General features: G+C 40.5%; 2 protein-coding genes and 1 long non-coding RNA gene across 8 annotated transcripts; 2 read left to right on the top strand and 1 right to left on the bottom strand.

The window, feature by feature from the left end:
• Window positions 1-11,109: 11,109 nt before the first annotated feature.
• On the top strand, window positions 11,110-24,307 carry ELAC1 (elaC ribonuclease Z 1). Of its 5 annotated transcripts, none has more exons than XM_025886784.2 (5): window positions 11,118-11,199; window positions 13,385-13,530; window positions 15,013-15,177; window positions 21,701-22,168; window positions 23,619-24,307. In XM_025886784.2, the coding sequence occupies exons 3-5, from the start codon at window positions 15,021-15,023 to the stop codon at window positions 24,083-24,085; spliced, it is 1,092 nt and encodes a 363-aa protein (XP_025742569.1). In that variant the 5' UTR covers window positions 11,118-11,199; window positions 13,385-13,530; window positions 15,013-15,020; the 3' UTR covers window positions 24,086-24,307. The 5 variants fall into 5 exon arrangements, with proteins under 5 accessions (XP_025742568.1, XP_025742569.1, XP_025742571.1 ...); XM_025886786.2 differs by lacking the exon at window positions 11,118-11,199 and adding an exon at window positions 11,221-11,713; XM_025886783.2 differs by lacking the exon at window positions 13,385-13,530 and having other exon boundaries at window positions 11,110-11,199.
• A 20,919-nt stretch (window positions 24,308-45,226) lies between these two features.
• Window positions 45,227-58,247, bottom strand: LOC112834920 (uncharacterized). The gene is made up of 3 exons (XR_003211074.2): window positions 58,080-58,247; window positions 47,380-47,548; window positions 45,227-46,549 (listed from the first exon to the last, which is right to left on the bottom strand). It is a non-coding gene; the product is annotated as an uncharacterized lncRNA (long non-coding RNA).
• A 146-nt stretch (window positions 58,248-58,393) lies between these two features.
• SMAD4 (SMAD family member 4) lies at window positions 58,394-112,887 on the top strand. Of its 2 annotated transcripts, XR_012380011.1 has the most exons (13): window positions 58,394-58,782; window positions 76,423-76,801; window positions 77,826-78,000; window positions 78,439-78,468; window positions 83,270-83,482; window positions 86,736-86,855; window positions 86,950-87,066; window positions 88,512-88,562; window positions 95,629-95,812; window positions 96,926-97,094; window positions 107,284-107,422; window positions 107,949-108,061; window positions 108,922-109,059. XR_012380011.1 is itself a non-coding variant. In XM_025886362.2 (12 exons), exons 2-12 carry the CDS (start codon window positions 76,553-76,555, stop codon window positions 109,131-109,133), a joined length of 1,659 nt encoding a protein of 552 aa, XP_025742147.1. In that variant the 5' UTR covers window positions 58,394-58,782; window positions 76,423-76,552; the 3' UTR covers window positions 109,134-112,887. The 2 variants fall into 2 exon arrangements, 1 of the variants encoding a protein (XP_025742147.1); XM_025886362.2 differs by lacking the exon at window positions 107,949-108,061 and having other exon boundaries at window positions 108,922-112,887.
• Window positions 112,888-144,179: the final 31,292 nt, after the last annotated feature.

Below are 144,179 nucleotides of genomic sequence, written 5' to 3'. Positions count from 1 at the left end.
AGGGCTGGGTCATGTTTTTTGTTTATTTTGTATAGTCTCAAAATCTCTTCCTCACCCAGTTCAGGGCTCTTTCTCTATGTAGGTTTAAGCAGTGATTGATTTCAAATAATTGAATGATCAACATTTCTGAATATAATTTGAATGAGAAAAATAAAGTCATGGAGTCTGCCATGTTATCACTTTGTTGGCTCTGAAACGTACCCACCACTTTTACTAATTTGTGATTAAAGTCATTATCTTTCCCCCTTAATTCCAGGTCAGTTACAATTGTAGATGTAATTATAGGTCGGTTCGTTTACTGATTTGAGAAGATCACTATTATATCTAGGTTACCTCTAAGCAGAGAATGGGAGAGAAAAGAGAAGCCAGCTTTCTCCTACCTGTATAAATTATATTATTAGATGTGCTAGGTATCACTTTGGAATGACTCATATTTGAATAACATTTTGCAAACCATTTTCAACAAACACCATTTAGTCTTTATAATGAAAGTTTGAGGCAAGAAGAGCAATTATCATCCTCATTTCACCAAGGGAAAAACAGAGGCTCAGGAAAGTTAAATAACCTAACCAAGTTCACCCAAATACAAAGGGGCAAAATCAAGGCTCAAACTGTCTTTTGACTCAAAACTTCCTGTTGTTAAGCAATGTAAAAAGACAAATGACATCTAGAGGGGAGGGGGATGGGGGGATGGGTTAGCCTGGTGATGGGTATTAAAGAGGGCACATTCTGCGTGGAGCGCTGGGTGTTATGCACAAACAATGAATCATGGAACACTACATCAAAAGCTAATGATGTCATGTATGGTGATTAACATAACAATAAAAAATTAAAAAAAAAGACAAATGACAAATTTGGAAAATATTTACACCTTACATCACAGTTAAAGAGTTATTACCCCTAATATGTAGAAAACACCTAAGAATTCATAAGAAAAAGACCACCATTACAATAAAAAACTGGGCAAGAGGTATGCACAAAAACTTCACAGAAAAAAAGTCAAATGACCCTTAAACTTATGAACAGATAGTCAACATAGCTCACTTATGAAAGATAAATGCAAGTTTAAATTCCACTAAAATGTTAGATTGGCAAAAATCCCAAAGTTTGACAACATTAATGGTAATGAGGCTCTGAGGAAAAAGGTCCTCTGGTAAGTTGCTAATGAAAGGCAGAATGAGGGGCCCCTGGGTGGCTCAGTCAGTTAAGCATCTGCCTTTGGCTTAGGTCATGATCTCAGTGTCCTGGGATCAAGTCCCACATCAGGGTCCTTGCTCGGCAGGGAGTCTGCTTCTCCCTCTCCCTCTGCCTGCCGCCCTCCCTGCTTGTGCACTCATTCTCTCTCACTCTCTGTCAAATAAATAAATAAAATCTTAAAAAGAAAAGAAAAAAAGGCAAAATGACATAACCCCCAGAGCAGTATTTTTAGCATTCTCTAGCAAAATTATACATATATTTATTGGTTGAGTCATCAATCCCACTTGTAGGAATCTATGCCAAAGATATACTTGCAAAAATAAAAAATAACTTATGCAGGAGGTTATTTGTTTCCACATTATTATAGCAAAAGACTATAAACAACCCAGAGAACTGACTGAATAAACTATGGTATAAATCATTCAGTATCAGACAGCTGTGAAAAGCAAGGAGGAAGAAATTTGTATGCTGATACATGTCATGGTAGCCAAGGAGATGTGCTGCTTGGAACTTCCTCCCAAAAATAACTTGTTGCAAGGAGTGCACCTTTACTGTTGCTTTTTGCTTTTTCATGTGTATTTAAATTACCATCTGAGGATCACTTGCTTTCAGCTTAAAGAACTTCCTTTAGTATTTCTTATAAAGCAGGTCTGCTAGCAACAGATTCTCTCGGTTTTGCTTATTTGGGGATGTTTTTATTTCACCTTCATTACTGAAAAATAGCTTTGATGGAAATAAGATTCTTGGTTGACAGGTTTTTCCTTTGAGCACTTTAAGTATATTATACCACAGCCTTCTGGCTTCCATTGTTTCTTTTTTAATCATTTCAGGTTTTTTTTTTATTACTTTCAGAGATAGAATTTAGTGATTCATCAGTTGCAAATAACATCCATTACAACAAATGCCCCCCCTAAAGCCCATCACCCAATTATCCCTCCCCCCCCACCAGCAACCCTCAGTTTGTTTCCTAGAGTTCAGTGTCTCTTATGGTCTGTCTCTCTCTCAATTTCCATGTTATTTTATTTTTCCTTCTCTTCCTCTATGTTCATCTGTTTTGTTTCTTAAATTCCACGTGAGTGAAATCATATGATATTTGTCTTTCTCTGACTGACTTATTTCGCTCAGCATAATACCCTCTAGTTTCATCCACATCTTTGCAAATGGCAAAATTTCATTCTTTTTGATGGCTGGGTAATATTGCATTGTATATATACACCACCTCTTCTTTATCCATTCATCTGTCGATGGACATCTTGGCTCTTTCCATAGTTTGGCTATTGTAGACACTGGTGCTATAAACATTGGGGTGCAGGTGCCCCTTTGGATCACCACATTTGTATCTTTGGGGTAAATACTTAGTAGTGCAACTGCTAGGTCATAGGGTAGCTCTATTTTCAACCTTTTGAGGAACCTCCTGTTTTCCAGAGTAGATGCACCAGCTTACATTCCCACCAATAGTGTAAGAGGGTTCCCCTTTCTCCACATCCTCACCAACATCTGTCGTTTCCTGACTTGTTAATTTTAGCTATTCTGACTGGTGTGAGGTGGTATCTCATTTTGGTCTTGATTTGTATTTCCCTGATGGCTAGTGATGTTGAGCATTTTTTCATGTGTCTGTTAGCCATTTGTACCTCTTCTTTGGAGAAATGTCTGTTCATGTCTTCTGCCCATTTCTTGACTGGATTTTTTGTTTTTTGGGGTGTGGAACTTGATAAGTTCTTTATAGATTTTGGATACTAGCCCATTATCTGATAAGACATTTGCAAATATCTTCTCCCATTCCATAGTTCACATTTTGGTTTTGTTGACTGTTTCCTTTGCTGTGCAAAAGCTTTTTATCTTGATGAAGTCCCAATCGTTCATGTTTGCCCTTGCTTCCCTTGCCTTTGGAGACATGTCTAGCAAGAAGTTGCTGTGGCCAAGGTCCGAGAGGTTGCTGCCTGTGTTCTCCTCTAGGATTTTGATGAATTCCTCTCATTTAGGTCTTTCATCTATTTTGAGTTTATTTTTGTGTATGGTGTAAGAAAGTGATCCACTTTCATTCTTCTGCATGTGGCTGTCCAATTTTCCCAACAGCATTTGTTGAAAAGACTGTCTTTTTTCTATTGGATGTTCTTTCCTCCTTTGTCAAAGATTAGTTGACAATAGAATTGAGGGTCCATATCTGGGCTCTCTATTCTGTTCCATTGATCTATGCGTCTGTTTTTGTGCCAGTACCATACTGTCTTGATGACTACAGCTTTGTGTTAACAGCTTGAAGTCTGGAATTTTGACGCCTTTAGCTTTGGTTTTCTTTTTCAACATTACTTTGGCTATTTGGGGTCTTTTCTGGTTCCATACACATTTTAGAATTGTTTGTTCCAGCTCTATGAAAAATGTTGATGGTATTTTGATGGGGATTGCATTGAATGTGTAGATTGCTTTGGGGGGCATAGAAATTTTAACAATATTTATTCTTCCAATCCATGAGTATGGAATGTTTTTCCATTTCTTTGTGTTTTCCTCAATTTCTTTCATGAGTGTTCTATAGTTTTCAGAGTACACATCCTTTACCTCTTTGGTTAGGTTTATTCCTAGGGATCTTATGGTTTTGGGTGCAATTGTAAATGGGATTGATTCCTTGATTTCTCTTCCTTCTGCCTCATTGTTAGTGTAGAGAAATGCAACTGACTTCTATGCATTGATTTTATATCCTCCAGCCTTGCTGAATTCCCCTATCAGTTCTAACAATTTTGGGGTGGAGTCTTTTGGGTTTTCTACATAGAGTAGCATGTTGCCTGTGAAGAGTGAAAGTTTGACTTCTTATTTGCCGATTTGGATGCCTTTTATTTCTTTTTGTTGTCTGATTGCTGAGGCTAGGACTTCCAGTACTATGTTGAACAACAGTGGTGACAGTGGACATCCCTGTTGTGTTCCTGACCTTAGGGGAAAAGCTCTGTTTTTTCCCTGTTGAGGATGATGTTCGCTGTGGTTTTTGCATATATGGTTTATTATGATATTGAGGTATGTTCCTTCCATCCCTACAATGTAGAGAGTTTTTATCAAGAAGGGATGCTATCAGTGTGCCTGGGTGGCTCAGTTGGTTAAGCATCTTTGGCTCAGGTCATGATCCCAGGGTCCTGCTCAGCAGGAAGTCTGCTTCACCCTCTCCTTCTGCCCCTCCCCCCTGCTTGTGCACTCTCTCTCTCAGATAAATAAAATAAATAAATTTAAAAAATCTTTTTTTTTTTTAAAGAAAGGATGCTGTATTTTGTCAAATACCTTTTCTGCCTTGATTGAGAGGATCATATGGTTCTTGTCCTTTCTTTTATTAATGTGGTGTATCACACTGATAGATTTGTAGATGTTAAACCACCCTTGCTGGCTTCCATTGTTTCTGCTGAGAAGTCAGCTGTTGATCTCATTGAGGTTCCCTTATAATTTAGTTATTTTCCTCTTCTGTTCAAGCTTTTCTCCTTGTCTTTGCTTTCAGCACTTTTACTATGATGTGTCTCTGGATTTTCTGTGATCATCCTGCTTGGAGTTTGTTGAGCTTTCTGGAGGTGAAGACATCACTTTTTCAATAAATTTGGTAGGTTTTTAGCCATTATTTCTTTGAATATTTTTTCTGCTGCTTTTCCCCGGTTCTTCTGGTACTCCTATTATATGCATGTTGGTGTGTTTAATGGTGGCACATATTTCTCTGAGATACTACTCATTTTTCTTAATTTTTTTGCCTCTGATCTTTGGGTTGCATAATCTTTGTCAATATAGCTTCCAATTTGCTAATTCTTTCTTCTCTGTAAATTCAAAGCTACTGTTGAACCCCTCTACTGAATTTTTCATTTCAGTTACTGAACTTTCAACTCCAGAATTTCCATTTGGTTCTTTTTTATTATCACTTCTATCTCTTTATTGATATTTTTTATTTAATGTGACATTGTCATCATGTCTTCATTTGCTTCTTTAATCATGATTTCTTTTAGTTCTTCTAACATATTTATAATGGCTACTTGGAAAGCTTTGTCTAACCAATACATCTTAGTCACTCCCACAGACAGTTTCTGTTGCCCACTTTTTCTCTTTTTAAGGGTCACAGTTTCCTGTTTCTTTATATTTCTTCTTTTTTTTTTTTTGGTTGGAAACTGCACATTTTAGATAATATATTGTAGCAACTCCAAGCCTCTGAAACTTGTTATTGTTATTTGCTTTTCCATGTGTTTAGTGATTGCTGGATTATTTTACTGGAGCCTATCCACTCCCCCCCCAAACCCCATCTGCCTACAGAGTTAACCCTCTGATATTTCCCCTTATGAGACACAGCCCTGGCAGGGCTCTCGTTTCTTTCCCCAACTGTATTGATCTATTAAGTTCCTCTGATGACCAGCTGATTGCTCTATTGTTTTCAACAATGTCCAGGGCATAAATTCTTCCACGGACTAAAGCAATCCAATTTGAGTCCCTGTGTAGGGATAGTTTCTCCAGTCATTGTTTGAATTTTTCTCCACCTCAGGTAAGCTCCTTCCATTTGTCTTGTGCTCACTGACCCTTCTTAGGAAAACTACCTGCTGACAATTTATCCTGCATGCCTAATGATTCTACCAATCCCCCTTTCACTATCATCTCCATTCATTTTAAGAGTGCCCTGAAGCTTGAGGTCTCCACAGTCTATTGCAAGTGAAGCCAACAGGTTGGAAGAGATTAAAAGGTACATTTTCAGTCTGCTTCTTCCTCCAGGCAAAATCTCCGAGCCAACGCTGTGGAGCTGGAGACAATAGCAAGCTACTCATTTAGTGACACCACCAGTTTAGGAGCTGGGCACTTGACGAGTGGAGGCAGAGACCTCAGGTCTTCTTGGCTGGCCTCTCCCTGCATGGAACCACCACTTCAGGAGCCAGGGCAAGGCAATCAGGGCCCTAGTATTCTCGCTAGGCCATGCTTAAACTAAAGCCTCCATCCCACTTCTTAGAAACACTTTGGAATTTAGCCTCACCAGCCAGTAGCTCGGGGCAGCATGAGAAACGCTGCTGTGCTAGCCCTTGCTAGAATATAGCTCTCTGACTGTGAGCTGGGAGGAGAGGGAGACCTGTGTTATTGGTTGCACCAGTCTAGAGTGGAGGTTTGGTCTCACTGATTCGGGAGGGGAAAGGGAGGAAGCAGGTCTCAGTTCAACTACTATTATCTCTCACTGTTCCTACTGAATTTTGGTAGAGTTTTTGAAAAAAATGTTTCTTCATTTGTTAAATTTCCTTAGGACCATTTCCAAAGACTTTAAATGATTGTGGGGGTTTTTTGTTTTGTTTTGTTATCATTTTAACCAGTTTTTCTGGGGATAGGGCCCATAGAGCACTTCATGCTGTCATAGTCGAAGTTCCTCTAAAACTGGTTTTTAATAAAGTGTCACCTACGCAGGGAAGGAAGTAGTAGTTTTCTGAATATAATTTTGACTTTGGAACCCATGTAAGTAATTTACATAATTTAAAACAAATTTTAAAAAGAAATACCTAAAAATGAAAAATAAATAAAAGATTCTAACTGTATATCAGGTTGGTGGCATAACAACATGGAAAAAAATAATTCTTAAGTAACCTAAAGGTAGGGCACCTGGTTCAGTTTAACCAACTGAAGGCAACTGCCTTCAGCTCAGGTCATGATCTTGGGGTCCCAGGATCAGGTCCCGCATTGGGCTCCCTGCTCAGCAGGGAGTCTGCTTCTCCCTCTGACCCTCCCCCCCTCACGCTCTCTCTCTCTCTCTCTTTCATTCTCTCTCTCAAATACATAAATAAAATCTTTAAAAAAAAAGTAACCTAAAAAGTTTTTTGACCGTACATACCTAGTGTGATATATCCAGTGGTTTGCTAGAGTTACTTTACTGGAGCTAAATTAAATTATGTTAATGTTATTAGGAACCAAGATTTTTTATATAAGTGACATCAGTATACCATTAAATAAATTAAGTAAAAACTCTATAATCTCACACTTGAGTTAAAAAAATCAGTATGAATTCATGATTTATTTCACTTTAAAAAATATATATGGGGTGCCTGGGTGGCTCAGTTGGTTAGATGTCTGCCTTCAGCTCAGGTAAAGGTTCCAGTGTCCTGGGATCAAGCCCCAAGTCAGGCTTCCTGCTCTGCGGGGGCCTGCTTCTCCCTCTCCCTGCCACTTCCCTATTGTACTCTCTCCCTCTGTGTCAAATAAATAAGTAAAATCTTAAATATATATATATATATTATATATATATTAGCTCTGTCTGCTAAAAAGGCTTAGAACAAGCCTCTAGATCTAATTCCCATGTGATAGGAAATGCAAGAGTTAGAGAAACATGTTAAATGATACCATGGAGATGCAATCAGCCCAGTTCAGAATTTGGGAAATTCTAGAGGACAAATGACCCAATTTCTTCCACAAATAAATTACAGAAAAAAGGAGAGGGAAAAGAGACTATTAAAGTTTAAAAGAGGGGCACCTGAGAGGTTCAGTTGGTTAAGCATCTGACTTTTGGTTTCAGCAGGTCATGATCTCAGGATTGTGAGGTTGAGCTGCATGTTGGGATCTGCACTCAGCACAGTCTGCGTGAGATTCTCTCCCCGTCTCTCCTCCCCCTCGGCTCCTCCCCCAACTTGTGCTCTCTCTCTCTCTAAAATATATTTTTAAAAAATCTTTTTAAAAAAGTTCAAAAGAAACTTTAGAAACTTACACTAAATGCAGTGTAAACCTTTTTTGAATATCGATTCAAACAAACCACCTACATATGAGACTCTTTGGGTATAATTAGGGAAATTTGAACACTGAACAGTTATTAGATGATATTCATAAGTAATTGGGTGTTTTAACAGATTGTCAGGTGAGACAATAACATTGTGGTTAAGTTTTCTAAAAGAGATTTTTAATGTTTTTATTGTATATTTTTATTTTCTGACTTGAACAAATGAGGCTCAAAAAGTTATGAGATGATCAGGAAAATTTAAACAATGAATGAATATTTGATGTTAAGGAATTATTGTCTTTTTACGATAATTTTATTGTTGTATTTAAAAAAGTACTTATCGGGGCGCCTGGGTGGCTCAGTCGTTAAGCGTCTGCCTTTGGTTCAGGCATGATCCCAGGGTCCTGGGATCGAGCCCCGCATCGGGCTCCCTGCTCAGTGGGGAGCCTGCTTCTCCCTCTTCCACTCCCCCTGCTTGTGTTCCCTCTCTCGCTGTGTCTCTCTCTGTCAAATAAATAAATAAAATCTTTTTAAAAAATATAAAAGCACTTATCTTGGGGCACCTGGGTGGGCTCAGTCAGTTAAGAGTCTGACTTCAGGGGTGCATGGGTGGCTCGGTCGTTAAGCATCTGCCTTCGGCTCAGGTCATGATCCCAGGGTCCTGGGATCGAGCCCCGCGTAGGGCTCCCTGCGCGGCGGGAAGCCTGCTTCTCCCTCTCCCGCTCCCCCTGCTTGTGTTCCCTCTCTCGCTGTGTCTCTCTCTGTCAAAGAAATACATAAAATCTTTTTTAAAAATAAAAAATAAAAAAGTACTTATCTTGGGGCACCTGGGTGGGTTCAGTCAGTTAAGAGTCTGACTTCAGGGGTGCATGGGTGGCTCAGTCATTAAGCATCTGCCTTCGACTCAGGTCATGATCCCAGGGCCCTGGGATCAGGCCCCACATGGGGCTCCCTGCTCTGCAGGAAGCCTCTTCTCCCTCTCCCACTCCCCCTGCTTGTATTCCCTCTCTCGCTGTGTCTCTCTCTGTCAAAAAAAAATAAATAAAATCTAAAAAAAAAAAAATAAATAAATAAAATCTAAAAAAAAAAAAAGAGTCTGACTTCAGCTCAGGTCATGATCTCAGGGTCCTGGGATCCAGCCCCATGTTGGCTCCCCACTCAACAGGGTGTCTTCTTCTCCTGTTCCCTCTCCCTCTGCCCCTCCCCCCACTCATGCTCTCTCTGTCTCTCAGATAAATAAATAAAATCTTTAAAGCAAAGAACAAACACCAAAAAACTTATCTTGAGGTGCCTGGGTGGCTCAGTAGGTTGGGTGATGACTCTTGATCTCAGCTCAGGTCTTGATCTCAGGGCCCTGAGTTCAAGCCCCCACTGGGCTCTATACTGGGCATGGAGCTTACTTAAATAAAAACAAATAAATAAATAAATAAATAATACTTATCTTTTATATTTATATACTAAACTGCCCACCATCATTATGTAGTGAGGAGACTTTACCAGAAAAAGGAGTCTTAAATGCTTATAGAAGTATTTATGGATAAAATGATATTGTGTCTGGAATTTGCCTTAAAATAATCCAGGTTTTTGTTGCCTTTGAAGGGGAAGGATTTGGTTGTAGGTGAAACAAGATGAACCAGATGGTACTAATGAAGGTGAGTGATCATTATACATGAAGGTTCATTAGACATTTTCTCAACTTTCATGTATGTTTAAAATTTCCCGTATAGTGAAAAGTTTCAAAAATAAACAAAAAGTTCTATCCATGATTCTCTGAAGATATAACAACCCTGAGAAGAGGAGTTGTAGGAAGCCTTGCTGGGTAGGCAGATAGCTCCAGAATGGATGAGTCTGTGGAGAGTACTGCTGTGGACAACCCCTATCCTAGCTCAGTTGTGACCAAGACCTAGATGTGGAATGACGTATGTCTCCCTGGGCGCTTCTGAGCCAAGCAAGTGTCAAGATAAATCACGTTCGAGTTCTGGTGTTTAATACTTGACCAAGCCAGACCCCACGTGACCCAATCCAATTTATCATTCCATTTGGGCAGCACCCATCCCCCAATCCAACACCCATCCAAGTCTCGATCATCCTTCCAGACCCAGACCCAGCTCAAGCCCCACTTTTTAACTAACTGCATATCCACTAATCTCCCTTTTTCCAGATTTTTATCACTCATTTTGTCTTCTCATTTGTTCCCTCATATTGTTAGTTGGTGGCTTCCCAATACATACTTTTCCAGCCTCAGGGCACGCTTCTAAAACCAGGGGCCGTATCATACTTAAAAAATTCTTTCGGCCTCAAAAATAATACGATCCACAAAGCTAGAGCTCAATTAATACTTGAATTAAGGCTTTGAAGAGGCCAAAAAGTAAAATATGTAATGGTCTATTGGGCAAAGCAAATGGGGTGGGGCAAAATGGTTCTTGATCCTTCTCTTCTGGCGGTTTCAAAGACCCCACAGGCACAGCACCTCTATTCCTGTTATGAAGCTGCTGGATACTTTGACTACCTCAAGTATGTCGAGCAAAAATCAGTGCCATTTGGCACTGCATAGGAGCTTGAAATACCCTTTTTTTTTTTTTTTAAGTTGGAATTTAAACCGAGTTTTTTGTCTTGGTGGTAATCACCACGTGTAGTTTCTGCACAAAGCAGGCCCGGGCTTTTCACTCGTGCGTCCAGCAGGCTATGCTGTGCCCAAAGAGAACATACCTGCAGTGCTTGTGTGAAAGCGGATATTCCAGCCTATCCCTAAATAAAGTGGAATAGAACGGAGACTCGGGATCTATAGTAATGCTGCTATGAACTCTGATTCAAAGGCACATCGCTTTTTCTTACAGCATCGCTGACTTAAACGTTTAGATTTAGTGATTAAGAGACAGAAAGATTCATCCCAGCGAAAGACTAGAAAATACACAAACATATGCAGGAACAAAGTATCGGGGACAACACTCTTCGAGGAGCACGCTGGAAAACATTACACGGAAAAACAAAAAGCAGAACAGTAAACGTTTCCCCTTTGGGGGCTCTGGTCCTCACAAGTGACCACTACCACCTCACCCAGAGAATTGTGCGGGCGAGTGAAGGCGGACGGGGAACCAGTGGGGACCAAGAATGCGCCTGCAGTCAGCGCCGAGCCCACCAGGCCGGCCCGGCCGGGCACCACCGAGCGCGGACCTCCGGCGCGTCCTAGAGCGGCCACAGGCGGTCACAGCCCGCGGCGCACTTCCGCCCGCGCCGGCGCCGCCCGGTGGACGGCTGGGCCTTGCTGCGGGCCTGCGCCTCCCTCGGCTCCTGCCGCGGGCCTCGGGGAGTGGGTGAGTGGGACAGGGCGCGCCAGAGAGGGGCGGGCCAGGGTCTGCGCCGCCGCCTGCTCCGCGTCCGCCGTGTAGGCCGAGCCGCGCGGGCGGGCAGGCTTCCTCCGGACCCGCGGGCCGGGCCCGGCTTGGAGGACCCAGGCCCGGGGAGCGCCGGCGAGCGAGGACGCGCCTTGTCTACCCCCGACCCCGAGGCGGGAGCCCCCAGTCGCCCCGCGCCCCTGCCGCCGCCCAGCCCTCCTTCGGGAGACAGACATTGACTTGGGGGAGAGCCTGGGCTCGCAGGTGGTCGGAGACCTGGCCTCTGGCCCTGACTCGGCCTTGGCCTCTCCATTTGTCTCTTCCTGGGCCACGGTTCTTTCATCTCTAAAATGGAGGAAGGCAGTATCCGCCCTCCCTGCACCACGGGGTGATGGCAGGGTTGGCGCTGCCTGTGTGGAAACTGGTTCTCAACCTGGCCGCCTTTAGAGTCATCTGGGAAGCCTTCCAGATGCTGAGTCCCCAGAGTCACCAGGTGATTGTGATGTGCAGCCGGGACGAGAACCACTGTCCCGGGGAGTGTCAGGTGACAGTATGTGGTCCTGTGCTCTGCTCTCGACCGGAATGTGCACTTGATCCAGGGTGGATCATAGCCATGAGAAAGCAAGCGGCTGGTTTTATGTTCAACAATACCGGGACCAAATCTGGTCTGGTTACTTTTAATTCTTGGTGCCTCGAATGGTGCATGTCACAAAACATGAACCATTGATTAAATACATTAATTTCTGATTCCTTCCCGACCTCTTGGAAGGGTTTTGATTATTTGGCTCATTTTTAAACTTTTTATTATGGAAACTTGCAAACATAGGAGAATAAGATCAATCTTGTTTCATCTGTTAACCCTCACCTCACTGGATTATTTGAAAGCAAATCTGAATGTACCATTTTATCTGCAAAATACTTGTTTATGTTTATAAAACAGTAACTCCTTTTTAAAACAAAGCCATTATCAATTTAATAAGCATTTCATGTTATCATTTATCCAGTCAGCGTTTACGTTTCCCCAATTGTCTCCTTGTCTCCCAATTCTTTTTCAGTTTGTCCAAATTGAGGTCCAGACAAACTACACATGCCACGTTTGGTTCACGCCTTTTCTACTTCATTTAATCTCCTTATGGCTTCTCGATTTTTTTCCCTTGTATTTTACTTGTTAAAAAAAAAAAAACTGTTCATTTGTTCTGTAAAGTTTCCTACATACTGGATTTTGCTCCTTCCACCCCTGTGGTGTCCTTTAATAAACTGGTGTTTAGGTTACAGTTTTTTTCAGATTCAGGTTCTACTTTTTGGCAAGAAAACCTCATAGGGTTATTGTGTACTTCGTACTGCAACATACCAGGAGTTAGATAAGATCTTGTTTCTCTTTGTGGTGTTAAGATTGGTCAATGGACCTTTTCTGTACAGATTGCACTGCAGGGTAACTAATTGAGGATTTACAGAAGGATGCCAGCTAATAACTTCAGAGGCATGAGAGAATATCACCTTTTGGCAACCTCTAATGAAATAGTGAATCCTGGCAATGAACATTAGTGGCTGTTAACATCAGAAAGAGAGACAGCCAGTAGCCTGTGCTTCCTGATGGAAGTACCAAATACCACTTATCAAGTATTCTTGGATAATGGGTGCAGGATATAGACCAAACAAGATTGCCCATGAGTTGATAATTGTTGAAGCTCGGTGGTGGTTATATGGTAATGCATTACACTAATCTCTCTACTTTTGTGTTTGAAATTTTTCATAATAAAAAATTTTTTTTAAGACTGACTACTTGACTAGTGAATTCAGGTCAGCCTGATCTGTCCTTTGTAGTTCTCCATTAGCCTTTCACCAAGTGATTCTCAAACCTGACTGCACGTTAGAATCACAGGGGAAGAATTTTTTTTTTTTTAATACTAAAATGCATGTCTTACTTGCAGAATTTCCTTTTTAATTGTTCTGTGATGAAGCCCAATTATTGATAAGGTTTAAAAGCTCTCCGGGTGATTCTGATATGCTCCAGGGTTCCGTACCAGTGGCCTAGATCCATTATTTGTTAAGGATTGCAAAGTGATTATATTTTATTATTCCTTCTGCATTTATTAGCTTTTAAAATGTTTAACTTTCTACATTCTATTATTCTCACCTCTGTTGCAAACTGCAATCCCAACAGGAAAGCCTCTGCAAATTAAATTACCTAATTATCAGAGGAAGGCTTGATCTTGGAAGTGAAAGTGTGGCATAACACATGGAAGGGACACTAGCAATTACCTAAATCCTGTGCATGGGTTGGAGCGATGTACCATCTGTGAGTGTGAGGTGTGTGGGGGGCGAGGGGGTGGGAGGGCTGACTGTATCTTCAAATGGTAAGAAAGATTAGGTGATACGTAGTTAAAAAAGTACGTTCAGCCTTATGACACATTTCTTTTAAATAATATTAAATAAATTAAGTATAAAATACATTTAAAATAAAGACATCAGGGCACCTGGGTGGCTCAGTCGTTAAGCGTCTGCCTTTCACTCAGGTCATGATCCCAGGGTCCTGGGATTGAGCCCCGCATCGGGCTCCCTGCTCAGCGGGAAGCCTGCTTCTCCCTCTCCCACTCCCCTTCCCTCTCTCGCTGTGTCTCTCTCTGTCAAAGAAATAAATAAAATATTTTAAAAAATAAAATAAGGGGCGCCTGGGTGGCTCAGTCGTTAAGCGTCTGCCTTGGGCTCAGGTCGTGATCCCAGGGTCCTGGGATTGAGCCCCGCATCCTGCTCTGCAGGAAGCCTGCTTCTCCCTCTCCCACTCCCGCTGCTTGTGTTCCCTCTCTCACTGTGTCTCTCTGTCAAATAAATAAATAAAATCTTAAAAAAATAAAGACGTCAAATACTGTTCATTGCAACCAAAACCAATCCGGAGATTTAAAAGGAAACCACTCCCTACCATCACCATTTTAATCACCCCTGAGATAACCAATATTAACAATATGGTGTGTATCCTTTGACGCAGATCTCTGTCTTATGTAAATGCAGAGGTTCAGGGCATTGTAAAAATGAGATCATGCCATAGCCATCTATAACTTTTCTCGTCATCCCTCCAGGACAACATTTACAGACCTGACTTAACTGCAGAATTAATAGTTCATGGAATGAATGTACAATAAAATATTCAATCATTTCCCTATTGAAATATATTCAGATTGCTTCCAAATTTTAGCCACCTTAAAAGTACCACCAGAAACATCATTGTATATAGGTCCTTTATTTCTGTAGGGTAGAGTCCAAAACATGGGGTTGCTGGGTTAAAATGTGTTGTTATTAGCAGTATCATTATTATTGGTAATATATATTGCCAGCTTACTCTCCCAAAACATAAAAGTAATATATACCTCCACCACTAGTAACAAGTGTACCTCCCCTGTGCTTCACCTATTCATCCTTCCCTCCTTCTCCCCAAACCACTGTCAACCATTGGTATTTTTACCATCTCCATAGTTTTACCTTTTCCAGAATATCAGATAGTTGAGATTCAACAATAGTTTTTAGTTGACTGGATTTTGCAGTTTTTTAACTTGTTTGTTTTTGTGTGTGTGAGCAGTCATACAAAGTTTGGTAACTTGTGGTTTTAACTCACTAAGAGTTACTGAAATCTTACTTGGTATTTCTTTGGAAAACTATTAGAGAACAAGAATTCTGTCTCCTGAATATAAGTAATATTTATAGATAATGTAAATAACAGTAAATCTCACAAGAATGTGGTTTTGGTGATTTTGAGCAGTGATGTGTAATAATCCCTGGATGATCTTTTCATTGCAGGGTGGAAGATGTCTATGGATGTGACATTTCTGGGTACGGGTGCAGCATACCCATCCCCAACCCGGGGTGCCTCTGCTCTGGTCCTTCGGTGTGAGGGCGAGTGCTGGCTCTTTGACTGTGGGGAGGGGACTCAGACACAGCTTATGAAAAGCCAGCTTAAAGCAGGTTAGTGTGCATTCGGCTATCTCATTAAGACTATTTCTTATTCATTGTCTTGGCTCTCCTAGGGCCCTTTGCTCAGAAACAGCCCTGACAGTTGTATCCCACCTCAGTGCTAGAGCCCTGGCAAGATTTGGAAGGCCCTGAGGCATCCGGCCACACCCACTGTATTTTACTTCTTTAGTTTTTGTTCTTCCTATAAAGGTTGAGAGCAAGGATTTATATAAGCTTGGGGGGTGGAGGATGGAGTGAGATACGTGAGGCATATTACATGGATACTCCAGAAGCAAAGGAGCAGCATACATACTTATTTCCACCAGGAGGTAGTTGTAAGTATCACAAGAGGATACAAAGAACAATAGATGTTCAGGAGAGTGAGATGTTCTTTTTCATTTGGGATTATCAGGGAGGTATCTCAAAGAAGGTGACCTGTGAGTTGTTGAAGGAGGAGGAGGGATTCGCTGGGCTGGGGAGAAGATAAGCATGCCAGCTAGAGGCAATGGTGTGAGCAAAGGCCCCCCAGAGTACTCCACCAGGCCAAGGAGTACAGCAGTGCAAAGCCTTGGCCCAGAGTCAGACCAGCCTGGGTTGCAGTCCCAGTTGTGTCTTGGCTTGTGGCCTTCGCAGATCAACGAACTTAAGCTTTATTTTCCTCATCTTGAAAATGAAGATAAAAGCTCAACTTAGGAGAGATGTTATAAGCATTATATATAATAATCCCTTCTCTGTACGGTTGTCTCTCAGTTAAATCTTAGTTCAAATACCATCTTCTCAGAGGCTTTCCCTGAACCTCTGGGGTTAAGTAATTCCTTGTTCATCCCAGGCATTCTGCTTCTTTGTGCTATTTTTATTGATTTCCTAGCATCAGTATCTAAAATTGTTATTTAAATAGTTGTTTCTGTGTTTACTGTGTATTTCCCTGTAAGATAAAGTAAACTCGAGGATCATATATATACCTAGTAGATGCCTAATAAATACCTCTTCAGTTGATGCATGAATAAGGTGTTCAGCACTTAGTATGTGTTCCTCACTTACTAGGTCTTGATACATGATAGTTATTGAAATTATTCCTGTGATTCATCACAGTGTGTGGCGTTGATGACTAAAATAAAGTTAGTTCTAGCATCCAAGGATCTCTTATTCTAGTGGTGGAAACTGATATGTAAACAGACCTAGTGTAATGTGATAAAGAGAACAGTGGAACTGCTTTCTAAATACTTTTGGAGCACCAAGGAGGAGGACGTTAGCTGTGTGTTCAGAGAAAGCATCCCAGAAATGGTCACAGTAGAGCTAGGATCTAAGAGATGATTAGAAGTTTCTCCGGGGAGAAAAGTAGGGATGGACATTCAAGGAACAGACAATGAAGTGAGCAAGAAGTAATAGAATTTCCAGAAGACAAGTGACATGTTTAGGGAATATTGAACCATCCAAATCATTGAGTGGTGGGCCAGGATAGATGAGCGAGAAAAATGCTGGGAAAAAGTGAGGGCAGACTATGAAGTCCTCCATGGTCTACTAAGGTATTTGGACCTTTTTATTCTATTGGCAATAAGGAACCATTAAAAGTTTCTTAGCAGGGGAATGACGTGGTCTGATTTGTGTTTTAGGACAGAGTTTTTCTATGGCAAATACACTGGGAGAGACCATTTTTTTGTTTTTTGTTTTTTTGTTTTTGTGTTTTTTTTTTTAATTTATTCATTTGAGAGAGAGAGAGAATGAGCAGGGGGCAGGGCAGAGGGAGACTGAGAATCTCAGGTAGACTCCCCACGGAGTGTGGAACCCAACTTGGGGCTTAAGATCATGACCTGAGCCGAAACTAAGAGTCAGATGCTTAACCAACTGAGTTACCTAGGTGCTCCTGGGAGACACCAGTTGTTTTTGTGTGTTTTTAAGATTTTATTTATTTGAGATAGAGAGAGAGAGCACAAGCTTCAAGGAGGAGCAGAGGGAGAGGAAGAAGCAGGCTCCCTGCTGAGTGGGGAGCCCGATGCGGGGCTTGATCCCAGGACCGTGAGATCAGGACCTGAGCTGAAGGCAGATGCTTAGTGGACTGAGCCACCTAGGCGCCCTGGGAGAGACCAGTTTTAAGGCAGTTGGATTCATCTAAGAGAAGAGGGGATGAGTCTGCTGAAGCAGAAAGTAGGCATAAGGATGAAGATGAGAGACTCAATTTAAGAAATACTTATACAACTAGCAGGGGGTGGTAACTGATTGAATGTCTAGGTGAAGAAGTGAAGGACTGCAAGTTACAGTTATGGTGTCCCAGACCCAAATAGGAAGTCAAGAACAGAGCTTTGGAGGAAGGAACTAATGCATATTAGTTAGGACTCATGACCTTGAGGTGTACACAGTTCAACCTAAGACCCTGAGGTGAGGACAGATACTGTGCTTCATTTGCTTGGATCACAGAGGGATTCCTTTCATGAGAACTCTTAGGGACAAACAGGCTAGAGTGGAGGCTGTAATATTTCACATTTTAGACAGTAGGGATTGAGGTGGTGGGATGATTAAAACAGAAACAAGAAACTGTTAAGTGTGGGGATAAGTCTTTACTTGTTATTTAATACCTGTATCAGTTATCAGTGCTGCATAACAGATTATAAATTTCGTATCTTATTTACATTTATTATCTCATAGTTTCTGTGGGCCAGGATGTTTGGGCCTAGGTTGGCTGGGTTCTCTGCTTCAGGGTCTCACTGGGTTGCAATCTGTGTTTGGTGGCCAGGGCTGAGATCTCATCAGAGGCTCACATGGGGAAGAATCTGCTTCAGAGATCACTCGGGTTGTTGGCAGAATCCTTACAATTGTAGGACCAAGGCTGCCACAGCTCCTAGAGGCCTCCTCTGGTTCCTGATCATGTGGGTTTTGCTTAGTGGTAGCTTGATTCCTTACTGCCAGCCAGGGAGAAAGAAACTCAAGAGTAAGCCTGCTAGCAAGATGGAATCTTATAATGTAATCACACTGTATCCCTGTGCCATATTTGACTGGTTAGAAAAGTCACAGGTCCCACCCACACTGAAGAAGAAGGAATTGTAGAGGGACATGAACATCAAGAGGCAGGGGCTGTGAGTACCACCTCATGTCTATTTGCTATAATATTTTTCTCTAATATTTTATAGCTATTTTATATATGTTTTAAGTAAACATATTGCAAAGCTAAGCCTCACAAAGAATACATAAAATAAAGCCTAAGGGAACCTTTAGTTTACTAAATTCTTATTGGCTAAAAAAATTCCTGGCCTCAGAGAGGAGGGTAAGATGGTAATCACAGAACATTATCTATGACATTATCTAGCATTTCAAAAGTCCCCAGTCTCAAACTGGAATGGAGTAGCCTCAATTCATCTGGATTACTCTCAACCCAGTATGGACCTATCATTATTTGATTCATTGAAACCCTTTCAGCTTATACTCCTCGTGGGGTAATAATATTTTATGAGTTTTATAAGGAAGTACTTTTTATTTATCTAAACACACTTCTTTAAGCTTCCTTGGTCCTAATGTGCAAGCATCTGATTAGCAAATATGGGTTTGTCATGTCTATTTCTTCCATAATTTTAAAGAGTGAGCTTAAGCCTTTTTCTTCCCTTAAAAATGATTATTAAAAGTATTACAAAAGTGTAGTGAAATGATTATAAAAAGTATACATACAGAGCACCTGGCTGGCTCACTTGGAGGAACATATAACTCTTGATCTTGGGGTGGTGAGTTTGAGCCCCACGTTGGGTATAGAGGTTACTTAAATAAATAAATAAAAACTTAAAAAAAAAGTATACATGCTCATTGTAAAAATTCAAACAAAGCAGAAACATAAGAAAAGCCTGATTTCCCCTTATAGGTAAAATTACCTTATAGGTAAAGTTTTTATAGTTGTAGATATGTTAATGGTACAGATGTATTTGTGTGTGTGTACAATTTGCATAAATGGTATCATACTAGGTGTAACCTGCTTTTTTTTTCAACTAAACAGTTATATTGCATACATTTTCCTACGGCAGTAAATGTAACTGCATCCTCACTTAGGGGATGTTTGGTATTCCACTTCTCTGTGGATGATGTAGACCCTGGAAACTTTCTTATTCCCAAGTGAAAGGGAATTCATGTACTCTGCTTTCTTCATGTGATAGCATCTCCTAACTTTGATCATTATGGTTGCCATTCCTTCTCCCTCCAAAATCAAGTTTCTTGAAAAATGAAATGTTTGTGTTCCCTGAAACTGTGGTAACTGGGAAGCAATTTTTGACTTACTTTAGTTGTCTCACTTGCTTTGGGCTCACAGATTGTCTTGGTGTTCAATGTTGGCTTTGTTGTGCACTAGATAGGGAGAGGGCCCAGCACGTCTGACTTGGCATTTGTAAGGTCAGCGTGAGGTCATGACTCAATAACCATCATAGTTCTGTCTGCAGAGGCCTCAAGTCACACTTACGGGCGCCTCAGCAGCCCGGACGGCAGGAAGGGTGGGAGAATGAAAGGGTTCCAAGAAGTCAAAAGACAGTAAAAGCAAGGCCTAAAAAGAGAAAACAAAAAGGAGCATAGTGAGGAAACTTCTAGAGTGCTTCAGGATTCTCCAGATCTCAAATCAGCCTCTGCCCAATCTGTGGTTCCCTACCACCGGGGCCTGAGTTTGGTGTATCAACTCTGGAAGGCTTACTTGGAGAATACTTTTGCCTTGATGTCACTAGACAAATCACTTTACAATAAACTATTCCTATTCTTTTATGATAATAATAAACTGTACCTATTCTTTTATGGTATCAAATGTTTGAAATAGGTGGTCCTTGAGGCGAGGACCAGAAGCCTCAGTTATACTAAAATTGTGTTAATTGTGATTGTTACTTTTGAAATGCCTTGGTGAATCTCAGAAAAATGCTAATGTGGCATCCTGCCACATACCAACAATAAATTCAGTTTACCAATGGCTAAGTCAAGTTACAACCGAGGCCAATATGCACTGAAAAAGACATTGGGTTAGCTCACGCTGAAAGAAGGTATGGGCCCACATACCTTTATACAACACTATAGGGGGTCTGCCCTCTGATCTACATTCCAGCATCTGTTGCCCACCTCCCCTCTGGATTCTTCACCCCGTCCTCTCCCACCGCCTTCTTTCTCCCTCCTGCCTCATCGTCTTCCTTTTTCCCCTCCCCCTTCAAACTCACTCAGACAGGCAGGCTCTTTCTTGGTTAGTTAATCTCTGTCCGGTCTGGAGTCCTTAAATGGCAGTTTGGGGTTCAGGTGTTGGTCAAGTTGGAGCCAGGGGAACATTTGTTTTGCTGGAAGTATATATTCGTTATGCTCAGAGGAAGCAGTAGAGGGCATTGTAACTGTCAGATGCTTTTGACGTTTGAGGCCTATCTAGTTTCAGTGAACTATTTTAGTACACTTTCTTATTTTTCCTTTTTCTTTTCTTTTCTTTTCTTTATTTCAGCAAGAAGATACGTAGGAAAATACTCTTTTATTTTATTTTATTTTATTATGTTATGTTAATCACCATACATTACATCATTGGTTTTTGATGTACTGTTCCATGATTCATTGTTTGTGCATAACACCCAGTGCTCCACGCAGAACGTGCCCTCTTTAATACCCATCACCAGGCTAACCCATCCCCCCACCCCCCTCCCCTCTAGAACCCTCAGTTTGTTTTTCAGAGTCCATCGTCTCTCATGGCTCGTCTCCCCCTCCGATTTCCCCCCCTTCATTTTTCCCTTCCTACTATCTTCTCTTTTTTTTAACATATAATGTATTATTTGTTTCAAAGGTACAGATCTGTGATTCAACAGTCTTGCACAATTCACAGCTCTCACCATAGCACATACCCTCCCCAGTGTCTATCACTCAGCCACCCCATCCCTCCCACCCCCCACCACTCCAGCAACCCTCAGTTTGTTTCCTGAGATTAAACATTCCTCATATCAGTGAGATCATATGATACATGTCTTTCTCTGATTGACTTATTTTGCTTAGCATAATACCCTCTAGTTCCATCCACGTTGTTGCAAATGGCAAGATCTCAGGTTTTTTGATGGCTGCATAAGATTCCATTGTATATATATACCACATCTTCTTTATCCATTCATCTGTCGATGGACATCTTGGCTCTTTGCATAGTTTGGCTATTGTGGACATTGCTGCTATAAACATTGGGGTGCACGTACTCCTTCGGATCACTACATTTGTATCTTTGGGGTAAATACCCAGTAATGTAATTGCTGGGTCATACGGTAGCTCTATTTTCAACTTTTTGAGGAACCTCCATACTGTGGAAAATATTCTTAAAACTGCAATACTATGTAATTTGAAGATCTTTTATGAAAAAAGTTCTATCATATTAAAACCATAAAGCCTGTCTTTCTTGCTTCTAGAATCATGTAGCAAAATACAAAGAAATAAGTTTATGGTGATAAATAGAACTCTAAATTCATTTTTCTGCTTTCTATGTAAGTTGTTATACATGTTTTAAGTAGCATTGTATGGGTTTTTACTTCTGGAAAAATTCCCAATTTTATTTCTCTGCCTCAATCAAAAGGGAGAATTACCAAGATCTTCATCACACATCTTCATGGAGACCATTTCTTTGGCCTTCCTGGCCTCCTCTGCACAATCAGCCTGCAGAGTGGCTCTGTGGTCACCAAACAGCCTATTGAAATCTATGGCCCTGCTGGGCTTCGAGACTTTATCTGGAGAACCATGGAACTCTCTCACACAGAGTTGGTCTTCCCCTATGTGGTCCACGAGCTGGTGCCTACAGCAGATCAGTGTCCTACAGAAGAACTAAAAGAATTTATGCACGTGAATAAAACAGACAGCCATCCCAAAGAGGGACAAGGAAGAACTATCCTTTTAGACTCAGAAGAAAACTCATACCTTCTGGTTGATGATGAACAGTTTGTTGTAAAAGCATTTCGCCTCTTTCACCGAATTCCCTCCTTTGGGTTTTCAGTTGTGGAGAAGAAACGCCCAGGTAAACTCAATGCACAGAAACTAAAAGACCTCGGTAAGTGGTGGTTTTTGTTTTGTTTTGTTTTTCCCTCCTCCTCATCAATTAAGCTGTTGTTAGCTGAGGCTGCTAGAAGTATCATAATAACCTTCCTTTCCTGTGTCCCAGGCCTAAAACTGACATTTTCTCCGCTCATTTCTCTTGCCTAAAGTTTCTTTATTAAGGGAAATATGTGGGGCCAAAAGATGCTATTCAGACCAAAACCCAAGTATATATGTGAATCCTTTTCTCTTCAGCTCCCTGGATCCATATTTTTAGCTAGCTATCTTGGTTGGCAGGGTGGTGGTGATTGTCTTAGGTCTAGGCTTTTATGTTTTCATGTCTTCCTTTTGAAGTATGTTTTCAGTGACCTCTTTGCTCTGAGAATTTTTGTCACAGTTCTTAGCCATGCGACTGCAACCAGCTACTTTCAGGGTTTTCCTTCTTTATCAACCTTGCCTACTCATTCAACCTTGATTAAGTTAATTTGGTGTTCAGAACACCACGCCTCAACTGTTTCAAACTCCTCGTGGGCGGGAGCCAGCACGCAGAGACAGACTTGGGCCCGCCCTGAGGCTTTGTGCCTCCTCCATGCCAGGCCGTTGTGCGCAAGGGGGTCTTCACCTCTCTCGGAGCAATGCCTAGGTCCCTTCTATCCCCAGCATCGCCTCCTTCCTTTTCATGGCCATGGCAGAGCCTGCAAAAGCATGATGGTGTGTTTTGTGTATTTGTTTCTTTATGCAGTCTCTTCCTTCTTCTCCGACTAAAACAAAATACTAAATAATGAAGAGAAATGACTTAGGCAAAGGTATTTTTCTTACCTAAAAGCCTGTGGAAATACAATTATATTGGGAAACTTTAAAATGACGCATGCTGGAATTAGTGAACACATTGTGTTTGTTTATAGATATTGTTCAGAGTGATGGTCACATGTTGTTCTAGATGAATATAAGGTAATTAATAAAAGGTTTACCAAACCTACAAAGATTGATTATGTATGATTGCCAGAAATGCTCCTTGCTCTTGTGATCCAAATGATCCTCTCAAACCATTTTTTTATTATGTTAGTCTGTAGGTACTTTGTTATTATTTAAATGGACTCATTAAGTTTACTCAAACATGAGCTTAAGTAAAGCAGTCTCAAAAACTGTTACTCCATTCACAGCAGAGAATCAAAGCTGGCAGCTTGACTATGAGAAGGTCTTAGTCTTAGTGGAACTTAAAAGCTTAAAGCTCGTCTGACACATGTGCTTGGGAAATGTTTTAAGTAGTAGGGCATCACTAATATCAATAGCCAACACTGAACTTTTAAAAATGTATAAATATTCCAGCTTTCCATGAGTAGTAAAATCTTTATAACTATTATGAAAAGAATTGGATGCCTTTTCCGTTTGCTGTGCTGTTAGACTCTCTTAACAAGTCATAAATTCCAGTCCCATAATGTTATGTTATCTGCCTCCATCGTTAGGTGTGCCACCAGGTCCTGCCTATGGGAAGCTGAAAAATGGAATTTCTGTTGTTCTGGAAAATGGAGTTACAATTTCTCCCCAAGATGTCTTAAAAAAGCCTATTGTTGGAAGAAAAATCTGCATTTTGGGTGACTGTTCTGGGGTTGTAGGTGATGGAGGAGTGAAGCTGTGTTTTGAAGCAGACCTGTTGATCCATGAAGCAACCCTAGATGATGGTCAGATGGACAAAGCAAAGGAGCACGGCCACAGCACACCACAGATGGCAGCTGCATTTGCCAAGCTGTGCCAAGCAAAGAGGCTAGTTCTGACTCACTTCAGTCAGAGGTACAAGCCGGTTGCCTTGGCCAGAGAAGGAGAAACAGATGGGATCGTAGAACTAAAAAAGCAAGCTGAATCGGTGTTAGATCTCCAAGAAGTGACTCTAGCAGAAGACTTTATGGTGATTGGCATTCCAATCAAGAAATGAACCCAGTGTTCCAGAATGCATCCTCACATGTCTGTGAACATGTTCCTGAACCAACAGTCAAGTTGGTTGTGGTGGTGGTGGTGGTGGTTGTGGTTGTGGTTTTGGTCTAAGATTATTTGGGTCCTAATAATCCTCAACAGGATAGAGCTGCATTGCTGGACTGACTCAGCAGTGAGAGGGAGCAAGCTTTTTGATAATAAATCATTTTAAAAAGAAAGAAAACAGCATCCTTCTTAAAGTCCAAATTTGACAAAATGATAGACTATTCAGGTATACTTTCTGTTGTGCGGCAGCTGCCTCACATATAAGGCAGCACCCCCACAAAGTCCTGGGCTTGCTTCTGCCCGTTCTATTGCTGTTGCTGGCAGGTACATAGGCTCAGCCTTCCTGGCTAAAAGTGGTGTTTTAGCAGTTTGTTGAATCTCTTCATGTTATTAACAGAATAGAGAAAAATGTAATGAGACATTATACATGCAGGATTGAAGCTAGCATATTAAATCTTGATTTGTTTGCTGGAATACTGAATGCAGGGTCAAGGTAGGTGTTTATCCTTCAATTAATGCCTTTTTGGAACTTTCTGGTTCTAAACCTGTGGGTCTCAGCTAGGGGTGATACCATTCCCATAGAAATTATGGGGATGTTTCTTGTCAAAATGACTGGGAGGGGGTGCTGGATAAGAGTACTATTAGAATTTAGTCAGTAGGGGATGCTAGATCCTACAAAGTTGGGGTCAGTCCTGTACAGTGAAAAATGATCTCACCCCAAAATGCAGATTGTAGGCCTATTGAAATACACAGCAAAGTTAAAAATTATACTCCCAATGGGAATATACTTTATCAAAATTAGTGACATGAATTGAACTGGTTAAGTCAAATTCTTTTTTTTTTTTTAAGATTTTTTTTTATTTATTTGAGACAGAATGAGAGAGAGAGAGAGCACGTGAGACGGGGGAGGGTCAGAGGGAGAAGCAGATGCGGGGCTCGAACCAGGGACTCCTGGATCATGACCTGAGCTGAAGGCAGTCACTTAACCAACTGAGCCACCCAGGCGCCCTGGTTAAGTCAAATTATTGAAACAAACATTAGAGAACTAGCTAAGTGAAGATGTTGGGATTGTAATATCATATCAAATATTTGACAGAAATGAGCCATGAACTGTAACTTATGAATCTGGAGGTAAAGAAATGATACCTATTAAACTGGGGTTTAATTTATGTGTCCCTATTAATAATTCTTTGAGCACAGTTTTCATAAGCTAGCTTTTCCTTCTGAGCTGCCTGCCACCTCCCTTCTGTCTGCCATGGGATATCTCTGACTCAAAATGGATTACATGGAAAGCTAATCTCAAGCACAGATTCATTCAAAAGGATTTCCTCATCACAGTTTGGGAAACACTTTATGTTGTGAGTCCCTCTGGAAGTGTTCTAGTGCCCATCGATATCAAAAAAATAGTACCGCTTGAATGATCACAAACCCATCTTTGGTGCCAGAAAGACATGATTTCAGAGTCCCATTCTGTACCTTGTGGTCTGGTGCAGATTACTTACTCTTTGTGAGCTTCAGCTTGCTCATTTCTAAAATGGGAAAGATAATAAGACTGTGTAGGATTGCTGTGAAGATTAAATAAGACAGTGCATAAAAGGAACACAGCACATTGCTTACAGGTGTTGAGAAGTCCTGCAGTAGAGGGGCCTGTCAACTGTTTCGAACCCGTTTCTCAGTCGTGTTTCACCACATACTATCTATTAACCTTTCAGGAACCTTGAGAGTTTTATAGTAGACATATTTAAAAATTCTATCATGGTATATACTGTTAAATTCTTTTCGGTTCTGGGGCTTCTCTCATAAAAACTTTTGCCTCCTGGATGGTTCTAGAGTCCCTAGAGTAGTGATAATCAAGATGGGTCTAGTTACTCAAGATCTCAGTCATTCTGAAGCAGTTTCCAGAATGGTCTGATTTTACCCTACTCTAGACTCTTGGACCACCAAAGTTTGACCAGCTTAAAGTGTATCTTGGTTTCTGAACTCAGTTAAAACAAGCATTTATTAGATGCCTAATGTGTGCCCAAACCTGTACATCCAGGAATGGCTGGTAGTACTACTGTATGGAGCTCTTGAGGGTAAAGACTGTATCTTAGTCGCCTCTGCATTCTTGGAATTACCCATTCATAATAAACACTCAGAAATGTTTATTGAATGAAATGAGGCCTTGATATCATGACTGCATAAACTTTAGGACCTTAAGTTTAGGACCTGAGCCTAGCCCATTTCATTACTCTATTTGTCCAAAAAATTTTGACCACCTGCTTGGTGGTGCCCTGTTCAACTGAGTACCAATTAAGTGCCAGTGCCAGTGCCAGGTTTTACTGTGTTGGGACTACGTAAGTGAATATAAGAGAAATTTTAGGCTCACTGTCTAGGTGGTAGGTACTGATAGTGAAAAACAAAAGTAAATATACAGGTCCTTCACACACTCTAATCTTCTAGCCTGGCACTCTCTTTTGCTGTTCTTGAGCATTATTTGGCAGCTGACTTGAGCTGTGCCCTAAAGTCAGGCCTTACCAATATATGGGCTAAGCCCTCAGAGACCATGGGAATGTGGGAACAAATTGATACAATGGATGAATCAAGCATAGGGTATTGATCCATGGTGAGAATTGCTTCTTGGGCTCTCTTCTGGCCTAGAATTTTGTTCTTAATGGTAGGACACATTCTAAGAATTTGTGGAGCTAGAATTAAGAATGAAGCTTATATTGGACTTCCCAGAGCCTGTAATCTGCTCATGGTTGTATGACTCTTAAGAGTGGATTAGAAAATGTATTGTGCCCTAAACTTATTTGATCACCGAATCCTCTTTTGCCAAGGGACATCCTGGAACACGGAGAAATATTACCTAATACTTCTCAAAATTATTGTATTTACATTTACCTGTACAACTTAGTGACGTAATGAATTCCATATCTATGCTTAGTATTTTCCTTATCCAAGACTGGCTTTCCAATGGTCAGGAATCTATAGGTACCTGCTTACTTTAGATTTCTAATTCTCAGAAGGTGTTTAGACTTGCCCAAATAGACCCCGGATCTGCTCTGTTTTTCTAATACCCATACTTCATTAATATACTTCTAATAAGATTTTATTATAAAAAGCAGCATACACTTGGTAGATAATCTTTTTTAAGGATTCCAGAAAGAAGATGATTACTCATAATTCTACCACCCCGAGAGCAACTACTTCTCATTCAGTGGTGTTCAAATGAAGGTGTGAGTCAGTATCAGTCAAGGTAGTACGTAGGCGGACAAGGTAGTATGTGGGTGGACAAGGGTGTGTAGGTAGGCAAAAATCCTTGGGCTGTGATTCCAAAGCCTCTAATTCAGTTGTCAGGGGCGGAACCCAAGGATCTGCATTTTTAGCAAGCCCTCTGGGTGGTTCTGAGATATATGGGTAGCAAACCACACTGGGAGAAAAAACTCTTTTTCTATGCACTGAAAAAAAATTGAGTGTGCATAGATATTTTATATATATTTAAACATACTATGTTTATGTATGTGTGTATGTTTTTACATGTAGGGTGACCTCAACTGTTCTTCTCATTTAACGTTATGAGCATCTTCCCACGATGTTAACTGTTCTTTGAAAGCATGAATTTAATGATTTTATTGTATTCCATTCTATAGATGTAACATAATTTTCCTACTTTGGGGGCATTGAGATTGTTTTCCATTATATATATAAATAATACTATCATGAATATTCTTGGGCATAAATCTCTGTATCTCTGAATATTTCCTTAGCATTGATTTATTGGACGTTCAAAACATCTGACTTGTTTTAGACTCTGCGTGGGAATCACCCACTTGTTTTCTAGCTCACACTCTGCAGCAGCATGAGAGAGGCCTATTTCGCTACTCTGTGGGTGGATGATATAGTTCATCAATTAATGACCTTTTGAACACTTCTCTTCTAAAACATTTGTCTTTTAAAGATTATTTTGGCCTCCTAGTGCAAATAGCTTTATTTTGACTTTGAACTAGCACATGTAATTCAACTGTAATTTCCTTGAATATTCTTGTGCCAACTTCAAAATTTGAACAGTTTTTACTTAATGGGGTACAAATCCTATGGCTTCAAGTATGTTTATGACTGATGTACAGGGAAGGTACTTTTGTCCTCACAAAGATATCAATTTAGAGTGAAATGTAGTGGTTCTGTCCTTATTGATTGATTTGTCAGGTAATGAATGATTCAGAGTAATTTTTCTTACATGGGAAGAATAAAAAGGAAATGCTAGTAATGCTTTGAATGTTCTCTCTTGGCAGGAGAAGAATAGAGTTTGGGCATGGTGAGACATGGGGTAAGATCAAGAAATTCTTTTCTTCCCTAGGAGAAAGTAAACAATGCTTAAAACTAGAAAATAAATAGCACTTTAAGCAAATCATGTTAAAAAGAAAAAAGAAGGGTGTAGTAAATACCAGAAGAATAGTTAAGAGTGGAGGAAGGGATCCTTAGTGGAAGGTGCAAGGGGGTATGAGGGGTATGAGGAGGGATGGTCGGAGGACTACTGTTTTTTATAAGCCTAATAGTAGTAGTTCTATTTGCTATTTTGCATGATTTGTGTGTGTATATATTCATTTAGTTTAAAATTTATATTAAAACACACGTAGATACGATCATCCTAAATAATCGTGTCAGTTGCTTATGGGTGCTCCAGCTATTTGACAGTTCCTCTCAAGCCTTTTTAACATTCCAATCTGGGGCACCTGGGCGGCTCTGTCTGCTAAGCAGCAGACTCTTGGTTTCGGCTCAGGTCATGATCTCAGGGTCCTGGGATAGAGCCCTGTGTCAGGCTCCCTGCTCAGCAGGGAATCTGCTTAAGGATGCTCTCTCTCCCTCTGCCCCTCCCACTCACACTCCCTCTCTCTCAAAAAAAAAAATCTTAAAAAAAAAAAAAAATTCCAATCCTTTCTCCATACTGCAAAGTGATTTTTTTTCAAAATGCAAATCTGAGGGCGCCTGCGTGGCTCAGTTGGTTAAGCAACTGCCTTCGGCTCGGGTCATGATCCTGGAGTCCTGGGATCGAGTCCCGCATTGGGCTCCCTGCGACCCTCTTCCCTCTCGTGCTCTCTCTCATTCTCCCTCTCTCTCTCAAATAAATAAATAAAATCTTTAAAAAAAAAAATGCAAATCTGAGCCTAACAATCCCCCTACTTAAAACTTGCCTTGCCCACCCTTTCCAACCTAATCTTTCTTCACAGTGCCATTCATTTTTGCGGCTCCAGCCACATGGGCCTTGTTTTTAGTCCTTTGTCAGAGGTTTCTGTTGTTGCACCGTCTTGGGGAACTACTCCCTCCGCTTGGAATGTTCTTTCTCCTTCCCACAAGTTAACCCTTACTGGGCCTTCAGATCACAGCTCTGCAGTCACATCCTCAGAGAGACCTTCCCAGACTTCCCACTAGGTAGCTTATTACTCTAATAGCACCTGCACCCCACCTTCCTGGTGTGACACTCATATTTTCGTTTTGTTTGTTTGAGTATTTGATTAATGTTCCTCTTTCCCGCTAGCACTGCAAGCTTCCTACGAGCAGAACTGTGTCTGATTTTGTTGCCTTTTGTGCCCTAGCTCCTAGCTCATTGCCTGGAGCATACTAGGGACTCAATAAATAGTAGTGACTGGCTCAGTTTTCCTTGCCATCCTGTTCTATTAGGATACAATACCTCATTCTTGTAGAGATTTTTCCTGATCAATATTAAAAACAAAGAAAAATCCTCACCCTTACTCTCTGAACTAAAACTGGAGAGGAAAAGAATGGTTGTCTGACCTTAATGAGGCAAATCCTTATAAACAATAATTCTAAAGCTTTAACTTTGTGTCCTATATATGCAGACAGATACCTAGAGTCAGAGAAAGGGCTGGAAAAAGTTTCTGTGCCTAAGAAATTGGGATGTTGAGTTTTGCTAGGCATAGAAAAGTCAGAGCGAAGGTAATAAAGAATGAGAAGAGAAGGCCAAGCCCCATGCAGGGTAATGAAACTGTGGGAGAACCTTAAAAACACAGATGTCTGACATTCAGTGTGTTGGTGGCTGTGTTGCTTGAAGTAAGTCCCTCCAATTCCCCCAAACTGTCTTTGAAGTCTGATAGACACATAGGATTTAGGGAATCTCTCCTCAACCCTGCACACCAAAGGAGAACAAGTTCTGAATTCCCTGACTGGGTTGACCTGGGTGGAAAAGGGACAGCAGAGGGGCATCTGGGTGACTCAGTCCATTAAGCAGCCGACTCTTTGTTTCAGCTCAGGTCATGATCTTGTGGTTGTGGGATCCAGCCCCGAGTCAGACTCCAGGGTCGGCTTCAGATTCTCTCTCCCTCTCCTTCCAGCTCATGCGTGCTGTCTCTTTCTCAAATAAATAAAAGGGACAGCAGAAAGGAGAGAGTGAGACAACCCTAAACTAGTATATGCACAGGAGTTGGAGTCAGGTGAACACAGAGCCTACATCTCCCAGGAATTTTCGGAAATTGTAAGGAGAGCATTGACCTTTATGTAATCTATGGAAGGGGGAAGCAGGAGAGGTGTTGAGCCACGTTCATGTGTATCTTAAAGGACAGGGCCACTTTAACAGCTGGATATAGATATTTCTGTGCCCTTGACAGACATATTCTAAGGATTAAAAAGCTGTCATATCCAGGATAATAAGGAAGTTGAGGGGGGGTGCCTAAGTTTACCCAAAGTAAAAAATATTTCCACTCCTAAATAAAGCTGACTGAGAAACTGTTGCTCAGATGTCAGCATGCTAATTATACACTCAGCAGACATGGCAGGTACAAAGATTAAATTCACCCACGAAAAAGTAAAAGGGGAAAGGCAAGGGATCGAGTTTCCCAGCTATATAAATCCCCCTATAACTGCCAGAAACTGGGCAACCTCAGGTAGAGCTAAGCAACATTTAGTTCGGTGTCACCAAGTGAAACCAAGGTTATTTTGTCTAGGTCATTCTCTCCATTGTTGTGGCTTCCAGAGATCATAGGTTTGTCTAAATGAGACCATATCTCCATCAAACATCCTGGACCAAAGCTGACCTTGTAGAAATACCCATGTCTGGGTCAGCAACCCAAATGCTGTTCCTAATTGGCCAACAAAAGGCCTTGCTGTAGAACGCATCTTCATACAGCTAGTAGATACTGGAACATGAGATTTTCTCCCACATGCCTCTACTAAGAGGCAGTATAGCCTACTGCATTGGTCTTCAAACTAGGGTATTTGTATCTCTAGGGATATGCAAAGACTTTTCTAAGGGTACACAGGCATGCTTCCATGTGAAGTATTTCCTAAAATCAATCTTCATGAGAACTAGTGTAGGCAAAATACCTTTCTGGGTCCATTGCACAATGCTCCAGGATACCAAAGAAGGGGATAATTGAAATAGTGGCATTGGGGCTAAAACATGAATGATTGGGTATCAATTCTTTTACAAATTGGGTAAGTAGTTTCCAATCTTTTGTTCTTTGAACAAAATTGAAGGAGGATCTAATCAAGTCTAGCTAGATCAAGGAGTATCTAATCTGTCCAATGATAGATTTTTAAACTGCTTTATTGAGATATAATTCACATACCATGCAATTCAGTGCTTTTTCTTATATTCAGAGAGTTGTGCAAATATTACCACTATCCATTTTAGAACATTTTCATTATCTCGTAAAAAACTGTACCCTTTGGCAGTCACTCCCACTTTCCTCCCAAACTTCATAGCTCTAAACTACTTTCTACCACTCATCTACTTCCTAACTACTAATCTGCTTTCTGTCTCTATCGATTTGCCCATTCTGAACATTTCATTCTAAACAAGAAAGAAATATACCTTTCTTCCACAAACACTTCCAAAAAATGGAAAAAGAGGGAATACTTCCTGACATATTTAGTGAGGTCAATATAACCATGATGCTAAAACTTAAGGGCATTAAAAGAAAGGAAAATTACAGGGGGCACCTGGGTGGCTCAGTTAGTTAATCGTCTGTCTTTGGCTCAGGTCATGATCCTGGAGTCCCAGGATGGAGCCCCACATTGGGCTCCCTGCTCAGTGGGGAGTCTGCTTCTCTTTCTCCCTCTGTTCCTCCCCCCACTCGTGCTCTCTCTCTTGCTCACTCTCTCTCAAATTAAAAAAAAAAAAGGAAAATTACAGTCTAATTTCACTCATAAGAACCCTAAAGAAAATAATTAGCTAATTGAATCCAGTAATATATAAAAAGAATAAGACATCTTGACAAAGGGAGTTTATTCAAGGAATGGAAGATTTATTTAACATTTTGAAATCGATATTATTCACAACATTAGCAAAATAAATGGAGAAAAAGTGGTAAGATGATCTCCATAAATACAAAATTTTTCTGATAAATTTTTTTAAAAGATTTATTTATTTGAGAGAGAGAGAGCATGTGAGTGGGGGGAGGGGCAGAGGGAGAGGGTGAGAATCTCAAGCAGACTCCTGCTGAGCTCAGAGCCCAATGTGGGGCTCCATCTCATGACCTATGAGATCATGACCTGAGTTGAAACCAAGAGGCAGACACTCAACCGACTGAGCCACCCAGGCACTCCTCTGATAAAATTTAATAGCCCTATGATAAGAATTCTTAGTATATTAAGAACAGGAAGCGGGGCGGCCTGGGTGGCTCAGATGGTTAAGCATCTGCCTTTGGCTCAGGTCATGATCCCAGGGTCCTGGGATTGAGCCCCACATCGGGCTCCCGGCTCATCGAGAAGTCTGCTTTTCCCTCTCCCTCTGCCTCTCTCCCTGCTCATGCTCTCTCTCTCTCTCTCTCTGTATCTCTGCTTCTCAGATGAATAAATAAAATCTTAAAAAAAAAAAGAACAGGAAGGAAATCTTTAATCTGATAAATATCTGCAAAATAATAGAGTAAATATTACATACATTTAGTCATAAAATGTTGAAAGTTCTCCTCCTGGGGTGAGAAACAGACAAGGATGCTCATTTAATACCCCTTCTATACAACATTGCTTTGAAGGTCTTAGTGTAATAAGGCAAGAAAAATGAATTAAAAGTATAAGGATTAGAAAGGAAGAAATAAAACTGTCATTGTTAGATGATATGATAATGTACATAGAAAAATCTAAAAGAATAAGCAGATAACTTGTTAGGATTATAAGTGAACTTAGCAAGATGTCTGATAATCAGTATAGGGAAAATCAATTTTATTTCTATATTCCAACAATAAACAGATTTAAATTTTTTAAATAAAACCATTTATAGGAGCATCAAAAACCTAGAAATAGATCTAATGAAAGATATGCAAAACTTAAATGAAAACTCTAAAACATTATTGAGATATATTAAAGAAGATTCAAATACATGGAACTGTATAACATGTTAATAAATTTGTGATATTCAGTATTGGAAAGATGTCATTTATCCCTAAATTTGTCTGTCGTTTCTTGGTCTAGGTGAGAGTTATATAGGTACCTTCACGTGAAAATAATCAATCTATTCAGTTGTCATTTAGACATTTTTCTATATGTACATTATACATCAAAATGAAAATTTAAGAACATTTTTGTGTTGTATGTCAATTATATCTCAAAGCTGAAAAAAAACAGAGGGTAACTTTTTTTTTTAAAGATTTTATTTATTTATTTGAGAGAGAGAATGAGAGAGAGAGAGAGAGCACATGAGAGGAGGGAGGGTCAGTGGGAGAAGCAGACTCCCTGCTGAGCAGGGAGCCCGCCACGGGACTCGATCCTGGAACTCCAGGATCATGACCTGAGCCGAAGGCAGTCGCTTAGCTAACTGAGCCACCCAGGCGCCCGAGGGTAACCTTTTTGGAGAGAAAATTCTAGGCAGAATTCTAGAGATTCTTATTTCCTGGTTATTCAGTCAAGCACCAATCTAGGAATTTTGCAAATATGATTGAGCTTGAAGTCCCAAGTCAGTTTACCTTAAGATACGGCAATTATCTGTGTGGACCTGATCCAGTCCGGGGTGCTATTTGAAAGCAGAGAATTTTCTCCGGCTAGTAGCAGAAGGGTAAGTTAGAGAAGTTTTAACCATGAGAAGGATTTGAGAGTCCATTTCTGGCTTTGAAAATGGAAAGGGCCACATTCAAGGATCAGAGAGTGGTGCCTGGCCAGTAGCCAGCTGGAAAACAGAACTTCAGTCCTACAACTGCAAGAATCTTAGTTCTGCCAACAATGTGAATGAAGCGGGTTTTTTTCCCCAGAGCCTCCAGATGAGAATTCAGCCCTACTAATACCTTAATTTTGAACTTGGGAGACCCTAACCAGAAAACTCAGTCAATAGCTCTAACCCTCTCCACCCACCATGGACTTCTCATCTACAAAATGGTGAGATAATAAATGGGTGTTGTTTTAAGCTGCTAATTTTGTGGTATTTTGTTATGCAGCAATAGAAAACTAATAACAATCACTATGCAATTAAAAAAATTTTTTTTGTTTTATTGAGATATAATTCACATACCACAATTCACTCTCTTAAAGTGTACAATTCAATGACTTTCAGTATATTCATAGAGTTCTACAACCATCACCACATTGAATTTTAGAACATTTTCATCACCTCAAAAGAAACTCCTCACTCTTTAGCTATCACCCCCCAGCTTCCCATTCCCCCAGCCCTAGGCAACCCCCAATCCACTTTCTGTCTCTATAGATTCGCCTATTCTAGACATTTCATAAAAATAGAATCATACAATGTATGATCTTTTGTGTTTGGTTTCTTTCACTTAGCATGTTTCAAGTTTCACACACATTATATCTGTGTATCAGAACTTCATTTCTTTTTACGACTGAATAGCAAATATTCCATTGTATGGACAATACCATATTTTGTTTAGCTGTTCTTCAGTTGATGGATCAGGCTCTACCCTTCCTTCCTTCCTTCCTACCTTCTACTTTTCCTCTCTTTCTTTCTGTCTGTCTGTCTGTCTTTCTTTCTTTCTAAACAACAATAAACACATAACATAAATTTGCCCTAGCAATTTTTAAGTTTACATCAGAGTATTGTTAACTATCACTAATAACACATTATTGTACAACAGACCTCTAGAACTTTTTCACTTTCCATGACTGAACCTTCATACTTATTAAAAATCAACTCCTCATTTCCCCTTCCCTCCATCCAGCCCCTGACAACCACTAATCATATAATATAAAATAATAAAAAATATATTGTAAATATTAAATGAGGTTCTAAGACAGTCTTTTCCTTCCTATCTGTGTCTTTCTAGAAGAACTGCTTAGCATGGTGGCTAAGAGAGTGATCTTTTAAATCCCAACTGTATCACTAGTCATACAAAGTCCTTTAATCTCTGATTCATTGTCATCCTCTGTACACTGGGTAATATAATAGTATCTATCTCATAGGGTCATTGGCAGGTTTAAATGAGTTGTTAAGAGTAAAACACTTAGAATAGTGCCCAGGACATAATAAGTCCTCAATAAATGCTAGCAAACAGTATTATGTCTAAATTATATAGATTATAAATGCCTCAAAACCAGGGCCCTTGCCTTCTTTACAGCTAGTGTGTAGAGACTGCTCAAGCTTTTTCTACTTGCTTGGCTCAGCAGTATTAATTTATTAGCAGATGCAGGCATTGTCTTGCTTGCTGGTTTCTCCATCTGCTCTAAATTTAGGACTAAATAAAGACAGTTGTGGGGGTGGAGGAGGTTTTAGAGATCTCTGGTCCAAATCCATTGGGTTTTTGTTTTGTTTGAAAGTTGTAATCCAGAGAGAATTTAGAAGCATCTGCTGAAGACCATTTTTAGGCATGTTTTGCAGAAATTTGTAACATCTATATACATTGTTATGTGCATCCATACTTTGAATCTTCAACCATTTACATATAGTGATATCCTAGTTGGCATTTCAAATTTGATGCTACTCTGTATATGGTAATTCTTAACTCATTATAACATATGGATATTAAATAAATTGATTTATGAGAAGCAATTCACTTTTTCAATCTTGGTAATTAGAATAGTCACAATCTTACAATCCCAGATTTGAATAAAGATGTCAAAGAATAGGGCATCATAATTAAACTTTACATTTGTATAGTGCATAATAATACCTTAATCTGTATACCTTGTTTAATGCTTACAAACACTCAGGGAGGCAGGCAGGTAGGGGAATATGATGAATTCCATTTTATAGATGAAGAAATTAGAATTAAGAGGTGTTAAGTGACTTGCCTAAATTTACTAAATGGTAATAAATGGCAGAGCCAAGACTATGCTAAGGTTTCCTAACTGCTAGACAGTGCCCTTTCCATTCTGCTGGCAGAGGAAAAAGTTAGGAATTCCCACTTTCTTCCATCAGGTTTTACACCCTGATTCTACTAAGGACCAGGCCGTATTTGCCAGCAGCGGTCTGTGTGTGAGTCTTCAATAAAGCCAAGGCCTCCTTTGGTCAATCTCATTTTGTAAGTGCTATAGCCTCGTCCCCCTGGCAATGAGGATTTATACCAGGCAAATGTTGCAGATCACAGTGTTTAACGGCATTGCTAGAACTGAGAAACTTTGGAATTGAAAGATCAAAAACAATCATCGATTAAGTAATTTGAATAATGGGGGAGAATCTTCTAGTCGAAGATCTCTTTGCTCCTCACTTCAGGCTAAAGATGCCTATAAAACCCCATGTAATGTGGCTACAGAAGGTATTTTGTAGACAGAACTTTGAATAAAAGCAATCATAGGAGTTTTGCAGTTTGTTTTCTCTGAAAGAGAGCCACCCTCCCAGAATTGCTTGTCATTGAATAGATGAGAGGGAGCAGGATTAGAAATAGAAAGAGAAGTAGCCTGAACATCTAGCTGATGGGGAGTGCCTCTTTGTGGTTGAGAGAAAGCATTTATACTGTTAAAGAGTTAGCTTGAACAGCAGAGACAGAATGACTAAAATCTCTATGCAATTAGCATATAAATTCTTACCTGACAAGTATATACTGGCATAGGCAAGTACGAAGCATTTGATGTTGGGCATAGAAGTGGGTGAAGAGAAAGCCCATGTAAAGATCCATTTTGCATAACACGCCAGTATAATAGGAGTCTGTATTTCAGAGAACTAAAACCAAATTGAATGAGCCTAAACAATAACAGAATTTACTGATTTCTTATAAGTCAAAAGAACAAGGATGGTACCAACATCAGATGCAACTGGATCCAGAGCTCAAAGGCTATCAGGGTTTTTTCCCTCTCTCCTTCTAACTTTTAACTCTGCTCCCCTCTGTTTATTATCCTCTTTTGCTCATACAGATGGACTTCCTCTGTGTAGTCAGAGAACATGGTTGCCAGCAAGGGCAGACTGACACTCCATCCTAGCACAGCAATTTCAGCACAAAGAAAGAGCATGGCTGCCATGTATAAATTCCCAGAGAAGCATTGTGATTAGCCAACGTAGGCCATGTGTCTGCCTGTGGACTAGTCTAAGACTCAAGGGCAACCAAGTGCTAGAACTGGTCAATTCTTGCTCATGTCTCCACATTCAAATCAAAGCAGGTGGAGTCTAATTCCCAGAAAATTGGTAGTGAGGAATCTGGCTGGGCTATCACAGTCCATTACATCCATAGTTCCCAAATTTACCTGAGGATAAAAATCACCTTGACCCTTGTTATAAAACAGATTCCTAGGCTCCTCACTCAGACCAATGGAATCAGAACATACAGGAGAGACGGATGGTAACTTGGATATTTAACAAGTACTCCAAGTGTGTTAGTTTCCTATGGCCACTGTAACAAATTACCAACATCTTAGTGGCTTAAAACAACATGAAGGTACTGTCCTATAGTTCTGGAGGCCAGAAGTCCAAAATCAGTGGACTAATGTCAAGGGGTTGATAGGACTGTTTTCTTTTGAAGGCTCTGAGAGAAGAATCTGTTTGTCTTTTTCAGCTTCTAGTGGCTCTCTGGTGGTGTTCCAGTGGCCCCTTCCTCCATCCTCATAGTGCAACATTCCAATCTCTCCTTCCATCATGACATCATTTTTTACTCTGACTTTTCCTGTGTCCCTTTGATGAGGACCATTGTGATTACCTCACAGCCCCCCAGAATAATCCAGGATTATCTCTCCACCTCAAGATCCTTAACTTAATCACATCCACAGAGTCCCTCTTGCCATATAATGTAATATTCATAGGTTCCAGGGATTAGGAATGGACATAATTGGGCCATTATTCATGCTACCATACCATGTAATTATTATTAGGTGAATCTGAGAAACACCACAAGGAATGGCTAGTTAATATTAGAGCTGCAATGTAAATATTCCAAACCACAAATATACAAGCATAATTAATTATTTAACTGTATATAATATATAGATGCCCAAACTGGGTGGCCCAAACACCACATTTTTGCATGTATCAATAATTCATGCCACTTTATTTTTGTGTAGTAGACCACTGAATGAATTTACCCCAGTCGGTTTGTATATTCACCCATGGGTGGACAGTTGGCTTATTTCCTTTTCTGTTTATTTTGAGTAAAGCTACTATGAACATTTGTGCACAAGTCTTTGTGAAGACATATGTTTTCATGTGGGGGTGGGGTAAATATCTACAAGTGGAATTGCTGGGTCATATGATGAATGATATACCACTTTTTAAGATACTGCCAGACTGTTTCCCAAAGTGATTATAACCATTTTACTCTCCTCCTAGTACTCCAGGTGCTTCACATCCTTGTCAACACTTGAGATGGCAAATCCTTTTAATTTTAGCTATCCTCGTGGCCATAAAGAGGATAATTTAATCATTGTGGTGTTGTTGGGTTTTTTTAAGTAAGCTCGACACCCGTTATGGGGCCTGAACCCATGACCCAGACGTGGCGAGTCGCAAGCTCCACCAACTGAGCCAGCCAGGCGCCCCTGCTGGCAGTGAGTGGGGCACAGGATGTTTAAGTTTTAACTGTGGTTTTAACCTGCATCTCACTGATGACTATTACAAGTGAGCCACTTTTCCTGTGCTTTCAGCCACTTGTATATCTTCTTTTGGCATTTTTTTTTTTGCCTTTTTTATTTGTACTATTTCTCCCCATCACCCTTTCCCAATTTTTTTTGAGATCCTATTAAGGTAAATGCCCATGAGGCAGCAATGGTACCTCCATAGGGGATGGTTTCTGCTAAGTGAAGCCTTGGGAGGAAGGGATGATGGTAGATGAGGTTGGGGAGGCTGGGGGGGTGCTCATGCTTAGGGCAGAGTGAGGAACAATGAGGGGCTCTGGATCTGGAAAGTCAAGACTAGAGCTGCTGTTGACTGGGTAGAAATGAAAGGGTACACAGTGTTGTTGCTGCTAGAAGTTTTAACCTGGATGTGATTGACAACAGGGTTTGCTTTGGCGATCACTCGCCTTGTGAAATTGCATATCCAAATCCCTTTTGCCAACCTCATTACTGCCAGGTGAAAATGTCTTAGAGCCATTCGGAAATAAGAGTTTGCCAGAAAGGATGGGACCGAAGAACAAATATTTGACTGATTCCTGAATGGAACTCACTCGATTCTCACAACAGCCTTAAGTTTCTTTTGAGGGTAAGAGCTCAGGAGTGGAACTGCTGGGTTTCAGGGATACCTCATCCTATTTTGGTAATGCCAACCGCTCTCTGAATGACTGCCCAATTTACGTTCCACTCCCACCAAGAGCACCTTAAACATCCTGTGCCCCACTCACTGCCAGCAGGGAATGAGACATATAAAATAGTATTTAGCTTTAATTTACATTTCACTGATTACTAATGAGCTTAAACATCTCTTAGTAGACTTTTTAGTCATTCAGATTTCTCCTGTGAATTGCCTCATCATATCCTATGCTATTTTGTTTTCTGTTGGATTTCCTGTCTTTTCCTTAAAGCTATCTTGGAATTTTTATAATATTATAAATCTTTATTTTGTGTTGATTTTGAATATGACAAACAACTTTTCCCATTTGATCACCTATTAATTGTGTTTATGATGGCGTCCATAAGACAGAAATAATTTAATCAAATCTGTGGATTTTTTTTGTCCCCTTAAAATTTGTACATTTGGCATCTTTTTTTTTTTAAGATTTTATTTATTTATTTGACAGAGAGAGACAGCGAGAGAGGGAACACAAGCAGGGGGAGTGGGAGAGGGAGAAGCAGGCTCCCAAGGAGCAGGGACCCTGATGCTGGCTGGATCCCAGGACCCTGGGATCATGAGCTGAGCCCAAGGCAGATGCTTAATGAGTGAGCCACCCAGGCGCCCCACATTTGGCATCTTTTTTAAAGAAAATTTTCCCACCCCTGAAGTTCCAACAATATTCTTCTACATTTCCTTCTATTGGCTTTATAATTTAGTTTTTCAAATTTAGGACTTTAATCTGCTTCGAGGATTTTTTTTTTTTGCATATGTTGTGAGATTCAACTGAATTTTTCTCCTTAGAGTGAGAGAATTTTCCTGTCTATCTACTAAATAATTCATCTATTTCCCACTGGCTAGTGGTCTCTTTCTATCCCAAGTTCCCCACAATAATACCTGCTCTATTTGCTCTTCCTGTGCCAGTACCACACTGCTCTGACTATTCTAGATTTGAAATATGTCTCATTATTTGGTAGGGTGCATTCCCTCCCTTTTGCTCTTATTTTGAGATGTATCTTAACTATTTGTAGATATGTGTTCTTCCATGTATATTTTAGAATCAAATTCTCTTCACCTAGAATTATGATACAATTTCGTTTAATTTATAGGTTAATATTGGGAGAATTGCTATTTTTATAATGTTAAATTCTTCTGGCAATGAACATAACAATATGTTCTTGTTTATTCAGGTTTTCTTTTATGCCTTTTAATTGAGTTTTACATTTTTATGTGCGTTATTTGGTAGTTTAGTTTCTATATATTTTATAGTTTTATAACTACTATAAATGGTATCTTGTTTACTGGGTTTTGAAGGTGTAGAGGAATGCTATTGATTTCTGTATGTTGCCCTGCTATGTGGCAACATTCCTGAACTTGTGTGAGATCTAATAATTTATTAATTCCCTTGGGTTTTCCATATAATTGACAATAACATGTTTCTCTCTTTCTTTCCAATCCTTGCATTCTCTCTTTCTCATGGCATTACATTGGTCAGTTCTCTATTTTTGTGTCAAACAGCAGTGGTGGTTAGCCGGTCTGTTTTGTTTCTGAATTAAAAGTGATCACGTCTAAGGGTTGACCATCTAGAGTCTTTGACTTCTAGATCCTCTTTTAAAGGGCTACCTGATTAGGTCAGGCTCACCAAGGATAATCTTCTTGATTAATTAACTTAATTAATGTATTTGTAAGATTTTATTTATTTATTTGAGAGAGAGAGAAAGAGCATGAGCAGAGGTGGGAAGGGCAGAGGGAGAGAGAGAAATAGAATCCCTGTGAGCAGGGGGTCAAAGCAGGGCTCCATCCCAGGACCCTGGGATCACAACCTGAGTGGAAGGCAGATGCGCCGCCCAGGCGTCCCTTGATTAAAGTTTACTGATTTCAGAACTTTAATTATATGTGTAAAATCCCTTCATATCCTTTCTTATCATATCCCTTTGCCATATAATGTGACCTAATCACAGGAGTGATATCTCATCATATTCATAGGTGCTGCCCACTCTCAAGGGGAAGAGATTATTCAAGGGTTTGTCTCTGTTGGGATATTAGAATTCTGCCTACCACATACTTCCAATTCAAATTCAGGACTATGTAACCTCATCTACGTAACATCTATATCTCCTTTCTGTCATGTTAAGTCTCAATTCTCAATAACACCAATATAATTACTCATTTGCTTTATCCTGCAATACACACCACTAACAGTCTCAGAATACTAATGCCAAGACTCTACCATTAATGTGATTTACAAAAATAGTTTTTAAGATTTGTATGTGTAGGGGTACCTGGGTGGCTCAGTCATTAAGCGTCTGCCTTCAGCTCAGGTCATGATCCCAGGGTCCTGGGATCGAGCCCTGCACTGGGCTCCCTGCTAAGCGGGAAGCCTGCTTCTCCCTCTCCCACTCCCCCTGCTTGTGTTCCCTCTCTTGCTGTGTCTCTCTCTGTGTCAAATAAATAAATAAAATCTTTAAAAAAAAAAGATTTGTATGTGTATGTATATGTCTGTATTGCAGTTCTTTTGTCCTTAGGCTATGTCCCGCTAAGGATTGTAGAGTCAAGTTCCTTGTTTTAAAGTCACTTCCAATAGCTCCTCCATGTGCGGACAACTTCAAACAGTGAGGTTCATTTGTTTCAATTTGTGTTCACTTCTTAGGGATTGCTTTTTTTTTTTAAGATTTTATTTATTTGACAGAGAGAGACACAGCGAGAGAGGGAACACAAGCAGGGGGAGAGGGAGAGGGAGAAGCAGGGGGAGTGGGAGAGGGAGAAGCAGGCTCCCCACTGAGCAGGGAGCCCAATGCGGGGCTCGATCCCAGGACCCTGGGATCATGACCTGAGCCGAAGGCAGACGCTTAACGACTGAGCCACCCAGGCGCCCCTTAGGGATTGCTTTTTAACTTAAATTTAATTTTATTTCATAATTATGTTAAAGATATACATAGTTTTACAGTAAAACTCACACAAGGTACATTTAGAGCATTCTGGTTTCTTGCTCCTTGTCTCTTTCCTCCTCATGAGTAGTTTAAAAAAATTTTTTATGACTTAGTTTCCCATTGTTTTTTAATATAGGCAAATATGTATATATGTTTATATCTCATGGGGCAGGAGGATCTCATCACAATTTCAAAGTTTTTAATGGTTATTTTTCTATTTAAAGTTTTGTGTTTCTCTTTGGGTTGATAGGTGTTTTCTGTTTTTCCAGCTGTGTATCCCTCTCATTGATGTTTTCAAATTTATTGGTGTATAGTAGTTCATAATCTTTTTAAAAACATCTATTTTGCCTGTAAATTATTTTTCCCTTTTAATTTTGTGTTCTGTTTACTTGTATATCTTCCTGCTTCTTATTGATCTTATGATGGGATTTTTTTTATTATGTTAATCACCATACATGACATCATTAGTTTTTGATGTAGTGTTGCATGATTCATTGTTTTGACGGGATTTTTTAAAAAATCATCTTTTGATTTAGTTATTCATATTTATTGCTTTTGTCCCCGCTCCCCCAGCACCTCACACCATTGATTTTGCCATATCTTTATTATTTCCTTCCTGCTTATTTCTTTGGGGTTTTGCAGTGAACACTTAGCTCATTTGATTTCAATATTTATTTTTTTTTAAGATTTTATTTATTCATCTGACAGAGAGAGAGAGAGCACAAGTAGGCAGAGAGGCAGGCAGAGGGAGAGGGAGAAGCAGGCTATCCACTGAGCAGGGAGCCCGACGTGGGGCTTGATCCCAGGACTCTGGGATCATGACCTGAGCTGAAGGCAGCCGCTTAATGGACTGAGCCACCCAGGTGCCCCAATATTTCTTATTTGTTAAGTAAATGTATATAACACTACAAATCCCCTTTAACTACTACCTTATGTACACTTTGACACATGGTACTTTCATTATATTTTGTAATTTCCCTTATTATAATTTCTTTATTCTAGTATTTAGTAGTATTTTTTACATCTCCAGATTTTTAGGAGTTTGAAACCATTATTTATTTTTTATTTTTTAAAAAGATTTTATTTTCAAAAGAGAGAGAGAGAGAGAGAACACAAGTAGGGGGAGCAGCAGAGGGAGAGGGAGAAGCAGGCTCCCCACTCAGCAGGGAGCCCGATGAGGGGCTCCATCCCAGGACCCCAGGACCACGACCTGAGCCAAAGACAGACGCTTAACTGTCTGAGCCACCCAGGTGCCCCGAAACTATTCTTAAGAAAAAAAAAAGATTTATTTATTTTAGAGAGAATGAGGGAGCAAGTGGGAGGAGGGGCAGAGGAAGAGAGAGAAAAGCAGACTCCGAGTGGAGCAGAGCCTGATCATGATGCTGGCCCAATCCCAGGACCCTGAGATCATGACCTCAGCCAAAATCAAGAGACCACGCTTAACCTACTGAGCCACCCAGGGGCCCCTTGAAGCTATTCTTTTGTTAATGATTTCCAAATTTATTGTATTGTGATAGAGAACATGGGCTGTATGATGTTGATTTTTTAAAATTTACTGAGGTGCATGACTAGTAGGTGACTGATCTTTGGAGTCTCCCATATATTCTTGAAAAAGATGTATATTCTTTGTTAAGTACAAAGCTTTTTATTAGATTGAGCTCACTAATTGAGTCATTCAATTGACCTCCACTGCATATAAAGTCTTCTTTGTCCCTTATGATGTTTTCACCTGAAAGTCTATTTTGGGTGATATTAAAATTGCTACTCTGGAGGTTTTTTTGGTTCATATTTACCCTGTATCTCTTTTTCCATCTCTTAATATTCAACGAATGATTCCCTGGGCACTTTCCTGGGCAGTACTGTACTATAGCACGGCAAGCATCAGGATGCCCTTGAGCTAAGTTCAGTCCCTCAGCTGGAAGGAGGGAAGCCTCAGCTGTCTCTGACCCTCCCCAGCACCCTGCTCATTTTCTTATTTTCCTCTCCCACATCTGTCTTGTTCATTTTCATATTCCTATCTTGTAGCACAGTCCCTGACATCTGGTAGGCATGCAGTAAATATTTGTTCAGTGAATGGAGCATACAGCCTTGTTGGGAAAATAAGACCCCCTGAAGAATAGTTAGAATTTATGGAGCACTGACTACATGCTAAACCTTCTCCTCACATATTACCTCTCTGATCTGAACTCCTACCTTGCTCTTCTCTTGCACCCTACTCTAGCTGCACTGGTGTTACTGTTGTTCCGTGAACACATCGACCTCATTGCTGCTTCAGGATCTTTACACCTGCTCTCCCCAGATTTTGCACAGCTCATTCCTTTGCATCATTCAGATCCCTGCTCAAACGTCACCTCTTCAGACATCCTTCCTGAGTCACCCCATCTAAAATACTACTCTGTACCTCTCCAAATCTAATCACTCTCTATGGTCTTTTCTTAAAATAGCAATTATCACTAAAATGGTTTGGCTACATGTTTACTGTCTGTCACCCACCAGAACGTAAGTACTTCGAGGACAAGGGGTTTGTCTTGTACACCACTGTACCCTCCTTTACAGTAAGTGCCTGGTAAACAGTAGACACCAGTAAATTTTTGTTGGATGAGAAAATTTTCCTTTAATGCTCAGGGAAATAACATTTTCAACAAGTGTGATTATACCTACTTTTATAGAGGAAGTAATTAAAGCTGAGAAAGGTTCAGTAGCTTGCCCAGGGGCACACAGCAATGCAGCCAGGATTTGAACAAGAGCTCATTTGACTCCAAAGCCCATCCCTAATCTCTACCTCTGTGCTACTGTCTGCAAATGAAGTAGAATGTAAACACACACAGGACATTAGGAAATCAAGGGCCAGAACGGTGGCTTGTGGCTTTTTGGATGAGATCAGCTGGGCTGGAGTGGTTGGTAGGGGAGAGCTGGGCTTCTGGGTGAGACGTGGAATGGTGGAGGGAGGGAGGGAAGCAGGGCAGGCAAACCTTGGGCCCGGGCCTGGGCTTGTCCACGTGGCCTTCTCCCTGGCTGAGGAATCGGTTGGGACTTGCTCCTGGGGGGAGCCGTGAGAATGGAGGGCAGGCTGTAGGGGAGGACGGCACAAGCCTGCATTCCTGGGCCTTTGGGTCAAACCCTCCACAAAGAACCCGTGCCAAGGAGCCTTTGTGGACTGTGGCTGAGGGAGTCAGGCCCGGCATTCTAACTAACCCGTGTGGCCTCCGGCGAGTTCAGACCTACTCGCAGCGCCCCTGCCAAGCCAGCCATCTGTGAGCTGGGGAGGGCCGGCCGGGCGTCCAGGCTGCAGAGGCGCTTCGGAGCCAGGGCCTCTTTCGTAGACGGGATCGGTGGTACGGTTGAACCAAGGGGGAGCCGACCCCGGAGCCAGCTTCCCTGAAGAGCGGGCGGGAAGAAAGAGCCACGGCCGCCAGTGGCCTGGACTGCCTGCGGAGGCTGTGGAGTTCTCACTTCCTTGCCGATGACAGGCGCGCGCGCGCGAGGGGAGCAGGGGGCCCGTCCGGGGAGGAGGCTCCGTGGGCAGCAGCGCTCCCCCCACGGGGGTCACTGTGCGTGGGTGGCAAGGGGCTGAGGGCAGGAAGCGTGGGGACAGTTCAAAGCCAGCAGCTGGGTGCGGCTTGTCAGAAGGCCCCGGGAAGTGAAAGTCCACCAGGGAAAGGAAAGGGGAAGAGAAAACAGCAGAGAGGGGAGGTGGCAACAGCCACTGGGGGCAAGGGAAAGGCAAGTGTTTTGGGAGCTTCTGCGGGCACCTTTTCCTGGGGGAGGGGACGGCAAGGCTGAGTCTTGCATCGTGCATCCTTCACACAGCCTGTTCCCGAGGAGCAGATGCTGGGTAAGGGCTGTTCAAACGCGCACAGCATCCTTCTTCTTCAAATTCCTCATTTCCACCCCTGAAAAGGTGGTACTTGATTATCCTTGAACCCTTTAAAAGAAAAGAGTAACTGCAATTTTCATCCAAGGTAAAGTTAATTACTTTCCTCAAGGCTGTCTTCCAAGAAAAATGCTCTAAAAATAAGAAAAGATTTTGGTGATGTTAGGGTAAGATGTTTTCCCCCTCAGAGTTGAAAGCTCAAACCCTTTGCACAAATATTCATTATCAGATTCTTTTATCACTAAAAGGATGCCAACTCGACCTTTTAAAAAAATGTTTTGTTTTTGCCTTTGATGAAATTTTTATTTCCAGCACCCTCCTCCCTGCAATGTTCCCTCTTGTGCCTGTGACAGACACACTGAGTGAGACAGATGCCACAGTCACTTGTTTGGACCAAAAACTGTGTAGTTTTAAGGCTGATTTGGAGTCTACTAGGGGAAGGGAAAGGCTGGATAAATTTTAGGTGGTTCAATGAATGCTCGTCACCATCCAATTCCTCACCCGAAATAAAGCATGGCACCCAGCAGGCTCACTCTGCATGTTTCCTGAATGAAGGCAGGTTGGAAAAAAGAAAGCGGAGCTTATCATTGAAAAGCACTGGAAGTAGGTGGCATTGCAAGTGTGGACTGCCTCCTAAATCAGTCAGTGTTCCTCCCCAGCCCCCTCCTCAGGAAACTGTGCATTTGAGGCCCTAGAGGTCTGGACTCTTGGGTCCAGGGTCTTGCCTCTAGAGCTCTGGTCCAGAGACCAGCTGTATCACCTCCTCTAGGAGCCTGTTAGAGATGTGGACACTCCATTCCTACCTTGGAGTCACTGAATCAGAATCTGCACAATCATGTTAAAGATCATGTTCAAGTGGAAGAAACACTGTTTGATGGTACCTGGGCCACTTCCTTTCAGAGGCACCTGGTCAGGAGGCCCTTCAGGGTCTTGGCTTCAGATCTGGGCTGCAGGACAGCTCCACACTGCACTCTGTACGGAGGGCTGGAGGCCACAGAGGGTTCCGATTCAGTTCTCCTATTAAAGGAACTTCATTACATGGGCAAGTGACTTAAAAAGTAAAAAAAAAAAAAAAAAAAAATCAGTCTTACAGAAAACTTACAAGAATAGTACAGAAACTTCTGCATATCCTATACCCAGATTCCCCAACTGTTAACATTTTTCTCTACTTATATATTATTTTGGAACTAACGGAGGGCTAGTTCTACACATAGGTCTGCCTGTCCCCTTAATACTTCAGTGTGGACTTACTAAGAATAAGGACATTCTCTTATGTCACTGAAACACCAGGGCCAGATTCAGGGGGAGGCAAGCAACATCGGATCAGTGGCCCTGAGAGGGCTTCCTAGGAGCGTTGCTCACCGCACCCTAATGCTGGCCCTGCACACTATACTTGCCCAAATCAGAAACCTACATGGATTCAATACTATTATCTAGTCTACTGTCCATATTCCAGTTGCGTCAGTTGTCCCAATAATGTCCCAATTTTTCCATACCCAACTCAAGATCATGCACAGCATTTCATTGTCATGTCTATTGGGTCTCCTTCAGTCTGGAAGAGTTCTTCAGTCTGTTTTCCATGACATTGACATTTTTGAAAACTACAGACCGATTATTTTATAGAATGTTCCTCAATATGGGAACAAGTTATTTTTAATCTCTTGATAGTTCAGTTTCACCACCTATAGATTGAGAATAGTTCCTGCTTCATGTTGAATTGAATAAATTCAGACATCTTATAGACTTGACATATGACAGGTGTACGTGGATTTAAAAAGTTAGCTAATACTGATTAGGTTCTTGTCAGTACAATGTCAAGTGCTTTACAGGCATGATCTCACCGAATCCTCCCTACAGCTCAGTGACACAGGCTCTGTTTTTGTTCCTGTTTCACAGGTGAAGAAACTGAGACTTAGAATGATTTGTCCACTGTCTAAAAGCTAGTAAGGAGTGGGGCGCCTGAGTGGCTCAGTCGGTTAAGTGGCTGCCTTCGGCTCAGGTCATGATCCCAGGGTCCTCGGATCAAGCCCCGCATTGGGCTCCCTGCTCAGTGGGGAGCCTGCTTCTCCCTCTCCCACTCCCCTCTCTCGCTGTGTCTCTCCGTCAAATAAATAAATAAAATCTTAAAAAAAACCCACAAAAACTGGTAAGGAGTTAAATGGGGACCTGAACCAAGTCAGCCTGCCTCCAAGGACTATTTGCTTAGTAACCTTGCTAGTGATGCTTACTTAAGATGTTAAGTTTTGGTTGTTATTTGTTTTTAAAGATTTATTTATTTATTTATTTTAGAGAGAGAGAGAAAACACAAGCAGGGAGGGGCAGAGGGAGAGGGAGAGAATCTCAAGCAGATTCCCCACTGAATGTGGAGCCTGACTTGGGGGTCGATCTCATCACTCTGAGATCATGACCTGAGCTGAAATCAAGAGTTGGACATTTAACCGACTGAGCCACCCAGGCGCCCCAAAATGTAAGTTTTTAAGATAAAATTTACATAACATAAAATTTACCATTTTAATCATTTTATTTTCCCCCAACTCTATTGAGATATAATTGACATACATTGTGTAAGTTTAAGGTATACAACGTGATGATTTGGTACAGGTATACATTGTGAAGTGATTACCATCACAAGGTTAGTAACACATCATTCACCTCACATAATGACAATTTTTTTTAGGTGGTGGGAATATTTAAGATCTCTCTTAGCAGCTTTCAAGTATATAATACAGTCTTATTAATTAAAGTCACCATGCTACATGTTAGGTCCCTAGAACTTACTCATCTTATAACTGGATGTTGGTACCCTTGGACCAACATTTCCTCATGTCTCCTCCAACCCCTGGTAACCACCATTTGACTCTTTGTTTCTATGAATTTTAACCATTTTATTTATTTGTTTCTTTCTTTCTTTATTTGTATTGAAGTATAGTTGACACACGTTACATTAGTTTCAGGTGCACTTGTTTTAACTATTTTAAAGTGTACAACTCAGTCTCTTTTAATACATTCACAATGTTGTACAACCATCAGCACTAATTCCAGAACATTTCCATTACCTCCAAAAGAAACCAGTGTCTTTCAGTTCCCCTCCTCCTATCCCCGGACAACCACTAATCTGCTGATCTTCTTTCTGTTTCTATGGATTTGCATATACACACAATGGAATACTACTGAACAATAAAAAGGAACTAACTACTGATATACACAGGAACATTTTGGATCTCAAAAACATCCCATGGAATGAAACAATCCAGATGCAAAAAATTACGTGTTGTAAGATTCCATTTATATGGAATTTTGGAAAAACCAAAACCTTAAAAACAGGAAGCATGGCAGTGGTTGCCTGGGGCCAGGAATATGGGGGTGGGGATTGACTTGACTGTAAACGGGCAGAAGGCAGTTTTTTGGAGTGAAGGCACTGTTCAAAACTGGATTGTGTGATGTATACCTTTACCCAAATTCATCCAACTCTCTATTTTAAAAAGTTTATAAATGTAAATGATACCTCAGCAAAACTGTAAAAACCCAAACATATCTGTCTTCCACACTTACCAGCATATCTTCCTTCATAGTTTGGCTCCAAATCTCTTTCCAGCCTCACCTCTCACCTCTCTCTATGCATTCAGTCAACAAACATTCTCTGACACTTGCTGTGTGAAAACCCCTCAAGAGAACCTCCATCCTCAGGGAACTCACAGCCTAGTCAGAGCAGAAAGATAGGGCACCCAATCCTGATAAACATCAGGGAACCTAGAGGATCACTGAGTTTTTTTTTTTTTCTTAGCTTATTTATTTTTTTAAAGTAATCTCTACACCCATCATGGGACTCAAACTCATGACCCCGAGATCAAGAGTCCCATGCTCTTCTGACTGAGCCAGCCAGGCGCCTTGATTATCGACTGAGTCTTAAAGGAGAGGAATGAGCACATACATTCCAGTCACTTTGAATTTCAAGTTTGAATCAAGTTTCAGTTTAACTTTTTGAAGAGGTAATGCATCTACAGGGTTCAAGAATAAAAGAAATTATACAGTGAAAAATTTCCTCCCATCCAGTTCCTACTCTACCCCATACAACCATTGTTGTTATAAACACATATTATTTTTCCTTCTTTTTAACAGAAAAGATAGCATAATATACACATTGTTTTGGACTTCATATTGTCATTTGGCAGTAAACCTTTGAGATCTTTCCATAAGGGTACAGTGAAAATTACCACTCTAATCATAGTTATATAGTATTTCATTGTATGGATGTGCCATAATTTATTTTATCCAGTCTCCTTTGGGTAAACATTTGAGTTTTTCCAACAGCCTGTTATGGCCAACAATGTTACAATGTGTACCCTCTTATAAGTGGTATATTGTGTGTTGTTTTGTTTGTATATGGCAAGTTTTTCTATGGCTATATATTGAATTCTTTTTTCAACCATTCCACAAACACGCCAACCACTTTCATATCCGTAGGCTGTTTTCTCTGCCCTGAAAGTCTTCACTCAGTCCTTTTCTACTGGCAAACTCCTACTTTACCTCAAAGTCCAGTTCAGATGTCACTTTCTTATGAAGGCTTCTGAATTCCCACAGGCAAGAATAGGTTGCTCCTTCTCTCTTTTTCTCACAGTAGTCCATGTCCACATCATCAGAATGATCTATTAACACTTCATTCTTGCCCCACTAGACTGGAGCTACTCAAGGGCATGGACTACATGGACTACAGTAAATTTATCTCTGAATCCCTTAGTAATACATACCTGGTTAAGTATCGAATAAAATGCGCATTGCATGAATGGTCAGGGCTGACAGAGGGGTTCGTACTGCTCCTGTCCCCTGCTTTCAGCTGCCTCTTGGTCTCTGTTAGTACTTCGAGGACTGTGGCCAGACAAAGGTGGGCTGTAATTTCCCTTCCTCTCCCACCTAATTCCTTCCTTCCTGCCTCCACCCCTTCCCTACCCTTGGGATTCTGTCCACAGCTGCCTTTGTGGCCCTTGCTGGATCTGGCATGGATAGCCGTTACTATAGTTTTCAGTACATTAAAATAAATAAATAAAATGGAGTATTGGCTCTACCCATCTTCTCTTTTCTTCATCAAGTCTTTGGCTTCCTATAAAGCTGAAAGAACAGATTACTTGAGAATCAAATGCACATCTGTCACCCTCAAACCTAATTTCCTTCACTTTAAGTCAAAGGAGATGACAGAGTTTACTATAGTGCTTTAGGAATGTGGGAAATGCTTATACTGTTTAGGGTAATCAATGTTAAATGATTTTCAAGGGCAACTTAGATTCTTTTTTAAAAACATTGGGTTAACTCTGAAATGTCATGGTGCTAACTCATGCCTGGAGCTGTCAATTGCTAGGTCACTTCCGTATTAAAAATTATTCTATTTCTTCCTTACTGGACAGGGCTGGAGGTGGGGGCTCTCTTTCCCCACCTCTGGAATAAAAAGGCAAAAGCTCTATTTTCTCCTTACCCTGGAAAAGCTCCAAGTCAGGGAGGTGAGCCATCAAAGAAAACAAAAGGGAAAGAAAGCTTTCAAGCCTTTCTTTGCCTGCCCAGCTCAGAGATGGATATAGGATTGAAATGTTTCACCTGAAGAAGTCTCAGGAAAGGTGGTAGCTTAGGTCGCTTGGAGTGCTTTGGGACTGTGGTCTTCAAAATTTCTTGCTTGCATGTCTCTTAAAAGAAATTTGAGAAACCATGTTTCTTCTTGTACTTTTAAAGGTCATATCTCAAATGTTTCATCTTAAGTTTAAATAATGGCCAAGTTTGTTATTTCTGGCATAATAAGTATTGGCATTTTAAAATAAGATTGTTACATCATTCTGTAAGTGTATCCAAGGGAATCTAAATATCATAATGTACCTATCATCCATTTAAAAAATACATGAACAAGCTTTTCTTAAAAAGAAATTCTACATCACTCTTTTTCTCCTTATCTTGTATTTCCATTCCACTTGCCCCTGAACATTATAATATGAGATTTTACACTGGAAAGTCTTTTATTGCTCACCCTATCATATTTCCCTAAAAATTAAAAAAAAATCTTTGAGTCGCTAAGTTTAAAACATTCATCTTGACTGTATTATTATTTTTTTTGACTGTATTATTAATACAATTTTGAGGGGCGCCTGGGTGGCTCAGTCGGTTAAGTGTCTGCCTTTGGTTCAAGTCATGATCTCAGGGTCCTGGGATCAGGCCCCGAGTAGGGCTCCTCCGCTCAGGGGGAAGTCTGCTTCTCCCCCCAGCCCACATTGTGCTCACTCTTTCTCTCTCTCTCTCAAATAAATAAAATCTTTAAAAAAATACTATTTTGAATACCTACTTGGTATAAACAACATAAAATATTATAAATTTTGATGAACTTAATTAAAATTAAAATTTAGAATATTTTCTGCTGGAATAAGATACAGTTCAGATCAACTCTCTTTCTAGTTTTCATTGTTTATGGATAGAAGCATGAAACACCCTGTTCATTTATTCAACAAATATTTATCAAGTACCTCCTATTTGTCAATTGTAACTCTAGTCACTTGGGATATATTAGTAAACATTATGGGACAAATCCATGCCCTCATGGACCATTCTAGTGGGGGTAATAGATAATAGGCAATAAACGTAAATATAAGTAAATAATACAGCATTTTATTTTATTTTTTTTATTTATTTTTTTTTTAAAGATTTTATTTATTTATTTGAGAGAGAGAGAATGAGAGAGAGCACACGAGAGGGAAGAGGGTCAGAGGGAGAAGCAGACTCCCCGCTGAGCAGGGAGCCCGATGCGGGACTCGATCCCGGGACTCCAGGATCATAACCTGAGCCGAAGGCAGTCGCTTAACCAACTGAGCCACCCAGGCGCCCAATAATACAGCATTTTAGAAGAGCTATGAGGAAAGACACAGCAGAGTAAGAGGGCTCTGGGGTGTAGCATAGGGTTCAAAATGAGTTGTGATTTTAAAAAGGTTAGGGTCGGCCTCATTGAGAAGATGACATTTGGCTAAAGATGGTTAGGGAGTTAGCACTGCAGATATCTGGGGGAAACACGTGCTAGGCAGACGGAAGAGCCAATGCAAAGGCCCTAACTCAGGAATGTGGCTGGTATTTTCTAGGATCAATAAAGGAGGTTAGTAAGGCTGCAGCAGATGCATCCAGGAGAATAACAGGAGATGAGATTAGAAAGGTAATGATGGGGTGGGGTGGTGGTCCAGATCTTGTAGAACCCTGTAGACTACTATAAGGACTACTGTAAAGACTTTTACTCTGAGTGAAATGAGGAGCCATTGTGGGGATTTAAGCAGAGGAGTGACATGATTTGACTTATGTTTTAGGAGGATCACTCTGGTTATTACGTAGAGAACAGACTCTAAGGGGTAAGACTGAAAGCAGGGAGAGCTTTTAGAAGACTAATCCAAACACGAGATGATGGTGGCTCAGACCAGGAGGTAGCAGTGGAGATGGTAAGGGATGCTCTGAATCCAGACTAGACATGAGATGTAAAAGAAAGAGGGAGGTCCAGCATGACTCTAGCGTTTTTGATCTGTAAATTTGCAGGATGGACTTGTCATCAACTGAGATAGGAAAATTGGTGGGTTGAACAGGTTTGAGGGAGAATATTTTTTTTTCAGTTTGTGGCATAAGTTTGAGATGTATAGTAGACTGCTGGGTATCAGAATCTGGAGTTCAGATGAGAGGTCTGGGCTGAATATATAAATCTGGAAATGTCATCATATATGATGACATCATCTATCTCTGATGGTACTGAAAGTTAGGAGACTTAATGAGATCACCAATGAAATGAGTATTGATATAAAAGAGAAGAATCCAAGGAATGAGCCCTAGGTCGTTGCCGTTCCCTAGGTCTGTGAAAAGAGATAGAATCAACAAAGAAGAAAATAAGACAGGGAAAGAGGGACCAGTGACGAAGGAAGAAAATTGAGATTATATGGTTAAAAAAAAAAAAGGTGAATCAAGTGATTAGCTGTGTTAGCTGTTACAGACAGGTCAATTAAGATGAGAATTGCAAATAGATCATTGGACTTAGGCAATATGAAGTTCATTGTTGGCCCTGAATAGTTTGATAGAGTGGTAACGATGAAAGCATGAATGGAGTTGCTTTAAGAGAGGGTGGGACCTGCTCAGTGGGATACCTAAAATATGCCACATATGTAACCTTGTGTGCATTGTTATGATTTTATTACCTATGTATATGGTCCTATCATAGGCATTGTATTTGGCATGTTTTTGAACTTTGTATAAATTGTATCATATGGCATGTATTCTGCTACAGAGAGGGGGAGAACTAGAGACAGAAAGTATAGAAAACTCTTTTAGAAGAGTTTTGGAATTGAAGTAGAGAAATGGGGCAGTAGCTGACAGTGGAAGTGGGTCAAAGAGATTTTGTATGATTGGAGAAATAACAGTTGTTAGAAGCTGAGGGGAATGACCCAGCATAGAGGGAAGCACTGATAAGATTAGGCAAGCCAAGCTTGGGATTTGTTGCCTTAGCAGAGGGACTGGCTTTGGCTAGGAGCATGGAAAATTCAACTACATAATGGAGGGTAAGGTGGAGAAGAGGTTATAGATGTTGGCATATGGGTATGGGTAGATGAGATCATGGGATTCTGTGGAGACTTTTTTTTTTAATCTCATTGCTTCAATTTTCTCAATGAAAAAGCAAGGTTGTTAACTGAGAAATGAGGATGAAAGGGAAGGAGGTGTAGGTTAGAGGACAGAGAGGTATGAAATCCAGAACAGAACAGAGGAGGGAAGTGGGATTCTGGAGCAGCACTAATGGCCCATTGGAGGTTAAGAGTGATGAAATTAAAGTGAAACTCACTAGCATGATTGTGTTTTTCTTTAGCCACTTTCAGATGCAGGGTGCCGGTGTGGAGTAGGTGGAGAGCTGGCTTGGTCAGGATTGTGGTTTTGCCAAGCACACACAGCAGCGGAGGAAGAAAGTACTGGGGTTGAGGGTGTGTGCAAGGGCGTGATGCAGTGATTGGCCAGGGGTTTAAGCTGGGTAAGGATGGGAGAGAGTGGATATGTACTTTGAACAATCGCTGCAAGGAAATTTGGAAATATGAGATGGTGTACAGAGTATAAGGTGTTTGAAATCATGATTATGATGAAGTTGCAAAGTTTGATAATCCTTCTGTGATTATGCCCATGGGAGTGAGTGGCTGAGTTAGGGTAGGACAAAATCCCTGGAGGAGAAGTCAAAGAACTGAGAGGTCAGGGTATTGGGAAGATCATCCACATGTACATTAAAAGCACCTAGGATTAAGACAGAAGTGGTACTGGAGTGACTGACAGGAGCAAATGGTGAAAAAATGAAGAGGAATGGAAGCGACAATGAGGGGTACTGGATAACAAGATTTAAAGCTGCAGATTAGTAGGGGGAGAAGGGGATGGTCTATTGAGGAGCAAGGAGGACACCTACCCCAATTCCAGGTACAGTCTGAGAGGCTTATGGTCAAAAACACAGTTCCCACTACTTGGGAGGGGGCAGGGGACTCACTGTTCCAGGGGAAAGTCAGGTTTCCTTTAAGCAAGAAAGTGAAGACAATCTGAAGAGAAATTCTGAGGAGGTTGGGGTTGCAGGGATTATTATTTGCATAAATAAATAGATGGTGTAGTGGACTCTGATGGGGCCCCACATGATTCCTGCCTCCTGGCATTCGTGCCCTTGTGTGGTCTCCTTCCTTTGAGTGAGGGTGGGACTTGTGATTTGCCTCTGGCCAACAGAGTATGGCAAAGGTGACAGGATGTATGGGATTATGCATACATGATTGTGTTACATAAGGTTGTTACCAGTGTCTTACACTGAGACTCTCCCCCTTGCTGGCTTTGAAGAAGCAAGCTGCCGTATTGTAAGTAAGCTTCCACTCCCTATGGAAAGGGCCACATGACAAAGAACTGAAGGGACCTCCAGCTGACAGTGAGCAAGGAACTAAGGCTTTCAGTTCTGCAGCCAGCAGGTAACTGAACGCTGCCAAGAGCAGTTTGGAAGTGCATCCTTTCCCAGGCAAACTTCATTCTGTGATCTTGCAGAGGACCCAGCTAAATTTGTGGTTAAATTGTTACACAGTAATAAATAACTAACACAGATGGTGATGGAAGAGGTTTAGTTATAGCAATGTTACTGTTGGCTCCACATATACCCCAATGTGGAGCCCAAGGTGGGGCTTCAACTCATGATTCTGAGATCAAGACCTAAGCTGAGGTCAAGAGTTGGCTGCTCAACCAACTGAGCCACCCAGGTGTCCCTATAGCAATGTTACTTTTAACTCCTTTTGAGGTATACTGCCTAGAAACCACATGTTGATCAATTACCAAATCACCTAGTTAGAACTTCCTTCAATTTTGTTGACAGGAAAGAACTGGAAACCACCTGACTTGCAAAAGAATTTACAACCCATTCATTCAGATCATTCACTTTCTCAACACAGACACCAATTTCTGAATTGTCCCTTTGAATTTCCCTGGAGGTTTTTACATTTTGGACTGGGGCGCCTGGGTGACTCAGTCAGTTGAGTGTTGGACTCTTGATTTCAGCTCAGTGCATGATCTCAGGGTTGTGGGTTCGAGCCCCACATCGGACTCCACTCTCAGCACGGAGTCCACTTAGGGTTCTCTTGTCCTCTCCCTCTGCTCCTCCCCCCCCATTCTCTCCTTCTAAAAAAAAAAAAAAGTACATCTTGAGTTGATGCACCTTAAGTAATGGGTGAGAGTTTTACTTTGCTCTGTCAGGTGGGAGGACAATTTTGAAAGAGGATGCTCTGTCCTCAGGTGATTTCTCCAGCTGAACAATTTTATTAAATAGTACATATATCAGTGGAAGTTCTGTAAATGAATTACCTTAAAACTAGTCTTGGAAAGTCTTCCTGAACCCCAGGAGTAATTACCAGTGAAGACGACACTTGTGGAGGCTTTCTAGTAGAAGAGGTAAGAGCAGAGGATGTGATGGTGGGGAAGACAGCATGGGAGTAGGGGGTAGGACACTGTGTGTGAAAGGTAGGAGGGTGACCAGACTTAAGAAATGATTTTAGAACTTCCCAGTAATTAGTTTTCATGCGATCCCCCAATGGAAGTATTTTCTAGGTGGTAGCAAAAAATAAAATAAAAATTAAAAAATATATAATTAGTATGTGTTTTCTGAAACTTTTTAAATATTAAAGAAATGTATGCATCTTGGAAAACTTTCAAATAAAGTATTAATTTAAAAGCAGAGTTTACCAACCTAGTTAACAGGTGTGTTGCAGGTCCTTGAAGGTCCCTTCCAACTCTGAGGTTCCACCTAAATCTCTTCCACTCACTTTTCGTTAACACCTGACCAAACTCTTAAATGTGTGATTCCTTGACTCTCCTATGCATCTCTTAAGCCCAAAAAGGATTTGGCAAGTTTAAACACCTTTGGATCTAGTGATCCAGGGCTGGTGGAAAGGGAAGGTGCGGCCATTGCCAGTTTCTTCCCAAAGTAAACCGCTACAACCACCTTCACCCTGGAGCTGGCTGGCCAAGTCTAATTTTTGTGCCCGCAGGTCCTCAAAACACAAGGGCCGGCTGATCGCTATTTATAAACACTTACTGGACGCCCACTCTACTCCGAGCTCTCCCGCGCTGCTTGAGTACTTTACTGCAAAGGGATGCCAATTCTTCTGATGAACTCCCTCCAAGCAGCCTTAGTGGGGCAGCGCCCTCAGCCAGCGCCGGAGCCCAGAACCGGACTCTGGGCAGCCAGCCGACTGGCGCTGCCTCACGGGCGCAGGCGCAGAGCGACCCTCCCGTCACTCCGGGCGGGAGGCGGGGGCAGCCGGGAGAAAGGAAAGCTGCGGGGGGGAGGGCCAAACCCTGAAATTACCCGGATGTGGTCTCCGTGCGCGCATGCTCAGTGTCCTTTCGACAAGTTGGCAGCAACAACACGGCCCTGATCGTCGTCGCCGCTGCGGTAACGGAGCGGCTCGGGTGGCGGAGCCCGCGTTCGCGCCCGCCCGCTCTCCTCGGGAGGCCCTTCCCGCCCTCCCCTTAACTCCACGGCCGCCCAGGGCGGCGGGAGCGGGTGAGGGGAGCCGGGCGCCCCGCGAGAGAGGCACCCCGCCGCGGGGCGGCCCGGGAGCTCGAGGCGGCCCGCGCGGGCAGTGGCGCGGCGCCGAGGAGGGGCGGCCTGGCCCGGACGCGGCGGGGCGGGGGCCGAGGAGCGCTCCGGGCTGCTGGGGGAGCGACGGGCCCGGCGCCCCCGCGGACGAGCCGCGGCGGGAGAGCGGACACTGCTCGCCATCGCCCGAGCCCAGGTAAAGCGCCATGTCCCCTCCCCTTCCCCCGGCCGGGCCCGCGCACCCCGCCCGCGGCTTCCCCGCCCCGGGGCGGGCTCCCGGCGGCGGCGGCGGCGGCGGCAGCAAGCGAGCGGGAGGCCGGCGGGTGCGCCGGGAGAGCTAGCGCGGCCCGCTGACGGGCCCGGCCGGCGGCCCCAAGGCAGGGCCGGCGGGCCCGCGGGGCCTCGCGTCCCTCGGGCTCCGGGCCCGGTCCTCCGGCCCGGAACTCCCCTTGCGGTGTGTGGCCGAATCAAGTTAAACTCGGACCCGGAGTCCTGCTGCGGCCGCCGCTTCTCTTTGTTGTTCTTGAGTAGTTTCACTGTCCGCCCCAGCCGAGCGCGCTGGGTAGGCTGGAGTGTGTCGCTTTAGGTATAAATGAAAGTTGTAAATGGCCTGCCTTAATTTCTTTTCTCAAGGAAATCTTTTTTTCTTTGTCCTTTACTTTCCCTTCCTGGTTGTGTCATTCCAGTTTTTGTTTCTGGCTTTGATTTGTTTACTCACTTTTTTGAGCATTGTAGGTGATGGCTGTATGCGGGAAGCATTCTCAGCACCTAACTGACCGCCACCCCCAACCCCACCCACTCCTAATAAAAAATAAAAGACATAGTTTATTTTATTGCTAGGACTACAAATACTGAGCGTGAAATTGGTGTAGGATGTAGGGCGGTGGTTCCATCACATGCCCCAAACTGGGGTCATAATTTCTCAGGCAAGATTTTCAAAGAAATGGGTGTGTTTGGTTAACTTGAAAGATTTCTTTGCGGGTATAGGGAGGTTTTTAAAAACTCTGTTGGCGATTGATAGCTATTTTCCCCCCTGAAAACCCTAGTAAAAATTTTTTTAATGAACATATTTATTTCTGATTATTTATTTTGAATTTAGTTTCTTAATGCCTTTAATTTTTGCACCATAGTTTAAGGTGAAACTGCCGATTATTCCGGAATTATAAATACAAGATAATGTGGAATCATTTTAATTAGTCTGAATTAATTTTCTAAAGGCATGTAATCTTGGCTAATTTTTGTTAACAACCTTTGACTTTTGCAAGAATTAGCATCTTTTTAGTCTCGATAGCAGTTCGATTATGTGGGTTTTTAAAAAAATAGGTTCAGTATTTTTGTTGGAAGAGACCATGTAGCCTTAAGAGAAAATAAAGAAATGCATACTTTCAAAAACTAATCAGATTTAGAACATTGCATCGGAATAAATTTTATTGTGGATTTCATAAATTGCCTTTGCCTTGTACCGAGATTAAATGTCTTTCAGTTGAAATACAGCGTAGGAAGTTCTAAGGTGTAACTTTGCTTTTTCTGCTAAGGACTTCTTATTTTGTCTTTTGAAAAGTTCTGATATGCTTAATACATGACATTTCAAGTTGTAAATGATTGATATAATTAATATTTTAAAATACGATATTGTGTTAATGTTAAAGTAATGATTTTGTTTTCTTAAAAGGGCTTGTTACAGAACGGGGTAATACAGGCAGTCTAAGCATTTACGATTTGCAGTATTTTTAGGTCTAAAGGTGGTAATGAATTACGTAGGTTTAAGTCGTTGGAATTAAAACTAAAAGCCTTTCTAGAGAAAATTGATACAATATTTTGTGAGTCTGTTAATAGAAGTGGCTTTTTCTTTGCTTTCCAGGTTTTTGGGTGAGGTTGCTTTAAAGAGGTATTACATCTTAATTTTTTTATTTTTGTGGTGGGAGTGCCTAAGTAGAAGCTTCTCTGTTTAGCTAAGTGCCATCGTTGTAAATCTTGAGCTTAGAAAAGAACTGCAAATCAGTTGCAGATTTAATGAAAAAAATTTTTTTAAGATTTTATTTATTTTATTTATTTGAGAGAGAGAGAGAGAACACAGGGAGAGTTTCAGGCAGAGGGAGAAGCGAGCAGGGACTCGATCCCTGGACCCTGGGATCGTGACCTGAGCCGAAGGCAGACGCTTAACCCACTGAGCCACCCAGGCGCCCAGATTTAATGAAAATTTGGGATGAGAAAGTGAATTTGAAATTTTTAGAATACATTTTATGTGGATCATTGGCCTTTCTGATGGCTTTGCTACTTGAAGCAATTCTGCTTATACTATGAAGCAGCAAATCTTATTTCTAAAAATCTATATATGCTTCACTTTCTTAAGCTTAAGCTGTTTCTTTGTGTGTGAATTATTTTTTCTGCATTCCGCTTTAGGTCCCCCCCCCCCCAAATTAAAGAGAAAGTATTAAACTGATTTATGCTGCCCAGTCACACTCCAGCTCTCTGGCTTGGAAGCTGTTTTTTTTTCTGATTGAGCTGGTGTTATAGTAACATCATTAGACGCTATTCTAATTGAGCTGTGAATTGCTGAGGCCTCTACTAGAGCAGTTAACCCTACAGTATCTGCCTTGTTCATTATATTTAAAATGCATAATTTGTCTCACCTAAAATTTTGCCTGTTTTGGTGAGTACTTTATTTTTCTTACGTTTAAGCTTATTTTAGCTCTACATTGTCTACCTCTAACTCATGCCTAACTTTTTTTCATTTTTCATTCAGTGATTTTTAGAGTGAATGGGTCTTTAAAATCTTATGTTGGCCATTTCAATGCTCATTGTACATGTTTTGATTTCCTTTTTTTCTAGAAGATTGTGTAGTTAGGCAGAAATTTTTGTTTTGCTTAAGTGATTAAAGGTTGACCCTGAAATGATGCTAATCATGTGTAAGACTAACATGACTAAAAGAGTTTCATTGATTTCATTCTTTTCTCCACTAAATGGAAGTTAAAGGACTTGGATCACCATAATGCAGAATACATTATAATTTTGTTAAATTATCAAATTTTGGGATTTTTACTCAAAAGCTGATGAAGATTTGATTGTTTTAAAAAGACAAAGTTAAATATGTGTAGATTTCATTTGAGCAATTTTCAGTATGATACCGTTTGCATCATAATATGACAAAACATATGCTTGGTAATGAGTCAGATTTAGAATTTTTGGATTTTTTTTCTAATTTTAAAATGTGTAATTTTGGTGATGGGAAATGTGGCTGAATTCCAGTTTCTCAGGAACAAGGTATTTTAGGTTGTGTCACCTTGACATTATTTTGTGGTGTGATTGGCATCCAGGAAAATTTGTTTTAACCATGAGAGCGGATAGAAACTAGGGTAGTGCTTACTTATGTAAAACTAAGATGATGATAGGTGGTCAGAATCTTATAATTTAAGTCTTAGTTATTTGCTACTGCAAATTATATCATAGGTCAGATAGATAGATACCAGAGACTGATTGTAAAGATTGTTATAACATCTTAATTTAAAGTTGGTGATAATTGTAAATACATTTAAGCTTGAAGACTATATTATTTACATTTTAAATGAAAATTGTTTGCACTTTGGAGAACTTGTAACAGTGTGGGGTTCATCTTTTTATTGCTTTTTTACTCCCAAGGTTTAGGACAGTGGTTCTCAACCTTGGCTGCATTTTGAAATCTTCTGGGGAGCTTTGAAAAATACTGGATCCCACCGCCAAAAATTGGGATTCAGTTGGCCTGGGGTGCAGCAAGATTAGAGTTGGAGGTGGCTTAGCTATTAGGGTCCTCTAACTATATTTTGAACTGTTTCACTTCCATCCTTTAATACAATGACATACATATGTACTGTGTAAATCATCTCACATCTAACGTAATGGGTCTTTTGAAGGTATTTGCCGCATTTGTTTTGCTTCAGTGGTTGTCCCTTCATTTGTCCCTCTCTCCCCTTTTTGTTCATTTTCTCACTTCATTTGAAATGTCTGGTAGCAAGTTTTAGGGACTTGTATTTCCCATGATAAGAAGTTGGTATAGCAGTACTATTCTAAATAGGAAGTTGATCTTTTTCTTAAAGTACTCTAAAATGCTTATTTGGGCTCCTATTTTAGAGACTTAGGACTTTGTTTAGGTGCCAAAATTAGCATCTAAACTCCCAGTGGAATTTGGTCTTCAAGGGGGGTTAATCTGCTTGGAAACCATAAATTTTCTAGGCACCAGTTAACTGGTCGCTTCACTGGTTCCTGAGAGGCAAGTATGCATTTAGCTTTTGCTGTCAGGAGTTAAGTTATACGCTGTGAGACAGTTGCTCAGCAAGCCCAACTAGTTAGCATTTCTTTAGAAATCATCTAAGGAGGGCATATTCAGTTCTCCATTTACATCACCTGCAGTAGTTCCTAAGTGCTGGTCGAAGAGTAGATGCATCTTCATCTCTGGAAGAGCTATTTTTTTTTTTTTAATTATTTTTCTCTTCCCACGCTCCATTCCAGCACACACAGATTCAGAATGGGAATTGAGTGGAGGAGGCATGGGAATCTCTGATTAGAAAAAAAAAAGTACTTCTTGATTTTAAAGGCTTTGGATATTTTATTCTTATTGCTTTGCTTTAATATGTGACAGGCTTTATTTTGCAGTCATTGATGCATGGACTAATTTACTTAAAATCCATCAAACCCCAATTTGCATGTTTAGAATGCATATCATTTGGTTTTTGTTTTTTTAAGGACTGCTGCTGAATATTTGTCTTTTGTAGTAAGGTATGATTTCTTTATTTTAATGTGGATGAACTTAGATCTTTTTCAAGTAAATGTAAAAGTTAAGGATATTTATCAGTAGTATTTGCTAGTGAATTCTAGAGCGTATCAGTAGATGCTTATCATTGTAATAATTCAATCATCTGATGAAAGGATGACTGGAAGTAGTACTTGATGGAGTAAGATAAACCAGGTATCATTGTACATAAACACACTAGGTACCTCTGTGTCATAGATATGCCTCACTAAAATTAAAGGAAGAATTTTATGTGTATAGATGTTGAAATTAGGCAGCTAGTTAATAGTAAAGAAAAATGACATGACTTCTGTGCAATTAGTTTTTTAATCAGTCGCATATATTCATATTGTAATTTGTTTCACTATCATTTTGGTAATTTGTAAAGTGAAATGTGTAGGCTAGTATAGACTAGATGAGTGCTTTGTAAAACTGACAGCACCTCAAACTCTTAGAGTGCATTTTAGGTGGGGCCCCACTCTTGATATATAGTTAGTAGTGCTGGGCTAACCTGCAGGGATTCTGAAACACCTCTTTTGAAAGAATAAGCTGGATGAATTGATAGTTTTCTTTGTTTCAGAGGTTTTATGACATGTATCTTTTAGTTATCAGTTATTAAAATTCATCTTAATTTTCAGTCTTTTAAAATAGTGTTTCCCAAAGTGTAGTCCACAGACTCCTGGGGTCCCCATGACCCTATTCTTTTTTTTTTTTTTTTAAAGATTTTTATTTATTTGACAGAGAGAGACACAGCGAGAGAGGGAACACAAGCTCCGAGCAGGGAGCCCGATATGGGGCTCGAACCCAGGACCCTGGGATCATGACCCGAGCCGAAGGCAGACACTTAATGACTGAGCCACCCAGGCGCCCCCCCCCCCCCATCACCCTATTCTTTTAGCAGGTTCATGAAGTCAAAATTTTCTTTTTTTTTTTTAATATTTTATTTATTTGATGGAGAGAGACACAGCGAGAGAGGGAACACAAGCAGGTGGAGTGGGAGAGAGAGAAGCAGGCTTCCTGTTGAGCAGGGAGCCCAATGCGGGGCTTGATCCCAGGGTCCCGGGATCATGACCTGAGCCGAAGGCAGAACGCTTAATGACTGAACCATCCAGGTGCCCCTAAAATTGTTTTCATAATAAAACATGTTACTTGCTGTTTTTCTGTGTTGACATTTGCACTGATGGTGAAGAAGCAGTGGTGGGTGGTAAACCACTGGCACCTTAGCATGAATCAAGGCAGTGGCATCAAACTATGAATCTTTACTGTGTTCTTCACAGCCAAACACACGTTAAGCGTTTGAAAACATGTTGTTTCACTTAAAAATATCTTTGGTGAAGCAGTAAAAAGTTTTATTTTTAAAATCTCTACCCTGGAATGCCTATCTTTTTAATATTCAGTGTGACTAAATCGAAGTGTGAATAAAGTTCTTCTTGTGCACATCCAAGTACAAGGTTCATCTCTAGGAATGGTATTTGTGTGGTTGAACTGCAAGGTAAATTAGCTGCTTTTTTTAGTGGAATACTTCTCTTATTTTTACTTAAAAGAACGACTAATAGAGGAACCATAGTTAGTCAGACTTGGATATTTATCAGGGATCTCCTTGAAAATTAGTGAAGTGGGCCTGACACTCAAGAATAACTTGTTGTTGCCAGTGATAAAATATGATCTTTCAAGTGAAAATTTTAGATTTGAAAATTTGTGTCTGCCACATGGGCTTGCCAGCTGCGTAATACTTAAAGACTTTTCTGATGAGATTGGTGGTGATATTAACGAATGTGATTTAAAAAAAAAATAAATATTGTGTAAGAAAATGTGTCAGCATTTGGAAGATCTGTATAATTCATTGAACCAGTATTTTTCAGTGACCATTACATGATGTTACAAGATCATGCCTGGGTAGATCGATTCAAAGTACAATATACACCAATGGATCTTTATATAACAGAGCCAAGAAGTTCATTGATACAGTTTCAGATTCCACATTGCTGCTAACCTTTAAGGATTGCCATTTGTTGCATTTTTGAGTTGAATAAAAGATGAATAGGGCACCTGGGTGGCTCAGTCGTTAAGCATCTGCCTTCGGCTCAGGTCATGATCCCAGGGTCCTGGGATCGAGCCCCGCATTGGGCTCCCTGCTCTGCCGGAGGCCTGCTTCTCCCTCTCCCACTCCCCATGCTTGTGTTCTTGTGCTCTCTGTGTTTCTCTCTGTCCAATAAATAAGTAGAATCTTAAAAAAAAAAGTAAGAATAAAAGATGAATAACCATAATTATCTAAAAAGGCCATTAAAGTACTTTTCTCTTTTCCAAGTATGTATGTATGTGAGGCACATTTTCTTCATGTATTTTAACCGAAACATATCAGAACAGATTGAATGCAGAAACAAATATGGGAATCCAGCTCTCTTCTTTTAAGTTAGACATTAAAGAAATTAGCAAAAATGGAAAACAGTGTCACTCTGAATACTGATATTTTTGTCTGCTTTGGAAAATAGTTATTTTTTCATAAAACATTAATTAACATGTACTGGACTTCTTATTTTAAATTAATAAAATACATATTTAAACACCTTTAAGTTTTAGAATATAAACAAAAGCTATTTGGAATCTCAATAATTAAGAATGTAAATAAGGGGACCTGAGATCAGAGAGTTTGACAACTGCTATTTTAAAGTAACTAATTATCTGTATTATTGACTAGATTAACTGATTGGTTCCAATTTTTATGTGGTTTGTGTTATATCACTGTTAATTCTGAGAATGTTAATTTAATTTTTGTTCAGTAATTATGTACCAGGAAACATGTAGCAGTCAAACTTTGTCAAAAGAGGAATTCATTGGCTTGGTCTGAAAATAGAGCTGGCCTCAGAATGCTGGATCCTAGGTCACAACCAGTATCATCAGGACTCTTTGTCTTGGCTTTGCCTTTTTTTTTTTTTTTTTAAGATTTTATTTATCTGTTTGACGGAGAGAGAGAGGGCGCATGCACAAGTAGGGGAGCTGCAGGCAGAGGGAGAGGGAGAAGCAGACTCCTTGCTGAGCAGGGAGCCCCAAGTGCGGGCTTGATGCCAGGCCCCTGGAATCATGACCTGAGCCAAAGGCAGACGCCTAACGGACTGAGCCACCCAGGTGCCCTTGGCTTTGCTTTCCTTTCTGTTTAAGTTTCAGGTCATCTCCAGGCTACTCCTAGTGTCAAGTCCAGCAGAGAGACTTTTATTCCCTCTGTAGTTCCAGCAGAAGTCCTGGAGCTGTGTCATCGATCTGACTTGGGTCCTTTCCCATCTTGGAAACAACTAATGTGGCTAGGAGGTGACCCTGGTTAGTGAGGCTGGGAATTATCCCACCTGCCCAGATGGGGAGATTTTCCTTGGAAAATCAATTACAGAATTTTTGGCTGACGAAAAACAGGTGTCACCTAGAGGACTTTGTTGATTCTTTTTTTAACTACCTCTAATTTATGAATCTAGAAAAATGTGTTTTTTAATTTTGTTTTGTTTTTTGCTTATCAACAGAAGTTTATTTTCTCACAATGCTGGAGGCTGGAAGACCAAGATCAAAGTGTCAGCAAGGGTTGGTTTCTTCTGAGGTTTATTTCCTTGGCTTGTAGATGGCTCTGTTTTCTATCCTGTGTCTTCACATGGTCTTCTCTTGTGTACTTGTCTGTGTCCTAATCTCTTCTTATAAGGACACAAATCACATTAGATCAGGACCCACTCTAATGACCTCATTTAACCTTAATTAACCTCTTTAAAGCTCTGTCTCCAAATATAGTCACATTCTGAGGGGTTAGGTTAGAGCTTCAACATACAGATTTGGCAGGGGGTGGGGAGACATTTCAGCCTGTAACACCCTATCAATAACAGTATGAAACTCTGATATGAAATACTCAGAAGAGGCACATCTTATGCTTAGATTCTTTTGATGCCATCACCTCCCAGATCTTTAGCAGCTTGTTCTGTTTCAGCTGCTGCTCTGGTCTTCCTCTTCTGTTTGTGACTACATGGCTTTACCACCTGGAGGTGACCAGTCATTGGGTTTGCTGCACAGTCAGATCGACCAGTCACCACCTTGAGTTTCTGGCCTCTCCCCCTCCTCTGGGACCTGGATGAGATGCTGTGTGGTAGGGCATGGGATCTCGTTTCTGGTGCAGCAACCAAAGGGGCCAGATGATGCAACTCAGAAATGCAGAGGGGTTAATTCCCCATTGAAGCAAACTTTTTTTTTTTTTTTAGGACTTTATTTATTTGTGAGAGAGCACAAACAGGGGGAGCTGCATAGAGAGTGGGAGAAGTGGACTCCCCATTGAGCAGGGAGCCCTATGAAGGGCTTGATCCCAGGACCCTAGAATAATGACCTGAGTGGAAAGCGGATGCTTGACCAACTGAGCCACCCAGGCGCCCCAGCAAACTTTTTTTTTTTGAGGTATAACTGACATACAATATCCTATTAGTTTCAGGTGTATATCATGGTGATTTGATATTTTATACATTACAAAATTATCCCCAGAGAAAGTCTAGTTACAAAGTTAATTTTTAAATAAGATTTTTTAAGGTGAAGCCTGGTACACCAATATGACACTTACCCAAGACCTATGGGTGAATAAGAAGTTTATCTCTGAATTTGTCCCTTGTAGTTCATCTTAAAAGTTTTAACAGAGACATTCTTTTTGTTTGATTGTATCATTCGCATCTCAGATTTTATAATCATTAATACCTGTGCACATAATCCTTTGTGCTCTTTGGAGTGCTCCTCCTGTTACCCTCAGTTTAAGGAACCCCAATTTTCAGACCTTCCTCTGTTTAGAATCTAGGCTGTAACTACTGCTATAGGCAGTTGAACTAAGCCTGCACACCTTTTTGTTTTCTGCTTGTAAGCCTATACTTAGAATTTCTTTCTAATGATATTTCACCAAGTCAGGTTTTTTTTTTCCCTTGTTAAACGTAAGCACTTATCTCATATTCCCATATTAAGTAGTCTATTGATCATTGATCAAAATACCTGTAATTTCTAGAAAATATACTTACATATTTTATTTTGCATTTTTAATGCTGCCAATAATTCAAAAGTAAACAGACATCTGAGAAGTAAAAAAAAGTCAATGTTCTTTAAAGTTTATGAATTCCCATGAGAACCTCTCAGACCAGTGCTCAATTTTATTTTAGAGAGTTTATTTATGAGAGAGAGCACGCATGCGCACACATATGTGCGTGCGGGGGGGAGCCGAGGAGCATCCTTGCTGAGTGCAGAGCCCTAGGTGGGGCTTGATCTCAGTCCTGAGATCGCAACCTGAACCGAAACCAAGAGTTGGACACGTAACTGACTGTGCTACCCAGGCACCCCCAGTTTTAGAGAGTATCTTAATTAGCCTGGTTATCTGGCTTTGTAGTCCATGGAGTTCCTTTTAGACCTGTGGTCTGTAATAGGTGATAGCTTATGATTAATAACAAGGCTAGAGACAAAACACACAATAGGTAGACAGATACAAGTATGAACCTCGGTCCCTTTTGCTGACTTTTTACCTCCTGTTACCCCTGTCACCATAGGATGGTTTGTTCTATTATAGAGACTTTAATATCTGTATTTTAGAGACTTTTGAATAGGCTTAACTTTTCTACTGAGCTCTTCAAACTCAGTGTATTTATTTACAACTGAATATGTTACTTACCTTTTTAAATCTTTTATTCTCATGATTCAGTTAACTATGAGATAGGTCCTTTTTTGACTGTCCCTTCTTTTCACCCCTTAAAAAATCCAGTCTGTTCTACTTAGAAATATTGATTCCCCCTTTGTTTCCATTGCCCATGCCCCTAATCTAGAGCCTGTTGCTTTTCTGATTGCTGTCTCCTAACTAGTTTTGTTTCCCCTTTCCAAAGTTATTCTCCATGCTTTCATTATAGTTTTCTTTCTAATGCAAATCTAATGCCATTATTCCTTCCTTTTTCCTGTGATGAACCTACTCTAGAAAAACATCTGCACTCTTATCCCTCTGCTTTTCCTGATTTTCCTTCAGCCTGGCAAATTCTTACTCACATGTGGTAGTTATTAGTATTATTCCACCAGTATTCTGATGGCTCTCTGCACTTCTCTGTCTCCCTTCCCCACATTGAAATTAAGCATGGCTCAGGATATCTGTTTCAGCACTATTGACATTTTGGGCTGGCTAAATTTTTGTCATGAGGTGCAGTCCTGTGCATTGCAGGATGTTTAGCAACAGCTCTGGCCTTTACTACTTGATACCAATAGTTCTCTGCTTCCCACCTTCCCATTCCAGTTGTGACAGTCAAAAATGTCTTTAGATATTGCCAAGTCTCCTGAGGGACAGAGTTTTCCTGGTTGAGAACCACTGGCATGGCCGTATGACATTGGCCAATCCAAATTTGAGCGGAAGTGATAGACTTTTAAATGACAGTGCATGAGTTATCCTGTCTTTTCCCCTGCCATTTGAGGACATATGTAGTGATGGAGCCTTTGTTAGCCTTATTCCTGAAAAATGATAGTGAGTAGTGATCCGTTTATCTGAGACAGACATATAGTTTAGCTTATGCAGGAAATCTTTGTTTTAAGCTACTGATGCTTTTGGGTTTGCTTGTTGCTGCCAGGTAGCATAGCCTAGCTTTATTGCTAAACCGTGGTAAGACTTCTTACCTCTGGACTTCCCATGCTTGCTTGCTTGCTTTTTTTTTTTTTTTTTAAGATTTTATTTATTTATTCATGAGAGGCAGAGACAGAGAGAGACAGAGAGAGAGAGAGAGAGGCAGAGGGAGAAGCAGGCTCCCAGGGAGCAGGGAGCCCGATGCGGGACTTGATCCCGGGACCCTGGGATCATGACCTGAGCTGAAGGCAGACGCTTAACCATCTGAGCCACCTAGGCGCCCCTGGACTTCCCATGCTTTGTCACTTATAGTCCCAAATCAGTTTAGTAGCTGTCTCTATTCTCATCTCTTAGTGTAGTGATAGGATTGGATCTTCTAGGTTAGTGGTTCTCAGTGGAATAAGTACTGTACTTTAAGGGATGTTGTGGAAATTAGAGGAGCATTGGTAGATGGGGGCAAAGGATGCCATCCTATAATGTGAGGGACTGTGAAGAATTATCATGCATCCCATAACACTTTCACATGCCCCAGAAATTCATGTAGGTAAACCTATAATTATCTAACTCCATCTTTTTTTTTCTCTAAGATTTTATACATTTATTTGACAGAGAAAGAAAAAGTACAAGCAGGGGGAAGGGCAGAGGGAGAGGGAGAAGCAGACTCCCCGCTGAGCAGGGAGCCTGATGTGGGGCTTGATCTCAAGACCCTAGGATCATGATCTGAGCTGAAGGCAAACGCCGAACTGACTGAGCCACCCAGGTGCCCCTAACTCTTAATATATATTCATTTTTTTCAGGAAACTTCTTAAATTAAAGTTGTTTTGTTTGGAATTTTATAAAGAATTTACTGTTCGGGGAAATCCATGTCACCATCTGCAGTGCCATTGTGCTATTTGAGTTGCCAAACAACACACCTGTCTTGGAAGGTCTGAATTTGTCATTTTTTGTCATTTTACTGTCATAATTATGATGATTCTACATATAAGTGCAAGCATCATGCCTGAGCAATTTTTTTTTTTTAAGTAGGCTCCAGTGCAGGGCTTGAATTCATGACCCTGAGATCAAGACCTGAGCTGAGATCAAGATTCGGACACTTAACTGACTGAGCCACCCAGGTGCCCCATGCCTGAGCATTTTTATTGAAATGCACACTTTATTATATATTAATCTTTTTCTCCTTTATGTTACAATTAAGGCATTGTTAAATTAAAAAAATATGTGTAAGGATGTTAGAACTTTGTTTCAGGATGGCTAAGAGGAGGTGGTATAAGTTAGTTACAAAAATGGGATGTTTGTCTGATAGAGTTGAAAACCACTTTCTGATTATGTGCTACTTGTTTTTTGTATCTGGAGTGCTTTGCCCATACTAGTAGATACAATATTTGTTGGTCAATTTATGGTTCCCAGATTGCTTTTATGTACAGTGTTGCATTTGATTCCATAGAGAATCTGTAAAGTTGGCAAGGAGAGCTTGTTCCCATTTTAGAGAGAACTGAAAGACATATTAACTTGCCCTATCATACTGCTAGAGTTTTAATCAGAACTTATAAATTTATTTATACCATTCTAGTACTTTTGTGTATCATTGCATACCACTCTTTTTTTTTTTTTTTGAGATTTTATTTGAGAGAGAGAGCACAAACAGGGGGAGTGGGAAGAGCAGAAGGAGAGGAAGAAGCAGACTCCCCACTGAGTGGGGAGCCTGATTCTGAGCTGGATCCCAGGACCCCAAGATCATGACCTGAGCCGAAGTCAGATGCTTGACCTACTGAGCCACCCAGGTCCCCCTATCATTGCATACCACTCTTAGAATATTATCATCTAGAGCTATTTAATGAAGGAAAACATCTATATACCCCTGTTGGTAGTATTTTTTATGCAAGGAACTTTACATTATGTTTTAGGCACTTGTAGTTATAGAAGTAAAACAGGCATGAAATCAAGAACGTGGTGTTTGAGAAAGTGAGGACTTTTTTTTTTTAAGATTTTATTTATTTGATACAGAGCACAAGCAGAGGGAGTGGCAGACAGAGGGAGAGGGAGAAGCAGGCTCCCCACAGAGCAGGGGGAGCCTGATGTGGGACCCAGGACCCCGGGATCATGACCTGAGCAGTAGGCCATCGCTCAACCAACTGAGCCACCCAGGCACCCAGTGAAGACATTTTTATCAGTTTTCAAAGAAATGTGCATTTAAAACATTAGGCCCCCAAATAGCTTAAGTTTTAGAGATGGTAACATCTGAGTGTGGTGAAATAGTTACATTCAAACACTGTAATTGCTTTTTAAATTAGCATAAATCTTTTGGAAAGTAGTATCAGAAATGAATTCAACAACAAAAGTATTTATATTCTTTAAAATTTGTTGCAAAGGGGCACCTGGGTGGCTCAGTCGTTCGTTAAGCGTCTGACTTCGGCTCAGGTCATGATCCCAGTATCCTGGGATCAAGCCCCGCATCGGGCTCCTTGCTCCGCGGGAAGCCTGCTTCTCCCTCTCCCACTCCCCTTGCTTGTGTTCCCTCTCTCACTGTCTCTCTCTGTCAAAAAATAAATAAAATCTTAAAAAAAAAATTTGTTGCAAGGAAATGCTACAATAAAAAGCTAGTCAATCTGTGTTTGCCTCATATATGTCAGGAACTGTGCATGGTGCTGGGAATTTCTAAGGTGAGAAAGTTTTGCTGTTTTCTTGAACTTCTAGATTTGTGGCAACAGAGTGTGAGACAAATACATAATCAAATAACTATAATGTGTTGAGTTGTAATTAGAGTGTGTTTTAAATTTGAGGGAGGGGATAATTAACATACTAGGGAATACACAGTAAACATACCAGGAAAGTCATTCTCCAGGATTGGGGGTGGGGAGAGACAATTAAACTGCATTTTGAAGGGTAACTAGGACTTAATCAGGTGGATAAAATGAGACTGGATGTTTTAGGCAAAAGGAATAGCATGAACATGAATTTGAAAGCACATACAGAAAGATATTCGTTTGACAATAAAGAGCACTTACATGTCCTAGGAGTTGGGCATATATGATGAATAAGGTAAGTACAATTCCTGTACCATAGATCTTTCAGTCTAGATATTAAAATTAAGAGGTTGGCGTTCAGAGATTGGGCCAGATGTGAGTCGAAAGGTGTGTTTTGTTTGGCATACACAGTGGTTTTCTCTCCCTTTTCCTTCCTCCCCTTTCTCCCCAAATAAGTTGGTGATACTTAAAAATGAGATTTCATACACAAATGAGCATTGAAGATCTGGCAGCAGCGGGCTAGCATTTTCATGTGCCATTTCCACTGGAATTAAATAGTGGCTACCTACTTTAGAAGGATTTGCACTTGTGCTCTGCAGTACTTTTTTTTTAAACCTGCCACATTTTATTCATTTATATAATTTGCCAGGCTCCTGTATGCCTTTGAGTTGTGAGCCTTGGGTGAGTGGCTTACTTCTGTCCTTGCCTTTCTAAATTTTCTTTGACATATTTTAATAGGAGAAAAATAGAAAAATGGATATTGTGTTTTAGGAAAATAACTGTTCAACTGAAAGAGGAATCAACTTAAAGAATACGGAATTCAAGTATCAGTCAACAAATTTAGGCTATTTTTTATCTATCTAATTGCTGTTTCCTTAATCATATACTTTGAATTTGGTAATAATACATGTGATAGTACCCTAAGAAAACAAACATCTGGGCTTTCAAAGTGCCTTGTTTTATCTGTAAGAACCATATAGAAGAATCTGGAATAAGCACTGAAAGAATGTATAAAAAATAAATCTCCTTTTAAAGTAATCATTTTACTATTCAGACTATGAACATTTTAGTACTCAGATTATAGCTTCCTTTTTATTTTTTATAAAGTAGGCTTCATGCCCAACCTGCGCCTGAACTCATAACCCTGAGATCAAGAGTTGTGTGCTCTATAAACAGAGTCAGCCAGGTGCCCCTATAGCTGCTTTTTATTGAACGTTATGTGCTAGGCCCTTCATGAGGATTTTCTCCTTTGAGCTCTGTATGCACCTTTTAATCCAGGTTCAGAGAGTTTAACTTAATTTGTCCAACCACTTAGTGTGAGAGCTGGGATTCTAATCCAGATTTCTGACTCCCAACTCCCCCCACCACCCCAGGCAGGTAATTTTGGGTTATTCAGAAAGTGTATCTTCAACATGTATTTCACATGTATTTATTGAATGTGGGCAAATGCTTACTATTCAAAGGTATAAGAAAACTGCTTCTCTGCATTGGACTTATAATTAGTTGAAAAGGCAGGCATTTATGTAAAATAGATAACAGTAGAGGGAGCATGAGTAAATACCAAGTGATTGATAGAAATGCCAGGGAGGCCCAAAATTACAGCAGTATCAGGGAGAATAGAAAGGAGGAGACTGCTAGAAATGACTAAGGTAGAGAATCATGTAACTTTGTGAGAGAATGTGAGGATAGTGAATGAGAGAGTAGGTCAGAGATGATTTACAAAGCTTTCCAGGGCTGGGTAATTGAGTGGAATTAATGCTTCACAAATAAAGGTTATCAGAAGAGGAACAGGCTTTGGTAGAGACCGATGAGTTAGTTATTGTTTGTTTTGTTTTGTTTTTGTAAGCTCTGTGCCCAGTGTGGGGCTTGAACTTACGACCCTGAAATCAAGAGTGGCTTGCTCTACCAACTGAGCCAGCCAGGCACTCTGGTGGGGGATAGATTTTTAATGATTCAGGTAAATAGCGAAAGAAAATAAAAGAATAAGCATGGAATACAATATCATCAACAAACAAATAAAAAACAAATCAGCATAAGGTATGGTCTCCATTCCTGCTATATCTCATTTATTCTTAGTCTCAGGGCCTTTTCTTATTCCATGTGAGATCTTAAGGTTAGATAAGTTACTTTAGTTTTGTACATATTGAATAGATTCTTCATTAATATTCATTTTCTATATTTTGATTTCTTTTGAAAATAATTTACTGCTTTTACAGGTAAAATCTTTTGAGGAATTCATTGGTCTATTATTTTAATAACTTTATTAAGATATAATTCACATACTCTAAAATTCACTCAGTGGTTTTCAGTATAGTGGCAGAGTTGTGCAACCATCACCACTATCAATTTTAGAACATTTCGTTACTCCCGAAAGAAACTCCATACCCATTAGCAGTCACTTCTTGTTTCCGTTCCCCCTAGCCTCTGGCAACCGCTGATCTACTTTTTCTTTGTATGCATTTGCCTATACTGATATTTCATATAAATGGGATTATACAACATGTGGCCTTTTATGACTGGCTTTTTTTTTTTTTTAAAGATTTTTATTTATTTGAGAGAGACAAAGACGGAGCATGATCATGGGGGAGGAGGCAGGGGGAGGAGGCAGAGGGAGAAGCAGACTCCTGAGCAGGGAGTCCGATGTCGGGCTCGATCCTGGGACCCTGAGATCATGACCTGAGCCAAAGGCAGATGCTTAATGACTGAGCCACCCAGGTACCCCATTGTGACTGGCTTTTTTCACTTAGCATGTTTTCCAGGTCCATTCATATTATAGCATGTATCAGTACTTCATTCTTTTTTTATGACTGAATAATATGACATTGTATGGATATACTCATTTATATAGTCATCAGTAAATGGACATTTGTACTGTACTTTTGGGCTATTATGAATGATACTGCCATGAACATTTATGTATACTGTTTTTTGTGGACATAAGTTTTCAGTAATCTTGGGTGGAATTGCAAAGAGTGGAATTCCTGGGTTATATAGTAACTCTGTGTTTAACATTTTGAGGAATTTTCAGACTACTTTTCAAAGTGGCTATACCATTTTGCAGTCCTACCAGCAATGAATGAGGGTTCCATTCTCTACTTCCTCACCAGTGCTTATTATTGTCTACCCTTTTATTTATTTAACCTAGTGAATGTGAAGTGGTACCTCCTTGTGGTTTTGATTTTCCCTAATGACTAATGTTGTTTGAGCATCTTTCATATGCTTATTGGCCATTCTTTGGAGAAATGGGTATTAAATCCTTTGCCCATTTAAAAATTTGTATTCATCTTTCATTGTTGTCAGTAGTCTCTTTAAAGAGATGTGTGTTTTTTTAACTTATAAACGGCATTTTGTAACAGGTGATAGTAAATTTTTCATGTGTATTAGTGGTAGACTTTTAAGTTTAAGTAGTTGTTAGTCTAGCATATTTTAAAGTGCTGGTCTTCATTAGCAATCTTTTTAAAAAGTCTTGTTAAGATTTAACTTTAGGGTGATTAGTTCTGTCCACAAGACTTGATTGAGCATGCCCCTATAATAACAAGAAAACCTAACTTTAATATACTTTGGAATGTCAAAAACAGCAACATTTTAATTTATTTAAAACTCTAAGCACCAAATTTAAAATATGTGCATTGAGTCTTTGACTTAACTGGAGCAATTCCATCTTTTCCCAAGTAACTGAATCTACTTTGTGAAATGTGTTTTAATGTCTATGTCTCTCTTTTTTTTTTTTTTTTTTAGGTTATCCTGAATACCACATGCCTAATACTTTTCCTTGCAACGTTAGCCATTGTTTTTCACTGCCTCCAAAAGATCAGAATTTCTCCGGAAATTGGACACATATTTGATTTAAAAGAAATAACTGTAACAAATGGACAATATGTCTATTACAAATACACCAACAAGTAATGATGCCTGTCTGAGCATTGTACATAGTTTGATGTGCCATAGACAAGGTGGAGAGAGTGAAACATTTGCAAAAAGAGCAATTGAAAGTTTGGTAAAGAAGCTGAAGGAGAAAAAAGATGAATTGGATTCTTTAATAACAGCTATAACTACAAATGGAGCTCATCCTAGCAAATGTGTTACCATACAGAGAACATTGGATGGGAGGCTTCAGGTTAGTCTTGTTTGAGAGTTTTTCTATGTCTTTTGTAGTGGCAGATTAAAAAATTCTTGCTTCCTCTTAAGTTACTATTAGATAATTTAACATTTGCTCTCTCTCTTCATATACTGTACATCCTATACCAATATGCATATGGGAATCTATGGAAGAATATATTCTTCCATATAATAAAGATATATCTTAAAAGTTTTTTAATGTTCTAAGAAAAAAATTCAATGTAAAACATTTGGAAAATAAAAAAGCAGAAGAAACCCCCATACCTTTAGCACTTTGGTATTCATCTTTGTAGCTTTTTCCTTCTTTTTTTGGTATTTTATGTACATTTTAAAAACTGAGTTATACTTGGCCCTTTTATAACTTAGAAATCTGATATTTTATGTTTGGTACTACTCTAAAAGAGTTCAGGCATATCTTTAAAACTCAAGGAGTTAAAAGCTTATATTTTATAAAATTTTTTAATTTTTCATTTTCACTGATTACATTTTTATATAGAAGTACATCATGTATCTCCTGTGCTGAATATATATATTTTTAAAAGATTTTATTTATTTATTTGACAGAGACATAGCGAGAGAGGGGACACAAGCAGGGGGAGTGGGAGAGGGAGAAGCAGGCTCCCCGCAGAGCATGCAGCCCGATGTGGGGCTCGATTACAGGACCCTGGGATCATGACCTGAGCTGAAGGCAGACGCTTAATGACTGAGCCACCCAGGTGCCCCATCCTGTGCTGAATAGTTTTAAAGAAACATACAGAAATATTATGTCATTTAGATTTAAAAATTTTATTTCTAGATTTTAGGAATGGTTACTTCAACAAACTCATACTTTTTTTGCATTTTAAAAACCTGAGCACAGGTCTTGAAAAAATACCTTAGTTCATAAATGTTTCTCATTTATGAAATGGGGATTATAATACTGATGTAGGATTGTATGAATTAAATGAGAATATATATAAAGTGCCTTGTTTAATGTGTAATGCATAACTGATGATCAGTAAATGGTCGTTTATATTTCCTAGGTGGCCGGTCGGAAAGGATTTCCTCATGTGATCTATGCCCGTCTCTGGAGGTGGCCTGATCTTCACAAAAATGAACTCAAACATGTTAAATATTGTCAGTATGCGTTTGACCTAAAATGTGATAGTGTCTGTGTGAATCCATATCACTATGAACGAGTTGTATCACCTGGAATTGGTAAGTAGACTTTACTTTTATCCTCAGATTCACGAAGGGAAAAGATCTCAGTAGTGTTTTAATTTTTCTACGTTAAATTATAAATTTGGGTATAGCCCAGGACTTCAGCTAAAGTTAAAGGATCAGATATTTTTAATGAAATATGAATATTTAAATTTGAACTTTAGAATAGATTTGTATTTTGATTGCTAAAACTATGTGTACACTATAGTTCATGTTCTGCCCATTTAGAATGTTTTTGAAAAATAAGATGGAAGGCATTATTGAATTGTTTATGTATTGTCAGATAGCATTTATACTACTCTTCTTGAATTGAAATGGTTCATGAAGTTTTGAATCTCTGGGTTAAATTTACATTTTGTAATTTTAAATACAATGGAAAATATTTTCATGGTAATGATTAATGTTTCATTTTCTTTTCCCCTTTAAAAAATTAAGATCTCTCAGGATTAACACTGCAGAGTAATGGTAGGTAATCTGTTTCTTGTAACTTTCTCTGTTTTCTTTTATTCTGTCCCCTCTGTTTTTTATTGACCTAAAATTAGTTTGTGTGGGTGCTGGTAACATTTACAAGAAAAATACTCATTGCTTTGGAAATGTAGATTTTTGGGGAGCATGCATCAGTACTTAAAACTGGATTTAAATAGGCTGGTGGTACTTTGGATTTGAACTACCATTTATATACTCAAGTGGTCTAAAAAATATGATAGGGGAATATAAAACGTATAAAGAAAGAGTTTTTTTTTTTTAATTGGTAAAAACTGGCTGTTTTGGAAGAAAATCTCAGAGAGCCAGTTTAAATGGGTATAAATACCTGTAATGTTTGGTAATTTGGAGTCATGTAGAGCATGTCCTTTAGAAATAGCAATATTCTAATTTTTCTTTGTTTCTCCCTAATTTATTTTTAGAAATGATAGATATTTTTAAGTATGATTTAAAACTACATATATTAACATTTTTTGATCTTGTTACATTTTGAGTAAATAAAACAAGTCTACTCTCACTTTCATAGATGATCTAATTCTATTTTAAAAAAGAATGTGTTTTGAGTTAGGGAAATGAAATCAGTGGGGGGGCGATGTTGTTTTTTAGTGTAATATTTGAGAACAGATATCTGTTAAAACTTAGTTTTATTACTCAGAACATGTTAATGAACTAAAATTTTTATAAGAAGTAATTAATTTGCAGAGCAACTCTGATAAAGAACCACCATTATCTTAGAAAGATGTGCAGTTGTTCTGGAGGGAAATTAGTGGGTTGGTGCTTCTTGTTGCAGAATCTTAGAGGTGAGTCAGAAATATCATCTGACCTTAAACAAAATTTAGGAAGAGCATGAAAGTCTACTTGTTTTTACTGTCCACTTTCCTTCCATGTCACTATAATAGAGGAAGACTAGTGCCTTTTGGTACTTGCTAATGGTTAGTGGGTTTCTGAGAATAGCGGGTTGGTAATACGGTAGTGGTCTGGGAAGGGTAGCTCTAAGATTGGTTAAATTCCGGCCTCTTTGCTACACAGATACTGATATTATGTTATTTATTTTCTTTGAAAGTAAATACCCTTCAGATCTTCACCATTCTCCATTCCTGATTTTGGAGAATTAAAGTATTCAGCTCAGTAGGGATTAAGGATTGGGGGCCTATAGTAATACTTATATCAGAATCTTTTTAGTGGGAGTGGTTGTGAGGAGATCCAGTTTTGAAGACTCATTACACTCTTCCCTTATCCTAACATGCTGCTGCTGTTATAAGTAGCTGTCTTTGGTCGGTTTGTGTGGGTGATAGGGTCTTTTTAGTGTCTCTGAGTTTGTTTTAGCCTTGCAGATCCCCCTAGTGGTGGTTTGTAAAGGCCAGCTTCAGTGGCTTATTTCCTCAGAAAACAACAGGTGTTTTTCACAGCCCCTTCTAGATTTGGACAAAGAAATAATACAAAGCCAGGCAAAGAAAACGTTAAGAAAATGGGATAGTTCCTTCGCTTTTGAGTTGGAATCTTAGGGTAATCATTTCCAGCCTATCTCATATCTTCTGTGAAACGTTCCATGACCACATCAGTCTGCATATTCATTTTAAGAAATATTTAATAAGCATGTATTGCTTGGTACTGTGTTAGGATCTAGGGACGATAGTATAAGTAAGGTGTGTTTTCTCCACTCTAGGTAGCTCAGAGTTTAGTGGAGGAAAGACAAGGTAAATAAGACAGCAACAGTAGCATCAGACAAGTGCTGTGCTCTGCCTGTGGGTGGTGATGAAGAGCACTGACTTAGGGTGAATCTAGTGGCTTCAGCTTAGTGATGAATGGTGGGGTCCAATTTTCTTAACTGATGCATAGTGATGAATGTCCCTTATACATTCCTTTACTCCTCGTAGAACATTTTACAATTACATGTATGATTGCTCTTAACAGGACGGTTAAAGCATAACAGCTAACACTTGCCAAGTACACACTTTGTGTCCAGTACTGAGCTATATGAGTTATAAGTATTGTTTCATAATTCTCCTTATACCCCCACATGGAAGGTCGCATTTTCCACACTTGATTAAATGAAAATCGAGAGAGACAGCTAGGACGAGCTGGAGTAATGTGTGCTCAATATTAGATATTTAAACAATAGAAAAATAGAAGAGTGTAAGTTCCATGAGGGCAGACATTTTTCTTTTGTTTATGAATGTATTCCGGGTGCTAGAACAGTACCTGGAACATAGGTGCTCAATAAATACTTATTCAGTGAATGAATTTGTTGAATGCTAGTCCATGAAGAGAAATACTTAATAGTTTGGTGTCTGTTATTCTGGACTTAAAAAATATATACTATATGTTTTTTAATTTTATTTTTTTGAATAGGCAATACATGGTCCATAAATCAAAATACTATAAAAAGGTATACAGTGAAAAGAAGTGCTCCCACCCCTGCCCCCATTCCCCCCTACCTCAGGTAATCAATTTTATTAGTTTCTGGTGTTTCCTTCCAGGGTTTCTTTATGCAAAAATACATGTGTTATTTCCCTCCTTTCTTACATAAAAAGCATATTGTGCACTTGTTCTGGACCTTGCTTTTTAAATTACAGTTTGTGATTTTTTAAAACATGCATGTGATCATAGTGTACAATAGTGTTTTGTAACCTACTTTTTTTCCTCTTGGCAAAAATATACTGCAGACATCTGTCATTGATTCCTACAGTTTTACCTAAGGGACATGTTTTAAGTTATTTGATTGAAGAGACTTGTAGTCAGGTGGAAGTCTGAAAGTTATCTTTGGGGAAGGTTTAGTCAGTGTATTGTGGAAGGTTTAGTCAGTGTATTGGGCAAGAAAGTATTATGAGGCATAACTCTTTAAAAGTAGAGTTTAGTTGTTATGATTTCACATTAAGCTGAGAAGAGTCAACTGAAAAGCAAAAATGATGAGTATCAAGTTGACTGACCATTTTCTCAAATCAGTAGCTTTCTCCTTATGTACTAGCAATACCAATATCTTGGTAAAAAGATCCTTGTCAACTATAGTAACAAAAAACCCTAAAATATCCAGGAATTACATAGAGATGTCAGAATCAATATGAAGAGAATTATAGAACTTTGTTGAAAAGTATAATTTAAAAAAAAAAAGATTGGGTAAATAACAGTAATATCCACTTTGTCCCAAATGATTTTTTCTTTTATTTTTATAATTTGGCTAACATTAGTGATGAATGGTTGGGTCCAATTTTCTTACTGATATATAGTGATATGTTAAGCATCGTTTTGGTTATCTTTTTGTTTCCCTAGAATTTTTTGAAGAAAAACTTTTTGCAAAATCTTCATGACTTTTTTTTTTAAAGATTTTTTTATTTGAGAGAGAGCGCATGTGCATGTGTGCATGGGTGGGGGAGGGGCAGAGGGAGAGAGAGTCTTAAGCAACCTCGGTGCTGAGTGTGGAGCTGGACATAGGACTCGCTCTCACTACCCCAAGCTGAAACCAAGAGTCGGACGCTCAATCGACTGCACCATCCAGGTGCCCCTTCATGACTTTTGATGCATGAAAAAGCGCTTTAAGAGATTGTACATAGAAATTTGAATAATGGATTATTCTTACTGCTTTGAAATAGTCTCCATTAAAAAAAAAAAAAAAGGCCATGTTGGGGCACCTGGTTGGCTTAGTCGGTAGATCATGCGACTCTTAATCTCAGGGTTGCGAGTTCAAGCCCAACTTTGGGCATGGAGCCTACTTAAAAAAAAGGGCCATGTAACGAATTGGTATTTGTGTGTTACCAGTTTTTTCAAAAATTGACATAGGGAAAGATAAAGGGCGCTATATGTTGATTCTTAATGGAAAAGAGAATGTCTTGTTGTGGACTGTTTATTGACTGTTCTAAGAGGAGAACGTAGTATTGGAATTCAATGGATTGTAAAATTCTGGGTTAGTGTTAGTTTAGAAGCAGTAAAGAGTTGTTTGCTAAAGATAAAAAGCACACCCCAAAGCAATAGACTAAAAAAAATGGGGAGGTTCTGGGCAGAGAACAGTTGATACCAATGCAGTTTAAGTTTTCTTTTTTTCCTTAAAACAAAAGCAACCATCCTCTAGTTTGTTAAAGGAAAAGTGTTATGTTGTATCAGCTAGAGTTTAGGTTCGCTTATTAAGGTGTAACCACATAGATGAAAGATGTTGATTGAATTTTTTCACAACATATATTTATCAAACATCATTATTTGATTTGGTTTTTCAGAAGGAAATTTCAGTTTGACTTAACCATTTAGAATTTTTCTTTCTGGTTCTAACCCTGTAGGGGACATTCAGTACCTTTCACTTTCAAAGTATGTCACTTAACAGTAAGTCTAAATCCTGGAACTGGATAGCTATCAGATCCCATTCATATTTCTACACTGTGAAATTAGCAAAAAGATATATAGCCAAGTCCTTGATCTCAGTTTGGTTTTATGGATAAACATTTTTCCCCAGCCATTTAGTTTTTATCTAACTCATGTATTTAAGATGGTTATTACTTCTAGGTTAATCCAGAAACTAAGGAATACCTCTTGAGGACCACTTCTGGAAGTTGTTGAAATGTAGTCCTCAAATTTCAGGGGGTCAGTCAGGTTGACTGATAATGTATCTGAGATCCCTACTTCTAAACAAACAGTTTTTGTGGATAAAGTAGTATTCTTTTCAAATATGAAAACATTCTGAGTTAGAGTTATTTACGCTATAGTTGATTTTAGGTGTTGTATTACTTAACAAGATTTTTTTTTTCTGGTAACCGAATCTTACAAGATTTTAAAATGTGTTTAATTTTTTATATAGCTCCACCAAGTATGTTGGTGAAGGATGAGTATGTTCATGACTTTGAGGGACAGCCATCATTATCCACTGAAGGACATTCAATTCAAACCATCCAGCATCCACCAAGTAATCGTGCCTCAACGGAGACTTACAGCACCCCAGCTCTGTTAGCTCCATCTGAGTCTAATGCTACCAGCACCGCCAACTTTCCCAACATTCCTGTGGCTTCCACAAGTGAGTAGTAGAATCAAATGTAGTCAGCAAGTTGATCTTACCCTATTTAATATTTGTATGTAATAATTATATCTACTTGGAGGAAAACTCCAAGTAAGTAAAAATCAAAAGTACTGTGGTATCTTTTATAGGATAAAAGTATTAAATAGGCTTTTCAGTAGGTCCTGGAAAAAATGGTGTTTGTAATCTACTTGAATGTTTTTATGTTGATGTACAGTCACTCAGAATTTAAGTAATGACTTTGATTATAATACTGATTTAAATTAGTGGTCTAATTTGTACTTTCTCTACTATTACATGCAGAAGTAAGAATCATCTTGCACTTTCAGATGTGTTTTAGAGAAGTGTTTAAGTAGTTAACAAGTAGTTTTGGACCAAGATGTTTATAAAAATCTCTGTCAATTGAATTGTACGCTTTTCCTTAATTAGGGTTTCTATTGTGCTTTACCTGGCAGAATATTACTTTATAATAGTCGTTTCAGTCTCCCATTGTACAAACTTAGAAAAAGGGATCTTGACAAAGTTGTTTATAACATATATCCCTCAAGATAGACATTGTTTTTTAGTCAATTTTGAAATAAAGCTAAATTCTAGGTATCTATTATTATTATTATTTTTAACCAAGAAGTTTTTTTCAAAAAGATTCCTCCCATGATAGAGATGCCATTTTCTCTGCCACATTATAGAGGCAGAGGGCTATTAGGTTTATGTTTTCTTGGGGACTGATCAAGGCAATAATGACGCTGTTCTGTTAATATTGCTGTTTATTTTCACAGTTACCAAAGGTTGCACAGTTTGCTGTTTGGCAAGTGGAGTTGCTTTTTTTTTTTTTTTTTTTTTTTTAACTAATTACAGAGCAGTGTCTTGGCATGTGTATGGTGTTATTTGTACCTGGTTGCTAAGGAGATTGTATCTAAGCCACATCAGCAGTAGGTTGTTGATAGATCTGGACTAATACTTTATTAGCAGCTACTAAAGGGAGCATTATTCTGTTACTTTAATATCAGATCAGATTCAAAATGGAAATTTGATCTTTGGAATAAATAGAGGACTGATTTCTCTAATTGAGTTTATAAGTATGGTATACCAAATATCCCCCCCTTTAATTCATTTCACCTCTTCAAAGCAATATATTTTGGATTTGCTGCATGAGATGACAGTCTCACCATAGACAACATATTCTAAGTGGAGTTTATAGGTTAAGCACATACTTTAGAACCTGGACCATCTTAATCACTTAGTGCTTCTGTTATCTGTCTACTCTTTATTAACCAACTTGGGAATATAGTTGACAGGGTGGTCAGTGATGGAGACTAAAAGAAAGCATATTATGGCCACCCAAGCATAGATTAGTGAGAGCGCAGCCACTTACTTAATTACTTCTATTGATATTATCTGGAGATTGAATTTGCATGCCTTTGTTGATGCCTTCTAAAGTGGCTTTGCTTTAAGTGTTCTATTTTCTGGATTCAAGTCCTATTGAAAACCAGAAAAAGTGGTATTAGTGAAATTCCGATCATTTTTCTTGGTAGTTTTTGGATGTATTTTTCTAATTGAATAGATGATTATTTTTAGAATTTGTCACAAAATGTTCTTGTAGATCTCAAAATGTGTATTGATAGAATTAAAAGAAAGAAAAAAATTGGACTAAAACAGGAATTGGAAGACTATTTTGAATGAGCTGGTATAGTTGTATTATTTAATTTCTTCTTATATACTTGGAATTGTGTAATGGAAATACTCAGTACAGATAACCACAGTGGGCTACTTTATAGTCTGTGTTCATTTTGCACTTGAATATCTTCAGGTTTTCTTTCTAAATATCTGTAATTAAAATAATCTCATTTTGCTTATATAGTGACACTTTTTATAAGCTAGCTAAGAGTCTGTGGCATGCATAGTTGTTAAAAGCAAGAGTAAAAGTGTATTTGACATTTAAAGATAACTTGGAAAAAATTTGGGGGATGAGTAGGGAGGGAGGTTGCTAAAAACATCTTTAAAAGTAAATAATTTGGAGATTATTGCAACAATCTCTTTAACTTTTAATTTTATAATCCTCACCTTAAGGAAATGTGATTTGCAGAGAGAAGAAAAGTGTTCCTTTTCCTTGATACTTTGAGCAATGGTGTCATTTCCTTTCTTCTATCTATACTTCCATTTAGATGAGAAAAGATTGAAGTGATGCCAGTGATAGATAACAGTTATGAAATTTCAGTGCTTCCCAAATGCGATAAACAATTGACTTAATGCTTGCTTGAAGAAATAAAGCTTTTTCCACTTAAAAAAAAAAAGCCTTAAAAATATAGGTTGTTGGGGCACCTGGCTGGCTTGGTTGGTGGAGCATGACTCTTGATCTCAGGGTCGTGGGTTTGAGCCCCACTTTGGGGGCAGAAATTACTTAAAAAAATAAAAAATAAAATAAAATATTTTAAAAAAATGTAGTTCAGTAAGCAATATCATTGAATGGTTTTGAGTAGAATAGAAACCAGACAAATCTTACTCCTCCTGGTATATTACATATAGAAAGGGTAACTAATTTCCTCTCAATCCAGGAAGGTGGTAGTGTTCTTGGAAGGAAGTGATTTTTGGTTTTTAAAAGTACATGAAAAAATTTCAAAGTAGACTTATATTTTGTTGTTGTGGTTTTTGTTTATTGTTTTTGTTTTTCTTTTCTTTTCTTTTTTTTTTTTTCTAACAGTGCTCTGTTGATTGAACAGTGGAGCTTGACCTTTTCTAAACTTCACCTTACCCATCACATTCCATTTAAAATATTTGCCTGCTCTGCTTTTCTTTTATCAAACTCTAGCATTTTGCCATTACCAGTACCAGTGCTGATAGTAATGAATTTCCAGTTTTCAACATTTCCTTGAGTCTGGACTTCTGGAGTCCTGAATCAGAAAGGTCCAGAGCTACTTGGCTTGGCCAGGGATGAGCTGATGTACTTCTGAAGTTATTAGGATAAGCTAGACATATAGTGGCATTTTGCTGGCATTTGAAGAATATTTATGAAGGAAAAATCCTCTAAAATTAGCTAGACATTACTTAAGGTAGAACAGTTTTGGACATTTTCAAGTTAAGGTTTGCCTTCATAGATGACTTTAGGGTTTATTACTTGATAGACCATGGATGAGTTCCATTTTTTGCCCATCTTTATAGTTGTGATTATCAGATATAATTGGTCCTTCATTTACTGTATAAAAACATAGGATTGCATCGATCAATGTACCGTATTAATGTCTTCTTGTTCCTCTAGGTCAGCCTGCCAGTATACTGGCGGGCAGCCATAGTGAAGGATTGTTGCAGATAGCTTCAGGGCCTCAGCCAGGACAGCAGCAGAATGGATTTACTGGTCAGCCAGCTACTTACCATCATAGTATGTACATGCTTTTTAAAATCTTTTAAGTAGTTGAGAAAAAATAGGCAGGCTTTCTAAAAGCAAATTAATCCATGTGGGCCTTAATTTTTAGACAGCACTACCACCTGGACTGGAAGTAGGAGCGCACCATACACACCTAATTTGCCTCACCACCAAAACGGCCATCTTCAGCACCACCCGCCTATGCCGCCCCATCCCGGACATTACTGTAAGCTCTCGTTTTTGTTGTAAGGGCCTTTTCTTTTTGAGAACTGGTTTTCTTTCGATTTTTTTTTTTAAATGTTTTTACATCTTTTATTCATCTTACAATTTAGTTTCATTAAATGATTACTGCTTTTCAGCATTTTTGGTAAACAGTATTATTTACTTTTTACAGTTTTGTTATCATACCTTTGTTTTAGAGGAGTGATGTTTACTAAGCACATTTATTTCTCTTTTGCTGATGTTTCATTAACACCACATTGATTTCCATTCATTTGTTTGTTTGCTTTGTATATATTCCTAGATCTCATGTATATCTGTATATCCACCCTAAGTGGGTTGAAACCCCTTGAGTGTCAAGATCTCAAGGCTTCCCTCATCATACTGTTCAGCATACTGTAGACACTTAGATGTTGAATCTATCATTACTCTGTGCAAGCTTGATTGGGAGGGAGACTCTACTGATAATTGTAGCTTGTAGTTTCAGGCAGAAGAGGAACATTGTTCATCTGGCTTAGTGAAGTCAAGAGCATAAATTTTTCTTATGTATTAAATTCCTTTTCCTCCATTATAAATTAATAGTACCAAAGAAAACCTGGAAGAATCAGAGAAGTGTAAATAAGAAAATAAAAATTACCCAGAGCCCTCCTACCTAGAGATATCTACTCCTAATATTTTGTCTTATTTTTTCTTCCAGTCATATAAATGGGTGTCTATACACTTGGGAGGGGAAGGATCATTCTGTGTATATATTGTGGTATCCTTCTTATTTTCAATTATGTTACTATTTTTCCATGTTTTAGAGAATATAATTTTTTATGGCTGCCTGGCCAAGCATAGTGGTTAAGGTGCTGAGTTTGGACCCTTAATTGGCTGTGTGACCGTTGGCAAGTTACATAACCCCCACTAACTAAGCCTTAAGGGTAACGGTAGTATCCATCTCAAGAAATGTTGTAAGAAGTAAATGTAATAATTCTTGTGAAGTGGTTAGCACAGTGTTTTAACACTTAATAATCTCTCAATTATCTTAGCTACTGTTCTGTTACGTAAATATCCTTAATTTAATAAACCCTAAACACTTGTTTTGAGAATGGACCTAACAGTTTGAATTATTATCATATATTGCATTGTAAATTATAGTCTGTCATGTTACATGAATAATTCATTTATAATTTACATTAAATTTTCCATGTACAATTATTGTAAATTGCTAATAGCACTTGGCACATAGCATTAAAATGTTAGCTCTTAAATATCCACAAAAGTAACTCAAGAGTATTTGCTTATTATAAAGTAATCTAAACAAAGCTTTTACATTTTTAGACATTGCATAAGCTTGATCTAAACAACTCCTAAGGTACGGTAGTTATATTTAAGTAAGGTTTATTAAAAGTTTTAGCATTGGAAAACTTTTAATAAATAAAAATGGGATTTTTATTGTCTTTTCTTTAGGGCCAGTTCACAATGAGCTTGCATTCCAGCCTCCCATTTCCAATCATCCTGGTAAGTGTATTTCAACATTGATTCCCTATATTTAGATTTTCTTTATAGTAATTAAAACATACACACACACAAACACACGTTTTAGTATAATTCCAGAGTAACCTAACTTTTTAGATAAATATAATACTGCTTATCGCATTAGCTAATCAACAGTTTACGAGTAGCTGATAAATAATCACACATAGGGTGCCCATATTTGATTCTTTTTAACTGTGTGAAAGAAAAGACAACTGTTTTTTTCAGCTAAAATATGAAGTAACAAAATGCTGGTTTTAGCATTGAATACATAAATATGCAGCAGAAGAAAACTAGGTTTCAAAATAGAACAGCTGTAAAACTGTAGCTTAAAAAGCCAAGGAAGAATCTGAAGTAGATGCTGAAAATAAAAATAATTCACTGTGTCTGTTTTAGAAGATAGATTCAGGAATTTCTGGTTAATTGGAATTTTTAGAAACTTTTTGATTAATCTTCAAAGCAGTAAATAACTAAATAGATTTCTTCAATTCAGAGTTTGAATATATCTTTTTAAACTATAGAAGTAATAAAACAGAAAATTTCAATAAAATACTGAGGGCTTCTTAGCATAAACATAAGATTTTGATTTTCCTCTATCCCTTCGTATCTATTTTTCTTAGCTTAAAAAGTTGCAAATATTTAATTTCCACTCATCACTTAATTTTTCCCCTAATTAAAAATAATTTGTTTTATTATGAAGAATTTTAAACATATACCAACTATCAGACCCCCTCCCTCAATATACTCATCCCTCAGTTTCAGCTGTTAACAGCTCTGGGCCAGTCTTGTCTCATTCATACCCTCACTTATTATTTTGAAGGAAATCGTATAAAATTGTTTCGTGTATAAATATATGAGCATATATTTCCAATAAAATTTTTTTTAAAAACATAACTACAATAAGCATAATGATCAGTTTAAAGGATAACTTACAGTTCTTCAAATAGATCTACATAATTTTCTTCAACAGTGTTCTGTTTGTTACTTTTTATTTTCTAATTTTTCTTCCGGATGTTAAAAAATCCCAAAACTATTGAGGGTAAGATTTTCAAGCTTGTAACTCGTCTCATATTTCAGTTTAAGAGATTTAAAGAGCTTCTGAATCAAAAAGCCGAATTGCTTTACAGTGATCGCATCAGAGTATGAGAAAGAGTTACCATGCTCACCAGATTAGGTGGATAGTTTGATAGAGTTTTTGTTGATTCAGGAGGCAAATAATATTTGTTTTGATTAGAAGAAAAATGCTACGGGTGGGGCAGAAGTACTTTTTAACTGTACATAATTACTAGTTAAATAATCCTCTTTAGTAGATTTTTCTGTATGTTATTTGCGTATTTATTGTGGCTTTAAACATTTTTAGTGGTTAAGGAGCCTTGCCTTTTTATAAACATTTTTATTGAGAAATATACAGAAAAGTATGTAAAACAACTATACGTACAGTCTCATGAATAACATTGAAGCCAACACCTAGGTAACCACCCCTCAGATTGATAACTAAAATTTGCCACACCCCTAGAAAACTTCCTATCCCGTGCGTTTTGTTTCAGTCAAAAACTTCTCTCCTCCCTACCAGAGAGCACTGTTCTTTTTTTTTTTTTTAAAGATTTTATTTATTTATTTGACAGAGAGACAGCGAGAGAAGGAACACAAGCAGGGGGAGTGGGAGAGGGAAAAGCAGGGAGCCTGATGCGGGGCTCGATCCCAGGACCCTGGGACTGTGACCTGAGCCGAAGGCAGACGCTTAACAACTGAGCCACCCAGGTGCCTCTGTTCTGCTTTTTGTGGATACTATTTTTTTTGCTCTTTGAAAGTGATCAATGCATCACGAGGCAGTCTAGTTTAGTAGATTGGTTTTACTTGTTTTTGAAATCATATAAATAAAATCATTGTATCCAAATCTTAATTTGTTGTGAATAAACATGCTGTGATAAGAGGGGAAAATCTAGAGTCTTAAGAATGAGAATTTTTTCTGGCTTCAGGGCAGCGTCATTGAGAGTCAGTAGTGGTTCCTGGCACTTTGGGGGGCCTCAGTGTCCATATGGCTTAGTGGAAGGTGGTCTGCAGGAGTGAGAATAACCAGAGCTCAGAAGAAAGACATACCCTGAATGAGATGGTGAGGTGAAGTTGGAAATGGTTATTTGGACTCAGTTTGGATTCAGCAATTGCTTTTGGCTTCTTGATAGATTTTTCATTCTTCTCATGGTAGAACTGATGTTGAGGTCTAACAGCTCCTGGTGGTTAGGGAATAGCATTAACTTGTTAAGAGGATACACATCTGGAACACTGCACGTTGGCATTAAAGCTTTTGTCTATGAGTAGAATAGAAAGTGACTTAATGGTGAGAATGATCCTGAAAGGTCTCTATCTGAGTGGTTGTGAGAAGGAATTAGCTCTGTGCATACACAGATGTTAGTGTGGAATCAGCTGGTTGGAACCTATTTGGCTGTGAACTCTTTGGCTATGAATACTTACAGGCCCCAGAGGAGTTTTACCTCACAACTGTTTTCTTCATTTCTTCTCTTATACTGTTAAGAGTACTGTTTTAACTGGTCTCCCTATTGGGAGAGCTTGTAGGCATAGTTTAATCTCTGTTCGTACTCAGTATTTCTTTTCAAATTTGAATCTAATTATTTCTCTGCTAAAGAACTTGCATCATTTTCCTTACTTATTGCTTGGCCAAAAGGTCTAAATTCCTTAGCTGGGCAGAATACAGTGTCTGATCCTGGTCCCTGCGTACTTTTCCTAGCTTTGTCTTTTTATGCTTTAACCATCCTGAACCACGTACTCAAGCTTGCTCAGCTATATCATTCCTCTATACTTTTTTAACACATGCAGAAAAATCTTTATGTGATAGGTCTTGTATTCTATATTAGTTACTTGTTGTTCTGAAATAGAGTATTTCCCAAACTTAGCTGATTAAACCAGTAATAACAATTCTTTATCTTACTTAGTTTCTGTAGGTCAGGGATCTGGGAGTGACTTGGTTGGTTTGCTCTGGATTTAGAGTCGCATGAGGTTGCAGTCAAGATGTTGGCTTGGGCTGCTGTCATCTGATGGATTTTCTGGGGCAGGAGGATTCACTTTCAGGGTGGTTTACCCACATAGCTGGTAAATTGTTATTGTCAGCAGGAAGCTCAGTTTCTCTCTGTGTGGACCTCTCTATACAGCTTCTTGAGTGTCTTCACATGATAGCTAACTTACCCCAGAGTAAGTGGTCAAGAGAAGGCAAGACAGAGCCTTGGGGTCTTTTAAGACTTAGCCTCAAAAGTCACATCATAATTTCTGTAAGATATTATTTTGTGGGCAGGGGATGACACAAGGATGTGAATTTCAGGAGGTGAGAATCATTAGGGGCCATCTTGGTGCCCACCCAGGTACTCCTAAGGTCCTAAATGTGGCAAACTCTGTTTAACATCTACCTGGAGTATACCACTGTTGGGAAACCTTTCCTAATCTCTGTGTCCCCTGCTATCTAGTACTTTTTTAAATTTTTTTTTTTTAAGATTTTATTTATTTGACAGAGAAAGTGAGAGAACACAAGCAGGGGGAGCAGCAGAGGGAGAGGGAGAAGCACACTCCCCGCTGAGCAGGGAGCCCGATGTGGGGCTCTATCCCAGGACCCTGGGATCATGACCTGAGCTGAACCAACTGAGCCACCCAGTCACCCCTCTAGTACTTTTAATTCTATTTAAATTATAGTTGTTAGTTTACAGCTCTGCAGTCCTGTTTCATAAATGAATATAAAACAAAGTTAATATTTGTTTTAGGTGTCTGGTTAATGCAGCCCCTTAAGGTCCGATTAAGAAATGCTAAAATATTCTACCACAGACTTAGGGCCATTTAGATAGGAAATAAGCCTATACTTCTGAATATGTAAAATATTTGAAATAATGAAACATCATCAATATATAGTGAATCTATTTTGAGAAATGATTTTTGAAGACAGTTACATAGATGTTTTCAGAAATAGAGGTAATATAAATTGTAGAAAATGAAAATTATTATTGGTCATTACCTTGGTGTTAAGGATTTCAGATAGGCCTTATACTTGGTGATTTTTATGCTTTGATTTTGATAACTAAGTTGAAAAAAATTTTTGGAAAAGGTTAGTCATTTTATTTCCTTTTTATGGACTCTGTTTTTGCTTTTCTTAAAGCTGAGATATATTCATTGATTAAATATTGATTACAAATTAAAGTGAAGAGTTTCCTCAGTGTCTTTGAGGTTGTTTTGGTAATTCACAAATGGATTCAAAATCCACAGATTTCTAAATTCAGGTTATATTCTAGTACTTAGGAACTATCTACTATTCAAGAGAGTGCCTTTATGTGTTGATAAAAGATTCTCATAGGTCACCTTACTCAGATCTAAATAATAAAAGAAATAATTCATGAGTCTCTTGGGCACTTGGACCAAGTTTTTAACTTTTTGAATGACTTTATTTCAGAAATTGAAGAGAATGCCTTGGAGACTATATTTTTCAGTGTAATTGTGCTTTATAATACATTTCCCCATTATAAAAAAGTATTTTAGCTAAGTTCTTAAATTAAAAAAAAAAAATCATTAACTTAGCCTTTTAAAAACCTTTTCTCTGGCCAGTGATGAACAGTCCATAGGCTTCATGAGATCAGCTCAACTTCACTAATTCAGCAACAAGAAGCTAAAAATATCAACATCAGCAAGCACATAACAGCCCCACTCCCTTTCATATGAATTAGGACATTAAGAAAACTCTCTGAACTGAGTAATTTCATCCTCCTGTTAATACTGGTTTTGAGAAGCTGCAGGCTTGTCGCTTAATATGGCATTTGGTCCTTGGAGCAAAGAGCAAAGAGAGATCTAGAAAATCTTAATGAGTGTTTCCTATTAACCTTCTCCTGTTTAAAAAAAAAAAAAGTTTCTTCCAGGCTGTTTAGCAAATTGAGAGTGTAGTAGAGGTTTTTCACATGGTATATTGTATCCCAGGACTTCCAAGGTTTCTGGAACCCACTTAGATTACTTCTAGTTCTCTGTCTTCACAGATAGTAACCCCCTTCCTCTTGCTTTCTTAGGCCTTAACAATCTCCTAACAGGTGGTTGTTTTTTCATCCCTGATCTATGGTGCAGTTCTGATGCCAATTTCTGTTAACTTCACGTTTCTTAAAACTCTTCTTCACAGTAGTAGCAGGTCACCTCATTCAGAGATGCAGCTTTATGTAACCATCATTGTTGTATTGTGTCTGAGATATTAGGCAAACACACAAAAACCCCTTTGGTGACTGGAAAATAATAAGGTTTAAGTGTAGTTGCAGATGTTATAATTCATGATAATTAAAAGTATATTTTTTCTTATTTAAATGTAGAGGTTATACAGCTCTCTTTTTCTCTCCTGAATTGACTCTCATGGAAAGAGGTTGCTCACCATGGCACTTTACTTCTGGATAATGTTACTCAGTGTGAACTAGGAAATGCATGTACTTGGACCTTATTTTTTACTCAGCATTATAAACATTCATGACTTCAGGGCATTGTTTGTAACAGAATTTACTGTTTGGATGGTTTAAAGACCCTTTTAAATGCTATTACTGTTTTCTGCTTCTAGAACGTTGGGTAATTGTTATCTTGTCTTAGACAACCTCTTTTTTTTTTTAAATATTTTATTTATTTATTTGATAGAGACACAGCGAGAGAGGGAACACAAGCAGGGGGAGTGGGAGAGGGAGAAGCAGGCTTCCTGCTGAGCAGGGAGCCTGATGCGGGGCTCCATCCCAGGACCCTGGGATCATGACCTGAGCCGAAGGCAGACGCTTAACGACTGAGCCACCCAGGTGCCCCATCAGCAGAAAACTTTATTTTCTAATAAGTGGCACTGGCCTTCCCCCCCCCCCCCTTAAATATGTCAAATCCATTTTTACTTAGCCTTTGCATTTACTTTCTTCTTGAAATGTTCTGTTCACAGTCTTTACATAAATACATGGTCTTTCAAATTTCACCTTTTCAGATAAGATGTACCACTGCCATCTAGTATGAAGGATTCTTTCCAGTCATTTTCTATCCCACACCCCATTTTATTTTCTTCACAGTGTTTATCATTACTGGAGTCATCTTACTCATTTATTTCCTTATTTGTCTGCCTCTGCATCTCCATGAGAATAGGGACAATAGCTATCTTATTTACTGCTGTGTATGTTGTGCCTAGAATAATTCCTAGATACTCTATATATATCTATTAAATTAGTTAAAAAAGGAAAATCAAATAATTTCCATGTATGTTATCTCTGTGTAATAATAGTTTTATTCAAAAAAAAATTAGAAATATTTGATCAAGTATATTTGCAAACCACACCAAATAGTGCCTTTTTTGCCCAATCACTTAAGGTTATTTTAAGTCATTTATTGTTGTTCAAATGAATACACTAAATACATCTGCAAAGTTAAAATTGTAGTAGTTAACATGAATTGACTTCACTAAAAATACAGATGGGACAAATGACCTTTCACCCAAGAGACAGCTGAGAATTCCTGCTCTCAGCAACTGTATAATGGAGTGTAATTAACCTTGACTCTAGTCTGTGTTGGCTGACTTGCTTATGCCCTTTCTCTCAATTAGGGATCTATAAAAGTATGTCATAAATTGATGTTACTCAAGGACACTTCCCTAGAATATGTCTTAGAGTCCGTGTGTTTTAAAAAAAATAAAAGTTCAGACTATATAGAAACTATGTACAGTCAAATGAAACATTGTGATAAAATAATTTTAGAATCTGATTACTTCTCTTCTTTGAATTCCTAGTTGGATGAGTCCTTTGAGGTAAGAACCAATTTCCAGATTTTAAAAAATGACTGGAGTTCAAGAATGCTTAGGTACTGAGCTGAAAAATGGAAGACATAGAGGTGCCTACTTTTTAATGCATTGTCATTTTAATCAGATTCTTTTGGGTGCTTTTCAGGTGCTTCTCCCCTTCCTTCACCCTTTCTTTTAGGAAAAGCTTTGTCTTATGGAATGAACATGAATGTATGGGTAGATGTTCTCTTACATGGGTAGATGTTCTCTCCTATCTACCTCCTGTAGCTCCTGAGTATTGGTGTTCCATCGCTTACTTTGAAATGGATGTTCAAGTAGGAGAGACATTTAAGGTTCCCTCAAGCTGCCCCATTGTTACTGTTGACGGATATGTGGACCCTTCTGGAGGAGATCGCTTTTGCTTGGGTCAACTCTCCAATGTTCACAGGACAGAAGCCATTGAGAGAGCAAGGTATTGTTGATTGTATAGTTAGTTATTTTAAAACTTGAACATAGTACGTTGTCATTTATTTGAAGTTACATTTTTCAATGTAGATTTATAAGGTTTTGAATATAGATAAAAGTCATCTTGAAAATTCAGAATTTGTAAACATTGCGTTGTAATTATAGATGTTTGTTATTTAAAATATGATAAAAATGGTCTTTTGTTTAAGTTAGTGATGTTTCTATGTTTTGAATAGTAAACTAGACCTTTTGGTATCCAGTTAGAAACAAATCTGTATTTTCTCTTATTGTATATTATTTCTACAAATCTATTGAGAGGAAATAATATAAAATGAGGACATGTTTCTGCAAGTATTATTTATAATATTGGAAAAATGATAAAAGGGAAATGGTTAAGTAAATTTTGATGAACTTTCATTTTTTATGTATTAAAATGTTAATTAAAAGTTTATATAGTGAATGTAAATGCTTAAGATGAAATATTACAAGAAAATATTCATAGTTTTAGGTACCATATGATCTCAGATCTTTAAGGAAGTGTGTGTGTGCTTATAGTCATAGCTCTATCATCACTAGCTGTGTGACTTTGGCAGATTCCTTACTCTCTAAGCCAGTGCTGTCAAAGAATTTTCTGTGATGAAGGAAATAGTTTATATCTGTGCTGTTCACTGCAATAGCCACTACCTACATTAAAATATGGCTGTTGAGCACTTAAAATACAACTCATGTGATTAACTGAATTTTGTAATTTAAATGGGCACATGTAGCTAGTAGCTGTTGATTTGGACAGTGTAGCTATAAGCTTTTATATGCCTTAGTTTCATTTATAAAATGGGAATAATCATATTTACCTTACTGAATTGTGAAGGTTAAGTGAGAATTTATATTAAATATTTGGCACAGAGTAAGTATTATATATGTGCTCATAATTATAGATGAATGAGATATTAAAAAAGGAAATATATAAAAATGTTAACAGTTGGGTATCTTTCAGTAATGGTGTTATATAACATCTTTTATTTTTTTTTAATTTTAATATTTGGTATGCTGTATAATCTGAACTAAAATTTATCTTTAAATACTTATCAAAATAAAATGTAATTCCCTTTTTCTTCCTAAGGTTGCACATAGGCAAAGGTGTGCAGTTGGAATGTAAAGGTGAAGGTGATGTTTGGGTCAGGTGCCTTAGTGACCATGCAGTCTTTGTGCAGAGTTACTACTTAGACAGAGAAGCTGGGCGTGCACCTGGAGATGCTGTTCATAAGATCTACCCAAGTGCATACATAAAGGTTAGTTGCACTTTTACTCAAACATTTTAGACTTAGAAAGCTCTATTTGTTTAAAGAATTGAGATGGAGGTGGGAGGAGAAGAAAAATGTCTTTTTCATGTGTTAAATAATCAGAAATTATGTTTGTGTATAAAACACATTTCCTGGGGCATTTATTGACATGATTGGCTATATCTAGTTTTATGGTTGCATTCATGCCCTATTGTTTTATTAATAAATTTGTTACATGTTTTAGAGTAATACACAGGCTCTTGAAAATATTGAGTGAAATCTCGAAATTTGCCTTCCTTTGATACATGAACGGTAAAAATCAGACTCTAGAAATTTATCTTAGCCAGTCTTCAGGATTGTATGGAGGGGAATTCTAAAATTAATAGCTTTTCAAATTAAGAACCTGAGAAATGAAAAATTCTTCAATACCAGGTTTTTAAAAGTTATTTTGTACATTAAATGAGTTTTATTTATCATTTTGCATATTAAGCCTGAGGTGTTTATCATTTATTCAACCCATATCAATTTTAGTTTATAACATACACGCTTTTGAAAGAAAGATAGTTGGAATTAGAAAGCCTAAATATATTTTTAATTTCAGGTTTTTTACAGTCATCCTAAGCATCTTCATTGTTGGCCATTGTAAGTGGAATTAACTGTAACTCATCACTTACTCCCAGGAAACTGCTTAGCGTACAAATAATACAGTCAAATAGCATATACAGCAATGGAATTGCTTGATGGCCTCACAACAACAAACTTAGTATCTCATTTTCAGTTACTGCAGTTCAGTTAAAGGATATAGGGATCTTATTTTAATATGAAACTTTCAAATTTTTCAAGTATAGAGAAAATAACAAATCCTTATGTACTCACCATCCAGCTTTAACATTCATCAGCATTTTATCAGTCTTTATTGTGTTTATCACTGTACTTTTTTCTCCAGTAATTTAAAGCCAATTCCAGATACTATGTTAGTTCATTCATAAAATACTCTAATGTAAATCACTAATTGGTGAATATTTCTAAAAGACATAATCACAATGCTATTTATTACACCTAACAAAATTAATAGTAATTCCCTGTTGAAAATCTTGACAATAGAGAATCTTTGTTGATATGTTAGAACAGTGGAATAGAATAGAACAATAAAATATTAAAATACGTTTATTGATAGGATATTTATGATGTGGAAATGTTGATAATATGTAGAATGTGATCTTATTTTTATAAAAGAAATAATATCAAGGATATTTGTATTCATTTTTTATATACACCTACAAGTCTAGAATCGTGTACACAGTGTCTTACCAGGAATTGTCTCTGGGAGTTGGAATTATCTTCATTTGCATTTTCCAGTTTTTCCACAAGAAATTTTAGTTATTTGTGCTTTATTGTTATTTTTAAGTGGTGTTGGATTTCCTTATATGCTTTACAGTCTATTTTATGTTGGTTGGCAAATTTGTCTTGAGAGAATTAATTCATTTTATTTTTTATTTTTTTCCTCCCTGTTATTGCTTTTCCCTATAGGGCAGTTTTGCCTTAGTCTGGCACCCTGGGATCCACATCTCAGTACCAGTTCTTTTATTTAGGAGGTAGAGGAATTTTGTCCCATGAGGAAATTGAGTTCCAATCCCCAGGTATGCTCAGGGCCTAATTCCTATTACATAGGTTTCTGATGCTTATCTCTGCCATGGGCAAGAATTTTATTCCTAGGTGCATTTCCGAATTAGCTGTCAAAGTATTTTACCAGCACTTAAATCATGGGCAGGTACCCAGTTGTAGCCCTCAGAGAGCCTGGCTATTGTCTCTTTCCATATTACAATAAGAAGTTGAATTACTAACCTCTACACCTTTTTTTTGGTCTTGTACCCCAGGTACCTCCTGTCTTTAGTTCCTGCTCTCTACTGTAGATTTTGTTTATCCATCATCAGTAGATGGACACATGGATTATTTCCACTTTTTGGCTCTTATGAATAATGCTGCTCTGAACATTCTTGTACAGGATTTTAGATAGATGTTTTCCTTTTCTTGGATATATAAGTAGGAGTGGATTTGCTGGATGGTAAGATTGAGTCTGTGTTGAACATTTTGATGGACTGCCAAGTCTGTTTTCCCAAGTGGCTATATGCCATCTTACATTTCCACCAGCAATGTATATATGAGAGTTTCAGTTTCTCTGTACTCTGAGCAACACTTGTTATTATCTGTCTTTTTTATTTTAGCCATCTTAGTGGATGTGAAGCGGCATCTCATTGTGGTTTTAATTTGCCGTAATGGCTAATAATACTGAACATCTTTTCATGTGCTTATTGGCTATTTGTATATCTTTTCTGGAGAAATATCTATTCAGATCTTTTGCCCATTTTTAAATTGGGTTCTTTGTCATTTTAGTATTGAGTTGTAAGAGTTCTTTATATATTTTGGGTATCAGTCCCTTATCAGATACATGATTTGTGCATATTCCTTTCTTTGGCTTGTCCTTCATTTCACTTTCTTGATGATATGATTTGCAACACAAAAATTTTTAATTTTGATGTGGTCCAACTTATCTATTCTTTGGTTGCTTTTGTTTTTGGTGTCTTATCTAAGAAACCATTGCCTAATCCAAGGTCATGAAGATTTACTCATGTTTTCTTCTAAGTGTTTTATAGTTTTAGTTCTTTAATTTAGGTCTGTGCTCCATTTTGAGTTAATTTGTGTATATGGTGTAAGGAAGGGATCCAGCTTTGTTCTTTTGAATGACAACATCCAGTTGTCCTGGCAACCATTTGTTGAAAACTGTTCTTTCCTTTATGAATTATCTTGACACCTTTGTTGAAATTCAGTTGACCTTGAATGTAAACGTTACTTTTACTTCTGTGCTATCAATTCTATTTCATTGATCTGAATGACTCCTTATGACAATACTACTCTGACTAGATTACTGAAGCTTTGTGGTAAGGTTTGAAATTGGTAAATGTGAGTTTTCCAACTTGGTCCTTCCTCAGCATTGTTTTGGCTATTGACTGCTCTTTGTATTTCCATGTGAATTTTACTGTTGGCTTCAAGGATATATACTTGTAATAGTTCTATCCTTTGTGCTCATAGCAGAGAGAGAAGCTGTTCATACATACCTACTCATCCATCTTGACTTGGAAATCTCTGGATTACTTGTGTAATTTGCAGTGAATGGATAAAGAACTATAGTGTTGATTATATATACTATGTGTCAGATGGGAGTTATGAATTATTCAGTGTAGGGTCATATTTAAAACGTTTGAGCTTAAAAAATGTGGAATCTTGGGGCGCCTGGGTGGCTCAGTCATTAAGTGTCTGCCTTTGGGTCAGGTCATGATCCCAGGGTCCTGGGATCAAGCCCTGCATCGAGCTCCCTGCTCAGCGGGAAGCCTGCTTCTCCCTCTCCGACTCCCCCTGTTTGTGTTCCCTCTCTCGCTGTGTCTCTCTCTGTCGAATAAATAAATAAAATCTTTTTTTAAAAATGTGGAATCTTGTATAATTAAAGTAATTTTTAGGATTTTTCAAATAAATGTAACATCTCTATTTTGATACAGATGGCTCTTAAGAAGCCCCTGAGGTATGAGACATATCATCACTTGCTAAAACACTGTCATGGATAAATTTTTATGGTAATCTCAGGCTTTTGCCATGAACAATAATTACCTTTTGGGACATTTTTTTTACACTTTTTTTTTTTTTAAGATTTTATTTATTCATAAGAGACAGAGAGAGGCAGAGGGAGAAGCAGACTCCCTGCTGAGCAGGGAGCCCGATGCGGGACTTGATCCCAGGACCCTGGGATCATGACCTGAGCCGAAGGCAGATGCTTAACCATCTGAGCCACCCAGGCGCCCCTATCTTTTAGGACATTTTAGTGGAGTAAAAAACAACATCCCATTTTTGTCATAATAACTGTTAAAGGTTTAAAAAGAATTATTTCTGTTTACCAAGCATATTATTGTTTCAGAAGACTCTTACTAGCCAGAAAAAAAGAGATGCAAGTATACACTAAGTCTTAACCATTGGCATTTTCTTCATTTGTGAATTTTTTAGGCAGTAGTAACTAAGGGATTTGTATAGTGCTGTTTAAATTGTCGTATTTCCACCAGAGATAATATTACTGGGGTGAATTATATTCAGATAACACAAACCTCTGAAAGGAGTGCCCACACATTGGGAATACACCTCCCCCTAGCCCCCTAAACATGCACACACAAGCACATTTTTCTCCTTTTAATTAAAATGAAGAAAACCAAAGTTCGGAGACATATTCTTTTATTTTATAAATCAAGAAGCTAGAACTAAATTGTGGGGGGGGGTTTCTTCTAAGATGTTGATTTTTTTCCCTTAATCTTTCATGACATCTTGGTCCTCTGACATTCATGAAAATCTGATGTAATGAAATGGCCTTTTACAAGCTTTACATGAAGCAAATGTTTGAATTCTAAGTGGCCTTACTGTTCTGCTTTCAAAAGTAAGATCTGTTTTGTTTTGTGGTGCTTACTACTGGGCAGTCAGAGTTTTAACAGCTTCATTGAGATAGAGATATAATTCATATACCACGTAATTCTCCCATTTAAACTGTACAATTCAGTGATTTTTACATATATATTCACAGTTATGCAACCATCATCACGATCAATTTTCAAGCATTTTATCCCTCTAGGGAACCGTGTACACTTTAGCTGTCATTCTTCAGTGCCCCCCATTTCCCTCAGCACTAGACAACCACTCATCTACTTTTTCTCTCTACAGATTTGCCTATGCAGATTTTGTATAGATGAACTTGTATAGTGTGGTCTTACGTGATGTCTTTCACGAGGCAGAAGGTTTTCAAGCTCCATCCATACAGCGTATATCTGTACTTCATTCTTTTTTATGGCTGAGTAATACTCCATATACCACATCTTGTGTGCTAATCCATTCATCAGTTGATAGATGAGTTTCCACGTTTTGGCTATTCTATGAATAATACTACTATGAACATTAGTGTGTACAAGTTTTATGTGAATGTATGTCTTCATTTCTCTTGGATATACCTAGGAGTGGAATTGCTAGATTTTAAGGTAACTTTGTAGCATTTTGAGGGACTGCCAAACTGTTTTCCAAAGTGGCTTAACCATTTTACATTCTGATCAGCAGTGTGGAAAGGTTTCAGTTTCTCTATGGTCTCATCAACACTTGTTATTATCTGTCTTTTTGATGTTAGCCATCCTAGTGGGTGTGAGGTTTTTGATTTTGATTTCATTTGCTGGTTTTTGATTTGCAGTTCTCTGATGCTGTCGAGTCAGGTTTGTTTTTGAACACATATATGTTAGGGGATGCTTCTTTTTTTTTTTTTATTAGAGAGAGAGAGAGAATGGTAGAGAGCATGAGAGAGAGGAAGGTCAGAGGGAGAAGCAGACTCCCCGCTGAGCAGGGAGCCCGATGCGGGACTCGATCCCGGGACTCCAGGATCATGACCTGAGCCGAAGGCAGTCGCTTAACCAACTGAGCCACCCAGGCGCCCGTTAGGGGATGCTTCTAAACCACAGGTAGGCTAGGTTGAAGGTTATTATAATCCCAGCTTAAATTGATTCTCAATTACCATATATTGTGATTCTTATCTCCAGGTCTAGTAACTTAGCAAATTCTTAATGCCGTCTTATGTTCAAATGCCCAGTATACCAGCACAGTTATCTGTTTCTCTTTCTGGGTTACTAGTTCTTGGTGTTGATTTAAACTGAGAGTATTGTAATTAAGCCTTATATATGAAAAATGCCAAAATTTTGACTCCTGGTTGAAAGACAGTATCCTGAAGATGTTCACATTGAGCTTTATAAGACTCACCTGTGTTAAGTAATAGGTTTGTAATAAACTTATATGAGAGTAACCATAGGAAACACGCTTAAATAAAGTGATTAAGTCAGGAATGGTGATCAGAAATATCTTTTGGGAAGTGCCTGGGTGGCTTAGTTAAGTGTCTGCCTTCAGCTCAGGTCATGATCCCAGAGTCCTGGGATCGAGGCCCACGTTGGGCTTTGTGCTTAGTGCAGAATCTACTTGTCCCTCTCCCTCTGGCCCCCCCTCAAATAAATAAATAAAATCTTTAACAATCAGTCAAATAAATAAATAACTTGGATCTGAGCCCAAAAGGATATTTAAACCTTTGGTTCCTTTGTTTTTACTAACAACTCAGTCAGATTCTGCAAGGAAGATGATTGCATTTCAATGATAGCCTTCATTTTGCCATCCAGTATAACAGATAAAATCTATTATGGTTTAATGGATCAGATACCGTGTAGAGTAGAGAGGCGACCCAGGTTTTACTTAGCAGTATAGCCAGTAATCATAAATTTTCTGGTTTGAGTGCTTTAATTACATAAATAATCTGTGGAGGGATTTGCTGAGGTGCTTAATGAATCATCTCTGCATCTGCAGATAAAAGTCATAATATTTTAAAATTTCATTTTTGTGGCTACCTATAATAATGTGTGGCTGGTGTTGGTCTAGATTTAGGCTAGAACATTCATAATTGTGATTGTTTACAACATATTGTAAGGAATCTATGTGTGAAGATCTATTGGTTATTTTTAATGATTCATGGTGGGGAGTGGGAGTATGTTGAGAACATATTTGAAACCTTGGAGTTTATAAGTAAGGTATATTCCCTGTTTCCAGGTAGTAAGATTGTATAGGTACTATACTTGGTTAGTGATGCTTAAAACAATTTTTTTAGGTGGTTGTAAAGACTTAAATGTAAAACACAAAACTACAAAAGTCCTAGAAGAGAACATTGGAGAAAACCTAGATCTCCTTGGGTGGGGCAGTGACTTTAGGTATGATACCAAGGGTACAATCCATGAGAAACAGTTGATAGGCTGCACTTCATTAAAATTAAAAACTGTGAGAGGCTGTCAAGAAAACTGTAAGTCACAGACTGGGAGAAAATATTTGCAAAAAACATACCTGATAAAGGATTGGTATCTAAAATATAGGAAACTTTTAAAATTCAGCAATAAGAGAACAGTCTGATTTAAAAAATGCAAAAGACCTGAAGAGATACCTCACTGAAGAAAATACAGATAGCAAGTAAGCATATGAAAAGATGTTGGACATCATATGTTGTTAGAGAATTGCAAATTAAAACAATGACATACCATTATATACCAAGTAGAATGGCCAGTCTAACACCGACAGCCCAAATGCTGGCAAGGATGTGGAGCAACAGGAAGTTGCATTTATTGTTGGTGGGAATGCATAATGGTACAGCCACTTTGGAAGACAGTTGGTAGTTCTTACATAGTTAAACATACTCTTACCATATCACCCAAAATTCACACTCCTTGGTATTTACCCAAATAAATTAAAAACTTATGTCCACACAGAAACCTGCACAGGGATGTTTATAGCAGCTTTAATTGCCAATAATAACCAAAACTTGTAAACAACCAGGATGTTCTTGAGTAGGTGAATGGGTAAATAAACTATGATACATCCACGTGATGGAATATTGTTCAGCACCAAGAAGATGAGCTACCAAACCATGAAAAGACATACAAGACATTTATAAGCATATCACTAAGTGAAAGAAGCCAATCTGAAAAGACTACATACTGTATGATTTCAACTACATGACATTCTGGGAAAGGCAAAACTATGAAGACAGTAATTATCAGTGGTTCCCAGGGATAAGGAGGGAAGGGTAAATAAGCAGAGCACAGAGGATTTTTAGGGCATTGACACTACTCTTTATCGTACTACAGTGTTGGATATATATATAAAATCAAGAGTAAAACCTAATGTAAACTATGACCTTGGGTGATGATTGTGTGGGTTCATCAATTAGAACAAATGTATCACTGTGCCAGGGGATGTTGTTCTTGAGTGGGGACAGAGAACTCTCTTTACTTTCTGCTTAGTTTTAGATGAACCTAAAACTGCTCTAAAATAGAAGGTTTATTAATTCCTTCTTTTAAAAAAAAAAAAGTGGTTGTAGAACTGTTTGGCTTTTCAAATATTTGAGTTCCTGCTTTGTGCCGTGCTGGGTAATGCCTTCTGAAACGTCATAGCCCAGCAGAAAAGTTCAGAATCTAATGGACTCTTGGGGGAAATCTTGAAAAAATAGTGGTTCCTGTTCTGGGCATTGTGAGATTTCTGATTTTCAGACCTGACTCTCATGCTTTCTATCCTGCAGTCTTTTAGAACTATAATTTGGCTGGGTAATACCTATATATTTGACAAATTTATACCTCTTCAGAGAATGAAATAGTTTAAGTTTTGTCCTTCATTGATGCTAGAAGATCAGCATTGAATAGAGAAATAAGTAAATAGGAATATAATTTGCAACTTAGGATAGTTCTGTGTTCTTACTTCTTAATACCAAATATCATGATTAAAGACAATCAGAATTTCTCTTTTAAGGCATCTGAAAATTAGTGGTTTGGGTCCCATATCTTGTTTATCTGATAAAGTATGTTATACATTCTTTGATTTTTTTCTTTTTCTTTTTTTTTTTTGGTCAAGGATAATTACGCTTGCTCATACTGGGTTTTGTGCATACTAAGAGGATTTTTAAAAATTTAATGTACTCTTTGGATAAGGAATATAGTCACATGGTTCAGAAGTTAAAATAATATAAAAAGTTTGTATTGAGTAGCCTGTTTCTACTCTGACCTTGTTTCCTTTCCTACGGCTTCTGTAGATGACCACTCTGCTTGTTAGTCTTTCAGTGCTTTTTAAAAGACATTTATTTATTTATTTATTTATTTAGAGACAGAGAGCATGAGTGTGAGAGGCAGAGGGAGAGAGAGAATCTCAAGCAGACTCCTCAGTGAGCACGGAACCTGACACGGGGCTCCATCTCATGACCCCAAGATCACAGCCTAAGCCGAAAGCAAGAGTTAGACACTTAACTGACTATGCCACCCAGAAACCCCTTTCAGTGCTATTTTAAAAAAGCAAATATAAGCAAATACATTATTTTAGGAAGTTGTTTTTTTCCTAGAAAAAAGATGATATTCATAACTTGTTGCTTACTTAAAGAGCATGTCAGTACTTTCATGAGGATAAAGATAAAAGTTGCAATCCCTTTCTCAGTATACCAGCCCTTGGTGTGGCTGGTAAACAACCCTGAAATTACTTAAAAACTCCTTAACTTGTCCTGAAAGGTAAATGGTTCAGGGGAGGCCAAAACCAAAATATTAGATTAACATTTATTGACAGCTTACTGTATATTACGCTGAGTTTGCCACAACTCTGTGAAAAGCATGTACTCTTAGCATTCCCATTTTATAGATAAGAAAATTGAGGCTCCAGAGAGGTTAGCCCATGTAATTAGTAGATATTAGTGATATGATCCAAAGCTAAACTTTTTAAAATTATAAGCATTTTTCAATATACAGAAAAGTAGAGAAACTAGTTTAATGAAGTCCTGTACACCCATCACCGTGATTCAGTAGTTAAGATTTTATATTTGATCTATCCTTTTTTCTTTATTTCTTAAGTATTTAAAAATTTTTTTTTACTTATTTATGAGAGAGAGAGAGCAGAGAGCTGGGGTGGGGGTCTGGGGAAGAGCAGAGGGAGAGGGACAGGCAGACTCCACGCTGAGCGTGGAGCCCACCGTGGGGCTTGATCTCAGGACCCTGAGATCATGACCTGAGCAGAAACCAAGAGTTGGACATTTAACTGACTGAGCCACCCAGGTGCCCCTATTTATGTATTTTAAAACAAGTCCTAGATAATCATGTTATTTTGCTCCTATGTACTAAAGTATACATCTCTAAAAAATATAGATGCTTTCTTAAATAGTGACAGTGCCACTTACTACAGTCCTCCAAATAGCTAGAATGATAAAGAAGTTGGCATGTGACCAAGACCATCAGTTCAGCCTAAAGAGCACTCTCAGCAATTCGGTTATGAAAGGGTGGGGGTTTTTCACGGGGACAATGACTGACCACACTGAACTAGATAAAGGCTGTAGAGGCGTGTGGCACCCAGAACTCTCTTGATAGTGAAATGTGCCTCCTGCTGAGCTCCAGTCCCCTTCTCTTAACACTGGTTAGAATCTCCATAAAAACTTAGATTTTTAAATTAATTATTTTCTTAGAGCTACATGGAGCTATGAGTTTTAAATAAATTGTGCATTGGTTTTTGATGTGTGGGGACATCATTTCTGATGGACTCCTAGCCTTGAACTTCCACTGTTTGTTTCAAGGTCTTTGACTTGCGTCAGTGTCACCGTCAGATGCAGCAGCAGGCGGCCACGGCGCAGGCTGCTGCCGCCGCTCAGGCAGCAGCCGTGGCTGGAAACATCCCCGGCCCCGGATCAGTAGGTGGAATAGCTCCAGCTATCAGTAAGTATGTTTTTGGCTTTTTGTTGTAAAGTGTAATAGTTGGCATTTTATCTTGATTCACTCAGTTGATTAGTTACTTTAGGCAATAATAGAAAACTAAACTTTTTTTTTTACTGGGATAGTAACATTTTTGAACTTCAAAGAACTGTTCTATAATAGTTGCCCTTTGTCTAGGACCCTGTTTTCATTCTTTTTGTATCAAAAAGGGAATATGGGATAAAGGAGAAAGGGGGTTATTGTTAGATTATATTGATCAATCTCCTGGTTTTTTTTTTTGTTGATGCTTTTAATTCTTGCCTCACCAGCAAGGGTGGGTTGTAATCACTGACATGCTTGGCTTTATTCTAGAAGGAAAGCATATTTCAATTTCAGAATTAGGTATCTCTCCAAATTTTTAAGTATGCTAAGCATGGAGAGAAAACTAAGTGAGGGTGGTATTTTGATAACTTGTAGACTTTTTTTTAATTTTAGGGTAAAATTGAACTGTGTGCCAGGTTTCACACTGATGGGGAATTTTTTACTGCAGAGTTAAACTCCTGACTATAGACTTTTATGATGGAAACACGTGGCACCCATCTTCCACGTCTGAAGGCATAACTAGTGATTCATTCAACCCCTGTTCTTAACCTCTTCAGTGTGGTAAGCAAATCACACTGGCTAAGAAAACTGCAGTGGCCCTGCAGGTTTCTCTACAGCACATGCAGACTCCTCCCATTAGATTCACTGTGATATTGATGAGTGGAGATTGACTATATGACTGTATGTTCTGACTGGAAAATTAGCTGCAGAATCTCCTTTGTGACTTATGTTCAGGAGTTTACAATGTAGAGGTAGATAAGACATATTCATTTAGAGAATTTAACTTTTTAATTTAGAGAATTTGACTTTTTAAAAAAATTTGAGCATCTAAACCATTAATTTGCTAGTTTTGATGTTATAAACATGCTTTTACTAAAGAATCCAGAACTGTTATTAAATTTCTCATTCTTAACTACTGCCCCCATTGAGTAATTGCACGGTGTCTCTGTGACATTGTGAAACTGAGAGACAGACATCCTTTGGGTCATCCAAGAATTCTTAGTGGAACCAGGACTATTAACTGTCTCACTGTTAGGTCTTATTTTGAACGAGGCTGTTCAGACAGACAGTAAGGTTCTTAGAACCAACCTGTGGACATGTGCTACCTCTTAAAAACAAGTTGTTTTTTTTTTACCCTTCACCTCTCCTTCTAAAGAGAAACATAGGTGGGGTGTTGGTGGATTGTGCTAACTTACTTTATAATTGCTGGTAGCTAGAAGACTCATGTGGAATGTGAATTGTCTTAACCAAAGTTTTCGGTCCGAAAGTGTAGATCTACACGTACTTCTTGGCACTTTGACAGAGAAGTTATATGCTGGGGAGCATGAAGTAAAGAAAGCTGGTCACTTTATTAATAAGGTGTAGGGAGGATGGAAGATAGCAGCCTGTCCCTCTGACGTCTTCCAAATCCTCTCTGTTAGGTTTGTCAGCAGCTGCCGGCATTGGCGTTGATGACCTACGTCGCTTGTGCATACTCAGGATGAGTTTCGTGAAAGGCTGGGGACCGGATTACCCAAGACAGAGCATCAAAGAAACGCCTTGCTGGATCGAGATTCACTTACACCGGGCCCTCCAGCTCTTAGATGAAGTGCTTCACACCATGCCTATTGCTGACCCACAGCCTTTAGACTGAGGTCTTTCACTGTCGGGGCCCTTAACATTGTCAGGATGGTGGACTACGAAATACAATCCTGTTTATAATCTGAAGATATATTTCACTTTTGTTCTGCTTTATCTTTTCATAAAGGGTTGAAAAGTGTGTTTGCTGCCTTGCTCCTAGCAGACAGAAACTGGATTAAAACAATTTTTTTTTTCCTACTTAGAACTTTTCAGGCATGGCTCAGAGCTTGAAGATCAGGAAAAACACATTCTTATTAAATCCTCACCAGTTATGTATGAAGGAATCATTCCAGTGCTGGAAAATTTAGCCCTTTAAAATGTCTTAGAGACTTTTATATGCAGAACATTGATACATGTGTTATTCTACAGAATAAATTCAATATTGCTGATTTTAAAGGAGAGAAGTTCTCAAAGTTAATTCACCTATGTTATTTTGTGTGCGAGTTGTTATTGTTGAACATACTTTACTCCAAATATTGTGCCATGTGGGTGAGTTAATTTTACCAAGAGCAACTTCACTCTGTGTTTAAAAAATAAGATAGTTAATGTATTATAACCTTTTATCCAAAATATTTTTTTGCAAGTTAAACTAGTGAAGATGATTTCAATTCAGATGGTCTTGCAACTTCAATTTTATTTTTGCCAAGGCAAAACACTAATCTGTGTGTATATTGAGAATTCCTTACAATTAACCCCACAAAGAAAAACCATTTAAAATTCACATTTGTTATCCCTGTTGGATAACTATTTATCAAGAAATATTCTTTTGCCCTGTTATACAGTAGATGTATTCTATATTTCTAGGCACAAGGTTGGTCACTAAGAAGCCTAGAAGAGGAATTTCTTTCCTTCATGAATTCATAAGGAAAGTTTTTGTATTTTTAAAAAACACTAAAAGCAGTGTCACTCCATTTAATATCTCACTGTTCTACAAAGGTGGCAATGCTTAAACTAAGTGAGTATTTTGGAAACTGCTAAATTCTATGTTAAATACTGTGCAGAATAATGGAAACATTACAGTTCATAATAGGTAGTTTGGGTATTTTTGTACTTGATTTGATGTGTGACTTTTTTTTCGTATACTGTTTAAATCATGTATGTTATGACATTGTTTAAAATTCAGTTTTTGTATCTTGGGGCAAGACTGCAAACTTTTTTATACCTTTTGGTTATTCTAAGCCCTTTGCCATCAATGATCATATCAGTTGGCAGTGACTTTGTATAGAGAATTTACGTAGAAAAGTTGCAAATGTATTGACTGTACCACAGACACAATATGTATGCTTTTTACTTAGCTAGTAGCATAAATAAAACCGAATCTCAACGTACAAAGTTGAATTCTAGGTTTGATTTTTAAAAAAGTTTTTTCTTTTGCACTTTTGAGTTCAACCTCAGAAGCAAGACACCTTCTAAATGACAGGCAGCAGCCCGTACTATCCGGCAGCTTTGGTTTCCCTCACACTCTGCCAGGACTTCCCCGTGGACATTCTGTATCCAGTGTAGAGTTGATTGTTGTTGTTGTTTTTTGTTTTTGTTTTTTTTTTAGCTTTTATTTTACTGTAGCAAAATAGGCCTGATTGTCTACAAGATAAATAGGTTGTCTACAGGATAAATAGTGTGAAATAAAACCAAGGGTTATCTTTCAGATCCTTTTACTTTTTGCTTGGAGGGCCTTCGTAAGTGTAATGATTCTTTAAGGTGTGTTACAAGTTTGAGATCTGAGAAACACTATGCATAATAGTCATCCTTCTGTTGACTTAAATGGGTAAGTCGTCTGTGTCCTTGCTCAGAACGTCTTCTTTGTAAGACCATTCTGGAAACCACTGAGTTTGCTTATTGCTGTGATGTAAACATAGATCTTGATCTGAGCTACATGTCTTTTGTTTTAAAATAATTTTGTTTTAAAATAATTTCTCTACTGGCTCATTTGAACTCTTGAGTACTTACAGATACTTTTGTTAAAGACCTAATTTTAATCTATAAATGGTGATTTAAGTTTTATTGGCAGTTGTTTTTTTTTTTTTAATATCTTCATTCTCTAGAAATTGCTGACTTTAGATCTATTTTACTGCGAATGAAGAATAGGAGTGAAGGGAGAGATTTAAAAAATTCAGATTATTTGATTAGGATCATTAGCATGCTATGATATCATCCATTGCCTCCTTTTCTCCTTTAAGGAAAAGGTTTTCATGTTTAATCATCTGGGGAAAGTATGTGGAAAATATTTGCTAAGAAGTCTGTCTTTGAAGCCAAGCCACCTGTCTTGGTTTCTTTCTGCTAAGAGCCATAATGTTACTACCAGTACGTAGGAGTACTTCTAGTTATTAATTACTTTATATTTGTACCTAGATTCAGTCACATGCTTTTGAGAACACACCTAGTATGTTAATGTCAGTTATTTTTGAGGAGCTTAGTTGTTAAACAGTATTTCCATTTCTTAGAGGTAGTCATCTTTGATGAGTAAGACTCAAATCACTAGGTTTAAAATTTTATGGCTACTTTAGGGTAGGATAGTTTCTGCAGTTCTCAGAATCTGATTATTAGGATATGGTTTTGGGTAGATTTTCTCCAGCTATTTCATATCTCAAAATGTTGAATTTCATTGAAAGCTGAGTGAGAGTTGAACCAAGTACCTTTATAATCCAGTATGAGGCCATTCCACTTTGGTCCAGTGCCTTTCAGTGCGTTATCAAAGGGAATCCTTAATGGTGTTGCCTTTATTTTCCAGGGAGTAGGTTGTTTTATGGGATATAGCCTATCTCATTTTTTATAATATGCTACCCCTGGTATACAAAGATAATGATAATAAATCACTGCCATATAACCTTGTTTTTCTAGAAGCACGGCTCATTTGTATCAACCTACCCACTAAATAGGTCTCCTACCCCATTCCTCCTGTAATCATTGTAGGTTTACAGGCTGGGTGGTTAGCTTAAGGATTACCATACTCAAATTATCCATGTAAACTGAAGACATATTAGCTGTATTGTATTTCAAAGTTAAAAATTCATTTTTGTGGGAAAGGGTGTGGTGTAGAGGGGGATATTTGTAATAGAAATTTTGAAGGCAAAATAAAATGCTCTGTCTTCCAGATGATAGACATCTTACTTTAAAAGTTTATTGCAGTTATCTTTTTGACTATGCCCATCTGGAGAAGGGAAATTTTACATTTTCCCATGGTGCTCCTTACGCATCTTTGGAGGTGAAACATTTCTATTCCTGGTTTGGTGGTAACTAGTCAATAGTTACTAGCTATTATGCAAAATTAGATTAGTTCAGAGCCTTTTGGAAGAAGCAGTTTATTCTGAATAGGGCAGAATCCTTTTTGTTGATGGTTTTCTATAGTTTGCTCCCTTCATCATTACGTCGTTTTACTGGCATTTTATTTAACGATAGCAGATTGGGAAGATGAATTTTAGGTTACTGAGGTAAATGAGTATATGAAAGCAATTACCTGTAAAATCACCTAACAACTTTTAGTAGATGGGGCTGAGCTAAGACTAGCAGACAACAATAACATGAAGAAATGCTTTCTTTCTTTTCAGTTTTCAAAGCTCTTTATTACACTATTTCACTTGATCTTTACAGTAACTCTGAGAAGGGGTTAGAGGGAAGGAAATGCTTTTTTTTTTTCTTTCTAAAGGCAGACCTCATCTTGTTGCAGATAGCTATCTGTAAATAGTTGCCTAATTCTTCTTTACAAAGATTATAGAAGATAGGCTCTGAGAATCTTTTGTGCAAGCCTTTCCTTTTTTTTTTTTTTTTTTCTGACAACTAGGTAATTTCTCCTAAGATACATCAGGAAAGATGTATAAGGTTAGTGGTTGCATTCATAGAAGCATCCTTGGCTCGGTGTTGTCCCTAGTACCCGTCCCAGTGCTGCTGGGCTGTTTATCTTGTTTACCTGCTGTCACTGTGGAATGGAATTTTCTGCATTATCCAAACTTGCCTTATTTAAGCAGTAAACCTTTCTTATTTTAGCCATTTTTTTTTTGATGGAGTTATTTAATACGTATATCCAAGAACGTACTAGGCATATTTCTTTTGTCCCTATCTGTCTTTGTAGATGTTCAGGGCTGCTAAGGTTTTGCCTTGATAAACTAAATGGTCGTAGACTCATATGGTTTTGAGCGTTTACTTTTTTTTACACACATACCCTCCAGTGTTCTCCCCTTCTGACCCCTTCATGTGTTGTACCTACCCTTCGGAGTTTCTTCCTTCCTTTCTGATTCATTTTTCCAACTGCTTGGGCAATAAAACCAGGTAACTAGACTTACCAGAACTACCTTTAAAACACAAGGAGAAACTAGGAAAGGTCCCAAGAAACTTTCCTGTAAAGTACCGAGAAGGCCTTCAGTGCTTTGGTGTCTGACATCAGTTTGCTTAGAATGTTTCCTGATTCTTTGCTGAGTTCCAGGTAATTGAGGTGTGGAGAAGTGGGTCAGACTCATATTTTCCCCCTTTGAAAGATTTTGAAGTTTTGTTGCTTCCACCTCCATGCTGCTCATACAAAAACTGGGGTTACAAGACTCACTAAATTAGCATCAGTAGTCAGAGCAGTACCGTTGCCTAGAGGATACCAGCAAAAAAACCGAACAACAAAAAATAAACTTGGGAAGGTTATTTTTGTTGGTTTGGGTATCCCCTTTTGAGCCCTATCTTCTGGCCTTCCTCCTCTACAGATATTTTTGACCTATAGGTGCCTTTATGAGAATTGAGGGTCTGATATCCTGCCCCAAGGAATAGCTAAAGTAATTGCTGATGTTTTCAGGGATTTTAACATCAGACTTGAATGAATGAAAGAACCGCAATCCATCCATCCTTCCTTCTTTCCTTCCTTCCTTCCTTCCTTCCTTCCTTCCTTCCTTCCTTCCTTCCTTCCTTCCTTCCTTCCTTCCTTCCTCTCTCCTTCCTCTCTCCCTCTCATAGGAAGGACCGAGGTGAAGACAATCATTTCTCTTTGTTGATGTGGATAGTTTTCTCAGCTCTCAGAGCCCGTGTTCTTGTTCAACCTGAAACTAGTGGCTCTGGTCTGGCACCAGGTACGCTCTGGCTTGCACTCTGCCACTGATCTGACGTGTGACCTTGGGCAGGTAATTTACCTTCTCTGGGCCTCAGCTGCCTCATCTGTAAAATGAGGGAGTTGGATTAGATGTGTTCTTCCAGCTCTGAAATTTAAGTGACCTTGCCTACCTTGCAGCAGGTTTTGATTTCTTCCTTACTTTTGCTCTGCTGTTTGAGGGGGCTTTTTACTTATTTCCACGTTATTCAAATGAGATTAGGCTTGATATTTTATTACTATTCTCCTATGGACAAGAAGTTACATAATATGTCCTTGAGACTTAAATTTAACCAAAGGCCTAGCACCACCTTGGGGGCTGCAATAAATACTTAAACAAAAAACCTGAGAGGAGGGGAAAAACCTTCATTTTATTTTCCCATCATCTCTATTAAAGATTTCTTAAGGCTTTTTTTGAGTCATGCATGGCATTCCATCTTTTGGGTTGGTATGTGTTTGACACCATCCTCTTAAGTGCTGTGTGCTGGTAATATTTTTTCTTGACTAAAATGAAAACTTACTGTAAATGCCTAATGATATTAGAAGTCATTACTTCTGGTCTTTGGTTTCTTAGCTCTTTTATGTTCAAAACAGGGAAATTCCTCTGAATCGCATCAGTTAAAGTGGTTCATACGATAGAAGAAAACAATACCAGTGGATGATCATTCCCTCTATTCTTGGCTCTTTTTAGGTCCATTTTGATTAGAAGACTTTTGGGTGGAGTGTTCTTTCAGAGTACTTTTCCAGCCTATTCTTGGATAAGTATAATTAATGAATGGTTTTTCCAAGGACCTTGAGAGCCTTCCTTGGGAGTGGGTCAAGGGTTGGGGGGTTGGGGAGTCCTGGTAGAGGCCAGCTCTGTGCTAGCTGGAGAGGAAACAATGAAACCAACTGCTGTTGCCATGGCTGCTTGTCATTGATAGAAGGACTCGGGCTTGGATTGGTTAAAAGGCTATAAACAGGGAGTCGAGAAACTTCCTTCAAGTATGGGGTTCTGGCCAATGCCTTGGACATGTGACTTAAGGGAACAGTGTGAATGGTTGTAGATGATGCAAACCTGGTGGGCTGCAGAACCATCTGGAGGAAGTGACTGGGGGTTGGGGACTGATTTGGTGGTGGTATTTCCCAACTCTGTCTCCTCCCCTGAAATCAGAGTAATGTAGCTATGCCAAAACCCAGAGAAGAGCCACACTTAGCTTCTGCTTTTGGGAAAACTGGTCAGCTAAAGCTCCGGTAGTTCCTCTGTGGCTTTCTGTATACTTTTGCCTGGTTGAAGTCTGTGGCTAAAAAATAGTTGAACCTTTCCTGAGAACTCTGTAACAAAGTATGTTTTTGATTAAAAGAGAAAGCCAATTAAATCATTATGTGCTCATTCTTTTTCTTAAGCTTGTGGATGTCTTGAATCTGGAAAGAGTTCCTAATCACTTAGAGAATTCTCAAACTTGAGGACAACAGTTTCCTTCATTGCTTTGTGACCACTGAAATGGAACATACAACATTTCAGATATGACCATGGAAGAACAGTCCCCTTTCTTTTCTCATTTCTAAAAGGAGACAGGGTGGAGAGATGGTGGATGGAGAAGGGGTGGATGCTGAGGGATTATGAGAACCAAGATGCTTAAGGAGAGATAGACATTGAAAATTGGCGACCCTGCCATTGCCCATCTAAGAATTAAGGAAAGCTATTAGCTTTCTAGCTCCCACTTCTCTGAATTGGGATTCAAGGTAGGGGGGATGAGGTCAGGTAAGGTGACTCTATGGCAATGACTTATAAGTTGCATGACCAAATCAATATTTCTGATCTTGCTGACATGAGTTCCAGAGATGTTTATTAGGCTGAGAGACTTGTTCTCACCTGACCTAAAGTTTACAGTATTTTATTTTAGGCTAGAACTTGAAAGGGGTAGCATTTTGGCATTCTTTGGGGGAAATAAAAACATTTCTTTATGAAGCACTTAAGGATAAAGGGTAGTTGTATGTATTCATCTCTGCCCTTTGCTCTTGCCCCTAATTCTTTATGCTTTATTCCATGTCCTCCCTCATCAAAACTCCCACATATGGTAACCTCAAAACTCCAAATCCCGTTCAAACCCTTCCTACCCCCATCATCTCACTGTGATAAATTGCAGTGTCCTTTCCCCTCAACCCTTTCTATTCTAAAAGAGTAATTATTTTTGGTTCTGGCCATACTTTGGGGATGGCACCCACGTCTATATTTTGATGTAGTTCTGTTGAGTGGTCACCACTTGGTCTCAGACAGATGGACAGAACGGGTTCAGAAGACCAGAGAATTTTCTCCAGCAGATGTACCCTAAAAGAATGGCTAAAGGAAGTTCTCTAAACAGGAAATGATAAAAGGAGAGAAAATGGGAAAAAGAAAAAATATGGTAAGCATAAATACAAATACAGTAGGCTTTCCTTTTCATCATGAGTTTTCTAAATTTATGTTTGATTGTTGAAGCAAAAATTATAACACTGCCTAAGGTAATTCTAAATGTATATAGAGGGAATATTTGAAACTACTGAAAAAGCTATGTAGAGACAATCAGAAATACTGTAGATAAATAAAAATGGAATTATTAAAAAAAGCTCAAGTAACTTACAATGAGGCAGCAAAGAAAACAAGCAGAAAATAAAATGGCAGACAAGCTTTAACATATCAATAATTACATTAAATGTAAATGGTCTAAATATACCAATTAAAAGACAGTTATTGGCAAGTTGAATTAAGAAACATGATCTAACTGTAACTGGCCACAGGGAACACACCTCAATAATATAGTAATATAGTAATATAGGCAAGCTGAAAGAAAGTGTGGAAAATATATATATATCAGGTAAAAATTAAAAGCAGTAGTGGCTATGTTAATGTCAGATTTCAGAGCAAAAACAATAACAGAGACAAAGGGACATTATTTAATGATAAAAGGCCAACCCATCAAGAAGATACAGTAATCCTTAATGTGTGTACAGTAAACCAGAGAGCTGCAAAACGTGTGAAGCAAAAAGTGATAGAACTGGAGAAATGAACATCCACAGCTGTAGTTGGGAACGTCAACATCTTAAAAAATTGATAGAAAAACTAGATGTAAATTCATCAAAGATCTAGAAGACACCCAACACCACCAAAATGCATATGCTTTTCAAGTACAGACATACCATATTCCAAGATAAATTATATCCTGGGTAGACCCAAAACTCAACAAATTTTTAAAAAATTGAAGTCATAACAGAGATATTCTCTGACCACAAGGGAATCAAATTAGAAATGAATAATAGAGAACAGGAAATCTCCAAACACATAGAAACAAGAAACAACATACTTCTAAAAACAATCCATGGGGGAAATTAAAAAAAAACAAACAAACACAATCCCATAAAACACTGAACTGAATGAAAAGTGAAAATATACTGATATTTGTGAGATACAGCTAATTCAATACTGAAAGGGAAATTTATGACACTAAATGGAAATATTAGAGAAGAGGAAAAATCTCAAATCCAAGCTTCAACCTCAGACACCTAGAAAAACCCCAAATAAGCAAGTAAGCAGAAGGAAGGAAATAAAGAGCAGAAATCCATATAGTTGAAACAAAAACAATAAAGAATATCAATGAAACAAAAGAGCTGGTTCTTTGGAAAGATTAGTAAAGTCAACAAACCTCTAGCAAGACTGACCAAAGAAAAGATATAAATCACCAGTATGGACTTCCAGACTCAGGAAACGTTAAAAGGATAATAATGGAATGATAAAACAACTTTAGGCACCAATTTGTCAACTTGATTTTGACATCTAATTTTCAACGGTTTGTTGAAAAATAAACTTTCACAACTCACCCATTATGAAATAAATCATTTGAATAGCTCTATAGCTGTTAAGGAAATTGAATTCATAATTATAAAATTCCCAAAAAGAGGGGCACCTGTCTGGTTCAGTTGGAAGAGCATGTGACTCTCGATCACAGGGTTGTGAGTTCAAGCCCAATGCTGGGTGCAGAGATTACTAAAAAAGCAAAATAAATGTAAAAAATTTTTAAAAAATAAAATCCCAAAAACGAAATTTCCAGTCCCAGATGGTTTCACTGGAGATTCTACCAAAGAATTATAGTAATATATAATTATAATAATTATACCAACTGCACAGTCTTTTCCAGAAAATAGAAGTGAACACTTCCTAATTCACTTTATGAAGCTAGTATTCTCCTGATTAAAAAAACAAGACAATGCAAAAAATATCCGCTATGAATATACATGGAAAGAGGTCCTTTACAAAATTTTAGCAAATAGAATTCAGCAACATATAAAGCATACAGTGGTTGCCAGGGGCTGAGGAAGGGACAGGCTGGGAGGTCCGTGGGTTCGTGAGGGTGAGAGGGTAATAACAGAGGGGTCTTTGTAGTGATGGAAATGTGTATCCTGACTGGTAATGTGGATGTCCTGGTGTGGTACTGGACTAGAGCTTAGCAAGGTGTCAGTGTGGGGGATTTCGCTGTAACTTTCTTACGGCTGCCTGTCACTCTATATAATTGTTTCAAAATAAAAAGTTTAACTTAAAAATCATTACTGAGTGTCCAACTCCAGGGTTGGGGCTTTGGGCCCCAAATAGCTCTGCAGTGAGTGTGCCCCCAGCAGCTGTTGCTTGCGGTTACTCCTGAGCAAAGGCAAGAGTGGTCTTGAGTGGCAGGTCATTTTCTGGAACCTGCCAAGTTCCCACGAGCAGCACATAGTCCTTAGAACCCACTGCTCGATCTCCCTCTCTACTTCTTAGATCCTCTTTTAACTGTCCCTCATCTGATGCTTAAGACATTTGTCCAATTAAAACATTTGTTCAGAAGGTAGATCTCAATGTTGTGTTCTTATCACAGTAAAATTAACAACAACAACAACAACAACAACAAAAACCACTGGGGGCGCCTGGGTGGCTCAGGTCGTGCTCTCAGGGTCAAGCCCCATGTCGGGCTCAGTGTGGGGTCTGTTTGAGATCCTCTCTCTCCCTCTGCCCCTCCCCCTGCTCGTGCTATAAATAAATTAAAAAAATTAAAATTTTTAAGTCCTTACTATAACAAAAAACTTGAAAAAAGTCATTACTATAACACTTACAATGAAACCATCAGTTATCTTTTAAGAAATTTAAAAAGCAAAAAAAAAAATCCCTTATTTTAATCTATACTTACTATTTCTGGTGACTTTCATTCTTTTGTGTAGATTTGAGTTGCCAGTTGGCATATTTTCTTTATGCCTCAAGAATTTCCTTAACATCTCTTACAGGGCAGCTCTGCTGGCAATACATTTTCTCAGTTTTGTTTGAGAAAGTTTTGGCTTCGTTTTTGAAAATTCCACTGGATAAAGAATTCTAGGCTGACAGTTTTCTTCTTGTAGCACTTCAAAGATTTTATTGCATTGTTCCGTGGGTAAAGATGAACGTGTGTGAACTGAAAGAACATGTCACAAAGAGAAGTAACACCTGGAGTTGAGGTCTACTGAGCAGGGATCAGCCTCACCAAAAACAACCAAAAAATCGAGCGCTGGGCAAGGCTTCCATTTCAACTCCTGTGTTCGTGGCTGGAGCAGGAAACTCCGTCTTCATTGCTAAACTCAGAACATCCCCTCCAAAAACAGCTTTTCCCCCAAGCAGGGCTGCCTCCCTTCAGACCACAGGACCCAGCCAGAGACGCCACATCTTGTGCTGTGTGCTAGGAACCCAGGAGCCCTGGGGGCTTAACAGGAGGCCAGAGGCCAAAAGGTGGCAAGAACTAGACTTCTTGCCGTAACTAGCATCTCATGGTTTTTGTCATACCCTGAAGTCTTCCTGTAGCAGGTACTTGGCTCCACAGCCAATAAATGGGGTCACACTTCCACATTCCCACCTACTTGGAACTATTTCTGGGTTTTCTATTCAGTTTCATTGGTTTGCCTATTCCTGTATTATTACCATACTATTTAAATTCCTATAGATTTGTAATTTAATACATGTGATTTAATATATAGTCGTATTAGTATATTAATATATGACATATTTAGAATCTCTGAATATGTAATAATATATTTTAAATGTCCTAGGGCTAGTGCAGTCTTATTGTAAAAAAAAATCCCAATACACACAGAGCACAATAACAGAAATTTCTTTACTGTTCACCTCCTACTTCATTTCTCCCCCTAAAGCTAACCAACCCTTCACCAGTGTTTTTTTTTTTTTTTAATGGTGGTGTATGTGTGTGTGTGTGTGTGTGTGTGTGTGTTTAAGATTTTACTTATTTATTTGACAGAGAGAGACACAGCGAGAGAGGGAACACAAGCAGGGGGAGTGGGAGAGGGAGAAGCAGGCTTCCCGCGGAGCAGGGAGCCCAATGCGGGGCTCGATCCCAGGACCCTGGGATCATGACCTGAGCTGAAGGCAGACACTTTATGACTGAGCCACCCAGGTGCCCTCCCTTCACCAATGTTTTATAGCCTTCTGTCTTTCTAATGTTTTCTCATTGTATATTTGTACACATAGTTTATTTTCTGCTCACATCAGTGGAGTTATATTACAGCATTTTATTAGCTACAGGATGCCATCAATAATAATATACACACATACTACCAAGAAGAGAATATACTGCCAGGTAAACTATGACATATGCTTTCTTTTCACTTAGAATTTTTATTTGACATTTATTGGAAGAGTTTAGACTTATTTACACAAAGTGGTTCTTTTTTTTGTATTATTTCTCAAATCCATACATTAAATGGAAACCTAAGGTGGCTCAGGTGTTTGCTAAAATTTCTGCATGTTCAGAATCTGACTTCAGAATCTGACTCCCGAATCTCCTGGCCCCGAATTGTGGTGACTGATTGCACACACTGTATCCTTCCGTGTGCCATCAAGAACCGTGTGGTGCAGCATTTTTTTAAAAGATGACTTTGCTACTGTCTCAGGGAGTTTCTTCCAAGTTACAGTTGTTGATGCTAGCACTTTCTTGATTTCCCAGGAGTTCACAGAAAGTTGTTAGATGATAGGACTCATGTTCCTTCATCAGATGGTCCTTAAATCGTTTCGTTAACTGAAATTTTCAGGGCTCACATATGCTCAGGCAACACAGCGGTATCTCAACTGGCCCTGAGCCTATAGCACTTAAGCCATTTGTTGTAAGGTGACTTCTGATTTTCAGAGGTGTTGAAATGCGTTAAGGTGTGTGTCTCAATCAATTGATAAAATATGTCAGTATTTTTCTGTAACTTCCTTTTCTCAGCTAATGATATGTGCAGATCTTCTCATGTTTATTCATGTCGACCTGCCTAAGATTTTATAGGGAAAAGCTGCAGTATTCTGCAGTGTGGATATACCACAATTTATCTAACCACTATTCTATTAGGGATATCTGTTTTGTTTCTAAATATTATGAAAATGCTACAATAATTACCATTCATCCTCAATATTTCTCTAGGGTGGAGATTTGGAAGTCACATTGTTGGATTGAAGTTTGCCCATTTAAAATTCTGAATGGTCCCCCAGAAGGCCTTATCAGTTGCAGGTCTCAACAATGTGTCTTAGAGTGTCTGTATCCCTCAGCCTTGCCCATAGTGGACATTATCAGCTTAGAAATTGTGCCAGTATCGATTAGGAATGATGCCTTGTTGTGATTTTACTTTGGATTTTGCCTGATTACTAGTAAGAAAAGAAGCTCTTGTGTGTTTATGGTCCACTTACTTCTTTGGTGAATGGCCTGTTCCTAATCTAGTTGTTTGTAATTTAAAAATTTATCAGTATAAGCTTTTATATATTCCGGACCTGGATATTTATCCTTTGCCTGTTATATATATATAAATGATTTCTTCCAGGCTGATCCTTCCTTTTAGTTTTGTTATTGGTTGCAATGTTTAATAGAAATTTTGAATTGATGGAGTCATATCTCTCAGAAATTTCCTTTACAAGCTTCTGTTTTATGTTTTCCTTAGGAAAGCCTTCCCCACTCAAAGATTATACGAATATTCTTCTTCTGTCTTGTAACATTGTGGTATTTTACAGGTTGTATGGTTATTTATTTCAGTCATTTAATTTCATTGTGATTTATATATAATGTGAGATTTAGAGACCAAACTTCCATTTTTTCCAAAGGGATACCTAATTGATTCAACACTATTTATTAAATAAACCATTTGGTCGCTGATTTATTTCTTGGTATGCCTCCTTTATCGTGAACAAAACTTTCATTTACGTATGTTTCGTTCTGGGCCCATTACTGCATTCCATTGATCTGATTGATCTATCTGTATCCTTGAGCCAATACCAAGAAAGTTCTTCTGGCTTTAAAATATGCTTTAATGCCTCCTAGGGTAAATTTCCCCTCATTGCTTTTCTTTTTCCATTTGCAGGAGAAGGTGTGTCCAGTCGTTAGAGAGTTGACCACCTGGACTAGTTTTCTACTGCTGTGTAACAAATTACCACACACAGAGCAGATTAAAACAACTCCCACTTGTTCGCGCCCAGTTTCCATGGTTCGGGAGTCCGACACATTTTAGATGGCTTCTCGTGAGGCTGAAATCAGAGTGTCCTCCTCAGCTGGAGGCTCCGACTAGGGAAAGATCTGCATCAAAGCTTCCTCAGGTTGTTGGCAGAATTCATTTCCCTAGAGTTGGAAGACCAAGGTCCCTGTGGTCTTGCTAGCTGTTGGTAGGGGACTGCTCCTAGGGGACCTAGGAGCTGCACTTGGGTCTGCCTTGCGGCCATGTCAGCCATGGAGGGCCTCCCTCGAGTCAAACCCCTCACATTTTGAGCTCTTGGACTTCCCCTTCTGTGACCAGCCGAAGAAAACTGCTTTTAAAATGCCCATATACTTTGGACAGGCCCACCCAGATAATCGCCCTATTTTAAGGTCAACTGTGCCATATAATGTCCCCAATCACAGGTGTGAAACCAGCATCTCACAGTCCTGGGGATTATTCAGGGGAGATACACTTGGAGTGCAGGAAATCTTGGGATCCACCTCACAATTCTGCTTATCACATCACCTGAAAGGGGTGCAAAAGAGAGATCTTTTCCATTGGGTTGGAGGTTATTTTTGAGCACTGTTCTGTGCTAGGCACGGGTGGGGTGTGTGTGTGTGTAGAGGACCTCCAGAGAAGCCCAGGTATAGTTTCTACAAGGAACTCATAGTCTGATAGGGTTAGCAGTTAAAGGAAGCTGGGGGTACACAACTTCCTGGATGTCTTCTGTTTTCCAAGTGAGCATCTCCAGCAACCTCGGTTATTTCTTCTTGGAAACGGCCTCTAGACTCCTCTCCATTACTTCTCTCCTGCTGGGTAGGGGTAGAGAGAGCGCGGCAAAGACATAAATTTGCTTCAGGCCAAAGCAGCGTGTAGTCAGTGCCTTAAGTGAAGGTCAACCAGGGTCACTAGTCTGTGAAAGAAGCTGGGGATCAGGGAAAGCTTCCTGGAGGAGGTGTACTTTGAACTTGACCTTGAAGATTGGGAAGAATTTCAGCAGGAAGAGATGGACACAGGAAGGGTGATTCCAGGAATGACAAGGCAAAGGAATGGATGTGGAAGCCTGTGGGCGTTTTCTAGAAGGGCAAGCAGCAGTGTGCAGGGGGGCCCCCCAGAGAGCGTGTGTGCAGATGAGCAGCGGCAGAAGCGCAGAGTTGGGTCTGGACTAGACAAGGCAGAGGAGTTCAGACTTTGGTGAGGATGCCAGGTCACCTGGACTCATTGTGACACTAGAATAATTTTTGCCACTTGCCCGGGAGGGAGAGGTTTTAGTCCAAGTTAATATTCCACATTAACACCTAACATGAAAGAGAGAGAGAGGGAGAAACAGGCATCACCAAGACCACCAAAGTATCCCTGATGAACCAGGAGGAGGGTCAGGACTCAGCGGAAACAAGTACATCTTTGCAGTGGGGAAGCCTGCACCCCCTAAGTGCTCTGGCCTTTTGCTGGCTGGGACAAACCATGCCCTGAGGGCTGTAGTTGTAACTGAGTCAGACCACAGGCAAAGTGCCACTTGTTATGGGTTGAATTGTGTCCCCCCAAAAAGATACGTTGAAGTCCTAACTCCTGGGAGCTGTGATTGTGACCTTGCTTGGACATAGGGTCTTTGCCGATGTAATCGAGTTAAGACGAGGTCATTGGGGTGGGCTGTAACCCGACAGGACCAGTGTCCTTATGGATAGAAGAGGAGAGACAGGCTGACATGCGGGGAGGGGGCCACAGGAGGTCGGAGGCAGAGCCCCGAGATTCATCTGTAAGCCAAGGAAAGCCATTACCGGCCACCAGCGGAGGCTGGAAGAGGCAAGAAGAGTTCGCCCCTACAGGTTTCAGAGGGAGCATGGCTGTGCCCACACCTGGATTTTGCACTTCTGTGAAAGAGTAAGTTTCTGCTGCTTACTTCTGGCTTCCAGAACTGAGAAAATAAGTTTCTGCTGCTTTAAGCCACCTGGCTTGCGGTACTTTGTTGTGTACGGCAGCTGCAGGAAATTAACACGACATTCATTGTTCATTCTTCAAACGCGTCGCGTGTGCCCACTGAGCCGGGCTCTGTGCAGCGGGGGTGGGGGTGGGGGGCTTCAGGCCAGCTCTCTGCAGGGTGAGATGCTGGCCGCAGGTGTCACAGGGTCCCGAGGGGAGCCCGCTGAGAACCGGAGCCTCAATCTGGAAAGACATGTGGGGCATGTGGAGCGGATAGTAGTGACTGTGAAATAACCCAGGACAAGGTTCAAGCAGCAGGACTTTGCTGATCATTTCCTGGGGTGCTGGAGGTGCCATTCCATGCTACACTGAGGTCCCACAGAAGGGGGTGCTCAGGAAGGAGGGGAAGTAAGGCGAAAAATCTCTCGAGAGTGAAAACACGTCTGCAGAAATCTCCGCACGGGTTCCGTAACTCCGTAGCTGGCAGACACCTGGAGCCTCTGTCCTAGACCAGGGCCTTGGCACCTGTTAGGCCCGAGGTTACTCATTATTATACCTTCAGCAACTTCTGGAACTTCTTTAAGTTTGTTTCTTTACCTGGACAACATTAACAAACATAGTTAAGGTCTTAGGTTTGAGGTGGGGATGAAATGAGAACAATGTATGTAAAAGTAGGTAACAACGTGCCGGTGCATAGGAAGGGGTCAATACAGTTCAGCCCCGGCCACCACCACCAGAAGACTGTTAATGGAAAACCAGTATGTTTGGGGGATGTCCTTTACTGATTTGATATACAGGCCTGACCATCCTATCAATGTGCCCCCCACCCCCTCCGCTTTAAGCTCCTCATTTGGGCACGAGTGCCCTCCTCCCCTTACCCCTTGCAGGCCCTGCCATCTGGGGCATGTCCTGGGAGCCCCTGATCTGGCCCCTGGGAGGGCTGATGCTCCGAGCTCTGGGCACCAACGACCGGATTTCAAGCAGAGGACCTCTTCGGTCCCCTGGTTGGGGGGGGGGGGCTTTTCTTCAGCACCGGCTCTAAATTCCCCAGATCTGCTAGGCAAGGGGGTCGGCAGGAGCGGTGGTCACGGGGGAGACAACAGTCAGGGGACAGGTATCTTGGGGGGTGGGGAGACTGGAGTCGGAGGTGTGGCCAGTGGGACCCTGGCCCCGAGCCAGCTTGTCCCCAGGAAGAGCGGAGGAACCGGGGCGAGCGGCCAGGGGCGAACTGGCAGGGGCGGGAGGAGCGCGGTCCCAAGGCCAGCAGCGGCCGCGAGCCGAGGGAAGGAGCGCGGGGCCCACCAGGGAGCAGGTAGAGGAGGCGGGAGGCGCCTCTCCGAGCTTTTCGCTTCCTGCGACGACCAGCAGGTGTCGCCATTGCCCCGCGAAGGCGGTGGGAGCGTCGGTCCTCAGAGGCTCCTCCTTCCCTCCTTCCCCAGCACCTCCCGAGTTAGACTTGGTCCTGCAAAGATGACATTCCGGTCCGAGCCTTGAGTCGCTCGCCGTGGCACCAAAGCCCGATGGCGGAGGCCTGCGCAGAGTGAGCTGGGCCGCCTCCTGCGGACACACGGGCTACCCCCTAAGGCCTGGGAACCAGACTGACTCTGATATTCCTGACACCTAGATTTCTGCATAGTAAGGATGCTTAATCCGATGCTGCAAGGTCTCCTGGGAGATAGCCTGTTTTAGTCCACAAGAGCCTCGGTCCTGCAGAGGAACTAAGCCAGGTCCTGGAAGTTGGCGCAGTGAGCTCTGCTCGGGACAGAGGCCCCGTCGCTGGGACTGTCCAGCTTGGAGGCCTCTAGGCTTCCTGAGCCCCTTCTCTTCTTGGGGCCCAGCGGGGCTCCCGAGGGGTCGGAAGCTTCCCCTCCAAGCTAGTGGCTTGGGTTGCAGAGCATCAGAAGGGAATTCGTTACCCCCCACCGGGCGTCAGCTCTCCAAGGAGCCCCCGTGGCTCAAAGGCTACGGGAGCCGCCCTGAGCATGCAGAGCGGAAGGCCAGCGAGGAAATTGTACAGCCAGGCCCAGGCGGCAGGAAAACAAAAACGACTGGCATTTAGTAAGCACTTACTGCATGCCACGCACTGTTGTGAGCACATTACCTGGAATTACTTAATCCTCATAAAGACTATCAGGGAATAAGATCACTGTAGTAAAGATGAGGGGGAGTGAGGCACAGAGATCCTAAGCCTCCCTGCGACTCAGTTTCCTGAGAATCCAACAGTTTTGAAGGAAAGTGCTCTAAAGACCCCATGTGCAGGGAGTTCACTGACCGGTGGATCCATAGGGAAGACCCCCACCCCCCACCGTGTTAGCCAGAAATTATTTTACTGAAATAGAAGGCAATTTCATGGTGAATAAGTGGCAAAGTGGAAGGGTGAGACCAGGAAAATGTTGTTTGGGGGGTTTTTTGTATACAGGCGGTGGAACGAGAGCATTAGAAAAAATTGCCCTCGAGCCTGGGGGGAAGCTTCTCAGGAACAGCCCGAGAATTTTTCTCTTCAATCGCCTCCTGGTGGAGAGGGCGCGCAGTGCCGCCGCCGTGGCAAATCCTGGGAGGTCAGCCCTGGCTGGGATTTCTCACCCCGTGGATGGAAAGCCTCCCGGTGTGGGCAAGAGGCAGCTTGACCACTAGACACGAAGCTGGAAGGGATAGTCCTTGAGTGACTGTGCCGACTGGTGGCCCCCGACAGGCGGGCATTTGGGGGGGTGTGCACCGTGTGCTGGGGGCGAGGTTGGGCAGAGATGGAACTGAAGGGGCTGGTCCGCGGCGGTCCGAAGCTCCACCACAGTCCCGCAACTGCGAAGAGGACGTGGCACAAACCTGGGTCTCGAGTCGGCCCCGCGCAGGCCAGGGCGACCCTGCAGTCACTTCCTTCCAGGCGGAGAGGCCTGGTTCCACAGGGACGGCCTCTGAGGCCCCAGGAGGATTGAACTCATCAGACACCTTCCAGCGCGGGCCGGGGGTGGGGGGGCAGGGGTGAGGAGCGCCCCACCCCCCGGGGGGGGGGACAGCCGGCGGAGGGCATGCTGTGTGTGTCGGGCCTCCGGCAGAGCTGCCTCTGCAGGGAGAGATCAGACTGCCTGCACGGCTGCCCCAGGCCCCTGAGCTCCCCCAAGGCCCATGTGGGTAGGCAGATAGCTGCTGGGTACATGGCTCCTGGAGAATGATGTACTCCCACCAGCCAGGGTGCAGGAACCTTCAAGGTTATTGTTACAGAAGAGGCCCCCCCCCTCCCCGCCAGCTCCAAGGCAAGGAGGCTTGGAGGCTCCCTGGCCGCACGACCCTCTCCCACAATGCCGGGCGGGCGGTGCCGTCCCTCCCCGTCAACCAGGGGTCACAGTGGTCAACCACCGACACGCTGACAACCATCTGTACCGCACGCCATTCTGTTCTTCACTCTCATTGCTTGAGATAAGCAACACTTTCTTACAAAATAGGCTTTGCCCAACAGCAGGCTCACGCCCTGGTTCTGAGCACGTTTACAGGAGGTAAACTATGGTGTTCCATGGGTTCGCTGCAGTAAATGCATTTCCAACTTACAGGATTTTCACCGCACAGTGGGTTTATCAGGATGTGACTCTACTGCAGGTCGAGGATCAGCTGCCAAGGAGTAGGTCTGGGAGAGAAAAGACAGAGGAAAGAGAATGTGGCAGGTTCAGGTCAGAGGTAGGAGGGTTTCCTTTGGAGGGAGTCTCAGAGAGGCAGGCCAGGGCTCAGCGGCCGGTCACCAGCAACCAAGCCCCGCTGCTTGGGTCTGATCCTAGCTCTTCCACTGACAGGCCCGGCCTTCGGTCTTCTGAGCCTCGGTTCCTCATCTGTAGAATGGGGTTATTCACGCCCCTCATAGGGCTGTGTAAGGATTCGATGAATTTGTGTATCTGAGTCACTCGGCATAGCGGCTGGCTTGCAGTGAATGCTTGGTAAGCGCAGGCAAGTAGGGGTGATCCTTGAACAATGAGGGGTCTGGGGGGTCTGGTTAGGGGCACCGACCTACCTCCCCGCACCCCCGCACCGCTGAAAATCGGAGTAGGACTCTGGATTCCGCGAAAACTTAACTACTAATAGCCTGCTGTTGACCTGAAGCCTTAGTGAAAACACAAACTGCCAAGGAACACGTAGTTTGTATGTTCTATGTACTATATACTGTATTCTTACAAGAAAGGAAGCTAGAGAAAAGAAAATGTTATTAAGAAAATCATAAGAGAAAAATATGTTTACAGTACTGTATTTATTTAAAAAAACAACAAAACCCTGTGTACAAGTGGACCCGCGCAGTTCAAACTCATGTTGCTCAAGGGTCAATGGTATTATTTTTCCTTCGAAGTGAAAACTTAGAGAACTAGTGACTCTGAGCAGGGAGGGCCCATGGGGACATCCAGCCTAATCATTTCTCCTACAGGTGAGGGAAGAGCTGCTCTCCCTGTTAGCACCTGGGCCTTGTGCCCAGCACCCACCAGCTCCTTTCTCTGCCAGGTTGTGGCCAAGTCAGGATTGCGCTCCCAGGAATCTGAGTCTTACCATAGTTCAGCACCCTGGGAGGGGAGAGCACCATGGCCTATCTGTGCCTCAGTCGGGGGTCCAGGCACAGACCATCCAAACCCAAAGAGTTGAAGCCAACCATGGTACAAAGGCGACTGCTCATGTCACTAGCAAGTCTGGGGTGCTTTTCAGGGACAGGTTGATCTGGGGCCAGAAATGACATGCTGTCTCTCTCTTTTGTGCTTCCTCGGATGGGCTTGGTTCCCAGGTAGGCTCTCCTCATGGAGGGTAAGGGCAGCCACCAGCAACTATAAGCCTACTTTGCCTTCCTGTTTTAAAATGTGGGTTTATTATTCAGATAAGGTGAGGCCAACCAATCAGGAGGCAACTGCCATTGAAAAGATCATTTGTTACTCACATTTCCCTAGAGATGGCTCACCGCCTCCAGCAGGGCCATGCAGGTGGGGAAGCAGAGAGGGGCAGGAAGAAATCCAGGGCAGGAGCCTTTACTACGGTTTTTGTGGGCATGGATGAGCCAGGTAAGCAGGCTAAGCAGTTTAGGATTGGCTATTTTGAATCATTTCAGCGGGCTCTGGGGTGATTAGGGCAGAGAGAGAGCCCAGCAAAGGAGGGGGTTGGGGGCGTGGGCTGTGGATTGGTTAGTTTGCATCTGGAAGGCTTGCTGGCAGGAGAATCATTTGCTGTTTCTAGGAACCAGCTAGCCCTGCGAGGGGCAGTCTTGCCAGGGTCAGCAAGGCCCCAGATAATAAAACATCAGAAATACAGAAAAAAAACCAAAACATAATACACCTCACGGTAAAGAATGTGCCTGTCCACATCGCCAGCTACCGTCTGGGAGAGGCTCTGGCTGGCCCACTTGTGCGAAATGCTGGTGAGGATGCTGGGAAACTGGGCCTCTCGTACATTGTGCAAGGAAAGTCAAATGTACAGACACTCTGAAAATGGTCTGGCAGTGTCTTACAAAACTAAGTCGTGGGAGCCTGGGTGGCTCAGTTGGTTAAGCGACTGCCTTCGGCTCAGGTCATGATCCCGGAGTCCCAGGATCGAGTCCCGTATTGGGCTTCCCTGCTCAGCAGGGAGTCTGCTTCCCCCTCTGACCGCGCCCCCCCCACCGCCCCCGCCGTGCTCTCCCTCTCTCTCTCAAATAAATAAAATCTTGGAACACTACATCAAAAACTAATGATGTGTGGTGTATGGTGATTAACATAACATAATAAATAAATAAAACCCCCCCAAAATAAATAAAATCTTTAAAAAAAAAACAAAACTAAGCCGACGTGTGACCTAGCAATGACACATTTACCCCAGAGAAATGGAAGCTTATGTCCACACAAAAACCTGTATATGAATATTCATAATAGTTTATTTTGGAGTAGGCCCCCAAAAGGCAACCTCAAATCGGTCACATACTGTATGATTTCATTTATACATTCTTTTTTTAAAAAAAGATTTTATTTATTTGAGAGAGAGAGAGCGCGCACAGAGGCAGGGGAAGAGGGAGAAGCAGACCCCCCGCCGAGCAGGGAGCCCGATGCAGGACTCGATCCCAGGACCCCGGGATCATGAGCTGAGCTGAAGGCAGACGCTTAACCAACTGAGCCACCCAAGCGCCCCTCATTTATATATTCTTGAAATGGCAAAATTAGAGAGATGGAGAAGAGCTTCCTGGTTGCCAGGGACAGGACTGGGGGTGGGCGGAAGGGGCCGTGTGAGGGGAAACCTTTCTGGTTCTGGAATAGTTCTATATCTTGCCTGGGGTGGTGGTTATGGGAATTTGTGGCGAAATGGCTCAGCACTACACACATTGTATCAAAGTCAGTTTCTTGGCCTTGATACTGTACTGTACTTAATCTAAGATGTAGCCACTGGGGGGGGGGAAGCTGGGTGAAGGGTACCTGGGCCCTCTCTGTCCTATTTTTGCAACTTCCTGTGAGTCTCTAATCATTTTAAAATGAAAGGTAAACAGATCTGAAAGAACTCTTAGCTCTAAGGGGTATGCAAACCCTTGGTGGGAACTCCCGCTGTGTTAGGTCGATGAGCGATCCCAGTGGCCTGGGGGAAAGGCGTGGGTCCTGGCTGGGTTTTTCTGCTTGTGCCCTGGGAGGAGACAGTCTCTGTTTTGTTCTTCCACAGACCAGGTCGCACCCATGATTCGGCTGAGTGATGAGCTTTAGAGTGAATCAACCCTGTACAAAGGAAGAAATAAAGACCGAGGGTCTTTATTTTATTTTTAAAAATAGACTTTATTTTTTTATTTTTTTTCTTTGAGAGAGCAAGAATGAGAGAGAGAGAGCACATGAGAGGGAAGAGGGTCAGAGGGAGAAGCGGGCTCCCCGCTGAGCAGGGAGCCCGATGCGGGACTCGATCCCGGGACTCCGGGATCATGGCCGGAGCCGAAGGCAGTCGCTTAACCGACTGAGCCACCCAGGAGCCCCAGACTGAGGGTCTTTAGAAATAAGAAAGCTGATGGAATTTTATGTATCCGACCAAAATGAATCCTACCTGGCACCCTGTGAAGCGCTTCTGATGTTCAGTGAAATAATTAGGAGACACTTTTCTGTGCCTTGTGGCTGTACGCACGTATAAAATATAAGAGAATCGGGATAAAAACAGAGAATAAGCACACATGAATATGCTTTTACAGGAGTAGGATTAGGGGTGGGAGTTCCGCCTCTGCTTTTTAAACTATTTATCAGTTGTTTGTGGTATTTTTCGTTTACATTTTATTTTATTTTAAAATGTATACTCTGAGATGTATTCTCCCTTGTCCCCAGCAGCTATTTTTGTTAGCTTCTTGTGTATCCTTGCATATTTTCTTGATGTAAATCCAAGCAAGCCTGAATGAGATTCTTTTTTCCCCCCTCATTCTACCATAAAAGTAGCATTCTAAACACATTGCTCATTTTTTGTTTTTTGTTTTTTTTCACTCAGCCTCACCGGTGCGGTGCGTGGTAGTTTTCCCTAAACAAACAAAGGGGAGAAACAAAGGGTCAAAGGATTCCGCATTGAGAGCTCACCTGGTTGGTCAAAGAAGTTCGCGCCACCTCCTTCCACTCCAGAGCTTTCTCTCCACTCATTTTCTAGTGAAATGAAGGACTTACATCCTTTGCCATTTACCCAGCAAGCACGGCTCCCCACTCCAGGCGACTGCACAAGTATCTGTTTCCACGTTGATTCATCGGTTTTGAGGACTAGAAGTGAATAGGCTTTTACCAGCTGCTGGGAGCATGTACCTGCTGGGCACTTGTCCCCACAACTGTGAGGGGGCTGAGAGGGGCCCTGGCTTGGGGGGCTGCCCTGTTCCGGTCAGGGTGCTGACCTCCCGCGGCAGGCCTTGTCTGGGACTCTGCTCCCCCTGTTCTGAAAGCTGCAGGTGTCTGGGTGTGGCCGGCCCCACATCCTGGAGACAGGACTGGGGTCCAGGGCCCTGAGGGTGGGATGCCATCAGGAACAGAGGATGGCCTGATGGTCGGGAAAGTAGCAGAAATGCCAAGCTGAACATCTTACCAGTGGTGACTGCCCTCAGCCCAGCTGATTCGAGCCCTTTTCCTTCCTGAGCCTGGATGTGGCTCTTGGGAAAAGCGGGGCGGAGGGGGGGTTGGGGAGGGGAGGCATCGAATTTGGCTCCCACCCTGAGATACATTATCTGTCCCTGGGGCAGAAGAACCAACGAATGGCCAACAAATGCTGGTGACTTGGTCCTGGAGCGTAGGGCTGGAAAGAAGCCCCAGATCTCAGACACCCTGGGCCTCGGGGTCCCCACTCCCAGACAGCTCCCTGTATCTGGTGGATGGCCACCTCCCAGGGCTTCAGTTTTCTTAGGGCAAACGACTAAAATGCCCACCTTCCCTCTTGTCCTGGGTGCAGCAGAAAGAAATTAGCGTGGGTGGCAAACTCAGGTGTCCCTGGTGAGGAAGGAGCTGGGGAGAAAAGATTTTTGTCGCTGGAACACGAAGCCCTCTTGGCTTAGCTTTGCTTTCTTGGCCTCGATGGAGCGGGGTACGGAGATGGAGCGAGGTATGGAAAGCATTTCCCCTTCCTCTTACCCCTGCTCCAGGAAGAACGGCAGGTCAAGTTGACTAGAGCGCGGGCTGCCCCAGGGCCCCGCAGGGAGAGGGCGGGCAGCGTGAGGGCTGCGGGGATGGGGGTTCGGAGCCACCGCCCCACCTCCGAGGGGCAGCCGCTGGGAGCGCCGGCAGGTGGCTGCCAGGCAGGAAAACCAGCCTCGTGTCGCCAGAGCTCATTCTGCAGAAGTGGAAGCCATATTTTTATTGACGTTTCCTAATGTTGAAACGTTGGCAAGTGATTCACAAAACTGTAAAACGTCGCGAGCCAATCAAAACAGGTCTGAGGGCCAGATTTCGGCCTCCGTCTGCAGCTTTGCTGACCTCAGGCCCAGACCTCTCGGGGCCCTGCGCTGTCTGCGGGTGCACACCCAGCCGGGCGCAGGTGTGTGTGTGGGGGGGTGGGTCCCCGCGGACCCGCCCACCCACCCCGAATTTCGCTGGGAGACACTGGCAGACTTCAATGTGAGGCAGCGATGCAGGAGGGGTTTCTGGAAGTTTGGCCCCCGTAGTTCCCACTATTTTGCAGGAGCAATTGGAAATCGCTGGCATGCTCCACAGTGACACTCAGTGACCCCAGCCAAACCAGTCCCTTCTCTCTGGGCCTCCCTTTTATCATCTGTAACGCGGAAGGGGGCCAACTAGGCACTCATCCAGATCAAACCTTTGTTGGCTCTCTAGGACAATTAGTTTTTTTTTTTGGTGGGGAGGGAGGAGGAGTTTTCCTAACATGATATTAAAATGCAACAATTTCGCTCACAGTTTTAGGTGAGTCTCGAAGGCCACACTGTCCACAGAAATATGATGGGAGCCTCCAATGTAACATTTTTCAATTTTACATTTAAAATTTTCTAGTAGCCACATTAAGAAATGAAAAGAAATAGGTGAAATTAATTTCAATAGTACATTTGATTTAATGCAATATAAAAGTATTATCAGTTTAGCATGTAATCAATTTTAAAACGAGTAGTAAGGTATTGTTTTATTATTGGAAGCCCAGGGTATGGTTTGCCCCTACGGCACATCTCCAGTGCTCTCTAGCCACATGTGGCTCGTGGCCTCCACATTGCATAGCAGAGCTCCAAGGCAAGAAGTGACAACTATTTCCACATTCCCAAGCGAGATGCCAGGTCCCCCAAGTGGGAATGAGGATTCTGCTTTTCACCTTGTGCACACAAGCAGGGCATATCTTCCTTTCCTCCCACCGAAATTCTCTTTCCACTGAAAAAAATGTCTTCATAGTGAAGGGTGGCCATACTGTGTCCGGTTTACCCGGTATGCTCTGCTCTCCACCCCAGGCAACCTGACAGGTGTCTGTCTCCACCCCTCGCCCATCCGCTCCGGGCACGGTCCTGAGTAGGCAAGATCTGCATGGGAGAGATATAAGGAGGCTGCGGTGGGGTCATAGCTGACCCTGTAGCCTTTAGCCTTTGAGAGCCAGCGGGAACATTTCCTCTCTCCCTTATCCCACGCTGAAGGAGCTGTAAGCGGGAGGAAGAGGAGAACCTTGAAGTCGGGAACAGAGAAGACAGGCTGCCAGCCTGCAGCAGCCTCCAGGTGGGAGAGTGAGCTTCAACTTGAAATGAGGTTTGGAAGTTTGGAATCCTAGATTATTTCACCAGACCCAGTTCACTCATTACTGAACTAAGACTATTTTGTTTCTAAAAGTAACCAGAGGATTTGTGTTAAAATATTCCAGCATAGGGGCGCCTGGTTGGTTGAGTGTCCCACTCTTGGGGAGTCTGCTTGGGATTCTCTCTCTCTCTCCCTCTGCCCCTCCCACTCATGCTTGCTCCTAAAATAAATAAATAAATAAATAAATCGTAAAAAAAAAATATTCCAGCACACACAAAGTCTGGCGGAAATGCAAACTGGTAAGACAAGACTGTTCATAACTATTGAAGCTGGGTGACTGGTTACATGGGGTTCATTATAGCATTTTAAAAATTTTGGTTGTATATGAAAATTTCCATAATAAAAGTTTCTAAATAGTGTCCAGAGGACTTTTTAAAAGGAGAGGCACAGAACCTGTCAGAGATTCACTTATGGGTAAAATCAGAGCTAGCCCCACAGAGCAGGTTTCAATGGGTAAGCTATGGGCAAAAATGGTAAAATAATAAAATTGTTTTCCGAACACATTGCATGCGACCCACTTGTCCAATGCACCGTTTATTTTTTTCTCGGTGGTGGAATGTATATCTCCCATTCTCCAGCTATTGCCTCCCTCATTCTTTGGGGTGTGCCTTGTTGCTGGGACACCCCCAGGGCTCACCCCAGAAGGTTCTGGGCTCCCCGGCTTTTTTGGGTGATTTGATGACACAGTAGCTCCTTGCAACAGACACCCAGATGGATGTTCCCAAAGCACAGAGGCCCTCGGAGCATGGAAGGACAACCTCTGTGAAGATATTGAGCACAGCGGGGGCCATTAGTCACCAAGGATCATTTGACATTTTGAAATGAACTCATGGTCTCTCATAAATAAGCCCGGACACTGAATCATGCCTCGGGCAGGGTGGCCGTGGCTGGGGGTTGGGAGGTCCCCACACTTCTGCGTCAAGTGCTGTGGGATGCATTGTACAACATTTAAATGTGTGTAAAGTGAGCAGCACGAGTGAAGGGGTCCTTGCTTGTCTCCCTGAGGCCTACTGTTTGGAGTCACAGTCCTTGGCAGCCCCTGCTGGGCAGGTAGATGGTTTCAGTTACTATCCACGTTGATGACAAGCCTTTCCTGGCTCCTGTGCATGAACTTACCCCTCAAGTCTGAGGCTTGGGTCAGTTTGCGCCCATCTGGCTGCCCTTTCTCAGACCTGGAAGGTGCACCAGCCAGAAAAGCTATCATTTATAATGTTGAGTCCATATCTTAAGGTCACAACTGAGGGCCTCCACGAGCTTCTCTCCCCCTCCGAGAAATAAGCATTTCATATAGCTTTAACTTTTCCCCGTGAGTAATTAACTACTACATTTTGAAGACTTGCAGGGAGCTAGGCATCGTTCAGTCCTTGTGTGAATTACTGAATCCTCACCACAAAAACCCTGTAAAGGGGGAATTATGGTTTCCCTGCTGCATACATAGATGAGAAACCAGAGGGGAGGTTCCTAGAGGTTGCTGCTCAGTGTGACCTGCCCAAGGACATCCAGTGAGCCAGTGTAACCAGGTTCAGCCCAGCAACCACTGCGTGATTCCTCCTCCCAGGGAGTGGCAGGGAACCAGGGTCCTCGTGGGTACAAATCGAAAAAGGAAACAAATCAAAAAGTACCTGATTCATGGAAGGTTCTGGGGTGGGGTTCCCTGCTGAGGTCCTGGAAAAGTCCAGCAGCATCATATTTCTCAGGCCATGAGGCTACGGGACATTCCAGTACATCCATGGTGACCTGGGGCCCTCGCCAAGCAGGGGTTCTTGGGTGACCTAGAAGAATTGGTTATGAAGAATTTGTAATGAGGTCACGTGTTCCTTTGGATGTGCAGGAGCGTCATTTTCTGGGCGAAAGCTGCCCTCCACACTGCTGGCTGTGCCCAGGACGTGTTTGGTGGTCCTGCAGAAGCTGTCTGAAGAAATGAACAGACAATGCCCAACACTTGGAGTTCACACAGTGCTTTCCTTACACGATTCTTTTCTCTCCTCATAACATGAGAGCAGTGCTGTAGACCCATCATAGAGATAGGAAGCAGCAGCTGTGGCAGCCAGATCTATTGCTTGGCAGCTTGGCCGGGACTCAAAGCACACGTTCAAATTCAGATTTTCCAATTAAAAAAAAAAATGGAAAAGGAAAAGAGATGCCAATGGGATTTTAGGACAACCTCCTCTGTGTGTCTTAAGGATTTCTCTCCAGCCTAGGTCCTCTGGACTTTCTGGTCATACACTTCCCCTCCCTTCTCTCCTCCCAGCCCTTGGTGCCGATTAGTCAACAAGACACTTTATAGTCACTCACTTGGACAACAAGGGCAGCGTGATGGCTGGACTCATCAGCAAGCCTAGGTTGAGAGCAGGTTTCTGGGTCCAGATTTCAAAAAATGTAGATCCTGCCAGGCTGGATGATTATTTAGGATGAATTAAACTTGAATTTTCATTGCAGTACTTAGATCCGTGACAGGGATATAGAACCCATTGAGCCTCCTTACTAAAGGTTGAGGGAAGTGGAGAGCAGTGGGTGGGGGCAGGGGGCTGTGACCTGCCAGACACAGGATCGTCTTGGCCCCATTCAGCCAGTGGGAATCCAGGGCAGCTTGAAGCCCCCTTCTGAGAGGCAGACACCCCTGCCTGCCCTAGTTTGATTTCTTAGAGCTCTTCTGTGGGTTCTTTTGCACCCCCCCGCCAGCTGTGTCTCTTTGGCCTCTGCCCCTTCCCTTGCCACCCACTAGCCTGAACAGAAAGTTGGTCCTAACCAAGAGGCCTATAAGACTTTCCTGTGGACAAAGAGCTTCAGTGCAAACCTTTGAGGCTTCCTTTGCTGACTTCCTGATGAGGACGAAGAAAGGTAGAAGGGGTTTGTCCAAGGTCACACAGAGCCAAGCTGGAAACCCAAATTTTCCATTATGAAAAGTTTTTCTGCTCCAGCACTAAGTAAGTCTCCCGCCTTAACTCCTACTGCCCATGGTTTCTTTAAGATACATGTGCCTGAGAGCATATTCATTTCCCAGGAATTCTTACATTTTTTTTTATTCATAAACACATATGTCCCCAACTGGACTCTAAGCCCTTTGAATCAACTCAATATATGACAAACAAACAAACAAACAAAAACAAGGGAAATAGGCAAAAAAAAAAAAAAAAAAGAGGTGTAGCCTGTCCCTGGGTAGGACCTTATCCTTGAGTCTCCGAACGCCTCCTGTCGACCTTGTTACTCCCAACTCCAACAAGTAGTGTGAGCCCTGTGGTAGGGCTCCTGTTTCCAGAAATGCTTCTCAGGGATGCCTAATATGGACTTGTCCATTGAGAGCTCCCCAAATCTGGAGAATGCTCATTTGTTTGCTTGTGTGGGGATGAAAAAAGAAAAAAATATATACGGTTGACCTTTGAACTACGTAGGGTTTAGGGGTGCAGTAAAAAATCCACGTATAACTTCTGACTCCCCCAAAACTTAACTACTAGGAGCCTACTGTTGACTGGAAGCTTTACAGACAAGAGAAACAGTTGATGAACATACTTTGTATGTTACATGTAATATAGCCTCTATTCTTACAATAAAGTAATCTAGAGAAAAGAAAACTATGATTAAGAAAATCATAAGGAAGAAAAAGTACATTGACAGTACGGCACTGTATTTATTGGAAAAAATTTGCATGTAAGTAGACTGCACAGCCCAAACATATGTGGTTCAAGGGTCAATGCAAGTCATGCACAGAGAAGGGAAACTGGTGGGTATATTTCATGTTTCACTCTGTTCAGTAATTGTTCTTGATACTCAAATTGTCCCATATTTGGCCAATTCTACTTGGCTCCTGTGTCTTTGATAGCTTCTTTTCCATCCCCTAGGACAAGATACTCTAGATTCATCTTGTACAATTCTCATCCCAGACATTTCTCCTTGAGACACTGGTTTCTTTCAGTGGGAAATGATACACTACTATCAAAATTTGGTTACTAAAACAGCTGAAAAGTTTACTTTGTGTGTATGTGCTCATTCCATTCCACACCTTTCTCCTCTTCTTTTAGGACCATTAATACATATGATACTCTCTCTTTTATACCCTTCATGCAGCCTTCCTTTTACACACACACACACACACACACACACACACACACACACACACACCACACACACACAGCTGTCATTTTGGTTGTCTAAACTTCATTCTCTAGTAGTTTCCTAAGCAAGGGCGATGGAACCCACATTCCCTGCATTTTTGCATGTTGTTGTTGTAATATTTATATTTAAGAGCCAGCTTGGCTAGGTAAAAAAGTCCTTGGTTCTCATTTTCTTTCCTTGAGTATCTTAAATATCTTACCCATTTTCTTATGGCATAAAATGTTGCTGTCAAAATGTTTTTGAACAATTGAATTTTTTTTCCTTATGTGTTACTCAGTCTTTTTGCCTAGATGTCCAAAAGATGTTTCTCCTTCTTATTTTTAAAGTCCAATATTTTACTAGGCAATGGCTTGGTATTGGTCATGTGGGATCAATGAAGTGGTATGTATGTCCTTTCAATTCCTTTCAGACTTTTTGTTTCCCCAACATTTTTGGGAGAAATGTGTTACAATCTCCTCACTATAGTTATAAAATTGCTATTTTTTTCTTTAAGTCATCAACATTTTGCTTTCTACATTTTTGAGGCTATTTTATTATGCACATATGAATTTAGATTTGCTAGACCTTTCTGGTGAATCAAAATTTTTATTGCTAGGAAATACCGCTTTACCTCTAGTACTGCTTCTTGATTTTAAATCTATTTTTTTCTTTTTAAGGATTTTATTTTTAAGCAATCTCTCCACCCAAAGTGGTGCTGAAACTCACAACCCCAAGATCAAGAGTTGCACACTCCACCGACTGAGCCAGCTAAGCACCCTGAAATCTATTTTTTCCCTGATATTAACGTCTACTCTGACATTCTTTAGGTTTTTGATTGCTGTCTTTTTTTCCGTACTTTAACTTTTAACCTTTCTCTCTCTTTTTATTTTAGGCATGTTTCTTGTAAGCAGCTTATGATTGGGTTTTGTTTTTATCAAGTCAGCTTACCTTTTAATTGGCATATTTAGTCTATTTACATCTTAATTTAATTACTAATTCACTTGGGCTTAAATGCTATTATTATTTTCTTTTTGTCCCAGTCTAAGTTTCCTTCTCTTTTCTTTCTTGCCTTCTTTAGTTCTTTTTAAATGATCTCATTATCTCCTCTCTTAGATGGGTAGTTATACTTTTTACAAAATATGGTTTTTAGCGGTCAAACTTGGAGATTATAATACTTTTTTGAGCTCTCAAGTTTTGAAAAGAAATGATTACTTTTATCTCTTTTTTGGCAATATGAGCACCTTACAAAAATCTGAATTCCATGTACTCATCTCGGATACATATGTTACTGCAGTTACATGTGCGTGCCCAGTAGCCCGCGAAGCTTGCCAAAGCAAGGCTCATCTCCCACCTGCCGTCCTCTGTGTATCAGCAAATACACCCAGGCTCTGACCGCGTGCCTTACCTACCTCAGCTTCTGCTCCCCGTGAGACCTTGGTCCTGTTAAGTTTTCAGTCTCACGTTAGCTCTCTGATGCCTTTAATAACTTTTATATCTAATCCAGCTTTTCTAGTTGGCCTTGGTGCAAGCGCTGGTCTGGCTTACCTCGTCTGTCGTTAATGGCAGTGGAAATTGCACGCTATTCACTACAGTCGTGGGGATGGAGACTGTCGAGCAGGTCTGGAGGCAGGTACTGCTGCTAACAGTAGTCCGAATCCCATAGCTCTTTCGCATCAGTGGTGTCTGGGGAAGGTGACTCACAGACCCAGCTTGCGGCGCACTGAGGGCGGTGTGTGTGACAGCCAGCCCTGCGAGCTGGACATATTGCCTAGCTGTCTGGGTAAACACAATCCAGAAGGGCACCTGAGGTGGCCTGTGCTGTCCTGAGCAGATCTGGGATCAGTGCCCAGGGCCCAGGGCCATTGGGGCCTACCTAGCCTCTACAGGTCAACACGAAAATAGTCTCTTTGTTCCACTTTCACAAAGATGGATACAACAAGTGCTCAGTGCTGGTTCAACAGCCTGTAGTTCAAAAATTGGAGTCTGAGCCAAAGGTCAGAGTCGGCCCATCCTTGTCAGGGGCTAGGGAAAGGTGAGACAGGGCATTCCTGGAACTAGTGCATAGTCTTCTTATGAATCTGAACCAAACTGGCAAGGGGCAGGGGGTGTGGCGGCGGTGCGGGGCTCTGCATGACCTTTGCTGGCAAGGGCACGCTGTGGGGCCAGAATTTCCACACTTGTACAATGCCATCTTCTTGGTGTTGTGGACTGAACTGCATCCCCCCAAATTCACATGTTGAAGTCCTAATCCCCAATACCTCAGACTGTAACTGTAGTTGGGGATAGGGCTTTTAAAGATGTACGTATGTTAAATGAGGTTGTACATGTGGTCTTTGATCCAGCAGGACTGGTGACCTTATTCGAGGAGGGAGAGACACCAGAGATGAGCACGGACAGAGAGAAGGCCACGTGAGGACACAGCTGGAAGGTGGCCATGGGCAAGCCAAGGAGAGAAGCCTCAGGAGAATCAAAACTGCCAACACCTTGACCTCAGACTTGCAGCTTCTAGGACTGTAAGAAGATAAATTCCTGTTGTGTAGACGCCCCCCTGTCTGTGATGCTTTGTTATTGGCAGCCTGGGCACATGAATACACCTGGGGTGGGGTCAGACACTCTCAGGTGACAGAGATGATGGATGGTTGATGGATGGTATGAACCCCCATCCTCCCTGGAAACACCCTCCACCCCACCTGGTCTTGTAGTATCCAGCTTTTGAAAAATCCCTTCCGAGTGCTTCGTTTGCTCCCTTAGTGTCTGGGTCTGTTTGCCAGCCTTAGTCCATCTTCTTTTACCAACCACCCCCTTCCAAATGAGAGCATTCTACCAGGTTTCTTCTCTGAAGGCAGAGAGCCCAGATCTCTGGGGTTTCCGTCCTGAGGGTTGCTGGTGCCGGAGGAAAACACTGGCTCTGCTGGAAGCACCAGAAGGACTGTGGATCAGATTTGCTCCCTGGTGGGGTTCCCACATCTCGGGGGGTGGGGCGGGACACCTTGCCGCCTCATGGACTGCTCATGACTTGCAGGAACCTACCGTTTCTAAACCTCTTGCCCTGCTCTGAGAATGACCCAAACCAAGCTGTGGTTCTTGCCCTCATGGCATGACAGCGGAGACCTAACCTAGATGACCCGCAACCCACAGGCGAGTGAGGCCGGGGAGGATTTGAGGAGGCAGAGTGGGTGATGAGCCACCATTCACTCCTGGGTGATGACCTTGCCTGCCTGCCTGCTCCAGGGTGGGGGTGGGGGGGCAGGCTGTGCCTGGGGGTGTGTTCAAATCATATTTCCTTTTGTCCTTTAGGCATTGGCACATGCATGAAATTCACTTCTTATTGACCACAAAGCACTAGAAACTAAGATTTCAGGCACAAGTAAGGACACTAGTAATGAACAGTTTCTGCTTAAACTCAGCTCCTAGTAAACATACAAGTGATAGGATACCTCCCACGTGTTCCCTCTTCTTGGCTAGTCCTAAACCCTGAAAGACTGCTCCAGCATCAACCTTCATTCTAGATAATTCTGGATATCTAATTTGAACACCAAAGTGATAATTTTAAAATCTGAGTCATGTATAAACCTCTCTTTAAAAAAAGAAAACCGGGGCACCTGGGAAGCATCCGAGTTCGGCTCAGGTCATGATATTGGGGTCCTGGGATCCAGCCTCATGGTGGGTTCCCCGCTCAGCGGGGAGTCTGCTTCTTCCTCTGCCTCTCCCCCACCCCTCCCTCGCTCGCATTCTCTCTCTCAAATAAATAAAATCTTAAAAAAAAATAAAGCAATAAATTAAAAAGGGAAACCAAAAGTCTAATGATGACAAATTATTTTACTTATATTACTTAAATTTTAAACTATGAACACAACACTATTTAAGCTCTGTATGCTTAATAGCCCTCACATAACTCTAACCAAAACCAGTGTACTAATGAATTGCAGAAAGTCTCTACATCAATGCAACTCAAGGGAGCACGCTTTCTTGAATACGATCTGCCATGTTATTTTTCTGAACCGAACACTGAATATCGTGCTTAGTGACACCATCTGTGTGGTGTGATGAAGCAGTTACTCTGTGTCTTTCCTCCACTGGAAAAATTGCAAACATTCCACTTGCACAGAAGAATACTGTGATGTTGTGCATGAATGAAGTCCTCCTTCCCATTCTTTTTAAAAATACTACGTGGCTCTAAAAATCTCTAGAAACAGTTATGAGATGATCTCTTCATATGATGTGGAGCATGTTTACATTAATTTTTAAGATTTTTGTTCAAAAGAAAATTAAAATTCTCATAGAGGGGTCAGGGACCTCCGGAATATATCTGGTGCTTCTCAGGGTGTTTGCAGACCCCAATTTACAAGTCGCTGGATTTGAGGTTCTGGCTTTCATGTGAGCAGCTTTTGCTTCCCTGTGGCCCGAGTTTGTACCTCGCTACTCTAATGCCCCGTGGGGCCGGGTCCCCAGAAAGTGCATGGGCCTCGCTTGTTTTTATTTTGCTTTTCCTCGGTGGGGCCAGGTGTGCGTTGTGTGTGCAATGCAACCAAAACCCAAAGGGCGGTTGAGCTGCCCGAGGGACTACGCCCCGCTCCACTGGGGCACCCCAGCTGTCTGGCGCGTCCCCACGACTCTGGGCTGGGGACTGGCTGCTGACCCTGCCACCACCGGAGGAAAAAATAGCAGTTCAGTCCTTGGGAAAAACTAGCGCCGCGCACGACCGGAATAGCAACCGGAGACGTATTTACAAACAGAAACACCTGCCTCAGAATGGGGACAGGAAATGAGATTTCAGAAATGCCGCCCTGAAGCCAGGGAGGCAGCAGCCCCTCCCTCTGCTTCGGTCGCCGGCTGGGACCCGCCCCCAGGGAAAGAAGCCCCGCCCCTCTCACCCGGGTCGGTGTGGGGGGGGGGGCGCCCTGCGGCCCAGCGGGCACAGCCTTCCTTCGGTGGGCCCTACAGCTCCTGGCGGGCCCTTGGGACGGATGACGTCTCTTCAGAGGCCTGAATGGGGCTTTTCGGGAAAGAGGAAGAGTGCTGTGTTCATTCTGGGGCAGGGTCTGCAAAGCGGGGTACACACGTTCCAGAGGGTGTGGAAGATCCTCCATGGGGTCCAGGGAAGGAAATATTGGTCTGTTTAGATTAATGTTTGCCTTCAAGGAAAGAGAAAGCTGGGCAGCATTATCAACGTCAAATGCCTATGAACTCTGGCTCCTGACCCCTGAGGGAAAAGTGGGGTCTGCAGCTTGGGGCAACCGCGGTGGGCATGCTGAAGGGAACGGAGAGATTCTATTATCTACGTTCAAGTAAACTACCTCTCAGAAGATGACAAGTGGCT

Source organism: Callorhinus ursinus, unplaced genomic scaffold (assembly GCF_003265705.2).
Source record: "Callorhinus ursinus isolate GAN/ISIS: 27379988/994484 unplaced genomic scaffold, GSC_fseal_2.0 scaffold11, whole genome shotgun sequence".
Lineage (NCBI taxonomy): Eukaryota > Metazoa > Chordata > Mammalia > Carnivora > Otariidae > Callorhinus > Callorhinus ursinus.
This window is presented reverse-complemented; position numbering and strand designations above follow the sequence as displayed.

What these genes read in the sequence shown, in the direction of transcription:
- ELAC1 (XM_025886783.2), top strand. Translation starts at nt 15,021, where the DNA reads ATGTCTATGGATGTGACATTTCTGGGTACGGGTGCAGCATACCCATCC. An exon ending in GAAAAGCCAGCTTAAAGCAG is followed by an intron (nt 15,178 to 21,700) that starts GTTAGTGTGCAT and finishes CTCAATCAAAAG; the next exon opens with GGAGAATTACCAAGATCTTC. An exon ending in ACAGAAACTAAAAGACCTCG is followed by an intron (nt 22,169 to 23,618) that starts GTAAGTGGTGGT and finishes CTCCATCGTTAG; the next exon opens with GTGTGCCACCAGGTCCTGCC.
- SMAD4 (XM_025886362.2), top strand. Translation starts at nt 76,553, where the DNA reads ATGGACAATATGTCTATTACAAATACACCAACAAGTAATGATGCCTGT. An exon ending in AGTTGTATCACCTGGAATTG is followed by an intron (nt 78,001 to 78,438) that starts GTAAGTAGACTT and finishes TAAAAAATTAAG; the next exon opens with ATCTCTCAGGATTAACACTG. An exon ending in TGGAATAGCTCCAGCTATCA is followed by an intron (nt 107,423 to 108,921) that starts GTAAGTATGTTT and finishes CCTCTCTGTTAG; the next exon opens with GTTTGTCAGCAGCTGCCGGC.